Raw genomic sequence first — 121,288 nt, forward strand, 5'->3', positions numbered from 1 at the left:
CCCAACAACGGGCTCACAGTCTAAAAGAGGATGGGTGACCTCGGGCAAGTGACTTCTCGGTGCCTCAGTTCCCTCAGGATCTACCCCAGTGCTTAGAACAGTGCTTGGCACATAGTAAGCGCTTAAAAAATACCTTAATTATTACTGTTATGGCCTGGGGCAGTTTATCTGGGTCCTGGGGATAGTGGCATGGCTCAGTGGAAAGAGCCCGGGCTGGGGACTCAGAGGTCATGGGTTCAAATCCCAGCTCTGCCGCTTGGCAGCTTTCTTTGGGCAAGTCACTTCACTTCTCTGTGCCTCAGTTCCCTCAACTGTAAAATGGGGATGAAGACTGTGAGCCCCACGTGGGACAACCTGATGACCTTGTATCCTCCCCAGTGCTTAGAACAGTGCGTTGCACACAGTAAGCGCTTAACAAATACCAACATTATTATTAGGATGGATGGATGGATGGATGAGAAGCAGCGTGGCTCAGTGGAAAGAGCCTGGGCTTGGGAGTCAGAGGTTCATGGGTTCGAATTCGGGTCTGCCACTTGTCAGCAGTGTAACTGTGGGCAAGTCACTTCACTTCTCTGTGCCTCAGTTCCCTCATCTGTGAAATGGGGATTAACTGTGAGCCTCACGTGGGACAACCTGATGACCCCGTATCTACCCCAGCGCTTAGAACAGTGCTCTGCACATAGTAAGTGCTTAACAAATACCAACATTATTATCATTATTATTATTATTAAGTGCTTAACAAATACCAACATTATTATTATTATTGTTAAGCGCTTAACAAATACCAACATTATTATTATTATTAAGCGCTTAACAAATACCAACATTATTACTAGGATGGATGGATGGATGGATGGATGGATGGATGGATGGATGGATGGATGGATGGATGGATGGATGGATGGATGGATGGATGGATGGATGGATGGATGGATGGATGACCATAGAGTTGGGGTGCTAGCTCCTGACCATAGAGTTCCGTGTCTAGCTGGTCCTCCGCGGGGGTGTGGCCCCACTTCCGGCCTTCGGCGGTGAAATGGCGCCTGCGCGGCGCGTCACTTCCTCTCCCGGCTGAGGACTGGCGGCGGGCGTCATGGTGAGCAGCGGCGGGGCCCATCCGCCTTCTCTATCCCTTTCCATCCGCCGCCTGGGGCCCGCCACGCCGCCATCGGGGCCCCACATCCTTTTCCTCGGGGGCCTTCTCTGTCTCCCCCCGGGATTTCGGCCGAAGAGCTGGGGATTCCGCGGCGCGGACCGGGGCCTAGCGGGGCGGCCCCCTCCCCCCCCCCCCCCTCGCCCGCAATCAATAATCACAATCATCGTGACGATGGCATTTGTTAAGCGCTTACTATGTGCCTACCACTGTTAATAATAATAATAATGATGGCATTTAAGCTCTTACTATGTGCCCAGCACTGTTAATAATAATGGAATTTGTTAAGCTCCTACAATGTGCCTAGCACTGTTAATAATAATATTGGCATTTGTTAAGCGCTTTACTATGTGCCTAGCACTGTTAATAATGATGGCATTTAAGCGCTTACTTTGTGCCCAACACTGTAAATAATGATGATGGCATTTGCTGAGCGCTTTCTATGTGCCCAGCACTGTTAATAATACTAATGATGGCATTTGTTAAGCACTTACTATCTGCCTAGCATTGTTAATAATAGTAATAATAATGATGGCATTTATTAAGTGTTTACCATGTGCCCAGCACTGTTAATAATGATGGAATTGGTTAAGCGCTTACTTTGTGGAAAGCACTGTTCTAAGGGCTGGGGGGGAGGATACAAGGTGATCGGGTTATCCCACATGGAGCTCACAGTCTTCATCCCCATTAAAAAAAAAATGTGGTATTTGTTAAGTGCTTACTATGTGCAGAGCACAGTTCTAAGCGCTGGGGTAGATACGGGGTAATCAAATTGTGCCACATGGGGCTCACATTTTTTTTTAATCCCCATTTTTACAGATGAGGTAATTGAGGCACAGAGAAGTGACTTGCCCAAGGTCACACAGCAGACAAGTGGTGGAGCTGGGATTTGAACCCATGATCTTTGACTCCCCTGCCCGGGCTCTTTCCACCGAGTCACCCTGCTTCTGACTGTCCTTAGCACCCGAGGCAGATGCACAGAGAAGCAATGTGGCCCACTATTTGTTTTGTTCTGCCGTCTGTCTCCCCCTTTAGGCTGTGAGCCCCTCATTGGGCAGGGATTGTCTCTATCTGTTGCCTAATTGTACTTTCCAAGCGCTTAGTACAGTGCTCTGCACATAGTAAGCGCTCAATAACTACGATTGAATGAATGAGAGAGTCCAGGTTTGGTAGAGAACATGGGTTCTAATCCTAGCCCCGCCACTGGTCGGCGGAGTGACTTGGGGCAAGTCACTTCAGCGTGGCTCAGCGGAAAGAGCCCGGGTTTAGGGGGTCATGAGTTCTAATCCCGGCTCTGCCACTTGTCTGCTGTGTGACCTTGGGCAAGCTACTTGAATTATCTGGGCCTCACTTCCCTCATCTGTAAAATGGGGAGGAAGCCTGAGTCCCATTGGGACAACTTGATTACCTTGTAATAATAATAATAATGTTGGCATTTGTTAAGGGCTTACTATGTGCAGAGCACTGTTCTAAGCACTGGGGTAGACACAGGGGAATCAGGTTGTCCCACGTGGGGCTCACAGTCTTAATCCCCATTTTACAGATGAGGTCACTGAGGCCCAGAGAAGTGAAGTGACTTGCCCACAGTCACACAGCTGACAAGTGGCAGAGTTGGGATTCGAACCCACGACCTCTGACTCCAAAGCCCGTGCCACTGAGCCATGCTGCTTCTCCCAGCGCTTAGAACAATGTGACACATAGTGTTTAACGAATACCGTTATTATTATTATCAACTAAACGTGGATTCGCTGGAGCATATAGATGGTGAGATAGAAGCAGTGTGGTATGGTGGATATTTACCCCAGCGCTTAGAACAGTGCTTGCTACATAGTAAACGCCTAACAAGTATTAATATGAAAAGGCTCAGGAAGCTCCGCACGTCACACACCTTTTAGAATAAGGCACCGTGCCGTTCCATGTATTGGTTGTCGGTGATATTTATTGAGCACTTACTGCTTGCGAGGTACTGTACTAAGCACTTGGCAGAGGACAATACAACAGTAAGCAGACACATTCCCTGCCCACAACGAGCTCACAGTCTAGGGTATATAGCTATTATTCTATTTATTTTGATGGTAACGATGCCTGCCTAGTTTTGTTTTGCTGTCTGTCTCCCCCTTTTAGACTGTAAACCTGGGCTGGGCAGGGATTGTCTCTTACCTGTTGGCGAATTGTGCATTCCAAGTGCTCTGCACACAGTAAGCGCTCAGTAAATACGATTGAATGGAGGGGGTGACAGATGTACTTCAATATGGGAGGCAGTGCCCTTACAACAACATCCGCTTCCCAAGCAGCGTGGCTCAGTGGAAAGAGCGCGGGCTTGGGAGTCAGGGGTCACGGGTTCTAATCCTGGCCCCGCCGCTAGTCAGCTGTGTGACCTTGGGCAAGTCACTTCACCTCTCTGTGCCTCAGTTACCTCATCTGTCCAATGGGGATTAAAAAAAACTGAGCGCCCCACGTGAGACAACCTGATGACCTCGTATCCCCCAGCGCTTAGAACAGTGCTTTGCACATAATAAGCGCTTAACAAATACCACAGTTGTTATTGTTAAGTGTCCAGCGGCGTGCACCGCGCTGAGCGCTCAGTAAAGGCTCCGGTGAGAGCGCCCCGATGTGGGCCGAGAGGTGGGAGGATCGGTGCCCTTCGGAGAGTGTCTGACCCTTCTCCCACCCACCCACCCCCAGGCCAAGCGAACCAAGAAGGTCGGGATCGTGGGGAAGTACGGGACCCGCTATGGCGCGTCCCTCAGGAAGATGGTGAAGAAGATCGAGATCAGCCAGCACGCCAAGTATACCTGCTCCTTCTGCGGCAAGGTGAGCGACGGGGACGCCGGGCTTCCGGCCGCCCCGGGTCCTCCCGAACACGGCCCGCGGCTTGTCCACCGAGTCGGAGCGGGTGGATGGACCCGAGGAACCGAGAGGGAGGAGGGAATCGGGAACGGCTTTGGAACCCCGTCACGTGTAGATGTGGGTAACCGGGAGCTTTTAATGGCTCTTGGAGTTGTCAGTATTACCACTTGGACGCCTTTTGGGTGTGGAGCTCCGTACTTAGCGCTTGGGAGAGGATCCTGGAATTAGTAGGCAGGATTCCTGCCCCCCAGGAGCTGACGGTCTCGCGGCGAAACGGCAATCGGTGTCGACGAGCGCCTGATACGGAGCAGCCGCCAACCCTCCTGCCCGTGGACGGCTCAGGGGAAGCGGGGCCCGACCCTGGGGGTTTGGGAGTGGGCTGCTGGGGGTGGGGGAGGCCGCCTCTTGCTTTGGGGTCGGGAGGAAAAGTCTGACGGGCTTTGTGTCGTTGGGGACAGACCAAGATGAAGAGGCGAGCAGTGGGCATCTGGCACTGCGGGTCCTGTATGAAGACGGTCGCTGGCGGGGCCTGGACCTACAAGTAAGAGCCCTCAGAGCCGGAGCGGGAGGGAGGGGAGGACGGACGGGCGGCCCCCTGAAGTGGTCTTAGCTTTGGCCTGCCTGGTGGATTGGTTGGTGAGGGACGGCTTAGTGGAAAGAGCACAGGCTTGGGAGTCAGAAGTCATGGGTTCTAATCCCACCTCCGCCACTTCTCTGTATGGGACTTTTGGCAAGTCACTTCACTTCTCTGTGCCTGTTACCTTATCTGTAAAATGGGGATTAAGACTGTGAGCCCCAGGTGGGACAAGCTGATGAAAGATTATCTACCCCAGCGCTTAGAACAGCGCTTGGCAAGTGCTTAACAAATACCACAGTTATTATTACTGCCACCAGCCTACTCTGTGGCCTGGGGCAAGTCACTTAGCCCTTTTGGGCCTCGATTTTGTCCTCCATCCCCACCGCCGCTCTCCTTTGCCTAGCCCTCTATGTTGTGTGGGGTCAGCCTCGCCACTTGGGGCCCAGCGGAGCCCACCCACGGCCCCCGTGTCGTGTGCGTGTGTTTGGCAGCCTGACTTGGGGCGGGGGCTTTTTTGTGGCAAAAACACCTGGCAGGGTCTGCCTAAATTCAGTGACATCCGAGGAAGAGACGGATCCACGCTCCGGCGCACACGCTCCGGAGAGCAAAAGTGATCATCGCCGTGGCAGACATGGCCCAGAGATGTGCGGCACCCCCTTTGTGAGGGGGTGATGCTCGAGTTCACTCCCGGAGCCCACCTGGGGCCCAGGGTCGAGGCTGGTGTGTGTCTTCCCACTCTCACCCCCGGCCTCTCCCTTCCGGACACCAGCCAGGCTCCGATCGGGGACTCCAGGCCCTGCAAGAAGGGGCCGTCAGAACCGACGCCCGACAAGGATTGACTCCCCATTCCGTTGTACTGTGCTCTCCGAAACATTTGGGTGCCGGACGCTCAGTAAACGCCAACTGACCGACTCTCTGGGACCGGGGAGCAAGGCGAATGCCACGGGTCGACTCCAACACGTCCATTGGAGTGGAACGGGGCAGCCCCCGTCACCGGGGTTATTTATGGAGCACTTCATGTGTGCGGGTCCCAGTACTAAGCACCAGGGAGAGTACGATACCATGGTGTTGGTAGACCTGTTGCCTGCGTACCAGCTGTCTAGCTGGGGAGGCACACCTCAGTCACGCCTACGTCCATCCGTCCCGTGGGGTGAACGTCGAGGGCTGAGAAGTCGCAGATCTTAGCGCGTGGGCTGACGTTGTGGCTTTCCTTCCCAGCACCACCTCTGCCGTCACCGTCAAGTCGGCCATCCGGCGACTGAAGGAGTTGAAAGACCAGTAGACGATTCTAATAAAAGGGCCGGATCGCCGACCGTCTCGTCCTTCGTTGGGCGCCGCGGGGTTCCCCGGGAAGGACGCGGCTTGGGTGGCCCGCTGCGGGGGGCCGGGGAGGCGAGGGGGGCGGTCCCGACGTCTCGGGGGGGCCAATGCTCTGCACACAGTAAGCGCTAAATCAGGACGATTGAATGAATGAACTTCCCAAGCACAGAGAAAAGGGTGGGGCCCATCTGGCGTAGTGAATGGAGCACACGGGCCTGAGAGTCGAGGTGGTGGGTTCTAATCCCGGCTCCCTGGCTTGTCCGCCTTGTGACCTCGGGTAAGTCACGTCACTTCTCTGTGCCTCAGTTCCCTCATCTGTAAAATGGGGTGAGACTGTGAGCCCCATGTGGGACAGGGGCTGTGTCCACCCCAATTTGCTTGGGTCCAACCCCAGTGCTTAGTACGGTGCCTGGCACGTAGTAAACGCCTAACAAATACCATGATGATGATGATGATCAGCCCATCCTCAGCTCCCGCTTTACTGCACAGGTTAACCAGAGAGGTCGGATTCGTTTTTCATTCAATGGTATTTATTGAGTGCTTACCGTGTGCAGAGCACTGTACTAAGTGCTTGGAAAGTACAATTCGGCCACAGATAGAGACAGTCCCTGCCCAACAACGGGCTCACAGTCTAAACGGGGAAGACAGGCAACAAAACAAGTAGACGGTAGTCGGATCCCCAACAGAAGGGGGTCATCAGTTTGGGGGTTCCAGGAACTTCTAGTGGATCAGAGCCTCCCCTTGGGGGGGTGGGGGAGAAGCAGGGATTGGGGTAAAGCGGGTCGTTTCAGCCCAACCTCCCCAGGTGGAGGCCAAACAGGCCGACTCCTCACGTTCCCTGGGCTTCTTGAGAGAGGTCGGGCAAGGCCGATAGAATTGGCAATTGATAGTATTTACTGAGCATTTACTGTGCAGTAACCTGCCGAGGCTCGTTCCAGTCTAGGGAGCTTTCAGGATGTATCTGTCCCAACCCCACAGCACCTTTCGTTCATTCATTCTATCGTATTTATTGAGCGCTTACTCTGTGCAGAGCACTGTACTAAGCACTTGGAATGGACAATTCAGCAACAGATAGAGACAATCCCTGCCCAATGACGGGCTCACAATCTAAAACAGACAAAAGCAAGACATCACGATAAATGGAATCAAGGTGATGTACATCTCATTAACAAAATGAATGGGGTCATCAAAATAGATACAAATGAGCACGGTGCTGGGGGGAGGGAGCAGAGGGAAAAAGGGTAGCTCAGTCTGAGAAGGCCTCTTGGAGGAGGTGAGCTCTCAGGGCTTTGAAGAGAGTTTGGCGGAGGTGAGGAGGGAGGGCGTGGGCCAGGGGTCGGCGGCGGGATAGGTGAGAACGGGGGACGGTGAGGAGGTGGGTGGCAAAGGAGCGGAGCGTGTGGGGTGGGCTGGAGAAGGGAGAAGTAGGAGGGGGCAAGGGGATGGACCAGCTTTGAAGCCAAGGGTGGGGAGTTTTTGTTTCGTGCGGAGGTTGATAGGCATCCACTGGAGGTTTTTAAGGAGGGAAATGACAGGCCCAGAGCGTTTCTGCAGGAAGATGAGCCGGGCAGCGGAGTGAAGAATAGACTGGAGCGGGGAGAGAGAGGAGGAAGGGAGATCAGAGAGAAAGCTGACACAATAATCAATTATGAGAGCCTGTACCAGGAAGATAGCCGTTTGGGTGGAGAGAAAAGGGCGGATCTTGGGGATATTGTAAAGGTGAGACAGGCAGGTACTGGTGACAGATTGGACGTGTGGGGTGAATGAGAGCTAAGTGCATTTTTGAATTATGTAATATAAAGTGTATGGCGCTCGATGCTGTTTGTTGAGACCTTACTGTACGCAGAGCACTGTACTAAATATCTGGGAGAGGACAGTGTGACTTGGTGGACAGATACCTGATCCACAATAAGCTTACGGTCCAGAGGGGAAAAAACACGATATAAATAAAATCACGGCCATGGGGCTGAGAGAGGTGAATAAAGGGAGCGGATCAAAAGGGAGTGGGATGAGGCAATGGGGAGATGTCTTCGGTTGTACTCCCAGTTGCTTAATGCAGTGTTCTGCACACGGTAAGTGCTTAAAAACCATGGATTGATGTCATTCACTCCAACAGGGACTATATCTGTTGCCGACTTGTTCATTCCAAGCGCTTAGTACAGTGCTCTGCACATAGTAAGAGCTCAATAAATACTATTGAAGGAATGAATGAATGAATACTTACTGTTCAGTTGTATTTATTGAGTGCTTACTGTGTGCAAAGCACTGCTAAGGACTTGGAAAGTAATAATAATGATGGTATTTAAGCACTCACTATGTGCCAAGCACTGTTCTAAGTTCTGGGACAGATAAGAGGGTTATCAGGTTGTCCCATGTGGGGCTCACAGTCATAATCCCCATTTTACAGATGAGGTGACCGAGGCAGAGGAGTGTAGTGACTTGTCCAAAGTCACCCAGCAGACAAGTGGCGGAGCCGGGATTAGGACTCACGACCTCTGACTCCCAAGCCCATGCTCTTTCATTCAATAGTATTGATTGAGCGCTTACTATGTGCGGAGCACTGTACTAAGCGCTTGGAATATACAATTCGTGAACAGATGGAGACAATCCCTGCCCAGTGACGGGTTCACAGTCTAATCCGGGGAGACGGATGGATAGAAACAAAACATAAACACGATAGCCATGCTGCCTCTCTACAATTCAGCAATAGAGAGACCCAATCCCTGTCTACAACGGGTTTACTGTGTATTCACAGATAGTATTCATTCAATAGTATTGAGTGCTTAGTACGTGCAGAGCACTCTACTAAGCGCTTGGAGTGTACAATTCAGCAAAAGACATCCCTGCCCAGTACCAGGCTCACAATCTAAATGGGGGGGATGGCTGCCTCAGCTCTGCCTGCATCCCAGGAAAGCTGAAATTCATTCATTCCTTCAAGAGTATTCATTGAGCGCTTACTATGTGCAAAGCACTGGACTAAGCGCTTGGAATGGACAAATCGGCAACAGATAGACGGTCCCTGCCCTTTGACGGGTTTACACCCATTACCCCGGTCATCCCGGGCCTGCTCCCACCTGGCAGCTCAGCCTCTCCTTGCCAGCGGGACCAACACACCCCAGGAAGGTGGTCCCACCACCTTCATCATTGGGCAGGGGGTCACCTAGGCCTGGGTGGGGGGGGGAGGGCACCTTTCGGTTGGAACGATGAAGCAGCACTCCCTCTCCCAAGAAATAACAATCAAACTACCTCTCCTATTCATTCAATTGTATTGTGTGCACGGCACTGTGCTAAACTCTAATTGTTCTTAGGAGCGCCCTACTTACAATATCGGGGATCCTGGAAGTTGGATATCAGTCTGCGGGAACCTGTAATACTCCGCCTCAGTTACTTCGTCTGTAAAAAGTGAGCCCCGTGGGACGGGAACTGTCCAACCCTATAAATGAAATAAATGTTGGTATTTGTCAAGCGCTTACTATGTGCAGAGCACTGTGCTAAGCGCTGGGGTCGATTCAGGGGAAGGAGGTTGTCCCACGTGAGGCTCACAGTCTTCATCCCCATTTTATAGATGAGGGAACTGAGGCCCAGAGAAGTGAAGTGACTTGCCCACGGTCACACAGCTGACAAGGGGCAGAGTGGGGATTCAAACCCATGACCTCTGATTCCCAAGCCCGGGCTCTTTCCACGGAGCCACGCTGCTTCCCTAACCATCCCAGCGCTTAGTACATAGCCTGTACTAAAACACTTAACCAATACCATTATTATTGGGCACTGAGGGCTAAGCATTAGATGGAGATACAAGATAATCGAAGCGGAGGGATGTTTCTCTCCCACATGGAGTTTATAATCCTGATGGAAAGCCAAGCCCCATTTTACCAAGCTCTGCACACGCTCCGCACATACTAAGCACTCAGTAAATACGAATGAATGCATGTGCTCAATGAATACCATCACGTTTTTGCAGCTGGCAATACAAGCATCGGGCAGAAGGAGAATCCCCACCTTACAGATAAGGAAACGGGCAAAGACAAGCAACTTGCCCAAGGTCACCCAACAGGCACGTGGCAGTAGAATTAGAACCCAGTACCTCTTGACACCCAGGACTGCTCTGCCCCAATGGGTTAGGAGCCAAGCGCTTGGGCCGCCTGGTACGCATGCGTAGCTTCCTCGCCCAAGGGAGCCAGAGAGAGGAGACGCCGGCGCGGGATTAGGACGTCACCAGGCCGGCGCGCCCTTATTGCGTCACGGGCCGGGCGCCCCGCCGGAATGGGCAGGGGGCCGCAGGCGACGAGGGGAGGGTGAGTGCGCGGGAAGAGGTGCGCGAGGCGGGCTGCGCGAGGCGGGCTGCGCGAGGCGGGCTGCGCGAGGCGGGCTGCGCGAGGCGGGCTGCGCGAGGCGGGCTGCGCGAGGCGGGCTGCGCGAGGCGGGCTGCGCGAGGCGGGCTGCGCGAGGCGGGCTGCGCGAGGCGGGCTGCGCGAGGCGGGCTGCGCGCGACCGGGCAGGAGGGGGCGGGGCCCGCGGGCTTCGTTTTCCCGCCCTTCGTTCGCCTCAGCGTGAGCCGCCTCCACTGTCAGAATGGCGGCCTTTTGTTAAAGGCTCACCGTTTAACGAAACGGTTTGAACGAAACCAAATCCGTTGCCAGGCAACGGATGGGGCGGCCCACTCTGTTCGACTCTCCCGAGCGCTCAGTACAGTCGGTCATTCAGGCGTGTTTCTTGAGCCCTGACTCTGCAGCGCACCGGGCTAGGGGCTTGGGAAGTAGTCATGATAATAATGTTGGTATTTGTTAAGCGCTTACTAGGTGCAGAGCAATGTGCTGAGCGCTGGGGTGGATAGAGGGTCATCAGGTTGTGTCACGTGAAGCTCACAATTAATCCCCGTTTTACAGATGAGGGAACTGAGGCCCAGAGAAGGGAAATGACCTGCCCACAGTCACCCAGCTGGCGAGTGGCAGAGCCGGGATAATAATGATGGTCTTTGTTAAGCGCTTACTATGTGCAAAGCACTGTTCTAAGCGCTGGGGGGCTACAAGGTGGTCAGGTTGTCCCACGTGGGGCTCACAGTCTTAACCCCCATTTTACAGATGAGGGAACTGAGGCCCAGAGAAGTGAAGTGACTGGCCCACAGTCACCCAGCTGACGAGCGGCAGAGCCGGGATTTGAACCCGTGACCTCTGATTCCCAAGCCCGGCCTCTTGCCACTGAGCCACGCTGCTTCTCCATCACATCGCTGCTTATCCGGTTCATTCATTCATTCAGTAGTGTTTATTGAGCGCTTACTATGTGCAGAGCACTGGACTAAGCGCTTGGGATGAACAAGTCGGCAACAGATAGAGACGGTCCCTGCCGTCTGACGGGCTCACGGTCTGATCGGGGGAGACGGACGGACGAGAACGATGGCGATGAATAGAGTCGAGGGGAAGAACGTCTCGTAAAAACCGATGGCGACTAAATAGAATCGAGGCGATGTACATCTCATTAACAAAATAAATAGGGTGATGGAAATATAGACAGTTGAGCGGACGAGTACGGTGCTGAGGGGATGGGAAGGGAGAGGGGGAGGAGCGGAGGGAAATGGGGGGAAAAGAGGGTTAAAAGCTGCGGAGAGGTGAAGGGGGGGTTAGGAGAGGGAGAAGGGGACCTCAGCATCCGAGGATGGAATCAACCCCCGTGCTTGTCGCCCAGCAGACAAGGGGTGGAGCCTGAATTAGAACCCATGACCTTCCGAATCCTAGTCCTGCGCTCTAGAGAAGCAGCGTGGCCTAGTGGCTAATCGCTCAATCAATCAATCAATCAGGGCATTTCCTGAGCGCTTACTGTGTGCACAGCACTGAACTAAGCGCTTGGGAGAGGACAATATAACTGGTCTGGGCCTGTGCTGGAGTGAGGAGCTGGCCTTTCCTCTATTTTTTGTTTTTAATCTAGATTGTCTCGCCCTCCAGACGGTGAGCCCGTTGTGGGCAGGAATGGTCTTTCTTGCTATATTGTACTTTCCAAGCCCTTAGTACAGTGCTCTGCACACGGTAAGTGCTCAATAGATAGGAGTGAATGAATGAATGAGCCGTAAGCTCGATTTGAACGGGGAATGTGTCTGTTGTTATATTGTCCTCTCCCAAGTGCCTAGTACAGTGCTTTGTACACAGTAAGGGCTCAGTAAATACAATTGAATGAATAAATACGATGACACTTGTTTGGGTTTTTTTCATTCATTCAGTCGTATTTATCGAGCTCTTACTGTATGCAGAGCGCTGTGTTAAGTACTTGGGAGAGCACAGTATAACAATAAACAGACGCATTCCCTGCCCGCAACGAGATTACGGTCTAGAGGGGGAAACAGACCTTCACAGAAATAAATAGTTAAATTACAGATCTGCGTGTGTATATAGATATATGTCTGTGTATAGATATGTGTGTATATATATATATATGTATAGTATATATGTATGTATATATACTATATATGTATGTATATGTGTGTATATATGTGTATATATGTATGTGTACGTGTATATATATATGTATGTGTATGTGTGTATATGTATATAAATATATATGCATGTGTATGTATGTGTGTATATGTATATGTGTGTGTATGTGTATATATGTATGTGTGTGTTTATGTATGTGTGTATATCTGTGTATATGTATATGTGTGTATGTGTGTGTGTATGAGTATGTATATGTGTATACGTACACATGTGTTTATATACATATATACGTGTATATACCTATATGTGTGGGTGTGTATGCATACACATATATATGTGTGTGTGTGTGCACTGTGGAGATGGGAAGGAGGATGAATGAAGGAGCAAGTAAGAGTGGTGCATAAGGGAACAGGAGGAGGGTGCAATCAGGGAAGGCTTCTTGGAGGAGATGGGCCTTCAGGTAGGCTTTAAAGTGGGGAAAAGCAATTATCAGGCTGATATGAAGAGGGAGGGCTTCCCAGGCCAGAGGCAGGATGTGAGAGAGAGGTTGGCGTCCAGATAGACGAAATCGAGGCCCAGTGAGGAGGTTAGCGGCACTAGAGGAGCGGAGTGTGCGGGCTGGGTTGTGGAAGGACAGGAATAAGGTGAGGTAGGAGGGGGCTGGGTGATGGACAGCTTTAAAGCCGACGGTGACGAGTTTAGCGGCAAGAGTCCGGGAGTCAGAGGACATGGGTTCTAATCCCAGCTCCGCCACTTGTCTGCTGCAGGACCGCGGGCAAGTCACTTCACTTCTCTGGGCCTCAGTTCCCTCATCTGGAAAATGGGGATCAAAGTGTGAGCCCCTCGTGGGACAGCCTGATTACCCTGTATCCACCCCAGCGCTTAGAACAGTGCTCGGCGCATAGTAAGCGCTTGACAAATACCATCATAATTGTTATTTGGTGGAGGTGGATGGGCGACCACTGGAGTTTCCCTCCTAAGCGTTCAGTACATTATATGGTGTCCAGTTGGTGCTCAGTGTGTGCTATCGATTGATTAGTCTGTTTTGCTCATGGTAGGCAGAACCATGGACCAGCTGCTTGCCTTTCTGTCCCCTCAAGGCCTTCCACTTTCGGACCTCAACGACGAGGACTTACAGGTGAGAGAGAGAGAGATTGTGTGCGTGCATACGTCGTGGATAAAACACAGGCCTGGGAGGCACGAGGTGGTGGGTTCTAATCCTGGCTTTGCCACTTGTCTGCCGAGTGACCTTGGACAAGCCACTTCTCTTCAGAGAAGCAGCGTGGCGCAGTGGCGACAGGCCGGGCTTGGGAGTCAGAGGTCATGGGTTCGAATCCCAACTCCGCCCCTTGTCAGGTGCGTGACTGCGGGCAAGTCACTTCACTTCTCTGTGCCTCAGTTCCCTCATCTGTAAAATGGGGGTGAAGACTGTGAGCCTCCCGTGGGACAACCTCATTCCCCTGTATCTACCCCAGCGCTTAGAACAGTGCTCTGCACATAGTAAGTGCTTAACAAATACCCACTATTATTATTATTATTATTATTATTCTCTGGGCCTCAGATACCTCATCTGGGAAATGGGGATTGAGCCTGTGAGCCCCACTTGGGACAGGGATCCAAACTTGTATCCACCCCGGCGCTTAGTCCAGTGCCTGGCACGTTGTAAGCACTTAACATATGCCATCTGGCTCAGTGGAAAGAGCATGGGCTTTGGAGTCAGAGGTCATGGGTTCGAATCCCAGCTCTGCCACTTGTCAGCTGTGTGACTTCGGGCAAGTCGCTTCACTTCTCGGTGCCTCAGTGACCTCATCTGTAAAATGGGGATGAAGACTGTGAGCCCCACGTGGGACAACCTGATTCCCCTGTGTCTACCCCAGCGCTTAGAACAGTGCTCGGCACATAGTAAGCGCTTAACAAATACCAACATTATTATTATCATCATCATTTGTGTGTGTACCTCTGTCTTGCCCCCCGACCCACCTGACACGCGGTTCGAATGGGGCGTGTCTCTCAATCTCTTTCTCCCTTCCCCCCTCTCCCCACCCTGTGCCTCAGTTTCCCTGGAGGTAGAACGGGATCAGGGATTTGGTCCCGACGTGGAGAGGATAAGGAGGGAAGTGGGGCGAGGCGGAGAGATGGGTCGAGGGAGTCTGAGAGGGGCGAGCACCCCTGCCAGCCTGAGGTGCCCCCTCCCTCGGCCCCGGGTGCGCTGTGGCGAGAGGGCAGGGTCGCTGCCGTGCTCCTCCCCCGGGGAGCTGCCAGCTTCAGCGAGGAAAGGGGACGGGGACGGGTGGCGTGTTCGGCGGCTGGGCCTGGCCCGAGCCTCTCCCGCCTTCCCCACGGGGTCCAGGGCCCCGGGACGGTTCGGACGGCTCGTGAACGTCCGGGCCTTTCGGGGCGGCCTCAGGTGGCGGGAGGCAGCGGGGCCGGAGGACCCCAACGCCCGCCCGCCTCCACCATCGCCGGGGCTCTCGGAGAGGGGAGCGAGGGGTGGCGGCGGCGGGGAGGGCCTGCTCTGCCAGTCCGTCCCATCTGTCCGTCCCTCCCCCCGGCTCCGGCGGGTCACCCGGGGGTTCCTGACCGGTGACACCCCTCCCTCCACGGCCGGGGGAGGGAACCGACGGGGGGCCGAGCAGGGCCACGGTGGGGAGGGAGGAAAAGGCAGCCCATGGCTCTGCAACCAGCATGATGTAGTGGGTAAGAGCCCGGGCTTGGGAGTCAGGAGGTCATTCAGTCATTCATTCAGTCGGTCAGTCGTATTTACTGAGCGCTTACTGTGTGCGGAGCACCGAACTAAGGCTTGGGGGAGTCCCCCGTTCACCTGTCCCGCCGTCGACCCCTGGCCCACGTCCTCCCGCCGTCCCGGAACGCCCTCCCTCCTCACCTCCGCCAAACTAACTCTCTTCCCCTCTTCCGAGCCCTACTGAGAGCTCACCTCCTCCCAGAGGCCTTCCCACACTGAGCCCCCTTTTTCACTCTGCCCCTCCTCCCTTCCCCTTCCTCCCTTCCCCTTTCCCCCCTCCCCCCCTGGCTCTTCCCCCTTCCCCTCCCTTCAGCACTGTGCTCATTTGTATATATTATTTATTACCCAATTTATTTTCCTAATGAGGTGTATATCTCCATGCTTCTATTTATCTTGATGATGTATTGTTTTGTTCTGTTTTGCTTTGCTGTCCATCTGTCCCATGTAGACTGTGAGTCCATTGTTGGGCAGGGACGGTCTCTATCTGTTGCTGAAGTGTACAGTCCAAGTGCTTAGTACAGTGCTCTGTACTTAGTAAGCGCTCAAACACGAATGAATGAATGAATGACAAGACAATAAACAGACACCATTCCCTGCCCACAGTGAGCGTACGGTCTAGACTCAGGAAGACAGATATATAATAGAAATAAATGACAGCTAGGGACATGAGTGGTGTGGGGCTCGGAGGGGGGAAGAACCAAGGGAGCAAGTCAGGGCAACGCAGAAGGGAATGGGAGATGAGGAAAGAGAGGCTCAGGCAGGGAAGGCCTCTTGGTGGAGATGGGCCTTCAATAAGGCTTTGCACGCAGGGAGAGTCATTGTCTGGCAAATTTGAGGAGGAGAAGTGAGTTGGAGGCACAGTGAGAAGGTTAGCCTTTGTGGCACAAAGTATGCGGGCTGGGTTGTAGGAGAAGAGAAGGGAGATGAGGTAGGAGGGGGCAAGGTGGTGGAGCACTTTAAAGCCACTGGTGAGGAGTTTTTGTTTGATATTTAGGTAGATGGGCAACCACTGGAGTTTTTTGAGGAAGAGGGTGACCTGTTCTGAACATTTCTGTAGAAAAATGAGCCGGGTAGCAGGAGGAGAGACAGGAGGCTGGGAGGTCAGCAAGGAGGCTGATAGAGTAATCCGGGGGGATAAGATGAGTGATTGGATTAATGTGGTCATGGGTTCTAATCCTAGCTCTGCCACTTGTTTGCTGTTTGACCTTCACTTCTCAGGGCCTCAGTTTTCTCATCTGTAAAATAAGGATTAAGACTGTGAGCCCCATGTGGGACAGGGGCTGTATCCAACCTGATTTGATTGTATCCACCCTGGCACTTAGTACAGTGCCTAACAAATAATAAGCACTTAACAAAAACCACAAAATATTAATACTTCTTATTATTAACCTGCTGTTGGCCCAGAACCAAGGCGGGATCCGATTCACCCTGCCCATAGCTGTTCCCATGGAGCCTTTCCCGGGGAAGCAGCATGGCCTAGTGGATAGAGCTCAGGCCTGGGATTCACAAGGACCTGGATTCTAATCCCGGCTCTGCCACTTGTCTGCTGTGCTTCCTTGGGCAAGTCATTTCACTTCTCTGGGTCTCAGTTCCTTCACCTATATAAAATGCAGGTGAAGACTGTGAGCACCACATGGACATGGACTGTGCCTTGTATCTACCCTTGTGCTTAGAAAGTACCCGGCATATAGTGAGCACTTAAATCCATAAAAAAAAAAGGGAAGCATTGGTGGTCTGCCCCGTAATCTCCCCTTGTTTCGGCTCCTGCTCTCCTCCTGCCCCTGAGGATCGGCCGGGCCGGGACTCCCGGAACCTGACCCCCTTGGCCCGGTCTCCTGGTAGAACCTGGTGCCGTTGCTGTCTTGCCGAGTGACCGAAGAGGAAGCGGCGCTGAGCCTGCTGGAGGATGAGGTCCTCCATCTCCAGGAGGAGATCGCCGAGAGGTAGACCGAGGCACCCTTTCCCCGGACCCCGCCTTTCCGCCTCCCAAGACCCCTAGAGCCTTCAGACTGAAAGGACACGCCAAGGCCATCTGGTCCAGGCCCCTGCCTCCCGGCCCATCCGGGACAGCTCGTTGTCTGGCCTGTTATTAGAGCCCACCCAGGGATGGTCTCCCGCTGTCCATGACCCCGCGCCCAATGCACGTAGCCTGCGTTCCCCATGGCACCCTGACATTTATAAGCTTGGTGGGCCCGGCCAGTGAGCCCTCGGTGGATGGCAGAGGCGGGAGGAGTCGGGGGAAGGGGTCGCTAGAACGGCTAGGCCTTGAGGCAAGAGGCCAGGTCAGTCTGTCTGCCCACAACGGTCACGATGGTTGATGGCTCTTGCTCTCTCTGACCAGGCCCGTGTGGGAGGACCGGTGGGCAGGGTGGGCTGGTGGGCGGGCCGGCGCGTGGGGCGGTGGGAGGGCCAATGAGCAGGCCGGTGGGTGGCCTGATGGATGCACAGGGCCTGAGGGAGGCCCGGCGGGAAGGCCAGACCGCGGCCCGGACCACAGTTCGTCCCCTGGTCGTGCAGCGCCGCCGAGAGAGCCCGCTATGCGTCCGTCACCGCCCACTTGGCCCTGCCGCCGCCTTCCTTCTGGGACCAGGAAGAGCAGGACCCTCCACAGCAGGAGCCCCACTGGCCCCAGGCCTCGGACCCCGAACACCCTGCCAGGTGCGCCCGGGACACCCCCTGCCATCCCCACGACACTGGGCTCCGGGCCACCAGGACGGCCACCCCGGCACCCAGGGCCAGGGCCGATTCTGAGGGACGTCCGGAAGGGGAAGGGCTCTTTTCGGGTGGGGGAGGGGGAGTCTTCTGGACATCTTTTCTCAAATTGCGAGGCGGGGGCTCTGGGGCTGATGGGAAACTTGGTTTGAGTTAAGGAGGTCTCACCTGCCTGCCGCAGGCCTTCCCTCTCCCCTCCGGCTAGAAAGGCACCCCCTTGGTCCCAGGGTGGGTTACCCGCTGCTCCGTCATCTGTGGCCAGGGAGGAAAGCGAGGCGGCAGAGGGGCAGACAGAAACGACCACGGTCGCCGAGACGAAGACCGCCTTGACCGCCGAGACGGAGAGCGCCGTGGCCTCGCTGAGGCAGCGAGGGGAGGCCCTGAGGCAAGAGAAGCACCAGCTGTTGGACCGTCTGGAGGTGGCACAGGCAGCCCTGAGCCAGGCACAGGGGGACTGGCGGGCAGGTGAGGAAACCCCCTTCACCTGGGGCTGGGCCGGGGCCCACTGGAGGGGTGGGGTGGGGTGAGGGCCACCGGAAAGGGAAATGGGGCTACTGGGTGGGGGCGAGGTCAACAGGGGCCAAATGGATTGAGGATGGGATTAATGCCCCTCCTTTCCTCTTCTCCCACTCCCTTCTTCATCGCCCTGACTTGCTCCCTTTATTCATCCCCCTCTCCCAGCCCCACACCACTTAGGTCCAGATCCGTCATTTATTTATTTCAATCCATGTCTGTCTCCCCACCCCTAGAGAAGCAGCGTGGCTTAGCGGGAAGCGCACGGGCTTCTCTTCTCAGCTCTGCCGCTCGTCTGCTGGGCGACCTTGGGCAAGCCACTTAACTTCTCTGTGCCTCAGTGACCTCATCTGGAAAATGAGGATTGAGACTGTGAGCCCCACCTGGGACGACCTGATTACCTTGTATCTCCCCCAACGCTTAGAGCGGTTCTGGGCACTAAACAAATACCATCATTATTATTATTATTACCATTAGATTGTAAGCTTGTTGTGGGCGGGGGCTGTGTCTCTTTAATTTTGTATCGTTCTCTCCCAAGCGCTTGGTACAGTGCTCTGCACACAGTAAGTGCTCCATAAGTACCGTTGACTGAGGGACTGATTGGGGGTGAGGCCCACTGAAGAAGGGGTGGAGATAATGGATGGGGAGCGGGGCCAAAGCTGCGCTCTCTTCTCCCTCCTGCATCTGGTGTGGGAACCATTCGTTCATTCACCCGGTCATATTTATTGAGAACTTACTGGTGGAGAGCATTCATTCATTCAGTGGTATTTATTGAGCGCTTACTGTGTGCAGAGCACTGGACTAAGCGCTTGGAAAGTACAATTCAGCCACAAATAGAGACAGTCCCTGCCCACAGTGGGTTCACAGTCTAGAAGGGGGGAGACAAACATCAGAACAGAAAAAGAGGCATCAGTACATCATTATAAAAAAATAGATAATTAAGCACTTACCATGTGCAGAGCACTGTACTAAGCACTTGGGAGAATATAATAGAACTGAGTTGGTAGTCACGTTCTCTGCCCACAAGGAGCTTACAGTCAGTCAATCAATCAGTGGGATTTATTGAGTACTTATTATGTGCAGAACACTGTCCTAAGCACTTGGGAGAGTACAATAGAACAGTATTGTTCTACTGGGACAATATTGTTGGGAGAATGTTGGGAGAGTACAAGAGAACAATGAGAAACAGTGTGGCTCAGTGGAAAGAGCACTGGCCTAGGAGTCAGGGGTCGTGGGTTCTAACCCCGGCTCCGCCACCTGTCAGCTGTGTGACCTTGGACAAGTCACTTCACTTCTCTGGGCCTCAGTTCCCTCATCAGTAAAATGGGGATTAAGACTGTGAGCCTCACGTGGGACAACCTGACCACCTTGTATCTCCCCCAGTGCTTAGAACAGTGCTCGGCACATAGTAAGCGCTTAACAAATGCCAACACTATTACATTATTAACGATAAACAGACATCTTCCCTGCCCACAACCAGATCGCGTTCTAGCCCCGGCTCTAATAATTGTGCTAGTTATTAAGAGCTTACCGGGCTCAGCAGCAGCGGCACAGGAGCGAGTCGAGGGCGGAGAGTGAAGTTTACAGGGCAGAAGGAGCAGTGGTCAACCACTTCCGGATTTTTACCAAGAAAATCCTGTGGATCCACTACCAGAACGAGGGCAGATGGAAGTGGAACCTTCTGGGAGAGATGTGTCCGTGGCGTCGATATGGGTCGGACACCACTCGATGGCATAAGACAACAACGTATGCCACAAGCACTGTGATAAGCACTGGTGTAGATATGGTATAGACAGATGCAGACCAAGTCCCTGCCCCACAAGGAGTTCACAGTCTAAGGGGGATTCACCACTCCTTGCCTCAGTTTCCTCATCTGTGAAGTGGGGATTAAATCCCCCCAGTTAGCCCAGACTTAACCAACATGGGACGGGGATGGTGTCCGACCCGATTATCTTTTAGTTAACCCAGCACTTAATAGAGCGCTTAATAATAATAATATTAATAATGCATATTCATTCAGTTGTATTTATTGAGCGCTTACTATGTGCAAAGCATTGTTCTAAGCGCAGGGGTAGATACAAGATAATCAGGGTGTCCCACGTGGAGCTCACAGACTTCATCCCCCTTTTACAGATGAGGGAACTGAGGCCCAGAAGAGTGAAGTAACTTGCTCAAAGTCACACAGCTGACAAGTGGCAGAAGCAGGATTAGAACCCCCAACCTCTGACTCCCCAGCCCGGGCTTTCTCCGTTAAGCCATGCTTTTCAACACATAGTAAGCAGGGAACCAGTGCCACGATTATCACTGTTACTAGTTGGAGCAGCACCGACAACTCCCAGACCTGGAATCTGCGTATTCGGGAAGTTCGGCGTGGCTTGGTGGACGGCTTACGGGCCTGGGAGGCAGGAGACCTTTGCTTTCGTCCCAGCTCTGTCTTCGGCCCGTTGTGTGACCTCGTGAGACCTGTCTGGGCCTCAGTTTCCTCATCTGTAAAATGAGGATGACTGTCTCCTCTCCCTCCCTCTTTGAGATGGGGAACCCCAGGTCGGGTAGAAACTGTGCCCAGTCTAGACTGTAGCTTGATGCGGGCAAGAACTACGTCTCTTTTGTTCTATTATACTTTCCTAAGTGCCAGGGCTGAGGCTAGGGATAGGGTTGAGTTCATTCTCATCCATAAATACCCGGGGTTCCAGGCCCCGTAGACACCAGCTGGCAGGGAATAATATTCATTCATTCAAACCTATTTATGGAGTGCTTCCTGTGCACCCACAACTGTACTAAACGCTTGGAAGAGTACAATATAGCAGTAAACAAACACATTCCCTGCCCACAGCACGCTTACAGACCAGAGGGGGAGACGGACATTATTATTATTATAACAAATAATAATTGTGCTATTTGTTTAGCACTTAGTGTGTGCCAGGCACTGTGGTAGAAGCAAGCAAATCAGGTCGGATACAGTCCCTGCCCTGCGTGAGGCTCACAGTCTTAAATCCCCATTTTCCAGATGAAGGAACTGAGGTCCAGTGAGGTCACTTGTCCAAGGTCACACAGCAGACAAGCAGCAGAAGTGGGATTAAAACCCAGGAGCTTCTGGATCCCAGGCCCTCGCTCTATCCATTAGGCCACGTGGCTTCTCAATAAATAGTATATCGTCGTTAATATAAATGAATAAATGACAGCTATGGACATAAGTGCCGTGGGGCTGGGACACGGGGTGACATAAAGGGAGCAGGTCAGGGCGACGCGGAAGGGAGTGGGAGAAGAGGAAAGGAGGGCTCAGTCAGGGAAGGCTTCTTGGAGGAGATGGGCCTTCAATAAGGTTTTGAAACGGGGGAGAGTCATCGTTGGATTTGAGGAGGGAGGGCCTTCGAGGCCAGAGGCAGGACGTGGGCGAGCGGTCGATGGTGAGACAGGTGAGATGGAGTCGCGGCGAGAAGGTTGGCGTTAGAGGAGTGAAGCGTGTGGGCTGGGTTGGAGTGGGAGAGGAGCGAGGTGAGATAGGGGGCAAGAGGGTGGACTGCTTTAAAGTCAATGGTGAGGAGTTTTTGTTTGATGTGGAGGTGGATGGGCAATGGAAAGCTCCCAGAGGGCAGGGGCCCGTCTTCCCTTCCCCGGGCTCCAGGACAGATGGACGGACGGTGGGCCCTCTCTCTCCCCAGCCAAGGCGCAGCTGGCTCGTTTGGAGAAGGAACAATCCGGAGCCACGTCCGAGAGGAAGAGCGGGACGGACCGGAAGTTGGACGCCCAGATTAGGGAGCTGAAGATCCTGGAAGCCCTCACTGAGAAGCAGTGAGCCGCTACTGCCGGGGGTCCCCTCGGACCATTCCGCCCCCGGGCCTCCTCGGCCTGGAGTCGTCAGTTGTCCGGACTGTGGACCGGGCAGATAGGCGGTGCCCGGACTGAGCAAGGGTCAGTGGGTTCTTGGGTTTAGGTGGGTGGGGTCGGACTGCCGGAGAGACCATCCCCACCCCGTCTCCGAACCCCAGCGCTCCTCCACGGTGCAGAGTGGGGAAAGAGAGGCCGAGCAGAGGCAGGAGAAGGGCCTGTAGGGGGGCTGAGCTGGAGCTCAGCGTCATCGGCGATGGGCTGGAGTCCCCGCCCTGGGGGCTGTCACTAGTGACGGCCGGGGTCCCCTGGGCCGACAGCACTCGAACACGGCACCGGTGACAGGGGTCGGCGTCCCCAAAGGGGGGGTCAAGCCCGGGTCTCTGTGGCCCCGGTCCCCACAGGGAGATGACCCAGGCCCGGCTGGGATGGTGTTGGGCAAGATAAATGGCAACGGAGTGTGGTGACCTGGAAGCCATTTCTGCAGGCAGGGCTGGGGGTGCTAATGGCTGAAAGTGGCCAGGGGAGGCAGGGGATTGGTGGGGACCCCTTGGCTCCAGCCACATATCTGTAATTTGCCCAAATCTACATCTCCACCCCTGAACGCTCTCCCTCTCTCCTGGCTTGCATCTCCTCCTGCCTTCAAGACCTCTCTACTTGGATGTTCTCCTGTCACTTCAAATGGAACATATCCAAAACAGAGCTCCTTATCTTCCCATCCAAACCCTGCCCGCTCCCTAACGTTCCCATCACTGTGATAATAATAATAACGTTGGTATTTGTTAAGCGCTTACTATGTGAGAGCACTGTTCTAAGCGCTGGGGCAGATACAGGGTAATCGGGTTGTCCCACGTGGGGCTCACAGTCTTCATCCCCATTTTACACATGAGGGAACTGAGGCCCAGAGAAGTGAAGTGACTTGCCCACAGCCACATAGCGGCCAAGTGGCAGAGGCGGGATTCAAACCCATGACCTCTGACTCCCAAGCCCGGGCTCTTTCCACCGAGCCACGCTGCTTCTCTGAGACAGCACCACCATCCTTCCTGTCTCACAGGCCCATAACTTTGGCGTTATCCTTGACTCCTCTCTGTCATTCAACCCACACGTTCGATCCATCACCAAATCCTGTCGATCCCACCTTCACAACGTCGCTAAGATCCGCCCTTTCCCCACCGTCCAAACTGCTACTATGTTAATACAACCGCTTAGCCTATCCTGCCTTGATTACTGCATCAGCCTCCTCGCTGACCTCCCAGCCTCCTGTCTCTCCCCATTTCAGTCCATACTTCTCTCCTCTGCCCGGCTCTTCTTTCTACAAAAATGTTCGGGACATATCACCTCCCCCCCCTTCAAAAAACCTCCAGTGGTTGCCCGTCCACCTCCGAATTAAACAAAAACCCCTCAGCATTGATTGGCTTTTAAAGCGGTCCATCACCTTGCCCCCTCATACCTCACCTCGCTTCTCTCCTACGACCCAGCCCGCACACTTTGCTCCTCCGGTGCCGCTGACCTTCTCACTGTTCCTCGATCTTGCCAGTGTCACCACCGACCCCTGGCCCACGTCCTGCCCCTGGTCTGGATGGCCTTCCCCCCTCAAATCCCACAGACAATGACTCGTCCCCTCTACAAAGCCCTCTTGAAGTCTCATCTCCTCCAAGAGGCCTTCCCAGATCAGCCCCACTTTTCCTCATCTCCCGCTCCCTTCTGTGTCTCCCTGACTTCCTCCCTTTTCTCTCCCCCCGCCCCAGCCCCACAACACATTGTGATTATGTTGTCTCGTTTTTGTCCGTCCGTCTCCCCTGATTAGACTGTGAGCCCGTCACGGGGCAGAGATGGTCTCTATCTGTTGCCGAATTGTCTATTCCAAGCGCTTAGTACAGTGCTCTGCACATAGTAAGCGCTCAATAAATCCTATTGAATGAATGGATGAACACTTCTGTATATTTCTGTCATTTTATTTATGTCTTTCTCCCCCACTCTAGACTGTGAGCTCATTGTGGGCGGGGAATGTCACTGTTTATTTTGAATGTCACTCAAGCGCTGAGTACAGTGTTCTGTACCACAGCAAGTGTTTAATAAATACGATAGAATGAATGAAGGAATAAATACCAGAATTTTTAAAGCATTGTGCACCCTTTGCCAGGCACTGCGCCCCTGCCCACCCGCTGGCTCGTGGCCCTCCTGCCCCAGCAAGAACCCACCAGGAGCAGCACCGAGGAAGCCACTGGCCCTGCAATCAACTCCTCCCGGGCCTTCTCAGCCCTCCAGTCTGGCGACTGAATAACTGGTCGGTGACTCCGGGTGAAGACGTCTCGGTCCTCCCGGGGCTGCACAAGGATAAGGTCGGGGCCCACCCCTGAGCGGGGGTCCAGGCGGGGCGGCCAGCCGTCACCTCGCTGGCCTTCGGGCCTCAGATGGCGGCCTGCGACGATCAGCGGGGTGGTGGGCTTCAGGAGCGTGGCTTAGTGGATGGAGCATGGGCCTGGAAAGCAGAAGGTCATGGGTTCTAATCCTGGCTCTGCCACTTGTCTGCTGGGTGACAGACCGTGAGCCCCACATGGGACAGGGATTGTTTCCAACCCGATTTGCTTGTATCCACTCCAGCGCTTAGTACAGTGCCTGGCAAATAGCACAACAAATACCATAATTATTATTATCTCAGAGCGGGTAGGCTCACTTTCGGCGCAGGGTGACACCCACTGGGGTGGCTCCATTTCAGAGAGTGGTGGGCTCCTTCTCAGAGCAGGGTGGGCATCTTTTTGGAGTGGGGCGATGCCAAGTGGAGCGGGAGGGTGGATTCCATCCTGGAATGGGGTGATCTCCCTCTCAAAGAGGGGTGACGCCCAGGGGGTTGGGCTCCCTCTCAGAGCAGGGTGGGCTCCATCTCAGAGAGGGGCGACGACCGAGAACGGAAGCCCATGGCCGTGTCCCCCCAGGCCCCTTGGCTGCAGGAGGAAATATCCTGCCCCTCCGTGGTTGAAGGCGATGGCGAGGAGATGCGGACCTAAAGGAAATAGTCCCCGGAACCAATTCCTGACGGGAACGGCAGACGCGGGAGGTCTGGACCCCGGGAAGTCAGAACTTCCTAAGGAGCCCAGAGAGGGAATGTTGGCTCCTACAGATTGGGGCGGGAAGGAGGAGAGGAGAGGGAGATGGGAGAAGGAGAGATGAGGGAGAGACAGAGAGGTGGCCCCGGCCGGCATCCAGCCCAGGTCCTGGGACAGCCTGAGGGGCAGCCTGTCGGCCAGCACAGGGAGGGATCGTCTCCAGGTTGTCCGGGGGTCGGGCGGGGGTCACGCCAAGGCCGCGGGGGTCCGGGCTGGGCCAGGGCCACCACGTTAGGGTCTGGGCACGAGCCGTTTTGTGACTCCCGGCCCCGGTCCTGGCCCTGCTCCTGGCTCTGCCCCTGCTCCTGCCCCGCTCCTGCTCCTGCTCCTGGCAGCCCCTGGCCCTGGCAGCCCCCGCTCTTGGCCCTGGCGAGGCCCAGGGTCCGTGTTTGTGCTGGCTCGTGGCCGGGTGGGTGGCCTCCTCGCTGCCCACACTTCTGGAAACTCCGTGAATGATTGACCGGGAGGGGAACCACATCGTGGCTGCCGGCTCCTGACCCCTGACTCTCCACCCTCAGCCCCTGGCCCCAGCCCTTGCCCGCTGACCCAAGATCTCGACCACCGATTATTGGCTTCCCAGGCCCTGACCGCCCCCGACCTCTGGCCCCTGACCCCCAGCCCCCGACCCCCTGCCCAACCCTCGAGGCCAACGTGCCAGCCGGACGCCGAGAGCCGATGGCGTCCATGTCCACTTCCAGGACCTCTGCCTGCCCAACCTGGCTGAGTGGAAGAGGGCAGGAGGATCCTATGTGGGGGGAGATCAGCCTTCCTCTGCCTCGTGTCCCATCAGCCTCCTCCGTCTCTGTCTCCCCGCCTCACTGCCCCTTCTATCTCTGCCTTCCTGCCCCTTTCTGTCTCTGTCTCTCCACCTCATTGCTCCCTCTGTCTCTGCTTTGCCACTCTCTATCTCTGCTTCGCTGCCTTCTCGTTTGTCACTCTGTCTCCGTCTCTGCTTCGCTGCCCCTCTCTGTCTCCGTCTGCCTCTGTCTTCTTTGTCTCTACCTCTCTGCCTCTTTCTCTGTCTCTCACTGTCTCTCTTTTTATCTCTCTGTCTCTCCATTTCTCCGTCTTCCTCACTTTCTCTTCGTTTCTGTCTTCGCCTTACTTTCTCTTAATCCATTGTGTCCTCTGTCTCTGTGTCTCTGACTCTCTCTGTGTCTTGCTGCCTCTGTCTTTCTTTCTCTATGGGCTCTGTCTCTTCCCTCTCTCTTTTCCTCTCACCCTCTCGCCCTCTCCCAAAATCCAAACGGAATCAGACTGCATGAGCTGTTGGGGAAGTAGAAATCGGGCTCACGATGGATAAGGGGAGCAGCAAGGCGTAGTTCATTCATTCAATGGTATTTATTGAGCGATTACTATGTGCAGAGCACTGTCCTAAGTGCTCTGAGTGTACAAATGGGTAACAGATACAGTCCCTGCCCTTTGACGGGCTTTCAGTCTAATCTGGGGAGACGGTAGTGGATAGAGCAGGGGCTTGGGAGTCAGAAGGTCATGGGTTCTAATCCCGACTCCTCCACTTGTCTGCTGTATGACCTTGGGCAAGTCGCTTCACTTCTCTGGGCCTCAGTTGCCTCATCTGTAAAAGGGGGATTGAGCCCCATATGAAATAGTGACTGTGTCCAACCCGATTTGTTTGTATCCATGCCAGCCCTCAGTGCAGTGCCTGGAACACGGTAAGTGCTAAACAAATACTATTTGTTTATAATACTATATAACTGTGTAATAATAATGATGATAAAATCCGCCTGGCAGGTCCCCTCCCCAGCTGGAAGGCTGCCAGGCCCTGGGGGTCGGGGAGAAGGAGCTGGGAGGAGGCAGGAATCCCCTGACCCCTGCTTTCAGATCACTTCGTGGCCAGAGATCGTTCTTGGCCTCTTTTCAGTCGGGCCCCAGTGTGCACGGTTGGCGTCGGACACAGCTGGTCAGTCAGTCAATTGTGTTTAATAAGCGCTTATTGTGTGCAGAACACTATACTAGGTTCTGATTAGTACAGTGCTCTGCACATAGTAAGCGCTCAATAAATACTATTGAATGAATGAATTAGCAGCATGGCATAGTGGAAAGAGCCCTGGTTTGGGAGTCAGGGGTTGTGGGTTCTAATCCCAGCTCCACCATTTCATTCAATAGTATCTATTGAGCGCTTACTAGGTGCAGAGCACTGTACTAAGCGCTAGGAATGTACAAATCGGTAACAGATAGAGACAGTCCCTGCCCTTTGATGGGCTTACCGTCTAATCGGGGGAGACGGTAGTGGATAGAGCAGGGGCCTGGGAGTCAGAAGGTCATGGGTTCTAGTCCCGACTCCTCCACTTGTCTGCTGTATGACCTTGGGCAAGCTGCTTCACTCCTCTGGGCCTCACTTAAAAGCTGTGTGACTTTGGACAAGTGACTTAACTTCTCCATGCCTCTGTCACCTCATCTGTAAAATGAGGATGAAGACTGTGAGCCCCACGTGGGACAACCTGATCACCTTGTATCTACTCCGGTGCTTAGAACAGTGCTCGGCACATAGTAAGCGCTTGACAGATACCATCGTCATCGTTATTATTATTACTGTGTGCCAAGCAGGGTACGGGAAGAGCCCTTGTGTCCTGTGGGCGAAGTGAGGGTCCAGCCTGGAGTCTGCCAGCCGGCTGAGGAGGGGTGGAGGCAGGGGGTCGGATGGGATGGATCCGGCTGGCAGGAGTGGCGATGCCCCTCGTCAGTCAGTCTATCCTATTTAATGAGCACCTAGCTGTGTGCAGAGCTCTGTTCTGAGTGCTTGGGAGAACCCCCGGGCCTGGGAGTCAGAGGGCCTGAGATCTAATTGGGAAGAAGCGTGGCTTAGTGGAAAGAGCGTGGACCTGGGCATCAGAGGTCATGGGTTTTAATCTCGGCTCCGCCACTTTCAGCTGTGTGACTTTGGGCAAGTCACTTCACTTCTCTGTGCCTCAGTTACCTCATCTGTAAAATGGGGATGAAGACTGTGAGCCCCACGTGAGACAACCTGATTACTCTGTATTTTCCCCAGCACTTAGAACAGTGCTCGGCACATAGTAAGCACTTAACAAATACCATTATTATTAATTCTGGCTCTCCCAATTGCTTGCTGTGTGACCTTGGGCTAGTCATTTAATTTTTCTTTGCCTCAGTTTCTTCAACTGTAAAATTGGGATTCAATCCCCCTTCTTCCTCCTACGTCGACTGTGAGCCCCATGTGGGACAGGGACCGCGTCCAACCTGATTAACTTGTATCTACTCCAGCATTTAGAAGAGTGTTTGGTATGTAATAATCGCTTAACGCATATGATAATAATGAAGTCCTCGCCCCCAACCAAGGGCAAGAGGGCTGGATTTACTCTCCCCTGGCCACCCGGCATGGGGAGACAGCCTTAGTTTTGAGGTTACAAGTTCCCTGAGAAGCCCCCCGAGCCGACCTCCTGATCCCTGGGTGGGATTTGAGTCAAGCAGTGGTCAATTAGCAATTAGTAATTTATATATGATGATGATGGTATTTGTTAAGCGCTTACTTTGTGCCAAGCACTGTTCTAAGCGCCGGGGGGTATACAGGGTGATCAGATTGTCCCACATGGGGCTCACAGTCTTCATCCCCATTTTACAGAGGAGGTCACTGAGGCACAGAGAAGTGAAGTGACTTGCCCAAAGTCACACAGCTGACAAGCGGCGGATCCGGGATTAGAACCCATGACCTCTGACTGACAGGCCCTTGCTCTTTCCACTGAGCCACGCTGCTTCTCTAGGAAAGGCACCCTTCCTGGAAGCACTGCAATACCAGGCCGACGCACGGAGGGGACGGAGTAAGCTCCCAACCCACCTCTCTACTCCAAAAAGACGCTTAATACAGCGTCCTCACATCGAGGACATAGATATTAAACTGAGAAGAACAGATACTACACTTGACCTTAGCCAAAAGGCCGCGAATATAGTATCTATATTAACGTCTGTCTCCCCTTCTAGGCTGTAAGGAATGTGCCTGTGTATATTATTATAGTGTGCTGCACACAGAAAGTGTTCAATAAATACAATTGACTGATTGATGGTCACAGCCAGTAATTCGGTCAGTCAGGGTGTCTGTCAGTCAGGCAGCCAGACACGCATGGAAGCAGGCACACAGACAGTCAGCCAGATGGTCAGTCAACTATTCAGCATTCAGGAAGTCAGGAAGCTTCAGAATGCTCTCTCATTCACCCCACACATCCAATCCGTCACCAACACCTGCCGGTCTCACCTTCACAATATTGCCAAGATCCGCCCTTTTCCTCTCCATCCAGATGGCTATCGTGCTGGTCCAAGCTCTCATAATATACCGGCTGGATTACTGTGTCAGCCTTCTCTCTGATCTCCCTCCTCCTGTCTCCTCCACTCCGGTCTATTCTTCATTCCGCTGCCCGGCTCATCTTCCTACAGAAACGCTCTGGGCCTGTCACTCCCCTCCTCAAAAACCTCCAGTGTTGCCTCTCGACCTTCACACGAAACAAAAACTTCTCACCCTGGGCTTCAAGGCTGTCCATCCCCTTGCCCCCTCCTACCTCACCTCCCTTCTCTCTTTCTACTGCCCACCCCGCACGCTCCGCTCCTCTGCCGCTCACCTCCTCGCGGTCCCCACTTCGCACTTGCCCCTGGCCCACGTCCTCCCGCTGTCCTGGAACGCCCTCCCTCCTCACATCCGCCAAACTAACTCTCTTCCCCTTCCCACACTGAGCCCCCCTTTCCCTCTGCTCCTCCTCCCCTCCCCATTCCCCCTCCCCCTCAGCACTGTGCATATTTGTATATATTATTTATTACTCTATTTATTTTGTTAATGATGTGTAAATTTCTGTGATTCTATTTATCTTGATGATGTCTGCGGCAGACTATTCGTTTTGTTTTGTTCTGTTTTGCTTTACTGTCTGTCTCCCCCGTTTAGACCGTGAGCCCGTTACTGGGCAGGGATTGTCTCTGTTGCCGAATTGTACATTCCAAGTGCTTAGTACAGTGGTCTGCATATAGTAAGCGCTCAATTCATTCATTCAATAGTATTTATTGAGCGCTCAGTAAATACTATTGAAGGAATGAAGCCAGGCAGGGATGGAGGTAGGCAAGGAGGCAGGGAGATAGTGAGGCAGGTAGGCAGAAAGGCCGTCGGGTAGCAAGGCAGACAGGCATTCAGCACTGAGGCAGTCAGGCATGGAAGTAGGCAGGGAGGCGGGCAGGCAGACAGGCAAATAATAATAAAATAATAATTATGATATTTGTTAAGTGCTTAGTATGTGCCAAGCACTGTTCCAGTGAGGCAGGCAGTCAGCATTCAGGCAGCCAGACAGGCATGGAGGTTAGCAGGGAGCATGGAGGTTAGCAGAAAGTGAGGCACTCAGGCAGGCAGTCAGGCAATCAGTCAGTCCAGCAACAAGACAGGCAAGGAGGCAGACAGGCAGTCCATCGGGCATTCGGCATTCAGGCAGCCAGACAGGCATGGAGGTCTGCAGGGAGGCAGACAGTGAGGCAGTCAGGTGGTCCATCAGGCGGACAGGCAGTCGGGCAGTCTGTCAGACATCCAGACAGGCCATCAGGCGGTCGGTCGGTCGGTCAGTCAGGCAGCCAGACCCACATGGAGGCAGACAGATGGGCAGATAGACAGGCAGCCAGCATTCAGTCAGTCAGTCAGGAAGCCAGACAGGCACAGAGGCAGGCAACCAGACAGATTGTGAGGCAGTCAGGCAGTCCATCGGGCAGGCGGGCAGTCAGGCTGCAAGGTGGGCATGGAGGGAGGCAGTCAGGGAGGCAGTCCCGTGGATCAAGTCTCCTCTGAGCCCAGAGCTCGATCCTGTTTATGGCATGAATGGACAGTGAGAGGAGAACCATCTCCCCACCCTCGAGGTGCTGAGAATCTAAAGGGGGGGGGGGGGGACGGACACAGTGTCACCGATACAAACCAAGATGCTCACAGATACGTAGCTATCAAAGTGCAGCCGAAGGAGCTTTAAGAGCACAACCTAGGGTGTCCCAGAATGACAGGGGGTCAAAACTGAAGGCCTCCTGGAGGACGAGGATGTTGGAGAGAGGGGAGACCTGGCTTGGTGAAGAGGAGCGGGAATGGCATTCTAAACTGAGAGTCCCAAAGGCCAGAGTTGGGTTTGAACAGTTCAGGCCGAGCTCGTCCAACCCAAACTCCTCCTCTCTCCCTTTAACTCTGCCCTCTTCTCTGCCCGGGAACAATATTTCTCCACCATTATCGACTCTGATGCCCATCGCCCTCACTAGTTGTTCCGGGCATTTAACTCCCTTCTCCCACCCCCTGTCCTCCAGCTTCCCCCATCTCTTGCTCCTAATGAGCTGGCCGCATACTTGATTGAGAAATTTGAAACCATCAGGTGTGATCTCCCTAAAATCTCCCCTCTCCAGCGCCTCCCTCCTCCTGGCCCTTCTCTGACTCTCATTCACTCAATCCTATTTATTGAACACTTACTGTGTGCAGAGCAGTGGACTAGGTGCTTGGGAGAGGACGATATAACAACAAACAGACACATTCCTGCCCAAAATGAGCTCACAGTCTAGAGGGGGAGATAGACATCAATATAAATAAACGTTACAGATCTGTGCATTTGTGCTGCGGGGACGGGAGGGAGGTTGAAGGAAGGAGCAAGTAAGAGAGGCGGAGAAGGGGAGAGGAGGGTTCAGTCAGGGAAGGCTTCTTGGAGGAGATGGGCCTCCGATAAGGCTACGAAGGGGAGGGAAAGCAAGTATCTGTCTGATATGAGGAGGGCGGCTTTCCCATCTTTCCCGGAAGTATTTCAAGAGGAAATCTTCTACCTTCTCTCAAAATCCACCCCTTCCACCTGCCCACCCGACCCCAGCCCTTCCCACCTTATCAGAAAAACTTGCTCCCTCGCTTCTTCCTGACCACCAAGCAGCCAGAGAGCTAGGAGGAGAACCAGGAGAGGACAGTGTCGGTGAAGCCAAGGTAAGAGAATATTTCTAGGCGAAGAACTCAAAATTGCCATTGATTGATTGATTGACTAGTATTTATTGAGCACCTACCCTGCGCAGAGCAGTGTACTAAGTGCTGCGGGACAAAGTAGAATAATAATAATAATGGCGGTATGTGTTAAGCACTTACTATGTGCAAAGCACTGTTCTAAGCACTGGGGGGATACAAGGTGATCAGGTTGTCCCACGTGGGGCTCATAGTTTTAATCCCCATTTGACAGATGAGGTAACTGAGGCATAGAGAAGTTAAGTGACTTGCCCAAAGTCACACAGCCGGCAAGCGGCGGAGCGGGGATTAGAACCCATGACCTCTGACTCCCAACCCCGGGCTCTTTCCACTGAGCCACGCTGCTTCTCCGTACTGTACTAAGCAGTGTAAAGGAGCTTCGAGCCTGACGGAAGAAGACCACCTCCTTCTTCCTGCCTGGAACTCCCTCCCACTTCCTGTCCGACTGTCCGCCGTCCACCACTCTCCCCATTTTCAAAGCCCTACTAAAATAATAATAAGAGTAATAGTATGTGTTAAGTGCTTACTTTGTGCCAAGCACTGTTCTAACATTGGGGTAGCTACAAGTGTCCTCCAGGAAGCCTTCCCTCCCATCTCCCCATCTAGTTCCCTCCCGACTATGTCACCTTACACTTAGCCCCACTTTTGTTTTTTAAGGCACCGAATTAAGCGTCGGGGTAGGTACAAGGTAATCATGTTGGACACGGTCCCGATCCCACAGTCTCAGTCCCCATTTTATAGATGAGGAAACCGAGGCCCGGAGAAATGAAGTTCATTCATTCATTCATTCAGTAGTATTTATTGAGCGCTTACTATGTGCAGAGCACTGTACTAAGCGCTTGGGATGAACAAGTCGGCAACAGATAGAGACGGTCCCTGCCGTCTGACGGGCTCACGGTCTGATCGGGGGAGACGGACGGACGAGAACGATGGCGATAAACAGAGTCGAGGGGAAGAACGTCTCGTAAAAACCGATGGCGACTAAATAGAATCGAGGCGATGTACAATTCATTAACAAAATAAATAGGGTAACGAAAATATATACAGTCGAGCGGACGAGTACGGTGCTGTGGGGATGGGAAGGGAGAGGTGGAAGAGCAGAGGGAAAAGGGGAAAATGAGGCTTTAGCTGCGGAGAGGTGAAGGGGGGATGGCAGAGGGAGTAGAGGGGGAAGAGGAGCTCAGTCTGGGAACGCCTCTTGAAGTGACTCACCCAAGATCACCCAGCAACCAAGTGGAGAAGCAGGGATTAGAACCCAGATCCTTTGGACTCCCAGGCCCCTGCTCTATCCGCTAGGCCGCGTTGCATCTCCCTGGGCAGGAGAGCTAAGGAGCTGCCCACAGGGAGCTCGAATTAGACTGTGCGCCCGTCACTGGGCAGGGATTGTGTCTCTCTCTGTTGCCTAATTGTACATTCCAAGTGCTTAGTACAGTGCTCTGCACATAGTAAGCGCTCAATAAATACTATTGAATGAATGAATTCTCCCTCCTCGTAACCAACAATGACTTTCCTGGCCTTCGAAGGCTTCTTGAAGGCCCACCTCCTCCAAGAGGCCTTCCCTGATTAAGCCCCCCTTCCCTCTTCTCCCACTCCCTTCTGCGTCATCCTGACTTGCTCCCTTTATTCATCCTCCCCCTCCCAGCCCCACATCACTTATGTCCGGATCTGTCGTTTTATTTATTTCTATTAATGTCTGTCTTCCCCTCTGGACTAAGCTCACTGTGGGCAAGGAGTGTGTCTGTTATATTGTTCTATTGCATTCTCCCAAGCGCTTAGTACAGTACCCTTAGTGCAGTGCTCTGCACACAGTAAGCCCTCAATAAATACGATTGAATGAATGAATCAATACGACTGAATGAAATCTGATTGAATGAATGCTCCGGTGCACAGTGTAAGTTCTCAGCAAATCCGATCAACGGAGTGACCGGCTAATGATGATGTTGGTATTTGTTAAGCGCTTACTATGTGCAGAGCACTGTTCTAAGCACTGGGGGAGATACAGGGTAATCGGGTTGTTCCACATGAGGCTCACAATTAATCCCCATTTTACAGATGAGGTAACTGAGGCCCAGAGAAGTTAAGCGACTTGCCCACAGTCACACAGCTGACAAGTGGCAGAGCCGGGATTCAAACCCCTGACCTCTGACTCCCAAGCCCGGGCTCTTTCCACTGAGCCACGCTGCTTCTCTAATGGGGCTAATGGGGAGCCGGGGTGGCCCAGGCCGAGGCCAGCCGCGGTTTTGGCACGGCCGTTGGCAGGCTGAGCTCTGACGGCAGAGCCCGGAGCGGGCCGACCCCGGTCCCCCTCCCCCGGGGGCGGCCTCCCCTCCCTCCGCCGGACCCCGCTGGGCCGCAGGCGCCGACGAGGCGGGAAACCCGAGGCCGGGAGTCCCACGGGGGTCGGTCCCGAGGCCCCCCGGGAGCGGTGGACGCAGAGCTCGAGGTGACCTCTGCATCCCGGCCGGGGAAGACGGGCCGGCAGGGAACATTGCGATCCAGCGGGGGCCAAGGGCTGATGCCGAGGTCCTCCGGGGATGAACTGGATGCCCGGGAATGTGTGGGATCCGGTCCCAAGCTTCTGACCGTCCTGCCCAGCCCCCACAGGCCTCAGCGGCCCTCCTCCTCCAACCCCACTCCAGCCTAAGATCCATTTCCCAGCCGGAACCCCCCATTTCCTTCCAACAATGCCCACCTCCTATTTCATCCTTTTCTCCCAAATGATAATCATAATTATGGTGTTTGTTAAGCGCCTACGATGTGCCAGGCACTGTATTAAGGCTGGGGTGGATACGAGCAAATCGGGTTGGACACGGTCCCTGTTCCACTGGGGGCTCACAGTCTCAATGCCCATTTTACAGATGAGGGAATTGAGGCACAGAGAGTGAAGTGACTTGCCGGAGGTCACCCAGCAGACAAGTGGCGGAGCCAGGATTAGAACCCATGACCTTCAGGAACCATGCTCCTGAAAGCCCACTCCTTTTTAATTTTTTTAACGGTATGTATTAAGCACATATGGGAAGCAGCATTGTGTAGTGGATGGAGTCAGAAGTTCATGGGTTCCAATCCTGGCTCCGCCACTTGTCTGCTGTGTGACCTTGAGCAACTCACTTCACTTCTTTGTGCCTCGGTTACCTCATCTGTAAAATGGAGATTAAAGCTGTGAGCCCCACCTGGGACAACCTGATCACTTTGTATCCCCCAGCGCTTAGATCAGTGCTTTGCACATAGTAAGCGCTTAACAAATACCACCATTCATTTATTTTTATTATTTTATTTTAAAACAGAGACCGAGACTGTGAGCCCCATGGGGGACAAATGTCCAACCCTATTTACTTGTCTCCACCCCAACAGTTAGTCCAGTGCCTGACACATAGTAAGTGCATAACAAATGCCACAATTATCATCACATTAAGGAAAATGGGCATGCCAGACCATTTAATTGCATCAATACAGGATCCACATGCCAGGCAGGAGGCTACAATAAGATCAGAATATGGAGAAACCGATTGGTTTCCCATTAGTAAAAGGGAGTAAGACAAGAATATTACCTGTTCATCTTTTATGATGAATACCTAATGAGAGAAGCCTGTTTGGATGAAGACGAATGGGGAGTAAAGATTGGAGAAAGGAATATAAACAACCTTCGTTACACTGGTGATGCTTCCCTACTAGCCAAAGTGAAGAAGATTGGAAGGGCTTATTATTAAAAGTTAAGGGGCAGAGCGAAAATTCCTAGTGGATAGAGCAGGGGCCTCGGAGTCAGAAGGTCAAGGGTTCTAATCCCACGCCGCCACTTGTCTGTTGTGTGAGCTTGGCCAAGTCACTTCACTTCCCTGTGCCTCAGTGACCTCATCTGTAAAATGGGAATTGAGGCTGTAAGCCCCGGGTAGGATGGGGCTGTGTCGAACCCAATTTCCTTGTATCCGCCCCGGCGTTTAGTACAGTGCCTGGAACATAGTAAGCACTTATCAAACAGGGATCGTCTCTATCTGTTGCCGAATTGTACATTCCAAGCGCTTAGCACAGTGCTCTGCGCATAGTAAGCACTCGGTAAATACTATTGAATGAATGAATGAATGAATGACACACCATTACTATTATTATCATTATTATCGGCCTACATTCGAATGTCAAGAAAACCAGGATCATGACAACTGGAAGTTTTAACATACAGCAGATGGAGAGAAGATTGAAATAGTTGAAAATTTTTCTCTCCTGGGATCAATAATCAATAATAAAGGAACTAGTAGTCAAGAAATATGCTGAAGATTAATCTTAGGAAGAAGAGCCCGGAAAAAGTCATGAAATGTGCTGATGTGACAATTGCCACAGTTATACGGATTGTCAATTCTATGGTGTTTCCAGTGACAACGTATGGATCCGATAGCTGGACAGTGAAGAAACAGGATAGAAAGAGCATCGATTCTTTTGAAATGTGGGGTTGGAGAAGGCTTTGGCCAATCCCGTAGACTGCCTGAAAAACAAACAAATGGATTTAGGCGCAAATTAAGCCAAAGTGGTCTTTGGGAGGCCAAATGGCTCGACTTAGATGAGCGTATTTTGGACACATCATCGGGAGGACTGATTCTCTGGAGAAGATACTAATGCTAGGAAAAGTCCAGGGAAAACACAGAAGAGGCCGACGGGCAGCTAGAGGAATAGAAATCAAAATGACGATAACAGAAGAGCCGTTAGCAAGATTATGGATCATGGCAGAGGACAGGTCGTTCTTGAGAAAGCACATCCACAGAGTCGGAAACGACTCGTGGCTCAGTGGAAAGAGCCTGGGCTTCAGAGTCAGAGGTCATGGGTTCGACTCCCGGCTCTGCCACTTGTCAGCTGTGTGACTGTGGGCGAGTCACTTCACTTCTTTGGGCCTCAGTTCCCTCATCTGTAAAATGGGGATTAACTGTGAGCCTCACGTGGGTCAACCTGTTTACCCTGTATCTACCCCAGGGCTTAGAACAGTGCTCTGCACATAGTAAGCGCTTAACAAATACCAACATTATTATTATTTGTTGATAGTAGTATTAATAATATGTGTTAAGCGCTTACTATGTGCCAGGCACTGTACTAAGCAATGGGGTAGATACAAGCTCATCACAGCAGTTATGTAAATAAGTACATATGAGAAACCGCGTGGTCCAGTGGATAGAGCACGGGCCTGGGAGTCAAAAGGACCTGGGTTCTAATCCTGGCTCTGCCACTTGTCTGCTGTGTGACCTTGGGTGAGTCACTTCACTTCTCTGAGCCTCACTTCCTTCGTCTGTAAGATGGGGGTTAAGACTGTGAACCCTGTGGGACAGGGTGTAGGTCCAATCCAATCACCTTGTAGTTACCCACCACTGAGAACAGTGACTGGCACATAGTAAGAGCTTAACAAATTCCACAATTATTGTTATTATTATATCCATAGTTCATTTATTTATATGAATGTCTGTCTTCTCCCTCTAGATGGTAAGATCGTTGTGGGCAGGGAATGTGTCTATTGTATTGTTGTGTTAGACTCTTCCAAGTGCCTAGTATAGTGCCTTGTACACAGTAAGTGCTTAATAAATTTATTGATTGATTAATCAGGTTGGACACAGTCCCTGTCCCAAATGGGGCTCTCAGTCTTAATCCCCATTTTGCAGATGAGGAAACTGAGGCCCACAGAATCTGAAAAACAGAAGTGGTCTCAATTTGATTATAACAATAATAATTGTGGTATTTATTAAGCACTTTCTATGTGCCAAGCACTACACTAAGCACTGGAGTAGACTCAAGATCATCAGGTCCCATATAGGGTTCATATTGTAAGTAGGAGAAGCAGCATGGTGTGGTGGTGGACAGAGGACGGGCCTAGAAGTCAGAGGTCATGGGTTCTAATCCCTACTCTGCCATGTGTCTGCTGTGTGACTTTGGTTAAGTCTCTTCGCTTCTCTGGACATCAGTTTCCTCATCCATAAAATGGGGATTGAGACAGTGAGCCCCATGTGGGACGGGGACTGTGTCCAATCTGATTGGCTCAAATTCACTCCCTCCAGGGCTTAGTACAGTGCCTGGCACACGGTAAGTCCTTAACAAATACCACAATTCTTCTTCTTATTATTAGGAAGAACAGGCACAGAATTCCCATTTTGCAGATGAGGGAACTGAGGCTCAGAGAAGCAAAATGACTTACCCAAGGTCCCACAGCAGGCAAGTGGCAGAGCTGGGATGAGAACCCAGGTCCTTCTGACTCCCAGGCCCGGGCTGTAGCCACTAGACCCCATTGCTTCTCTGGGATTAGAACCCAGGGCCTTCTGACTCCCAGGCCTGGGCTCTAGCCACTAGGCTACGCTGCTTCTCTTCCTCGAGGCCTCCTTGGATCCAATCCCGGCCCTGGCTCAGTCCCCGGTTGCTCAGATGCCCCGAGGGCTCTTTATTTTTATGGGCTGGAACTGCCGCATGTGGAGTCCGGGTGGATGCCAGGGTGGGGAGGGGGACTGGGAACTTGCTCATTCCGGGATTCCATAAATACAGCGGATGACACAAATATCCTTGCGGAGGTCGGCCAAGCTGACATGGACGGAGACCGCCAGGGGATGGGTCGGGGCGTCCAATTCCCCCCTCTGACTTGGGCTGAAGCCTGCCCGGAGGCAGGGGGTTGGCTGAGGTGACCTATGGAAGTCTTACTGTTTTCCTGTTTCTTAAACCCTTTCAAGAAAGGCAGCGTGGTTTAGTGGAAAGAGCCCGGGCTTGGGAGCCAGATAACCCGGGTTCTAATCCCGGCTCCTCCACTTGTCTGCTGCGTGACCTTGGGCAAGTCACTTCACTTCTCTTGATGATGATGATGATGACATTTGTTAAGCGCTTACTGTGTGCTAGGCATTGTACTAAGCACGGGGGTGGACACAAGAAAATCATTTTGTACACAGTCCCTGTCCCATGTGGGGCTCACAGCCTCAATCCCCATTTTACAGATGAAGTATCTGAGGCACAGAGAAGCGAAGCGGCTTGTCCAAGGTCACGCAGCAGTGAAGGGGCAGAACCAGGATTAGAACCTAAGACCCTGCGACTCCCAGGACCGTGCTTCTTGGCCACAGTTCCCTCATCTGGAAAATGGGGATTCGGACTGTGAGCCCCATGTGGGACAGGGACTGTGCAACCGGATTAGCTTGTGTCTACCCCAGCGCTTAGTACAGTGCCTGGCACATAGTAAGTGCTTAACAAATACCTTATTATTATTATCACTCTCCCCACCTTGGGAACCTTATTGAATTGCACCTCCTCCAAAAGGCCTACCCTGACTAAACCCTCTTTTTCTTTACTCTCTCTCCCTTCTGTGTCACTTATATCTGTAATCTTCAAGCACTTGATATTCACCCCATCGTCAGACCTAGAGCACTAGAGCACATATAATAATAATAGTGGTATTTGTTAAGTGCTTACTCTGTGCCAGGCACTGTATTAAGTGCTGGGGTGGATACAAGCATATCAGGTTATCACACCCCTGTCCCGCATGGGGCTCACAATTTTTATCCCTATTTTACAGATGAAGTAATTGAGGCCCAGAGAAGTGAAGTGACTTGCTCAAGGTCACATAGCAGACAAGTGGCGGAGTGGGGATTAGAATCTATGAGAAAACACTTGAGAAATGCTATTAAAAGCAAAAGAAGGGGGGCAGGGAATGTGCTTAGTGGGAGTGCTCTACACCCAGTAAGTGCTCAATAAATATCATCGATTGATTGCTAGGTTGATTGATTGAGCTGTCTGCCAAGTGCTCTGGAAGATGAACAGAAAGGAAAGATAAGGGAAGCAGCATCGGGGGCTTTCTCTGTCTCTCTATTTCTCTCTTTCTCTCTCTCTATGCCTCTCCATCTCTCTCTTTCTTTCTCTGTCTCTATTTTTCTTCATCTTTCTCTCTTTCTTTGTCTCTATTTCTCTCGATTTCTCTGTCTCTGTCTGTATTTCTCTTCATCTTTCTCTTTCTCTGTCTCTATGTCTCTCCACCTCTCTCTTTCTCTGTATTTCTCTTCATCTTTCTCTTTCTCTGTCTCCATATCTCTCCACCTCTGTCTTTCTCTGTCTCTATTTCTCTGTCTGCATTTCTCTCCATCTCTCTTTCTCTGTCTCTCTGTCTCTCCATCCCTCTTTCTTTCTCTGTCTGTATTTCTTTTCATCTTTCTCTTTCTCTCTTTCCCTGTCTCTCTATTTCTCTCTTTCTCTTCATCTCTTTGTATTTCTTTCCATCTCTCTCTCTGTATTTTTCTCTATCTCTCTTTATATTTCTCCTTAACTCTCCTTTTCTCTGTCTCTACGTCTCTCCATCGCTCTCTTTGTATTTCTCTCCATCTCTTCCTTTCTTTCTTTCTCTCTATGCCTCTCCATCTCTATCTTTCTCTCCAACCCTGCCTCTCTGCTTCTGTCTTTCAATTTTCTTTTCCTCTTTATTGGTAAATCTTTCTCTGTGAGTTGGTCTCTTCTTTCAGTCTGTCAGTCAGTGGTGTTTATTGAGTTCTTACTGTGTGCAGAGCAGTATACTAAGCGACTGGGGGGGGAATACAGAGTTGTTAGACAAGACCTCTCCTCACAAGGAGCTTAGAGTCTAGCGAGGGAGACAGAAATTAAAATAAATTACAGATTTATGTACATAAGTGCTAGGGGGCTGATAGTGGGATGACAATCTATAAATCAATCAATAAGTGGTATTTACTGACCACTACTGTGTGCAAAGCACTGTACTAAGTACTTGGGAGAGTATAATACAACAGAGTTGGTGAATACATTCCCTGCTCGCAACAAGATTATAGTTTATCAAGCGTTCAAAGAGGACAGATCCAAATGCAAAGTTGACTCAGAAGGGAGAGGGAATAGGGAAATGAGGGTTTAGTCAGGGAAGGCCTCTTGGAGGAGATGGGCCTTCAATAAGGCTTTGAAGGTGGGGAGAGTCATTGTCTGTGGGATGTGAGGAGGGAGCACGTTCCAGGCCAGAGGCAGGACATAGGCGAGGGGTTGGGGGCGAGACAGGTGAGATCGGGGCACAGTGAGAAGGTTAGCAGCATCAGAGGAGCGAAATGTGCTGGCTGGGTTTGAGTAGGAGAGCAGAGAAGTGAGTAGGAGGGGGCAAAGACATCGCATGCTTTAAAGCTGATGGTGAGGAGTTTCTATTTTGTTGTGAAGGTGGACAGGCAACCACTGGAGTTTCTTGAGGAGTAGGGAAAGATGGACTGAATGTTTTTGTAGATAAATGATCCAGATGGCGGAGTGAAATATGGACTGGAGAGGGGAGAAACAAGGGAAAGGGAAGTTGGCAAGGAGGCTGATGCAGCGTGAAGCAGCGTGGCTCAGTGGAAAGAGCCCCGGCTTGGGAGTCAGAAGTGACGGGTTCTAATCCCGGCTCCGCCGCTTGTCGGCTGTGTGACTTTGGGCAAGTCACTTCACTTCTCTGGGCCTCAGTTCCCTCATCTGTAAAATGGGGATGAAGACTGTGAGCCCTACGTGGGACAATGTGATTACCTTGCATCCCCCTAGCGCTTAGAACAGTGTTTGGTACATAGTAAGTGCTTAACAAATGCCGTGATTATTATGCAGTAATCAAAGGGAGATAACAGAAGTGCTTGGAGTAAAGTGATAGAGCTTGGAGAGAACAGGGCGGACTTTAGTGATGTGAAGGTAGAACTGACAGGATTCGTCGACAGGCTGAAAATGTGGGTTGAATGAGAGATGAGTCAAGGATAATAATAATAATGATAATAATGTTGCTATTTGTTAAGCATTTACTATGTGCAGAGCACTGTTCTAAGCGCTGGGATAGATAAAGGGTAATCGGGTTGTCCCATGTGAGGCTCACAATGAATCCCCATTTTACAGATGAGGGAATTGAGGCACAGAGAAGTGAAGTGACTTGCCCACAGTCAAGCAGCTGACAAGTGGCAGAGCCGGGATTCGAACCCATGACTGCTATCTCCCAAGCCTGGGCTCTTTCCACTGAGCCACACTGCTTCTCTGGGTTTGAGAGATAGGGTGGATGGTGGTGCTGTCTACAGTGGTGGAAAAGACAAGGGGAGGACAGAGTTTGAGTGTGAAGATAAGAAGTTCTGTTTTGGGACATTTTTAGTTCGAGGTATCCGCGGGCATCCAGGTCAAAATGTCCCGAAAGCCGGAGGAAATGCTAGATCACAGAGAAGGTGAAAGGGTAGATTTGGGAATCATCCGTGCATGGATGATAGTTGGAGCCTTGGAAGCAAGTGAGTTCTCCGAGGGAGTGATTGTAGATGGAGAAGAGAAGGGGCCCAGAAGTGAATCTTGAGGGACCCCCACAGCTGGGGGGAGGTGGGAGGCAGAGGAGGAGCCCACGCAGGAGACTGAGAATGAAGGGCCAGAGATAAGAGGAGAACCGGGATAGGACAGAGTCAGGGAAGCCGAGGTTGGATATCGTTTCCAGGAGAAGGGGGTGGGCCACAGTGTCGAAGGCAGCCGAGGGGTCGAGGAGGATTAGGGTGGAGTAGAGTACGTTGGATTTGGCAAGAAGGAGATCACTGGTGACCTTAGAGAAGGCTATTTCTGTGGAGTGAAGGGGGAAGAAGCCGGATTGGAAGGAGTCAAGGAGAGGATTGGAAGAGAGGAAGTGGAGACGGGAGGTGTAGACAATTCTCTCAAGGAGTTTAGAGAGGAACGGTAAGAGGGAGATGGAGCAGCAACTGGAGGGAGCCACGGCGTCAAGGGAGGGATTTTTTTAGGCGAGGGGACAGGGATTGAATCCCTATTTTACAGATGAGAGAACCGTGGCCCCAAGAAATGAAGTGACTTTCTGAAGGTCACTCAGCAAACCTATGGGGGTATCAGGATTAGAATCCAGATCCCTTGACTCCCAAGCCCGAGCTCTTTCCATTCCACCACCCTGTCCTAATAATTGTGCTATCTGTTAAGCGCTTACTGTGTGCTAGACACTGTTCTGAGCGCTGGGGTAGATACTAGATAATTGGATTGGATGCAGTCCCTGTCATTCATTCATTCATTCACTCAATAGTATTTATTGAGTGCTTACTATGTGCAGAGCACCGTACTAAGCGCTTGGAATGTACAAATTGGCAACAGATAGAGACAGTCCCTGCCCACTGACGGGTTTACAGTCTAATCGGGGGAGACAGACAGACAAAACGATAGCAATAAATAGAATCAAGGGGATGAACATCTCATTAAAACGATAGCAATAAATAGAATCAAAGTGATGTACATCTCATTAACAAAATAAGTAGGGTAATAAAAATATATACAATTGAGCGGGCGAGCATAGTGCTGAGGGGAGGGGAAGGGAGAGGGGGAGGAGCAGAGGGAAGGGGGGCAGAGAGGCAGCAGAGGGAAAAGGGGAAGCTCAGTGTGGGAAGGCCTCTCGGAGGAGGTGAGCTCTCAGTAGGGCTTTGAAGAGGGGAAGAGAATTAGTTTGGCGGAGGTGAGGAGGGAGGGCGTTCCAGGACAGCAGGAGGACGTGGGCCAGGGGTCGACGCGGGATAGGCGATAACGGGGGACGGTGAGTAGGTGGGCGGCAGAGGAGCGGAGCGTGCGGGGTGGGCAGTAGAAAGAGAGAAGGGAGGAGAGGTTAGGAGGGGGATTCCCACAAGGGGATCACAGTCTTAATTCCCATTTTCCAGATGAGGGAACTGAGGCCCAGAGAAGTGAAGTGACTCACCCAAGGTCACCCAGCAGACAAGTGGCAGAGCCGGGATTAGAACCGATGACCTTCTGACTCTCAGGCCTGGGCTCTATCCGCTAGGTCATGCTGACTTGCCCCAGGTCACACAGCAAACGTGTGTCTTGGTACCACACCCTTCTGACTCCCAGGCCCGCTCTCTTTCCACCAGCTATGCTGCTCCTCGCCTCCTAACCGTGTGTTCACCCTCCAGCAAAACGCTTCTAAAGCACCCCTCCTCCAAGGAGCCTTCCCAGCTTGACCCCAGGGGAGTTCATCCTGACTAGGAGGTGTCCCTGTGCCACTTGGAGTAAGGGTTCCAGAGCTTGTTTGCTTTAGGCTTGTCCCCCAACCTAAGCCTTTGAGGGTGGAGACTATGGGGTTCCTCCACCCCTCCCTCCGCTCCCCCCGGGGGCCTGGCTTTCTGGCCCTCTGAGCCCTGTGCCCTCTGACTGGCAGAGCTTGGCACTCCTATGGGAGCAGGGCCCGGTCTTGGGAGGGGGGCCCGAGCTGGGGGGAGCGGGGTGGGGGAGAGGGGTGGAGAAGTTTGCCGTGACCTTCCCCCTGGTCCCTCACCCCTGAGATGTTCCCGGGCCTGAGCTGGGTCTGCCCAGACCCCTGCTGCTGGCGTAAACAAGGCTTGCGCAATCAGCCTGTTTTTGCAAAGCAGAATGTGGGGGGGGGGGGGGCCGGGGGGGTGAGAGTGTGTATATGTATGTACGGGTTTGTGCCTATGGGTGCGTTTGTGTGCATGCTGTGGATGTGTGTGCCCCTGTGTGTGGTGGGGAGAGGGGAGGTGGGAGGCACCTAGGTTTCTGCAGGTGGGGGTGTTTGTGTGCATGTGTATGAATGCATGTGCCTGTGTGTGCGTGTGTGTGCGCATGCTTGTGTATACGGTTGTGTTTGTGTGCACGTTATGGATGCCTGTGCCCATGTATATATGTATGGTTGGGGGGGGAGGTGCATACATGTTTGGATGCCTGTGTTTGTTCATGTGGTTGTGTTTGTGTGCATGTATATGAATGCATGTGTGTGCGCATGCGTGTTTATGAATGCATCGGGGGTCATCTCCCTAAAATCTTCCCTGCTCTTCTCCAATTCACCCTCCTCCTCCTCCCTCTGCGACTCTCCCTATCTTCCCTGAGGGGACTCAAGATGAAATCTCTCTCCTCCTTGCTAATCTCTCTCCTCTCCACCTGTGCATCAGACCCCATTCCTTCAAAACCTTCACTCCCTCCCTTCTTCCCTCCGTAACTGCCCTCTTCAACCATTCCCTTTCTAATGGCTTCCTCCCCACCGTTTTCTAACAGGCTCATGTCTCTCGTATCCTAACGAAAAACCCTCCCTTGACCCCACGGCTCCCTCCTACCATTTCTCTCCAAACTTCTTGAGGGAGTTGTTTACCCCCTCTGTCTCCACTTCCTCTCCTCCGATTCTCTCCTAGATCTCGTCCAATCTGGCTTCTGCCCCCTTGGCCCCATAGAAACAGCCCTCTCTGAGGTAACCGATGACCTTCTTCTCGCCAGATCTGACAGCCTCTACTCCATCCTCATATTTCTCGGCCTCTCAGCTGCCTTTGACACTGTGGACTCCCTCCTTCTCCTGGAAACGTTATCCAACCTTGGATTCACTGACCCCTTTCCTCTCTTGATTCGCCTCCTATTCTCTCTGGCCGCTTTCACGGTTCGTCCTCTGCCTCCCAACCCCTTCCTGTGGGGTTCCTCAAGGTTCAGTTCTGGGTCCCTTTCTATTCTTCCTCTACAGCCCATGGTTTCAACTCATTCGCCCCCATGGCTTCACCTGTCGCTTCTTTGTGGATGATTCCCAAATCTCCATCTGCAGTCCTGACCTCTCTCCTTCCCTGCAGTCTTGCATTTCCTCCTGCCTTCAAGACACTTCTACTTGGATGTCCCACCGTCACCTCCATTTGAAAATGTCCAAAACAGAACTCTTTATCTTCCCACCCAAATCCTGTCTTCCCATCACTGTAGACAACACCATCATCCTCCCCACCTCACAAGCCCATAACCTTGGCTTTGTCCTCGACTCACCGCTCTCATTCCAATCACATATTCGATCCGTCACCAAATCCTGTCGGTTCTACCTTCACGACAGTGCTTAAATCCACCCTTTCCTCTCCATCCAAATGGCTACCACGCAGATCCAAGCACTTCTCCTGTGCCTCCTAGATTACTGCCGCTGCTCCTCGCTGACCTCCCGGCCTCCTGTCATTCCCCACTCCGATCCATATTTCAATCTGCTGCACGAATCATTTATCGACAACGACATCCAGTCGGTGTCTCCCCACTCCTCAAGAACCTCCAAGAATTGCTCATCCACCTCCTCATCAAATGGAAACTGCCTTCACCGTCGTCTTTTAAGCCTCAATCAACCACCCCACCTCCTACCTCACCTCACTCCATCTCCTACTCCAGCCCAGCCCACACACTCTGCTCCTCTAGTGCCAGCTTACTCACTTTTTCCCGATCTCTTCTATCTCATCACCGACCCCTTTCCCACATCCTCCCCCTGGCCTGGAACTCGCTCCCCCTCTGTATACGTCAGACCATCACTCTCTCCACCTTCAAACCGTTACTAAAGTCACATCTCCTCCAAGAGGCCTTCCCGGATGAAGCCTTCTTTTCCCCGGCTCACTCTCCGTTCTCCGTCGTCTAAGCACCTCAATCTGTGACCTTTGGACATTTGATATTCACCCCACCCACAACCCCCACAACACTGAGGAACGCATCTTTAAATTATATCCCCCGATTAGACTGTAAGCCCGTCAAAGGGCAGGGATTGTCTCTATCTGTTGCCGACTTGTACATTCCAAGCGCTTAGTACAGTGCTCTGCACATAGTAAGCGCTCAATAAATACTATTGAATGAATGAATGTATGATATGTTATAAATTGCTCAATTTTTCATATTCACATCTGCCTCCCCCTCTACACTGCAAAACTCCTAGTCTGCAGGGAACTTATCTGCTAATTTTGCTGTACTTTCCCAAGCACTTAGTTCAGTGGTCTGTACCTAGTAAGCGCTCACGAAATACTATCAATTGATTGTTTGTATGTGCTTGTGGGTGTGTTTGTATGCTTGTGTATGAATGCTTGTGTCCATGAGTGTATATATGCATTCATACTTAAGTCGCATGTGTTTGTCCATGTGGGTGTGTTTGTATAATAATAATAATGTTGGTATTTGTTAAGTGCTTACTATGTGCAGAGCACTGTTCTAAGCACTGGGTAATCAGATTGTCCCTCGCGAGGCTCACAGTCTTCGTCCCCATTTTACAGATGAGGTAACTGAGGCACAGAGAAGTGAAGTGACTTGCCCACAGTCACATAGCTGACAAACGCCAGAGCTGGGATTCGAACCCATGACCTCTGACTCCCAAGCCCAGGCTCTTTCCAAGGAGCCACGCTTATGCAGGTGTCCTTGTGTGTGTTTGTATGTGTGTGCACGTGCATGCTTATGCCACGTGGGTCCAGGTGAGTGTGTATGCATACATAGGCATGCATGCTTGTGTGTAGGTGTGCATGCGTGTGCAGCTTGTGTGGACAGGGAATGTGACTACCACTCCCACTCCCTTGGAGAACTCATTCGCTCTTATGGCTTCACCTCCCACCTCCATGCAGATGATTCCTACTGAGAGCTCACCTCCTCTAGGAGGCCTTCCTAGACTGAGCCCCCCCCTTTCCCTGTGCTCCTCCTTCCCTCCCTTTTCCACCTCCCACCCTCTGCTCTTCCCCCTTCCCACCCCTCAGCACTCTGCTCATTTGTATATATGATTTATTAACTTATTTATTTTGTTAATGAGGTGTATATCATAATAATAATGTTGTATATTCTCCTTGATTCTATTTATCTTGATGATGTTGTCTTGTTTTTGTTTTGTTCCATTTTGCTTTGCTGTCTCCCCCGTTTAGTTTGTGAGGCCATCATTGGGCAGGGATTGTCTCTATCTGTTGCCGAATTGTATATTCCAAGCGCTTAGCACAGTGCTCTGCACATAGTAAGCGCTCAATAAATACTAATGAATGAATGAATGAATGAATGAACCAACTCCAGTCCTGATTCTCTTTCCTCTCTGCAGTCTCGCATCTCCTCCTGCTTCAAGACATCTCTACCTTGGATGTCCCCCCGTCATCTCAAGTTCCTTCATTCCTTCATTGTTTCATTCAATCGTATTTATTGAGCGCTTACTGTGTGCAAAGCACTGAACTAAGTGCTTGGGAGAGTACTAAGTGCTTAGGGAAGCAGAGTGGCTCACTGGAAAGAGCATGGGCTTTGGAGTCAGAGGTCATGGGTTCGAACCCCGGCTCTACCACTTGTCAGCTGTGTGACTTTGGGCAAGTCCACTTAACTTCTCGGTGCCTCAGTTACCTCATCTGTAAAATGGGGATTAAGACTGTGAGCCCCACGTGGGACAACCTGATTCCCCTGTGTCTACCCCAGCGCTTAGAACAGTGCTCGGCACATAGTAAGCGCTTAACAAATACCAACATTATTATTATATTATTATTACAAAACAAACAGACACATTCCTACCCATGACGGGGAGTCCCAAAACAGAACTCCTTATCTTCGCTTCCAAACCCTGTCTTCCCCGTAACGTTCCCATCACTGTAGACGGCACCGCCATCCTTTCCTTCTCACAAGCTTGAAACCTGGGTCTTATCCTTGATTCCATATCTGTCATTTATTTCTTTCAACCCACATGTTCAATCCATCACTAAATCCTGTCTGTTCGACCTTCACGACTGCTAAAATCTTCCCCTTTCCTCTCCATCCAAACTGCGACTGCATTAATTTAATCACTAATCCTATCCCACCTTCATTACTGTATCAAGCCTGCTTGCTGACCCATCCCAGCTCCTGTCTTCTCCCCACTCCAGGTCTATACTTCATGCTGCTGCCCGGTCATTTTTCTACGAAAACGATCAGGCCATGTTTCCCCACTCCTCAAGAACCTCAAGTGGTTGCCTGTTCACCTCCCACATCAGACAAAAACTCTCACCATTGGCTTTAAAGCCATCCATCCCCTTGGCCCCCTCCTACCTCACCTCCCTTCTCTCCTTCTACAGCCCACCCCCTACATCGTTGCTCTAATCTCGTCTACCTGGCCACTGACTCTTCACCCTCCTCCTCCCTCTGATCTCCCTCCCTCACATCTTCCCAGCTTAACCCTCTTTTCCCCCATTTCCCTCTGCTCCTCCCCCTCTCCCTTCCCATCCCCTCAGCACTGTACTCGTCTGCTGAACTGTATATATTTATTACCCTATTTATTTTGTTAATGAAACGTACATCGCCTTGATTCTATTTAGTTGCCATTGTTTTTATGAGATGTTCTTCCCCTCGACTCTATTTATCGCCATTGTTCTTGTCTGTCCGTCTCCCCCGATCAGACCGTAAGCCCGTCAAACGGCAGGGACCGTCTCTATCTGTTGCCGACTTGTTCATTCAAGCGCTTAGTACAGGTGCTCTGCACATAGTAAACGCTCAATAAATACTATTGAATGAATGAATGGAATGAAATCCGACAGACGACTCTCCCCCACTTCAAAAACCTTATTGAAGGCCCATCTCCTCCAAGAGGCCTTCCCAGACCAACCCCCCTTTCCTCCTCTCCCACTCTCTTCTGCGTCACCCTGACTTGCCCCGTTTGTCCATCCTCCCTCCCAACCCCATAATGCTTGTGTCCATATCTGTCATTTATTTCTTTCTATTAATGAATAATATGTCTGTTTATTGTTATACTGTACTCTCCCAAGCTCTTAGTACGGTGCTCTGCACACAATAAGTGCTCAATAAATATGATTGAATTGATTGAATCCCGTGTGCAGAGCACTGTACTAAGCACTTGGGAGAGTACAACAGAACAATATAACAGACACATTCTTGCCCACAATGAGCTTACAGTTAGAGCGGGAGACAGACATGAATATAAATAAATGACAGATATGGACTTAAGTGGTGTGGGGCTGGGAGGGAGGATAAATAAGGGAGCAAGTCAGGGTGACACAAAAGAGAGTGGGAGAAGACGGAAAGGAGGGCTAGAGTGGGAGACAGGCATGAATATAAATAAATAAAATGACAAATTCGTTTCTCCTTTCCTGAAACATATGGCCAACGACCCTCCCGTTTTTACTAGGAGATGGTCAGCCCCCCCATCCTCATCCAGGGCCAACCACACTGTGTCGTAAAGACCCTAAAGGGGCGTTCTATCCCAGCTCTGAGCACAGTGCTCTGCACACAGTGTGTGATTAATCAGCCATGCCCCATGCCTCTGAGGTTGGGTGTGTACGTCCTCCCCAGAAGACTGGAGCTGCTCTTGGGGGACAGGGTGGGGGGCAGCAACCAGCTTTGGGGGGCAGAGCCAGAGAGGAGGGGGGAGAGGGAGTGCTGACGGCAGCCGGTGCCGCCACCCGTGGGAGGTGGACATCTGTGGATGCCCCCATCTCTCCACCGGCCTCTTGTCCCGGTCAACTCCATAGTTGGCTGCCCCGGCCCGCCTCCATCCTCCCCCTTCTGTTGCTGCTGTGGCCACAGGCCAGAGGGCACGGCGGGTGGCCGGGCTTGGACTGGTCAGGGGGCAGTGGGCAGGGAGCAACGGGCGGGGGTGGCTGGGTATGGGGCAGGAGCAAGTTGGCGGGGATGGGGCAGTGCCAGCGGGGCCTAGGGGATAGAGCCCAAGCCTGGGCGCCAGAAGGAACTGCGTTCTAAACCCGGCTCTGCTGCTTGTCTGCTGTGGATTCTGGGCAAGTCACTTCCCTGGGCTCACGTTCCCTTCTGGGAAATGGGGATGAAGACTGTGAGCCCCCTGTGGGACAGGGGCTTGATTAGCTTGTATCTACCCCAGGGCTTAGAAACAGTGCCAGGCACATAGTAGGTGCTTCACAAATACCATACAAAGGGTGGGGGCCGGTCAGGTGGGGAAAGGGGGTGACTGGGCAGGGATGGGGCAGGGCAGGGACAGGGGGAGGGCGGTGGGGCCGACAGCAGGGCGGGGAGGCCCGGTGGGGTAGAGGGCAAGACCTCGGGGTTTGGGGAAGGGGGCGGTTGGGCAAGGGGGATGGGGAGGAGAGGAGGAGAAGGGCTGAGGAGGGGGAAGGGGAGGCACTGGCAGAGAAGAGTCCGGTCCAGCTTAATTATAAAGTAACAAGCACTGCCTCAGGGACGATGGGTCAATAGGTCAGTTCCTGAGGAGGAATTGGGGAGGGGGGAGGGTTGTCTTTAAAGCTCTTAAACACACACACACACACATTCGACACACACGCTTACATGTGCACACACACATACTCTAACATTCACTCTCACACACTCTCATTACACCACACACTCACACATGCACACACATGCACAAACACACACTCTCACGCAGACACATATGCCCACAGAGTTTTGGATCCCAGCACTGAGCTTTCAGCAATGCACCTCTTGGAAAGAGGGCGAGGGGAGCCAGAAGGGTGGGGAGATGGGGAGACTTGGAGGCCCTGGAGCAGGGAGGCTGTGGAAGGATGGGAGGATGGGAGATGGGGGGGGAAGGGGATGGTGGGGAGGATGGGGTACTGGGGGGAGGGGGTCCTGGAGCAGGTTTGAGGGTGGAGAAGAGTGTCCAGTGGGTTGCAGGTATCAGTGGCTGCATCCATCGCTCCCCAGCCCGTAGACGTCTCTGGGATTTGGGGGGTTGGATTTCCAGTATGGCCAGTGCGGGTGGGCGCGGAGAGGAGGAGGGGTGAACACTGATGAAGTAGGGCAGGGGGTTGAAAGGGGCCGGTGGGGGTCCTGGGCTGTTGGTGGGGGCTGGTGGAGCTGGTGGGGGTGGGGGGCAGTTAATAATAATAATAATATAACTGTCGGTATTGTTAACACTTGCTATGTGGCCAGGTACTGTTCTAAGTGCTGGTGTAGCTATAAGCAAATTGAGTTTGGAAACAGTCCCCGTCCCATGCAGGACTCCCAGTCTTCATCCCCATTTTACAGATGAGGGTAAACTGAGGAACAGAGAAGGGAAGTGACTTGTCCAAAGTCACACAGCAGACAAGTGGCAGAGCCAGGGCTAGAACCCAGGGCCTTGTGATTCCGAGACCTGTGCTGAATCCACTTGACCATGCTGCTTCTCCATCAGTTGCTGGAGACTGGTGGGGCGGGGGCTGTTGGTGGGGGCCGGTGGGATCTGGGGAAAAGGAGAAGACCCTTTGAGGTTTCCCATCCTCAGTGGGTGAGCAGGGGGTGGCTGGGAGGGGGTAGCTTTTCTGCCTTTATTTGTGTAGTTTTGGTTTCCACAAGGAGCTGGAGGGAGCCTCTCTTTTTGGCTCCAGGATGGGAAATAACTGTGGGCCGAGGTCACTGGGGCGGATTCCACTGCCCACCAGGAGGCAGCCGGACCAGCAGGAGGAGGAGGGGAGTGGGTAGAAGGAGGAGGAGCGGGAAGAGGAGGAGAAGAGGGAATAGAAGGAGGAGGAGGAGAAGAGGGGATAGAAGGAGGAGGAAGGGGGGTAGAAGGAGGAGGAAGAGGAGAAGAGGGATATGAGGAGGAGGAGGAGGAGGAGAGGCAGGTAGTAAGGAGGAGGAGCGGGAAGAGGAGGAGAAGAGGGAATAGAAGAAGGAGGAGAAGAGGGGGTAGAGGAGGATGAAGAGGAGGGGGTAGAAGGAGGAGGAGGAGGAGGAGGAAGAGGAGCACCAGGATCAGGAGGAGGGGACAGGAGGAGATGAGAGGGTAGAAGGAGAGGAGGAGGAGGAGCACTGGGAGCAGGAGGACAGAGCGGAAGGATGGAGCAAGAGGAGGAGGAGGAGGAAGTAGGAGGAGGAGGAGGAGAGAAGTAGAAGGAAAAGAAGAAGGAGGAGGAGGAGGAGGAGGAGGAGAGAGGGTAGAAGGAGGAAGAGGAAGAGGGGAAAGAAAATGAAGGGGAAAAGAGGAGGAGGAGAGAAGTGGAGGAAAATTAGGAGGAGGACGAGGAGGAAATAGAGCAAGAATAGGAAGAGGACAAAAAAAATAGGAGGAAGAAGAGAAAGCAAGCAAGGGGAGAAGCTTAGTGCCAGCCAGCCTAAAGAACCAGGTGCTTTTATCCTGGAAAAGACTGTAAACTCCTTGTGGCCAGGGAATATGTCTGTTTCTTGTTCTAGTGTACTCTCCCAAGCACTTAGTCCAGTGCTTGGCACATAGTAAGTGCTCGATAAATTCTATTGAATAAAGGAGAAGAGCTGGGGGAGGGAGCATGTGGGTGTAGTGTGTGTTGGGGGGTGGGGGCCTGGCCAGAGCCCCCACCCAGGCACCCAGAGCAGGACAGTAAGTGCTTAATTCATTCATTCATTCCTATTTTTTGAGCACTTACTGTGTGTAGAGCACTGTACTAAGTGCTTGGAATAAATATCACTGATTGGTTGATAAGAGCCAGGCTTGGGTGTCAGAGGTCATGGGTTCGACTCCCAGCTCTGCACTTTGTCAGCTGTGTGACTATGGGCAAGTCACTTCACTTCTCTGTGCCTCAGTTAACCTCATCTGTAAAATGGAGATTAACCCGTGAGCCTCAGGTGGGACAACCTGATTCCCCTGTATCTCCCCCAGCACTTAGAACAGTGCTCTGCACATAGTAAGCGCTTAACAAATACCAACATTATAATTACTGAAGGCCCATCTCCTTCAAGAAGCCTTCCCTGACTGCGCCCTCCTCACCTCTTCTCTCACTCTCTTCTGCGCTGCTTCTTACTTGCTCCTCCATTCATCCTCCCTCCCATCCCCACAGTACATATGTATAGATCTTTCATGTATTTATTTATTTCTTTTAAACGTCTGCCACCTCCTCTAGACTGTGAGCTCGTCATGGGCAGGAATGAATCTGTTGGTTGTTATGTTGAACTTTATTGTTATATTGGACTCTCCCAAGCGCTTAGTCCAGTAATTTGGGTCAGCACTCAATAAAGAAGATTGAATGAATGATGAATGAATGAATGGTTGCAGGGCTTCTAGAAATGTTCCAAGTCCAGTCCTCCCACTTATCCCACTGCCCTTCACCAAGATTTCCCTCCCACCAAGAGCTGATGGGGGGGCTCCTCCAGCTCTGCCCTCCCTCGTCTCCCCCCAACCCCTCCTGCTAGGAAGAGGGCTCCCAGGCTGGACCCAGGTCCTCTGAGCCTGTCGGAGCCCCTCCCACCTCCATCTCCCCCCTTTAGCTCCCTTCTATTCTCCATCTACACCCACTCCCTTAGAGAACTCATCCGCTCCCGTGGCTTCAATTAAGAGGTCATGGGTTCTAATCCCGACTCTGCCGCTTGTCAACTGCATGACCCTGAGCAGGTCACTTAACTTCTCTGTGCCTCAGTTCCCTCATCTGTAAAATGGGGATGAAGACTGTGAGCCCAACGTGGGACCCCCTGATTACCTCGTGTCTACCCCAGCGCTTAGACCAGTGCTTGGCACATAGTAAACGCTTAACAAATACCCAACATTATTATTTATTATTATTCGTGGATGATTCCCGAATCTCTCCCACCCTACCTCTCTCCCTCTCTGCAGTCTCGCATTTCCTCCTGCCTTCAAGACACCTCTATTTGGATATCCTCCGGTCACCCCAAGCATAACATGTCCGAAACAGACTCCTCGTCTTCCCACCCAAACCCTGTCCTCCCTCTAATTTCCCCCTCACTGTAGACAGCACCGCCGTCCACACCTGTCTCACAGGCCCTTAATCGTGGAAAGCCCGAGTGGTCAGACGGAAAGAGCACAGGCCTGGGAGTCAGAGGACCCAGGGTTCTAATCCTGGCTGTGCCACTTCTCTGCTCTGTGACTTTGGGCCAGTCACTTAAGGTCTCTCATCTCTCTGCTTCCTCATCTGTAAAATGGGGATTTAATTCACTCAGTCGTATTTATCCTACTCCCTTTGATTTAGACTGTGGGACAGAGACTGTGTCCAACCTGATTAGCTTGTAATTCTCCCAGAGCTTAGTATGGAGCACGAATAATAGAAAGCACTTAACGAGTACCATAATTATTATTTTTATTATTCTTGACTCATCTCTCTCCTTCAACCCGCATTTTTAGTCTGTCACCAGCTCACCATCGATGGTATTTACCGAACGCTTACCATGTGCAGAGCACCGTACCACATGCTTAAATCCTGTCGGTTCTTCCTTCACAGTAGCTCTAAAATCCACCCTTTCCTCTCCATTCAAACTGCTTCCATGCTGGTCCAAGCATTAATTCGTTCATTCAATAGTATTTATTGAGCACTTACTACGTGCAGAGCACTGTACTAAGCGCTTGGAATGTACAAATCCGTAACAGATAGAGACAGTCCCTGCCCTTTGACGGGCTTACAGTCTAATCGGGGGAGACAGACAGACAAGATCCTGTCTCCACTGCTGCATCTGTCACCTCACTGACCTCCCTGCCTCTGGTCTTCACTTCACTTCTCGGTGCCTCAGTTTCCTTATCTGTAAAATGAGATGGAGCCTGTTAGCCCCAAGTGGGATGAGGACTGTGCCCCACCTGATGTTCTTGTATCTACTCCAACACTTAGTTCAGTGCCTGGCACTTAGTTAGATATTAACTCTCTAGACTGTAAACTTGTTGTGAGCAGGGAATGTGTCTACCAACTGTTATATTCTTATATTGTGCCCTCCCAAGCGCTTAGTCCAGCGCTCTGCATACAGTCAGTGCTCAATAGATATGACTGATTGAATAACAAATATCATTTAAAAAAATTACCAAGAAAATACTGGTGCTTTGTCCTCAGTGCTCAATAAATACCACTGGTTGACTGACTTGGAAGCCAGGTGATCCAGCAGAAAGCACTTGGCTTGTGAAGACTTCAATCTCGTTGGAGGAGACCTCGGCCCCGGCCCTGCCTGGCTGTGTGACCTTGGGTAAGTCACTTTACTTTTCCGAGCTTCAGCTCCCTCTCCTGTAAAATGGGGATGATGCTACCAGCCTCTCCTACCCATGGGGATAACTATGAGAGAATGAGCTTTGGAAAATGAGAAAGGGCAATTTGAATTTGATGATTTCTGGGATGCAGGATCCTGGGACTGAAAGGGGTTCATGCAGTGGTGTTTCTTGAGTCGTCCTGCATGCTGTAGGAAGGTCTGGGGAGCATGTAATCAATCAGTCAGTGGGATTTATTGAGTGCTTACCGAGTGCAGAGCACTGGACCAAGTGCCATGGAAGAGTATAGTCCAACAGAGTGGGCAGATATGTTTCCCTGCCCACAAGACGCTCACAGTCTAGAAAGAGGAAACGACCATTAATATAAGTCAATAAATTACAGATCATTCAATCTCTCGATCGATTGCATTTATTGAGAGCTTACTTTGCGCAGAAACGACACAAGAGAATTAACAGACACATGGCGTTGGTTGTGGTTAGAGCAGGGGCCTGGGAGTCAGAAGGTCATGGGTTTTAATCCCAGCTCTGCCACTTGCCTGCTGGGTGACCTTGGGCAAGTCACTTGACTTCTCTGGGCCTCGGTTACCTTGTCTGTGAAATGGGGATGGAAACCGTGAGCCCCAGGTGGGACAGGGACTGTGTCCAACCCGATTTGCTTGTAGCCACCCCAGCGCTTAGTACAGTGCCTGGCACATAGTAAGTGCTTAACAAATACCATCATTATTAGTATTATAACTGCTGTGGGGGGCTGTGGGGGCTGATTAAAAGATCCAAGTGCGAGAGTGACAAAGGAGGGTTTGAAAAAGGGGGGGGTCTTCCCTTTTAGGGGCTTTTCCAGTGGGATAACAGGACAGAGGTGGGGGCAGGGGGTGGGGGGGGTGGGGGGGGGTGTCTTCGCAAGCTATCCTTTGACAGACTGCAGGGGAGGAGAGTCAAACTGCCTGGAATTGGGGAGAGGGGGAAGGGTTATTTGGCTGGAAGGGGGGTAGGGGGAGGGGGGCAGAGAAGGGAATTTCACTGACTAGTGACCCCAAGGCAGGGGAGGGAAGGGCGGAGGCTGGTAGGCCTCAGGCAAGGGGTCTTTGTTTGCTTCCTTCCCTGAGACCCTGAGAGGTAATTAAGTAGGCACCCCTGGGGGGGGGGGGGGTTTGGGAGGGAGGCCAAAAAACGGGGGAGGCGGCCCTCTCGGCAAACCAAAGGGGAACCGTGTCATGGGTGGAGGTGGGGAGAGTCGGTAGAAACCAGAGGAGGGAGGGGGATCCCAGAGGTTGGTCTTTCCGCCCGGGGTGAAGGGGACCTGGGGGGCTACAGCTGAGCTAGGGGGTGGGGGCTGTAGTTGAGCTGTGGACTGTAACTGGGCTGGGGGTGCGGTAGTTAAGTGGGGGGCTGGAGCTGAACTAGAGCTGAAGTTGAGCTGGGGGTGCTGAAGTTGAGTGGGGAGCTGGGGTTGACCTGGGGGGGGGCTGTAGCTGAGTGGGGGGCTATAGTTAAGCTGGGGAGGCTGTAGTTGAGCTGTGGGCTGTAGCTAGGTTGGGGTGACTGTAGTTGAGCTGGGGGTGCTGTAGCCGGGTTGGGGGGCTGTAATTAAGTGGGGGGCTGGAGCTGAGCTAAGGCTGGAGTTGAGCTGGGGGGGCTGTAGCCGAGTTGGAGGGCTGTAATTAAGTGGGGGGCTGGAGCTGAGCTAGGGTTGGAGTTGAGCTGGGGGGGCTGGAGTTGAGTGGGGGGCTGGAGCTGAGGTGAGGGGGCTGTAGTTGAGCAGGGGGGTGTAGTTGAGCTGGGGGGGGCTGTAGCTGGTCTGGGGGCGCTGTAGTTAAGTGGGGAGCTGGAGCTGAGCTAGGGCTGGAGTTGACCTGGCGGGGGGGGGGTGGAGTTAAGTGGGGGGCTGGAGTTGACCTGTGGGGAAGGGCTGTAACTGAGTCGGGGGCTATGGTTGAGTTGGGGGTGCTGGAGTTGAGCTGTGGGCTGTAGCTGGGCTGGGGGGCTGTAGCTGAGTGGGGGGATGGAGCTGACCTGTGAGGGGGTGGCTGTAGCTGAGATGGGGGACTGTAGTTGAGTGGGGGGCTATAGTTGAGTTGGGGGGGGGCTGTAGTTGAGCTGGGGGCTGTAGCTGGGCTGGGGACTGTAGTTAACTGGAGGCTGAAGCTGAGCTAGAGCTGGAGTTGAGCTGGGGGACTGTAGTTGAGTGGGAGATTGGAGCTGAGGTGGGGGGGCTGTAGCTGAGCTGGGGCGCTGTAGTTGAGCTGGGGGGGCTGTAGCTGGGCTGGGGGGCTGAAGCTGAGCTAGGGCTGGAGTTGAGTTGGTGGGGTTGCAGTTGAGCTTGGGGGGGCTGTAGTGGGGGGCTGTAGATGAATTCATTCATTCATTCAATAGTATTTATTGAGCGCTTACTATGTGCAGAGCACTGGACTAAGCGCTTGGGATGAACAAGTCGGCAACAGATAGAGACGGTCCCTGCCGTTTGAAGGGCTCACGGTCTGATTGGGGAAGATGGACGGACGAGAACGATGGCGATAGAGTCGAGGGGAAGAACATCTCGTAAAAACAATGGCGACTAAATAGAATCGAGGCGATATACAATTCATTAACAAAATAAATAGGGTAATGGAAATATATACAGTTGAGCGGACGAGTACGGTGCTGTGGGGATGGGAAGGGAGAGGTGGAGGAGCGGAGGGAAAAGGGGAAAAAGAGGGTTTAGCTGCGGAGAGGTAAAGGGGGGGTGGCAGAGGGAGAAGAGGAGCTCGGTCTGGGAAGGCCTCTCGGAGGAGGTGAGTTTTAAGTAGGGTTTTGAAGAGGGGAAGAGAATCAGTTTGGCGGAGGTGAGGAGGGAGGGCGTTCCAGGACCAAGGGAAGACGTGGCCCGGGGGTCGATGAACTAGGGCTGGAGTTGAACTGGGGGGCTGTAGTTGAGTGGGAGACTGGAGTTGAGGTGGGGGGTCTGTAGCTGAGCTGGGGGTGTTGTAGTTGAGCTGTGGGCTGTAGCTGGGCTGGGGGGGCTGTAGTTGAGTGGGGGGCTGGAGCTGAGCTAGGGCTGGAGTTGAGCTGGGGGGCTGGAGTTAAGTGGGAGGCTGGAGCTGACCTGTTGTGGTGGGTGGCTATGGCTGAGTTTGGGATTGTAGTTGAGTGGGAGGCTATAGTTGGGGGGGGGGCTGGAGTTGAGCTGTGGGCAGTAGCTGGGCTGGGGGCTATAGTTAAGTGGGGAGCTGAAGCCGAGCTAGGGCTGGAGTTGAGCTGGGGGGCTGTAGTTGAGTAGGAGGCTGGAGCTGAGCTGGGGGGTGCTGGAGCTGAGCTGGGGGGCTGCAGTTAAGTGGGGAGCTGGAGCTGAGCTAGTGTTGGAGTTGACCTGGGGGGCTGTAGTTCAGTGGGGAGCTGGAGCTGAGCTAGGGCTAGAGTTGAGTGGGAAGCTGGAGCTGAGGTGGGGGTGCTGTAGCTGGGCTGGGGGGCTATAGTTAAGTGGGGAGCTGGAGCTAAGCTAGGGCTGGAGTTGACCTGGGGGGCTGTAGCCGGGCTGGGGGGCTGTAGTTAAGTGGGGGGCTGGAGCTGAGCTAGGGCTGGAGTTGAGCTGGGGAGCTGTAGTTGAGAGGGGGGCTAGAGCTGAAGGGGTTGTAGCTGAGCTGGGGGGGCTGTAATTGAGCTGTGGGCTGTAGCTGGGCTGGGGGGCTGTAGTTGAGTTGGGGGTCTGGAGCTGAACCAGGGATGGAGTTGAGCTGGAGGTCTGGAGCAGAGCTGGGGGAGGGGGGCCTGAAGCTGAGCTGGAGGGCAGAGCTGCTGAAGTGGGCTTTTATGGGGCTGGGGGAGGGGGTGGCGAGACCCAGGGAGAATGACTGGAATTACCCAGCCGGGGGAGATTGCCCTTGGGCGACCTTGGAACCCCCCCCCCAAAAAAAAACAACCCCCAAAAACCCATACAACATAATGACAGGATGTACCGTGGCTCTGGGGGGGAGGGAGGGGTGGACCGATGACCCCTGTCTAGGCACAGTGGGGGTTTATTCATTCATTCATTCATTCAATCGGATTTATTGAGCGCTTACTGTATGCAGAGCACTGTACTAAGCGCTTAGAAAATACAGCACAGCAATGAAGAGAGACAATCCCTGCCCACAGCGGGCTTACAGTCTGTATTCAGACACCACCTTCCCTTGAAACCACCTAAGACGAGGGCTGCGTGGATGGTGACCTCCTCTGCCAGCCCCATCCCTGCCAGATGCAGGGTGTTTGGGGTACGTGGGAGACGGGAGAGGCGAAAGAGGGAGTGGATGTTTTGTTGGGGTTTGACAAGGTGGGTGGGTGGGGAGAGAAGCCTTCTTATTCCATCCCACCTGACCTGAATCCTCCCGTCCTCCACCCAAACGGGAGGTGGATACTGGGGTGGAGGAGAGAGGAGCGAGGGGGTAACGGGGGTATTGGGAACAGGGGGTGCAGTGAACTGGGGCTCTTTGGGGGTCGATGGTGGTGGCTGTAGTGGGGAGGAAGAATGGGAGGAGGGAGGAAGAAGGGGAGGGGGCCGGAGGGAGAGGAGAAAGAGGAGGAGGAAGATGAGGAGGAGGAGGAAGAGGAAGAGAAGAAGGTAGGCGCCCAAACCAGAAGGAGGACCCTTTCTTTAAGAGAGCATTCAGCCTAGAGTCTTTCTTTCCCTGCTCAAACACTCTCATCAATCAATCAACAGTATTTATTGAGCGCTTCCTACCCGCAGAGTACTACTAATAATAATAATAATGTTGGTACTTGTTAAGCGCTTACTATGTGCCGAGCACTGTTCTAAGCGCTGGGGTAGACATAGGGGAATCAGGTTGTCCCACGTGGGGCTCACAGTCTTAATCCCCATTTTACAGATGAGGGAACTGAGGCACAGAGAAGTTAAGTGACTTGCCCACAGTCACACAGCCGACAAGTGGCAGAGCTGGGATTCGAACTCATGAGCCCTGACTCCAAAGCCCGTGCTCTTTCCACTGAGCCACGCTGGATGGTATCTGTTAAGCACTTCCTATGTGCCAAGCACTGTTCAATATAACAGAATTAGAAGATGCGTTGCCTGCTCATAACAAGCTCACTCTAGATCAGTTGGTAAATAATAGTCCTTAAACCTTACATATCATCATCGTCATCGTCATAATAATAGTGATGGTATTTGTTAAGTGCTTACTATGTGCCAAGCCCTGTGGAAATTACAAGGTAATCAGGTTGTCCCGCGTGAGGCTTACATTTAGTGTGAGAGCACGGTGGGTAAGTTGGAAATGCTTCAAGAAGCAGCAGCATGGCCTTGTGGATAGAGCTCCGTCCTGGGAATAGGAAGGATCTGGGTTCTAATTCTGACCTCTCCACTTGTCTGCTGTGAGACCTTAGGCAGGTCACTCCACTTCTCTGGGCCTCCGTTACCTCATCTGAAAAATGGGGGTTAAGATTGTGAGCCCCAAGGTGAACAAGGACTGTGTACGAGCTGATAAACTTGTATCTAGCCCAGTCCTTGGTACGATGCCTGGCATTTTCATTCATTCATTCATTCATTCAATCGTATTTATTGAGCGCTTACTGTGTGCAGAGCACTGTACAATTCAGCGACAAACAGAGACAAACCCTACTCGCAATGGGCTCACAGTCTAGAAGGGGGGCACACAGTAAGCGCTTGATAAACACCATGAAAAAGAAGGAGGAGGAGCTGGTAAAGGGGAAGGAAAAAAAAGAAACTGGGGAAGGGTGATGAGGAAAGGGGGGAGGAGGAGGAAGAAGAGGAAAAAGAGGAGAAAGAGAAAGGAAAGCAAGAGAGGGAAGAAAAGCAGGGAGAAGAAGGAGGGGAGGAAGAAGAGGAGGGGAATAGGAGGAAGAGGGGAAAGGAGGAGGGGTGGGAGGAGGGGTGGGAGGAGGGTTGGGAGGAGGAGGAGGAGGAGGAGGAAGAGGAGGAGATGTAGCAGCATGGCTCAGTGGAAAGAGCATGGGTTTGGGAGTCAGAGGTCATGGGTTTGATACCCAGCTCTGCCACTTGTCAGCTGTGTGACTGTGGGCAAGTCACTTAACTTCTCTGTGCCTCAGTTCCCTCATCTGTAAAATGGGGATTAAGACTGAGAGCCTCACGAGGGACAATCTGATTACCCTGTATCTATCCCACTGCTTAGAACAGTGTTCTGCACATAGTAAGTGCTTAACAAATACCAACATTATTATTATTATTAAGAGGAGAGATGGGAGGAGGGTAGGGAGGAGGAGGAGGAAGAAGAGAAGAGGAGGGGGGAAAGGAGGAAGGGAGGGAGATGAGGAGGAGGAAGGTTGAGAGGAGAAGAAGAGAAGGAGGGGGAAAGAGGAGGAAGGGATGGGCAGGAGGAGGGTTGAGAGGAGGAGGAGGAGGAGGAGGAGGAGGGGTGGGAGAAGGGTTGGGAAGGGGAGGAGGAGGAAGGGAGGGGGGAGGGTTTGGAGAAGGAGGAGGGAAGGGGAGGAGGGGGAAAGAAGAAGGCAGGGGAGGAGGAGGGATTGGAGGCGGGGTGGAAAGGGGAGGAGGAGGAAGAGGAGGAGGAGGAGGAGGAGGAGGAAGAGGAGGAAGAGGAGGAGGAAAAGTGGGGGGAGGGTTGGAAGGGGGGGAGGAGGAAGGGTGGGAGGAGGGTTGAGAGGAGGAGGAGGAAAAGTAGGAGGAGGAGGAGGAGGAGGAGGAGGAAAGGGAGGAGGGGAAGAGGAGGAAAGGATGGGGAGGAGGGGGGTTGAGAGGAGGAGGAGGAGGAGGAGGGCTGGGAAGGGGAGGAGGAGAGAGGGGGAGGAGGGGCGGGGGGAGGGTCGCGAAGGGGAGGAGGAGGAAGAGGAGGGGGCGGGGGCTTCGGTGGGGCTCCAGCGGTGGCCACCTGCCCCACCCCGCCGGGCCCCGGCAGAACGGGCCAACATGCCGGCCCGGCCGTCTGGGTCCGTGGCGCCGCGGCCGGCCGGCCCCCGCCCGCCCTCCTCGGCCCCCGGGGTCGGGGGGTCCCCCGGGGCCGGCGCCCCTCCGCCGGCCCTGCCCCTGCCCCTGCCCCTGCCGCTGCCCCTGCCCCTGCCGCTGCCCCTGCCCCTGCCGCTCCTGCTAATGCTGCTGCTGCTGCTGCTGCTGCTGAGCGCCCCGGGCCGCGGGGCCGTGCTGGCCGACCTGCTCTTCCGCTGCCCCCCCGTGCGGCCCGGACCGGCTGGCCGCCTGCGCCACGCCCACGCCACCGCCCCCCGCCGCCGCCGCCGCCGCCGGGGAGCCCTCCGGCCTGCGCCGAGCTGGTGCGGCGAGCCCGGCTGCGGCTGCTGCCCGGTCTGCGCCCGGCTGGAGGGCGAGGCGTGCGGGGGTCTACACCCCGCGCTGCGCCCACGGGCTGCCGCTGCTAACCCGCGCCCCGGCGCAGACCCCTGCCCCTCCAACGCCCTCGTCACGGCAGAGGCACTGCGCCCCCGCCAGACACGCCCGGAGGCCCGCCACAGGTACCCGGACCCCCGACGCCCCCTGCCCCCCGGCCCAAGCCCCGACGCCCCTGCACCCCGGGCCCAGGCCCGACGCCCCCTGCACCCCGGCCACCCCCGACGCCCGCCCTGACCCCGGGCCACCCCGACGCCCCTGCACCCCCGGGCCCAAGCCCCGACGCCCCTGCACCCGGGCCACCCCCGACGCCCCCTGCACCCCCGGGCCCAAGCCCCGACGCCCCTCACCCTCCGGGCCACCCCCGACGCCCCCTGCACCCCCGGGCCCAAGCCCCGACGCCCCCTGCACCCCCGGGGCCCAAGCCCCGACGCCCCCTGCACCCCCGACGCCCCCTGCACCCCCGGCCACCCCCGACGCCCCCGTGCACCCCCGGGCCCAAGCCCCGGCCCGAGCCCACGTCGGGGAGGCGAGGGACGCGAGCGCGGGAGGACACCCAGTCTTTATTGAGCGCTCGCTCTCTGCACAGCACTGTACTGAGCGCTTGCAATGGACGGTTCGGCCACAAGGGACCGTCCCCGCCTCGACGGGCTTACAGCTAGTCGGGGGAGGCAGACGGACAAGAACAACTTAATCAATCGGCCGGACAATCGCTGTGCGCAGGACCCAGCGTTTAGTGGAGGGGGGGCTCCGGAGGCTACCCCCAGCCAAGGGCCAAGGGAGGGTACCCCTAGGCCCCCACTCTGGACGGCCTCCCCGCCCGTGGCCGAGGGGCAAGACGGAGGACGTGGGTTCGGATTCCGTCGCTCGCCTGCTGGGGGACCTGGGGCGAGAGACTTCACCTCCCCGGCCTCGTTGGCTCAGATGGAAAATGGGGATGGGGAATGTGAGCTTCACGTGGGACAGTTCGGATCTACTTCGGCGCTTAGAACGGTGCTTCGCACATAGGAAGCGCTGAACGAATATTGTTATTCTTATCCCGAGGCAAGGGCTCCGGAGGGCACCCCGAGGCCGAGCAAAGAGTCTGGAGGGCACCCCCGAGGCCGGGCAAGGGGTCTGGAGGGCACCCCCAGGCCGGGCAAGGGGTCTGGAGGGCACCTCCGAGGCAGGGCAAGGGGTCTGGAGGGTACCCCGAGACCGGGCAAGGGCTCCGGAGGGCGCCCCGAGGCCGGGCAAGGGGTCTGGAGGGCACCCCGGAGGCCGGGCAAGGGGTCTGGAGGGCACCTCCAGGCCGGGCAAGGGGTCTGGAGGGTACCCCGAGACCGGGCAAGGGCTCCGGAGGGCACCCCGAGACCGGGCAAGGGCTCCGGAGGGCACCCCGAGGCCGGGCAAAGGATCTGGAGGGCACCCCCGAAGCCGGGCAAGGGGTCTGAAGGGTATCCCGAGGCCGGGGAGACCCTCGCTGATGGCCTTTTCCCAATTTGGCGCTGGAGGTGGGGGGGTCTTTGGGGCGAGGAACCGGGCTAAACCGTCGGGACGGGGAACCCCGACTTTATGGAGGGGCAGAGGTGGGGGGGGGAGGCACCCTCCTCGTCCGGACGGACCCCCGGCTGACCGCGGCTCGGAGAGAGCCCTGGCCGGAAAGCCAGGTGTTCAGGTCTGCGGGTTTGCAGAGAGATCTCTGCTCCCTCGCAGGGTGGAGAGACGAAGGGGGGAGATTCCTCTTTGGAGGACGAAGGGGCAGGCGGGGACACTCGCCTAGTCCCCTTGGACCCGTTCTTGGGGGCCTTCGGGGGTCACCTCTCCGAATCACCATCTTTTCGGCCGGGAGCAGGTCCTTCGAGGAATTTCAGACCCACGGGGGTCTGAGCCTGCCTTTCTTTCCTTCTTTGCTTATTTCTTTTAACGCTAAAGTCTTCCTCTTCTTCTTCTGGTATTTGTTAAGTGCTTACTATGTACCGAGCACTGTTCTAAGCGCTGGAGTAGATAGAAGGTAATCGGGTCATCCCACGTGGGGTTCACAGTCTTCATCCCCATTTTCCAGACGAGGTAAATGAGGCCCCGAGAAGCGAAGCGGCTTGCCCAAGGTCACCCGGCAGACAAGTGGCGGGATTAGATCCCACGTCCTCTGTCTCCCAAGCCCGGTCTCTTTCCGCTAAGCCACGCTGCTTCTGCTCCAGTTTAGAGGAGGCGACGCTCCAGGAAATCCTCATTATTTTCTTCCTCTCTTGAATGCATCTGCCAAATCCACTTCCCCTGCCTCCTCCCGCATCTCCGCCGAGGATCAAGTTTTAAAACTTTTTTTTTTAAAATACGAAAAGAGGCTTGCCTTGAAAAAGAAAAATCTGGCTTTCCCTGGAAGCGCCCCACGCCCTCCTCGCCCGCTTTGTTTTCTATTTCTGCCGTTTCCCTCGCTCCGCCGAATTAGGGGTCAGAGGTGAAATAATATCTCCTCGCCGACTTCTTCCCCGACGACGCATCGCCACCCGGTTTGCCGAACCAGCCTCGGTCTCCCCCTCCACGGCCCCCGGCCTAGTAACCCTTCGGGGACTGGGCCCCGAACCCAAACTGGTCCCCGAATTGGGTTGGGGGCGTTGGAGGCGGGGTGGGGAGGGGTGTCCGGCCTCCCGGACGTCGACTGGACCGCTCCGAGGTGGCTGGTTTGGGGCCTGATTAGGCCTGTTGTTCTGCCCTCTGGGGATCCTCCCCCTCCCCACCAAGGTGACCCCCCGGCCCCACCCCGCATGCAGGAATGCCCCTGGGAAGGGGTGGGGGTGGGCGTCCCCATCTTTGCCTCGGTGGCCTCAGGCCCGGGTCCCTCGGTCCACCTGGCGAGGCCCGGGATGGGCCCGGTTTAGCCTAGGATGGACCCGGGTTAGGCCCCGGGGTGGACTCGGGATGGATCCAGGAGGGGGTCTCGGGAGAGATTCGGGATAAGGTCCCAAATAGACCCGGGATAGACCGAGGAATGAACTCGGGATAGAACTGGGAACGGACTCTGGATGGATCCAGGAGAATGGATTCGGGATAAGACCCTGGATGGATGCGGGATGCACCCGAGATAGGACCCGGGATAGGACCCGGGATGAGCCCAGGATGGACCCGAGATAGGATTCCGGATAGGACCCGAGATGGATTCGGGATAGGACTCGGGATGGAGCCGGGATGGATGGACTCGGGATAGGACCTGGGACGGACCCAGGACGAACCCGAGATAGGATTCGGGAAAAGACTCGGGATGGACTCGGGATAGAACCCAGAAGAGTTGAGCTCCGGGATGGATTCGGGGAGAGTCCGGAGTTGGGACCCAGGCATTCCAGGAGATGCGGGGCGGGCGCGGGAGTCGTTCCCTCTTCCTGCGGGTCCCCCACCCCCACCCCCTCCGACCCTCCCTCCTCCCACCCACCCCCTGCCCCCCTCCCGAGCAGGTTGCTGCAAGCATTTTAAAAATCCGGTGCCCGCCCCTTTCCTGGCAGCGGAGCCCATCCGTTGCTCTCGGCTCTTTTGTCTCCGAAATGAATTGGTTTCCAGGCCCCCCCCCCCGCCCGCCCCCTGCCCCAGGCCCCCCCCCCACCCGAGGGGCGCCCCTCCCCCACCGGGCCCTTCCATTCCCCTGCCTCTAGCCCTCTCCCCACTCCTGCCCATCCCGGGGCAGGGGCCGAGGCAGAGGGCAAACACGGGCGGGGCTTTCTTCTGGCCCGGTGGGGGCCCCGGGTGGGGGTGGGGCTGGGGCAGGGTCTCCCCAGTGGGGGTGGGAGAGGGGAAGCGGGGGGGGATGCCCATACAGTGGGGGAGGGGTTCACATCCTTGGGGGAGGGGAAGCGGGGGGACACATGGGGTAGGGGAGGGATGGGAGGTGCACGTGGGGGGGGGGAGGTGATAGGGGATGGGGGAGGGAAGTGGGGATGCATGGGGTGGGGGCGGGGGGGGTGCATAGGGGTAGGGGAAGGGGGACCAGGGGTGCATAGGGGGCGGGGGAGGGGAGTGGGGATGCATAGGGAGTGGGGGAAGTGGGCCGGGGGTGCATAGGGGTAGGGGAAGTGGGCCGGGGGTGCATAAGGGGTAGGGGAGCGGCGCCGGGGGTGCATAGGGGTAGGGGAAGGGGGCCGGGGTGCATAGGGGGTGGGGGAAGGGAGTGGGGGTGCATAGGGGATGGGGGCGGGGGGTGAATAGGGGTAGAGGAAGGGGGCCGAGGTGCACAGGGGGTGGGGGAGGGAAGTGGGGGTGCATAGGGGATAGGGGAGGGAAGTGGGAGTGCATAAGGGGTGGGGAAAGGGAAGTGGGGGGTCATGGGGGTGAGGGAGGGAAGTGGGGGTGCATAAGGGGTGAGGAAAGGGAAGTGGGGGTGCATAGGGGATGGGGGAGGGAAGTGGGAGTGCATAAGGGGTGGGGAAAGGGAAGAGGGGGGTCATGGGGGTGAGGGAGGGAAGTGGGGGTGCATAAGGGGTGAGGAAAGGGAAGGGGGGGCACGGGGGTGGGGGGGCCATAGGAGGTGGGGGAGGGAAGTGGGGGTGCATAAGGGATGGGGAGGGGTCAGCCTTGTCCGCTTGGCTGGCCAGGGCCATCTGAGGCCCGGGTCTCTCGGCCGGGTACAATGGTGGGGGGAGGGGAGGGGGCTCGGGCGGCCGCAGATAGAAAGGTGCCATAGAAATGCTAAGTAACCCAACGGCCCCCGACCCACAGTGAGGGCTGGGGGGGGGGGAGGGGAGGGAAGCTGATTTACAGCACAGCAGCCCTCGTTGGAAAAAGCGTCGGAGTTCTGGTGGGTAATGCCCGCTTTGCATGTCGTTTGGAATATATTTGCATACCAAGTTGGCATACATTTGTGGGCCTGGGCGCCCCGCCCCCGACTTGGGGGCTGAAGCAGGGGGTGGGGCGGGGGGCTTCCGCCTGCCTTCTCCTCTCTTCTCAAGTGCACGTCGGCCGGCCGTGGTGGCTGGGTGGGTGGTACCAGGGCCTGGGCAGGGTCCCCCTCCCACCCGGCCCCTCCTGGGCATCCCTCCGAGAAACTCCCCGAGCATCCCGCCCCCCAGCATTCATTCATTCCCAAGCATCCCGCTGAGCACTGTGCCCAAGCACGCCCCGAGCAGCCCCCTGAGCACTTCCCGAGCACCCCCTGAGCATCTATCTGAGCACCTACCCTAGCACCTCCCTGAGCATGCCACTGAGCACTGTGCCGAGCACCCCCGAACATCCCATTGAGCATCTCCTTGAGGACCCCCTGAATGATCTGCTGAACACCCTGCAGAGAAGCCCCCGAGCATCCCCCCGAGCACTCCTCGAGCATCCTTTCATTCCGTCGTATTTATTGAGAGCTTTACTGTGTGCAGAGCACTGTACTAAGCGCTTGGGAGAGGACGATAGAGCAAGAAACAGACACATTCCCTGCCTGCGACAAATACTGCTGAGCACTTCCCTGAGCAACCCCTCGGCGTCCTGCTGAGCCTCTCTCCAAACATGCCCCGAGCATACCGCTGAGCGTTTACTGAGCACCCCCTGAGCATCCTGCTGAGCAACTCCCAAGCTCCCCCCCCCCCAGCATTCTATTGAGCACCCCCTGAGCATCCCTTTGAGCACCTCCCTGCATAGGCGGCTGTCCCCCCCCTTGTAGACTGTGAGCCCATTGTGGGCATAGATTGTCTCTATTTGCTGCTGAATTGTACTTTCCAAGTGCTTAGTCCAGTGCTGTGCATACAGTAAGTGCTCAATAAATACGATTGAACGAACTGAATGAATGAGCACCCCCTGAGCATCCTGCTGAGCACCTCCCGGTGCACACTGGGCAGAGCATAGGGGGCCCAACCCCCACTGCCCTTAGCGACCCCCTGCAGGAGCCAGGGAGGGGAGTAAGGAAGAGAGGGGAGGGGGAGATGCCGCCTTCTGCCCCTCCAGGAGGTGGCGGTTATAAGGCCGAGCTCATTTACATATCATTTGCCTGCAGTTCGTTTTGTGTCAGGATGCCCAGAAATCTTTTCAGACCCCCGTCCCCTTCCCCCAATCCCAGGCTTCCAACCCCGGCGTCCGGGGCCCTGTCCTTGCCCCCTCCCTTGCCCCTTGCCGCCAGCCGGGACAACTTCCAGCTGGGAAACATAGGCCTCCCCTCCCCCCTGCCCCAGAGACTCAATTAGAAAAATACCATTTAGGTGATTGGGGATTGGAATGCTAAAAGAAAAAAAAGACTAATCCCTAAATGAGAAGGTTGGCAGAGCCATTTCATGAGGGAGGGATGAGAAACCCTGGGAGGTTTAGCTCCAGGGAAATGAGGTAAGGAGGGTTGGGGCCGGGGTTGGGGCTGGGGCCAGGCTGGGTTGGGGCTGGGCTCTGCTGGGCTGGGGCTGGGGTTGAGCTGGGGTCGGGCTAGGCTGGGGTCTAGCAGGTCTGAGGCTGGTCTGGGGCTGGTCCTGGGGTTGGAGTTGGGCTGAGGCTGGGCTAGGCTGGGGCCTAGCAGGTCTGGGGCTGGGCCTGGGCTCGGCTGGGCTGGGGCTGGGCTGAGACTGGGCGAGGCTGGGGCCTAGCAGGTCTAAGGCTGGTCTGGGGCTGGTCCTGGGGCTGGGGCTGGGCTAGGCTGGGGCCTAGCAGGTCTGAGATTGGACTGGGGCTGGTCTGGGGCTGGGGCTGGGCTCTGCTGGGCTGAGGCTGGGCTAGGCTGGGGCCTAGCAGGTCTGAGGTTGGACTGGGTCTGGTCTGGGGCTGGGCTCTGCTGGGCTGAGGCTGGGCTAGGCTGGGGCCTAGCAGGTCTAAGGCTGGTCTGGGGCTGGTCCTGGGGCTGGGGCTGGGCTGAGGCTGGGGCCTAGCAGGTCTGGGGCTGGGCCTGGCCTCGGCTGGGCTGCGGCTGGGCTGAGACTGGGCTGAGACTGGGCTAGGCTGGGGCTTAGTAGGTTTGAGGTTGGACTGGGGCTGGTCTGGGGCTGGGGCAGGGTGGGCTGAGGCTGGGCTGAGGCTGGGGCCTAGCAGGTCTGAGGTTGGACTGGGGCTGGGCTGGGGCTGGGGCTGGGCTCTGCTGGACTGGGGCTGGGCTGAGGCTGGACTAGATTGGGGCCTAGCAGGTCTGAGGCTGGTCTGGGGCTGGTCTTGGGGCTGGGGCTGGGCTGAGGCAGGGCTAGGCTGGGGCCTAGCAGGTCTGAGGTTGGACTGGGTCTGGGCTGGGGCTGGGGCTGGGCTCTGCTGGGCTGAGGCTGGGCTAGGCTGGGGTCTAGCAGGTCTGAAGCTGGTCTGGGGCGAGGGCTGGATTCTACTGGGCTGAGGCTGGGCTGAGACTGGGCTGGGCCGGGCTGGCGCTGGGGTCGGGCTAGGCTGGGGCCTAGCCGGTCTGAGGCTGGTCTGGGGCTGGGCTGGGCTGGGGCTGGGGCTGGGAGAGGCTGTCCTATCCTGTCCTGTGCTGAGACCCGTTGGGGAGACCCACTTTGACCCCTCACCCCCTTCCCCCAACCCACCCCCAGAGCTGAGGATCCAGAGTGTGGGTTTGGTGAGCTAACCATGGCCTAGTGGGTTAAGCCCGGGCCTGCTTGTCAGAAGGTCATGGAGTCTAATCCTGCCTCCTCCACTTGTCTGCAGTGTGACTTGGGGCAAGTCGCTTCACTTCTCTGGGCCTCAGTGACCTTATCAGTAAGGGACTGTGTCCAACTTGATTTGCTTGTATCCACCTCAGGGCTTAGTACGGTGCCTGGCACATAATAAGTGCTTAACAAATACCATTATTATTATTATTAATAAGCAGCCATATGAGCAAAGAAGCAGCATGGCCTAGAAAGAGACTCATTCTAATCCCGGGTCTGCCACTTGTCTGCTGGGTGACCTTGGGCAAGTCACTTCGCTTCTCTAAGCCTCAGTTTCCTCATCTGTAAAATGGGGATTGAGATCATGAGCCCCATGTGGGACAGGGACTGTGCCCAGCCCGATTTGCTTGTATCCACCCCAGCACTTAGTACGGTGCCTGGCACACTGTAAGCAGTTAACAATCACAATTATCATTCTTCTCTGTACCTCAGTTTAGTCATTTGTAAAATGGGAATTCCCTACTTGTTTTCCCCCCCTCCTTGACTTTAACCTCCATGTAGGACAGGGACTGTGTCTGATCTGATCATCTCGTATCTATCGCCTCTCATGACATATGCTTAACTACCAGGTAATAATAATTATGGTATTTGTTAAGTACTTACTATATGCCAAGCACTGTTCTAAGCGCTGGGGTGTATACAGATGTAATCGGGTTGTCCCACGTGGGGCTCACAGTCTCAATCCCCATTTTACAGTTGAGGGAACTGAGGCTCAGGGAAGTGAAGTGACTTGCCTAAGGTCACACAGCAGACGAGTGGCAGAGCCGGGATTAGAACCCACAACCTCTGACTCCCTGGCCCGGGCTCTTGCCACTAGGCCATGTTGCTTTTCTAGGTGCACGAGAAGCAGAATAGTAGAAGCAGCATAGTAACAGGATAGACCCCGGGCCGGGGAGTCAGAAGGTCATGGGTTCTAATCCCAGCTCTGCCACTCTGCTGTGTGACCTTGGGCAAGTCGCTTTATTTCTCTTTGCTTCAGTGACCTCATCTGTAAAATGGGGATTGAGACTGAGCCCCTCGTGGGGCTGGGATTGCGTCCAATCTGACTTGCTTGATTGTTCCCCAGTGCTTAGGACAGTGCCTGGCACATAGTGTTTAGCAAATAGCACCGTTATTATGATAAACTTCTGTCACACTGATGATTAAGGGGGCCTTTTGGCTGTCTGCCTTCGTGCCCTCCTTAGCCTCTGCCCTGCCACGCTGCTCTGCTTTCTATGCCTCCCTGAGGAGATGGGAGGATGGGCCGGGTTTTCAGGCCCCATGTGGTTGGGTTTAGATTTTTGGCCCCTGCTGACCAGACTCTGGACTCCTCCGCAGCCCCATGCTGGGAGGAATCGAGCCACTCACTGTAGCCAACTGAGATGATGGATACCCCTGCCCCAGAACTTGGAAATCCTGGACACCTTGGCCCTACAACTCAGGGCAAATCCAGAAATCTCTGGACATCTTGGCCCCAGAACTCAGGGCAAATCTAGAAATCCTCGACACCTAGGCCCCAGAACTCCAGGCAAAGTCAGAAATTCCTGGACCACTCAGCCGCAGAACTTGGGGCAACCCAGAAATCCCTGGACACCTCGACCATTCCAAAAATCCCTGGACACCTCAGTTCCAGAACTCAGGGCAAACCTAGAAATCTCCAAACCCTCAGGACTCAGGACACTGCTAAGGACACTGAGTCCCCAGGACTCAGGACAAACCCAGAAATCTCTGGACACCTTGGTTGCATTTCAGGTCAAATCCAGAAACCCCTGGACACCATGGCCCCAGAACTCAGGAAAAACCCAGAAATTCCCCGGCCATCTTGGCCACAGGACTCGGGGCAAATCCAGAAATCTCCTTGACCCGAGGCCTGGGAGAGGGAGGCTTCTCAACAGAAAGGAGCAAAGCTATGTCTTCCAGCTCCCTGGCTCTGGGCTTCATTCTTCAGAACCTTTAACCAAATGGTCCCCCAGTCATCCTCCATCTCGCTGACCCTCACGTCTCCTCCCAGAGAGACTGGAAGAAGTCAGGGGTTTATCTCCATCCTACAGATGGGGAAACTGAGGCCCCGAGGGACTCAAGTCTCGTCTAGACCCCCGAATCTCTCGTTTTCTGGTCAATGGACGGAGGACTGGGCCTCAGCCGAGCTGACGGGGGCAACATGATGGCCGGGGGGCGGGGAGGGGTGGCTAGCGGGAGGCCGCGGGGGTGTATATTTATATATCCACTAGAGTATATATATGTGGGCGTGTGGGGCCATAAACAGAGGGACCAGTAACTGACCCAGTTTCGAACTGAAATAAAAACAAGCATGGATTGGGAGAGTAGTTTAAACAATAACTGAGAAATAGGGAAAACAGAAAAAAGTGCATTTGGCCTCCAGGCAGATTTCAGAGAGAAACCAAGAGCAGTAGATGGTCCGAAGGATTTTCTGATTAGCATTGGATCGATGGTGTTCTTTGAGGGCTCACTATGTGCCGAGCACTGGGTGAAGCACTTGGGAGAAGATAATAGTGTTGATAGACATGATCCCTGCCCTCAAGGAGCTGACAGTCTACTGTGTGCAGAGCACAGAACCAAGTATTCAGGAGAGTATAATCGAGTTGTGGTTGGTTTGTTTTTAAAATGGTATCTATTAAGTGCTTACTATGTGCCAGGAACTGTGCTAAGCTCTGGGGGTAGATAGATGCTAATTAGGTTGGACACAGTCCATGTCCCACATGGGCCTCACCATCTTGATCCCTATTTTACGGATAAGGGAGCTGAGGCACAGAGAAATTAAGTGAACGCCCAAGGTCACCCAGCAGGCAAGTGGTGGAGCCAGAATTAGAACCCAGGTCCTCATTCAATAGTATTTATTGAGTGCCTTACTATGTTGCAGAGCACTGTACTAAGTGCTTGGAATGAACAAGTCGGCAACAGATAGAGACAGTCCCTGCCGTTTAATGGGCTTACAGTCTAATCGGGGTCCTTCTGGCTCCCCGGCCTGTGCTCTATCCCTAGGCCACCCTGCTTCTCGAAGACATGATTATTAGATCCCTGCCCTCGAAAAGCGGACAGTCCACTATGTACAGAGCACTGTAACCAGGAGAGTACCAGTAGAGTTAGCCCAGTCCCTGCCCTCAAGGAGCTTACGGTTCTATCAATCAGTCGATTTATTGAGCCCCTACTGTGCTGCAGTACACTAATCCTGGCTCTGCCACTTGTCTGCTGTGTGACCTTGGGCAAGTCTCTTCACTTCTCTAGGCCTCAGTCCCCTCATTTCTAAAATGGGGATTGAGACTCTGAGCCCCACATGGAGTAAGGACTGTGTCCAAACCAATTTGCTCATATCCACCCAGCGCTTAGTACAGTGCCTGGAATTTAGTAAGCACTTAAGAAAAGTCATTATTATTATTATTATTATATTAAGCATTTGGGAGAGTACAATATAACAGAGTTGGAAGACACCTTAGTGAGCTGACAGTCTACTGTATGCAGAGCACGGTACTAAGCGCTTGAGAGATTACAGTAGAATTAGTAGATATAATCCCTGCCCTTGAGGAGTTTACAGTCTAGAGAACTTTGAAGGAGGGGAGGACTGAGGTTGGATGAGGGCGAGGAGACAGGAGGTTGGCTAGAGAAGCAGCGTGTCTTAATGGTTAGAGCCCAGGCCTGAGAGTCAGAAGGACCTGGGTTCTAATCCAGGCTCCTCCACGTGTCTGCTGTGTGACCTTGGGCAAGTTACTTCATTTCTCTGGGCCTCAGTTCCCTCGTCAGTTCCCTCGTCTGTAAAACGGGGGTAAAGACTGTGAGCTCCAGGTGGGACAGGGACTTTGTCCAACCTAATGAACTTGTATCTACCCCGATGCTTAGAACAGGATTTGGCACATAGTAAGCACTTAGCTCCCTAGGGGTTGCACCTGGAGAGTTTCCAGTCCTCTACCAGTTACGACTACGGGAGGGAGAGTCAAGCGGGGGCCTATCCATTCCATTCCTAACTTGGGCAGTGGTTAGCGAGTGGCAGGCCATCGGCTACAAGACAAAACTCACCCAATGCTGGGCAACACTGGCATGGGAGAGACTCGAAGGCGGAGACTCGAGTTTAATGTTGGTATTTGTTAAGCGCTTACTATGTGCAAAGCACTGTTCTAAGCGCTGGGGTAGACACAGGGAACTCAGGTTGTCCCACGTGGGGCTCACAGTCTTCATCCCCATTTTATAGATGAGGGAACTGAGGCACAGAGAAGTTAAGTGACTTGCCACAGTCACACAGCTAAGTGGCAGAGTTGGAATTCGAACTCACGACCTCTGACTCCAAAGCCCGTGCTCTTCCCACTGAGCCGCGAGTTTACTGCGCAGAAGGCGGCCATGGTCCATGGCTTCTGGATTTTTGACCAGAAACTATGGATCCACTACCAGAAGGATGGCAGATGGAAGTGTGGCACTCTGGGAGAGATGTGTCTGTGACATCACTGTGGGTCGGACATGACTCGACAGCATAAGACAACGGGCGGCTTAGCAAATACTATTATTATCATTATTATTATTAATCAAATATTTATTGAGCACTTACTGTGTGCAGAGCACTGTAAATTGTGTATAAGAATATAACAGAATTGGTAGACACATTCCCTGCCCACACAAGCTTACAGTCTAGGGAGTTAAGCCCTAACTCTGTGCCAGGCACTGTACTAAGTGCTTAGAACAGCGCGTGGCACATAGTAAGCACTTAACAAGTACCATAATTAATTGCTGGGGAGGAAAGTGATGAGAGGCCTAGGGCTGACCAGAAGAGGCTTCAGTCACCCACCACGTATGACAGATTTCTGCTTCGGGCTGACGGAAGGTATTTTGAAGCCCTTTATCAACACCAACATGGACGTTTGAAACTTCCAGCCATTGGTTTTGTAGCTGATGCTAACGGCACAGGGCTACGCCACTTTCCTTTCACTTGGAAAATGGGCACCTTTGTGGTTGCGGCCAATCATGCGCTCAGCATTTCTGTAGCGTCGGGATTATCTGCTTGACGCACCCTACATTCAGCCTGTACTACTAGGTAGCAAGCGCTGTGCTAAACCTCGGGGGAGATACAAGATCACCAGTTCCCGTCCAACCCGACGCTCTCCAAGAAGCAGCGTGACCAAGTGGATAGAGCAAAGGCCGGGGAGTCGGAAGGACCTGGGTTCTGATCCCGGCTCTGCCGCTTGTCTGCTGTGGAACCCGGGGAGGGTCGCTTTACTTCTCTGGGCCTCCGACGCCTCATCTGTAAAATGGGGATTAAGATGGGGAGCCTCATAGGGGACAGGGACAGCGTCCCACTCTTTCATTCATTCATTCAATAGTATTTATTGAGCGCTTACTCTGTACAGAGCACTGTACTAAGCGCTTGGAATGAGCAAGTCGGCAACAGATAGAGACAGTCCCTGCCGTTTGACGGGTTTACAGTCTAATCGGGGGAGACGGGCAGACAAGAACAATGGCAATAAATAGAGTCAAGGGGAAGGACATCTCATAAAAACAATGGCAACTAAATAGAATCAGGGTTAGCTTGTATCCCCCTCCGCGCTTAGAACAGTGCTTCACCCGTAGTAAGCGTTTAACAAATACCATCATTATTATTATTAAGAGTGAGGGAGAACACGTATTTCATCCCCATTTTGCAGATGAGGAGACTGAGGCCCAGAGTGGTTAAATGATTGAATTTGAGCTCAGGTTGGATATTCACGAGTGCAGAAAATTGAGCACATCTGGACTGGTCATCTCAGATGGGCACCACCCCTGGTTTCTTTTTGGCAACCCAACTCTTCTTCTGTGGCAGAGCGGCCTAGTGGAAAGAGCAGGAACCTGGGTTCTAGTTCCCGCTCCTCCACTTGCCTGCTCTGTGGCCCTGAGCAAGTTGCTTTGCTTTTCTAGACCTCAATGTCTTCATCTGTGAAATGGGGGTTCAATACTCGTTCTCCCTCCCCCTTAAACAGTGAGCCCAGTGTGGGATGGGGGCTGTGTCCAACCTAATTGACTTGTACCTACTGCAGTGCTTAAGGCAGTGCTTGGCACAAAGTACATGCTTAAGGAGATATGGTATTTGTTAAGCCACTTAACTTCTCTGTGCCTCAGTTACCTCCTTTGTAAAATATGGATTAAGACTGTGAGTCCCAAGTGGGACAACCTGATTACCTTGTATTTACCCCAGCTCTTAGAACAGTGCTTGGCACATAATAAGCGCTTAACAAATACCATTATTATTATTATTAAGCACTTACAGCATGGCTTAGTGGATAGAGCTCGGGCTTGGGAGTCAGAAGGACCTGGGTTCTAATTCTGGCTTTGCTACGTGTCTGCTGTGTGACTTTGGGCAAGTGACTTCACTTCTCTGGGCCTCAGTTACCTCATCTGTGAAAGGAGGAATAAGAGTGAGTCCCAGGAGGGACAAGGACTGTAACCAATCTGGTTAACTTGTACCTTACCCCAGTGCTTGGAATAGTGCTTAGCAGATAGTAAGTGCTTAACAACAATTATTGTGGATGTAATTATTATTCTGTATCAAGCACTGTTCTAAGTGTTGGGGAAGATACAAGTTAATCAGGTTCCTGTCCCACATGGGACTCACAGTCTCAGTCCCCATTTTACACATGAGGGAACTGTGGCCCAGAGAAGTGAAGTGACTTGCTCAAGGTCACACAGCAGACAAGTGGCGGAGCCAGGATTAGGATCCAGGTCCTCCTGACTCCCAGGCCCGTTCTCCGAAGGCCGGCATCAATCCGGGCAGCAGTGGGGTGGGGTGAGCTGGGGACAGTCAGCAGAGCGCTGATCTGAGATACCAAACCCTGTTCTTTTCCTGGAATCTCAGCGACCTGAATTAGTCGGGGTGGTAGTTTCTGCTGAAAGCCGGTGTTAGTAAGCGCTTACATTTATGTGCATGGCCAGAGCTCACCCCCTCCAAGAGGCCTTCCCAGACTGAGCTACCCCTTTTCCCTCAGCTCCCTCTGCTCCCCCTCTGCTCCTCCCCTTTCCCCCCTTCACCTCCCCTCAGCTAAGCCCCCTTTCCCACTGCTCCTCCCCTCCACCTCCCCCTTCCCTCAGGACTGTGCTCATTTGTATTTACTTTTTATTACCCTATTAATTTTGTTAATGAGGTGTACATCCCCTTGATTCTATTTATCGTGATTATGTTGTCTTGTTTTTGTTTCGTTCTGTTTTGCTATGCCGTCTGTCTCCCCCGATTAGACTGTGAGCCCATCATTGGGCAGGAATTGTCTCTATCTGTTGCCCAATTGTATATTCCAAGCGCTTAGCACAGTGCTCTGCACATAGTAAGCGCTCAATAAATACTATTGAATGAATATGCACCTAGGTGATGTCTTTTCATTCATTCATTCATTCAATAGTATTTATTGAGCGCTTACTATGTGCAGAGCACTGGACTAAGCGCTTGGGATGAACAAGTCGGCAACAGATAGAGACGGTCCCTGCCGTCTGACGGGCTCACGGTCTAATCGGGGGAGACGGACGGACGAGAACGATGGCGATAAATAGAGTCGAGGGGAAGAACGTCTCGTAAAAACCGATGGCGACTAAATAGAATCGAGGCGATGTACAATTCATTAACAAAATAAATAGGGTAACGAAAATATATACAGTTGAGCGGACGAGTACGGTGCCGTGGGGATGGGGAGGGAGAGGTGGAGGAGCGGAGGGAAAAGGGGAAAAAGAGGATTAAGCTGCGGAGAGGTAAAGGGGGGGTGGCAGAGGGAGTAGAGGGAGAAGAGGAGCTCAGTCTGGGAAGGCCTCATGGAGGAGGTGAGTTTTAAGTAGGGTTTTGAAGAGGGAAAGAGAATCAGTTTGGCGGAGGTGAGGAGGGAGGGCGTTCCGGGACCGCGGGAGGACGTGACCCGGGGGTCGACGGCAGGATGGGCGAGACCGAGGGACGGTGAGGAGGTGGGCGGCAGAGGAGCGGAGCGTGCGGGGTGGGCGGTAGAAAGAGAGAAGGGAGGAGAGGTAGGAAGGGGCAAGGTGACGGAGAGCCTCGAAGCCTAGAGTGAGGAGTTTTTGTTTGGAGCGGAGGTTGATAGGCAACCACTGGAGTTGTTTAAGAAGGGGAGTGACATGCCCAGATCGTTTCTGTGGGAAGATGAGCCGGGCAGCGGAGTGAAGAATAGACTGGAGCGGGGGGAGAGAGGAAGAAGGGAGGTCAGAGAGAAAGGAAGGGAGGTCAGAGAGACACACGAGGGGCTGTGGTAGATACAAGCTGATCAGGGTGGGCACAGACACAGAGAAGTAGTGTGGCCTGATAGATAGAGCACAGGCTTGGGAGTCAGAAGGATCTAGGTTCTTATCCCGGCTTCGCCACTTGTCTGCTGTGTGACCTTGGGCAAGTCACTTCACTTCTCTCGGCCTCAGTTCCCTCCTCTGTGAAATGGGATTAAGTCTGTGGGCCCCATCTGGGATAGAGTCTGTGTCCAACTTGATGATCTGGTATCTACCCCAGTGCTTAGTACAGTGCCAGGCACATAGACTGTAAGCCCGTCAAGCGGCAGGGACTGTCTCTATCTGTTGCCGACTTGTTCATTAATAATAATAATAATAATAATAATGTTGGTATTTGTTAAGCGCTTACTATCTGCAGAGCACTGTTCTAAGCACTGGGGTAGACACAGGGGAATCAGGTTGTCCCACGTGGGGCTCAAAGTCTTCATCCTCATTTTACAGATGAGGTAACTGAGGCACAGAGAAGTGAAGTGACTTGCCCACAGTCACACAGCTGACAGGTGGCAGAGCTGGGATTCGAACTCATGAGCTCTGACTCCAAAGCCCAGGCTCTTTCCACTGAGCCACATTCCAAGCACTTAGTACAGTGCTGTGCACATAGTAAGCGCTCAATAAATACTTTTGAATGAATGAATGAATGCTTAACAGATACTCTTAAAGGAAAAAAAAAATACATTCCATGAGGGACTCACAGTCTTAATCCCCATTTTACAGATGAAATAACTGAGGCTCGGAGAAGTATGGGTGGGCTTGCAGTTATTTGTGTGAGGAGAAACCTCTTTCTATTTAGGGAGCTAGGAGGAAAGAAAACAGGAAGATGGATAAAGGCTTAAGTAAGGGTTTGAAGAGTGGTTTTAAGTGATAGGTCAGCGGTCCGCACATGGTAAGCACTCAATAAATACTATTGCTCGATTAGAATTTGCTAGTCGAGGGGGTCAAAAGCACCCCAGTGCAGGAATGCTGAGGTGGAGTTTGAGAGGAGCAGACATGAGAAGAAAAAAAATCTGAGAAGGCCACCTGGAGTGGGGAGGGAGGAGGAAGGGGGATTTGGATTAATGATATTAGGGCAGGTTCAGCCCCTGAAAGAAATGAAATGATCTCAGTCAGGAGAACCATTGTTTTTAATGGCATTTGTTAAGCACTTACTATGTGTCCAGCTCGGTTCTAAGTGCTGCGTTGGAGACAAGATAATCAGATTGGACATAGTCCCTGTCTCACATGGGGCTCACAGTCTAAATCAGAGGGAGGAGGATTTAATCCCCCATTTTATAGATGAGGTAATTGAGGACAGATAAGTTAAGCTGAGAGACATGTTCTCATCATGTCTCCCCTGCTGACAGCAGGGAGGTCTGAGGCAGGTAGTTTCCTCAGTTTCCCCTCGCCTCTGGAAACGGGCTGGTTGGGGCTGAGGAGAAAGTGGTTAGAGTTTTGGTAGCGTTTCATGAGTCCCACTGTTTGCTGGGAATTTGTGAATTGTCTCTCAGCCCTTGTCTCTCTCAGTTTATCGAGGAGTGTGTTGTGTGTTATATTTGTGTGTGTGTGTGTATGTTTGGTGGGGTGGGGGGGAAGGGAGGAAGGAGACTGGATTTTTCCCATTCATTAGTTCTCTCTGCTGCTAACTTTAGTGCCTAGGGTGATGATGACGAGAATAATAATAACAATAGTAATATTTGGTAAGAGCTTACTTCCCATCAAACACTGTACTAAACGCTGGGAAAGATTCAAAATACTTAGGTCAGACATGGTCCCTGTCCCTCATGAGACTCACAGCCCAAGTAGACAGGGGGGTGAACAGGTATTCTATCCCCAATTTATAGATGAGAAAACTGAGACCCGGAGATGTTAAATGACTTTCCCGAGGTTAAGAGCTCCAGGACGAATGTGTTTCAGGGTCCTCCAGTAGAGGTCGGGCACCAAGGGGGCTCCCCTTGGCGGGTCGGGGGGCGGTGGGTGGTCGCTGCTCTGTTTCTCCTTGGTCTTCTGTTCTGGGGAAATCTCTCCCCCTTGTCTTGACCGGTGAGCTCCAAGCCCCAGTAATAATAATAATAATGATGGCATTTGTTAAGTGCTTACTATATGCAAAGCACTGTTCTAAGCTGTGGGGAAGATACAAGGTGATCAGGTTGTCCCATGTGGGGCTCACAGTCTTAATCCCCATTTTACAGATGGGGTAACTGAGGCCCAGAAAAGTTGTGACCCACCCAAAGTCACACAGCTGACAGGTGGTGGAGCTGGATTAGAACCCATGACCTCTGACTCCCAAGTCTGGGCTCGTTCCACTGAGCCAAACTGCTTCTCTCGATCGATCGAGTGATTGGCCAGACTCCAGGGCCCCAGGGCGGTAAATGGCAAACCTGACAGCCAGTGCCAGTACGGCCTAATGGATAGAGCAGGAGCCTGGGAGTCAGAACCACCTGGGTTCTAATCCGGCTCTGCCATTTGCTGGGTGACTTTGGGCAGGTTGCTTCCCTTCTCTAGGCCTCAGTTTCCTCATCTGGAAAATGCGGATTCGGACAGTAAGCCCCTTGTGGGACAGGGACTGCGTCCAACCTGATTAGCTTCTCTCTGCCCCAGGGACATAGTAAGCGCTTAACAAGTACCATTATTATTATTATTATTATTTCAGAGGACTTAGTGGGGTGGGGTGGGGGATTGCACCCCAGAATGGTCCACATGGGGCTAATGGAATTGACACCTTGCCAAATATCCTCATTTCCTGTTTATAGAGCACCCCTCCCTCCTGCCTCCCCCCGCAACACACAAATATGGTGTAGGTTCTTCGTGGGCAGGGAATATGTCACTTCTTTGTGTTATACTTTCTCAAGCGCAGTGCACTGCAATCACTGGGTGCTCAATAAATCCCACTACTGCTTCTCTATTGTAGTTTTTGCTCAGGTTTCAGTTTTTAAGATTTTTACGGTGTGCAAAGCACTAAGGTAGATGGAAGTGTACCCCCGATTAGACTGTAAGCCCGTCAATGGGCGGGGATTGTCTCTATCTGTTGCCGAATTGTACATTCCAAGCGCTTACAGTGCTCTGCACATAGTAAGCGCTCAATAAATACTATTGAATGAATGAAGTGTGAGCTACTCGTGGGTGGGAAATGGGTCATTTCGTTATTCCGTACTTCCCGAGCCCCTTAGCACAGTTCACCACACCAAGTGGATGCTTAAAAAGGGCTGGTGCTGATGAGGAGCAGCATGGCCTAGTGGATAGAGCACGGGCCTGAAAGTCAGGAGGATCTGGGTTCTAATCCCTGCTCCGCCACTGACCTGCTGTGTGAGCTTGGGCAATCACAACGTCTCTGTGCTTCAGTTCCCTCATCTGTAAAATGGGGATTAGGACTGTGAGTCTGCTGTGGAACAGGGACTGTGTCCAACACGATTTACTAGTATCCACCCCAGCGCTTAGCACAGAGCCTGGTACCTGGTAAGTGCTTAACTCTCCCAAGCACTTAGTAGAGAAGCAGCATGGCTCAGTGGAAAGAGCCTGGGCTTGGGAGTCAGAGGTCATGGGTTCTAATCCCGGCTCCGCTGCTTGTCAGCTGTGTGACCTTGGGCAAGTCACTTAACTTCTCTGTGCCTCAGTTCCCTCATCTGTCAAATGGGGATGAAGACTGTGAACCCTACGTGGGACAACCTGATTACCTTGTATCTACCCCAGCACTTAGAACAGTGCTTGGCACATAGTAAGCGCTTAACAAATACCAACATTATTATTATTATTACAGTTCTCTGCACATAGTAAGCACTGAATAAGTATGATTGACTAACTTAAATATGAAAATTACTATTATTATTATTACTACTGCTACTACTAGTAGAAGAATCAGCATGTCTTAGTGAAAAGAGCACAGGCTTGGGAGTCAGAGGTCATGGGTTCTAATCCTGGCTCTGCTATTTGTCTGCTTTGTGACCTTGGGCAAGTCACTTAACTTCACAGGGCCTCAGCTCAGCTGTCAAATGGGGATAAAGACTATGAGCCCCACGTGGGACAACCTGATTGCCTTGAATCAGAACTGTGCTTGGCACATAGTAAGTGCTTAGCAAATACCATTATTATTATTATTATTATTATCATTATTATTGCTCCTACTGCTACTAGTATTATTTCCACCATTAGAGGCTGAACTTCGTGTAAACAGGGAATGAGTCATTTTGTTATTCTGGACTTTTTGAGCCCCTCATACAGTTCAGCCCACCAAGGGGACCCTCGCAAAATGGTACCTGCTACTGCTAGTGATTTTACTGCTACTGCTACTAAATAATAGTAATAATGATGGCACTTAGAGAAGCAGGGTGGCTCAGTGGAAAGAGCACGGACTTTGGAGTCAGGGCTCATGAGTTCGAATCCCAGCTCTGCCACTTGTCGGCTGTGTGACTGTGGGCAAGTCACTTAACTTCTCTTTGCCTCAGTTCCCTCATCTGTAAAATGGGGATTAAGACTGTGAGCCCCACGTGGGACAACCTGATTCCCCTATGTCTACCCCAGCGCTTAGAACAGTGCTCGGCACATAGTAAGCGCTTAACAAATACCAACATTATTATTAAGCACTTACTATGTGCAAAGCACTGTTCTAAGCACTGGAGAGGATACAAGGTGATCAGGTTGTGCCACGTGGGGCTCACAGTCTTCATCCCCATTTTGCAGATGAGGAAACTGAGGCACCAAGAAGTTAAGTGACCTACCCAAAGTCACACAGCTGACAAGTGGCGGAGCTGGGATTTGAACCCATGGCCTCTGACTCTCCAGCCCGTGCTCTTTCCACTGAGCCACGCTGCTTCTCTTCAATAAATAATAATAATAATATAATATCTCTAAATAATAATTATGGTATTTGTCAAGTGCTTACTAAGTGCACGGCACAGTACTAAGCGCTGGGGTGGATGCGAGCAAATCAGTTTGGACACAGTCCATCTCTCACGTGGGACTCACAATATCAATCCCCGTTTTTCAGATAAGGGAACTGAGGCCCAGAGAAGTGAAGTGGCTTGCTCAAGGCCACCCGGCGGACAAGTGGCGGGTCCGGGATTAGAACCCATGACCTTCTGACTCCCAGGCTTGTGGTCCACACACTGCGCCATGGTAATGCTACAACTGCGGCTATTGATACTACTAAGATTAATACTACAGCTGCCTCATCTGGGACGGGAACTGTGTCCAAACTGATCTGCTTGTATCCACCCCAGCACTTAGTACAGTGCTTGGCACATAGTAAGCGCTTAACAAATACCACATTTATTATTATTATTACTGCTACTATTACTTGTTTTGTTTTGTCTTGCTGTTTGTTTTCTTTTGCTTTGCTGTCTGTGTCCCCCATTTAGACTGTGAGCCCATTGCTGGGCAGGGATTGTCTCTATCTGTGGCCCAGTTGTACCTTCCAAGCGCTTAGTACAGTGCTCTGCACCTAGTAAGTGCTCAGTAAGTACTATTGAATGAATGAATGAATATTGCTGCAGCCTTTTCTACTGCTGCTACTACTAATAGAGGCAGTGTGGCTTAGTGGAAAGAGCGCGGGCTGGGAAGTCGGAGGTTGTGGGTTCAAATCCCAGCTCCGCCACTTTTCAGCTGTGTGACTTGGGGCAAGTCATTTCACTTCTCTGAGCCTCAGTGACTTCACCTGTAAAATGGGGAGTAAGACTGTCAGCCCCACGTGGGACAACCTGATCACCTTGTACCTACCCCAGCCCTTAGAACAGTGCTTGGTACATAGTAAGCGCTTAACTACCATTATTATTATTATTAATAGTACTGTTACTATTATTACTACTATTAATAACAATAATAATAATTATGGCACTTGTTAAACACTTACTGTTTGCCAAGCACTGTTCTAGGCACTGGGGTGGATCCAGGTTTGATCGGGCTGGACGCGGTCGCTGTCCCACATGGGGAGTCTTCTATCTAAACAGGCTCTTGCTGTTCTTCTTCTTCGCCCCTCTCGGTTCTGTGTTTTTTCACTAGACACTTGGGCTAGAGCACTGTTAAGAGCATTGCAAGATGATCACCTGACAGCATGAGCCTGTTTAGATAGAAGATTCCCCAGGGTCTGAAGAAACATTTTTTGTGTATGTGCTGTGGAGGAGGTTGGGGGGAGCGGGTCGGCTGGTGGGGGGGCCCTGGGCGCTGAGGGCCGCCGAGAGATTCCTCACGCGGCGACTGGTAGTGACACAGCCCCTATATTGCGAGGGAGTGAGCGGAATCCAGTCAGACACAGCTGCTGCTCAACATGGGGCTGACACTCTCTGGGAAGGGAGAGCAAGAATCTTCTCCCCCATCAACAGATGGGGAAACTGAGGCCCAGGGAGGTCAAGTGACTCACCCAGGGTCACACATCAGTGGCAGAGCTGGGATCAGAGCCTTGAAGTCCTGGCCCCCAGCTCTGGTCTCTCCACTGGCCGGGCTGCTTCTCCACTGTCCTTCCTGTCTCAAAAGCCTGCAATCTTGGCGTTATTGTTGACTCCTCTCTCTCATTCAACCCACATATTCAATCCGTCACTAAATCCTGTCTGTCCTACCTTTACATTGCTAAAATCCGTCCTTTCCTCTCCATCCAAAGTGCTACCACATTCATACAATCACGAACCCTACCCCATCTTGATGACTGCATCAGCCTTCTTGCTGTCCACCCTGTTTCCTTCTCTCCTCATTCCAGTCAATACTTCACTCTGCTGCCTGGATCATTATTCTACAGAAACGTTCAGGACATGTTTCCCCACTCCTCAAAAAACTCAGGTGGTTGCCCATCCACCTCGGCATCAAACAAAAACTCCTCACCATTGACTTTAATACCCTCAATCCCCTTGCCCCCTCCTACCTCACCTCACTACACTCCTACTCCAACCCAGGCTGCACACTCTGCTCCTCTATTACTAACCTTCTCACGGTACCTCCATCTTGTCTATCTCGCCACCAGCCCACATCCTACCTCTGGCCTGGAACGCCCACCCTCTGCATATCCGACAGACAGTGACTCTCCCCCGCCTCAAAGCCTTATTGAAGGCCCATCTCCTCCAAGAAGCCGTCTCTGACTAAGCCCCACTTTTCTCCCACTCCCTTCTGTGTCGCCCTGACTTGCTCCCTTTGGTCTTCCCCCCTCCCCGCCCCAAAACACTTCTGCCCAGATCTGTCATTTATTCATTTCTATTAATGTCTATCTCCGTCTCTGGACTCTAAGCTCAATGTGGGCAGGGAATGTGTATATTTATTATTACCTTGTACTCTTCCAGGCGCTTAGTACAATGCTCTGCACACAGTAAGTTCTCAATAAATATGAATGAATGAATGAATGAATAATCGAGAGGGCTGGTGATAGAGGGGCCCGGAGCAACCCTGTGACCAGCCGGACTCTGGGGCCGGGTGCTGTGGCCAGGTTCTGGGGCTGGGCTAATATAATAAGAATTATGGTACCTTTTAGTTTATGCCAAGCACTGATCTAGGTGCTGGGGTAGATATGTTAATCATGTTGGACACAGCCCCTTTCCCACATGGGGCTCACACTCTCCATCCCCATTTCACAGCTGAGGGTACTGAGGCACAGAAATGTGAAGTGATTTGCTCAGGGTCACACAGCATACATGTAGAGGAGCCAGGAGGAGAACCCAGGTCTTCCTGACTCCCAGATCCAGGCTCTATCCACTAGGCCACACTGCTTCTCTGCGCTGTATCTGAGGGTCGCTCTACAGGGAAGCCTCCTGGAATCCAATGCTCCCGGTTCTGCTGCGTGACCTTGGATGAGTCACTTGTCTTCTCTGGACTTCAGTTTCCTCCTCTGTGGAATAGCAGTCAGGTCTCTGGGCTTTTCTTTGCTGCTGCCAGGTGTGGGTCCAATGTGATTGGGTCTCCCTGGATGCTTGGGTGATTCATAGCAACCCCTGGGTCTGCTGAGGATGGAGGAGGATTCGGTGTCCAAGTTCGGGTTCTATGGCCAGTTTATCTGGACAAGCCCTGTGTCTGAGTTCTCTGGCCAGGCCCTGCCATCCCCAGTTCCCCCAGACCCCGGCCTCCTCCTTCTCTCAGTCACCCTGCACTTCAACCTCCTCCTTCCCAATCCCCTGGACCTTCTCCTCCTCCTCCCCAGTCCCCCTTAACCCCAGCCTCTTCCTTCTCCCCGGACCTCAGCCTCCTTCTCCCGTCTCTCGGACTCCAGTCTCCTCCTCCTCCCAGTCCCCCATACTCCAGTCTCCTCCTCCTCCCAGTCACCCTGGACTTCAGCCTCTTCTTCCCCAGTTCCCCCCAAACCCCAGCCTTCTCCTCCTCCCATTGTCCCGGACCCCAGCCTCCTTTTCCCCAGTCCCCCGGACCCTGGCTTCCTCCTCCTCCTCCCAGTCACCCTGGACTTCAGCCTCCTCCTTTCCAATCCCCCTGGACCGTGGCCTTCTCCACCTCCCAGTCCCCCTGGACCCTGGCCTCCTCTTCCCCAGTCTCACCCGGACCCCGGCCTCTTCCTCCTCCCAGTCACCCTGGACTTCAGCCTTGTCTGCCCCAGTGCCCCCCGGACTCCGGCCTCCTCCTTCTACCCAGTCCGCCCTGCCCTCGACGGGTCCTGTGCCCGGATTCTGCGGCCGGGCCCTGCCCTCGGGTTCTGTGGCTGAGCCCCATGCTGGACTCAAAGAGAGTCCCGAGCAGCGCTGTGGACCAAGGAGCGTGTAATAACCATAATTGTGGTATTTGTTAAGCGCTTACTATGTGCCAAGCACTGTGCTAAGCACTGGCGTGGAAACAAGCTAATTGGATTGGACTCGGTCCCTGTCCCATGGGAGGGTCACAGTCTCAACCCCCATTTTCCAGATGAGGGAACCGAGGCGCAGAGAAGTGAAGTGACTCGCCCTAGGTCACACCCAGCAGACATGTGGCGGAGCCGGGATTAGACCCCATGACCTTCTCACTCCCAGGCCCGTGCTCTAGCCACTACGCCGTATCTCGGGGAAGACGTGACACCGGACACAGTCTTGTTGCCCGCCTGAGGTCCCTTTGGCCTTCCAAACTACTAATTGGCCAAAGCTAATTGAGCTCCCCTCCCCGCCTTCCACCCACCGACTCCCCGCACTCTTCCCCTGCCGCTTCTGGTCTCTGAAGGGAGAAGGGAGCTGATGAAGTGTCGGCTGCTGGGAGAGGAGTGGACACCGGCCCCCCGACACCAGTTGATTCACAGGGGGCCTCCTGCCTACACCGGCCTGGACATTTTTGCACTTTTTCTGATTCTTCACATTCTCAGCATTCAGCGTCGCCTGGGTCTGGGTATTAGGGAGCCTCTGGGGGTCAAGGGTGATGGAAGGGAGGGCCTGGGGCCCAGCCTGGGAGAGCTTCTGGGGGTAGGGGTCAAAGATGACGGAAGGGAATCCCTGGGGGCTGGTCTTTTGGGACTCCTCTCCAAGCAGGAGAAGAGAGAGGGCTTTTGGGGAGGGGGCTTTGGCCTGGCGGGGGTCAGGGGTCATCTGGGACTTGCGGGGGGTGTTGGGTCTGGGGTTGGGGGACTCTGGATTATTGAGGGTCAGGGGTCATGGTAAATCAGGAGTCTGGGGGTGTCAGGAAGCTTGGACTGGAGGAATCACGAGTGTCCTTGGGCTGGGGGACTTGGGAATGCCTGGGGTCTGAATCAGGGGGTCCTCAGGGGTGAAAGGGCCTGGGGTTCAGGGCTGTCTGGGGTCTGGGGCTTGGGGGTAAATAATTATAATAATGTTTTTTGTTCAACACTTACTATGTCCCAAGCCTTGTTCTAAGTGCGGTCGTAGATAATAATAACAATAATGGTGGTATTGTTTAAGTGCTTACTATGTGCCAAGACCTATACTAAACGTTGGGTTGGTTACAGGCAAATCGGGTTGGACACAGTCCCTATCCCACATGGGGCACAGAGAAGTGAAGTCACTTGCCCAAGGTGACACAGCAGGCATGTGGCGGAGCTGGGATTAGAACTCATGACTTTCTGACTTCCAGGCCCGGGCTCTAGCCACTACGCCATGCTGCTCCCCCAAAGGTAAACAGGTTGGACACAGTCCCTGTCCCACATGGGACTCACACTCTTACTCCCCATTTTACAGATGAGGGAACTGAGGCCCAGAGAAGATAAGTGACTTGCCCGAGGTCAAAGAGCAGAGAATTGGCAGAGCCGGGATTAGAACCCAGGTCTCTCTGACTCCCAGGCCCGGGCTCTATCCACAAAGCCAGGCTGCTTTTTATCAGGAGTCTGGGGCCAAGGCGGGTGGGGAAGCAGCATGGTGTAATGGTTAGAGCAGGGACTTGGGAGTCAGAAGGTCATGGATTCTAATCCCGCCTCCTCCGCTTGACTGCTGCGTGGCCTTGGGCAAGTCACTTCACTTCTCTGGGGCTTAGTTACCTCATCTGTAAAAGTGGGGATTAAGACTGTGAGGCCCATGTGGGACAGGGACTGTGGCCAACCTGATTTGCTTGTATCCACCCCAGGGCTTAGTACAGTGCCTGGCACATGGTAAGCACTCAATAGAGAAGCAGCGTGGCTCAGTGGAAAGAGCCTGGGCTTGGGAGTCAGAGGTCATGAGTTCGAATCCCGGATCTGCCACTTGTCAGCTGTGTGACTTTGGGCAAGTCACTTAACTTCTCTGTGCCTCAGATACCTCATCTATAAAATGGGGATTAAAACTGGGAGCCCCACGTGGGACAATCTGATCAGCCTGAATCCCCCCAGTGCTTAGAACAGTGCTCTGCACATAGCGCTTAACAATTACCACCAATATTATTATAAATACCACAATTATTATGATTATTATTATCAAGTCAGGAAGATTGGGCCGGAGGATTCAGAAGAGTCCTGGGTCTGCGGATGGAGGACTGGAGGATGTTTGGAGGTGTTGGGGGCTGGGCTGACCTCCCCTTTCCCTAGTTTTCAATGTGCCCCCTTTTTAAAATTTATTTTAATGGTATTTCATAAGCACTTACTATGTGCCAGGAACTGAACTAAGCACTGGGGTAGATAAAAGCTAATCAGGTTGGACCCAGTCCATGTCCCACACGGGGCTCACAGACTTAATCCTCGGTTTACAGAGGAGGGAATTGAGACCCAGAGAAGCTAAGCGACTTGCCCAAGATCACACGGCAGACAAGTGGAGGAGTGGAGATTAGAATCCAGGTCCTTCTGAGTCCCAAGCTTGTGCTCTATGCACTAGGCCACGCTGCTTCTCTCGTGTGCAGGCGGCAGAGTGCTGCGGGGGTGAGAGCAGGGAAAGGTCTGGGTCACTGCCCACAGTGACGTCAGAAGGGGCCGGCAGCAGCCGGGGGGGATTCAGGACTGACCTGCCACGCTCTGCCACACATGCGTACTTGTGCACGCATACACACTTTGGAATTTGAGTGGGGTTGGGCCCCGTGGGGGTGGGTGTAAAGTTCGGGAATCACGGGTGAGCCGACATATTCCCGGCAGAAGTCAAACAGCCTCTAGGTTAAAGTTTAGCTCCAAAACTCACGCCATCCCCACCCCTCCGCCCCCCGAGACCGAGGCCAGAGACCGTGGTCAGAGACCGTGGTCAGAAACTGTGCTCGGAGGATGGGGGCAGAGACTGTGCTCAGAGACTAAGTCCAGAGACTAAGGCCAGAGACTGGGGAGAGACTGGTTAGAGACCAGGGCTGGAGATCGTGGTCGGAGACGATGACCAGAGACGGTGGTCGGAGAACTGTGGTCAGAAGATGAGGGCAGACACTGTGGAGTCCACGTTTGGAGACTATGGCCAGAGACTGTGCCCAGAGACAGTGGCCAGAGACTTTGGTTAGAGTCTGTGGGAAGAGACTGTAGCCAGAGACCAGGATCAGAGACTGTGGGCAGAATGGCCAGAGACTGTGGCCCTGGTTTCTAACCAGAGATTGTGGCCGGAGATGGTGACCAGAGGCCGCAGTCAGAGACCGTGTTTAGAGGCTGACTTGGTCACACAGCAGACAAGTTATGGAGCAGGGATTAGAACCCAGGTCCTTCTGATTCCCAGGCCCTGGCTGTAGCCACTGGGCCAGGTACTTCTCAGGTCCATGGTTTTGCCATCTGTAAAATGGGAATAAAACAGTTCTACCTCTCCCTGCCTCGGACGGAAGCTGGAAAGATAAAACAAAGGGAGAGACAGAGACAGACTCTTAGCTGATCTCTCAATCGGTCATCAGATGATAATAATAATAATGTTGGTATTTGTTAAGTGCTTACTATGTGCAGAGCAATGTTCTAAGCGCCGGGGTAAATACAGGGTAATCAGGTTGTCCCACGTGAGGCTCACAGTCTTCATCCCCATTTTACAGAGGAGGTCACTGAGGCCCAGAGAAGTGAAGTGACTTGCCCGAGGTCACACAGCAGACGAGTGGCTGAGTTAGGATTAGAACCCAGGTCCTTCTGACTTCCAGGCCCGGGTTCCATCTACTAGACCACCCTGCTTCTCTATGATGATGATGTCTGATGACATTCGTATGTGCTGAGCAGAGGAATACATTCCAAAAGTGCACTGCTCATAGTAAGAGCTCAATAAATAATAATATTGGTATTTGTTAAGCGCTTACTCTGTGCAGAGCACTGTTCTAAGCGCTGGGTAGATACAGAGTAATCGGGTTGTCCCACGTGAGGCTCGCAGTCTTCATCCCCATTTTACAGAGGAGATCACTGAGGTCCAGAGAAGTGAAGTGACTTGCCCACAGTCATACAGCTGACAAGCAGCGGAGCCGGGATTTGAACCCATGACTTCTGACTCCAAAGTCCTTGCTCTTTCCACTGAGTCACGCTGCTTCTCTAATACCATTGATTGATTGATAAATCCATAGAGAACCAGGGTGACCTAGCAGAAAGAACCGGAGCCTGGGAATCAGAAGACCCGAGTTCTAATCCCAGCTCTGTCACCTGCCAGTTGTGGGACTTTGGGTAAGTCGCTTCACTTCTCAGGCCTTCAGTTTCCTCATCTGGAAAATGGGGATTCGATACCTGTTTTCCCTCCTATTTAGACTGAGCACCTCATGTGGGACAGGAGCTGAATCCACCGTGAGTAACTCCTATCTACCGTAGTGCTTAGAATAATGCTTGACCCATAGTAAATGCTTAACAAACGCCCTAATTATTAATTATTTTTATAATAAATCCAGGAGGGATGAGAGGTTGACAGGACTGGGCTCTTGTGAATTCCCAAAGGAGCCGGGATTTTAGTCAGGGGGAGCTTCTGAGTCGGGGGAGCTGAGGGTCTGGTGGATTTGGGTGAAGCAGCGTGGCCTAGTGGTTAGAGAGCAGGCCTGGGATTCACAAGGACCCGGGTTCAAATCCCAGCTCCGTCGCTTGTCTCCTAGGTGACCTTGGGCAAATCACTCCTCTGAGCCTCAATTCCCTCATCAGTCATATGGGGATTAAGACTGTGAGGTGCCCCATGTGTGACAGGGACTGTGTCCAATCTGATTTGCTTGTACCTGCCCCCAGCGCTTAGTATAGTGCCTGGCACATACTATGCACTTAAAAAATACCATAATTTTCATTATTATTTGTGGAGGCTGGGGAAACAGTGTGAGAAGGGATGGAGGAGGGAGAGTCAAGAGCAGTGGTACTTAGTTAACTCTGGGTCTTCATCCAATCGGTGGTATTTATTGAGCGCTTACTGCATGCAGAGCATTGTATTGAGTGCTTGGGAGAGTCCAGTATGACAGAGTTGCTAGACACGTTCCCTGCCCACCGTGAGCTGACACTCCCATGAGAAGCAGCGTGGCTCAGTGGAAAGAGCCCGGGCTGAGGAGTCAGAGGTCATAGGTTCGCATCTGTTGCCGACTTGTTCATCCCAAGCGCTTAGTACAGTGCTCTGCACATAGTAAGCGCTCAATAAATACTATTGAATGAATCCTGGCTTTGCCACTTGTCAGTTGTAGCCCTCTCTCTCTATTTTCTCCAGATCGTCCAGTCTTCGGCCATAATCTGTAACATTTCTCACGGTTCTTCTGTTATCGTTGTTACGGTGTCAAGTATCATTATTATTATTATTATTATTACTATTTATCTCAGCTCTTAGTACAGAGCTTGGCATATAGTATGAGCTTAACAAGAACCATCACTATTGCAGTGTGGCCTAGTAGCAAGAGGCTGGGCTTGGGAGTCAGAGGACGTGGGTTCTAATCCTGGCTCCTCCACTTTTCTGCTGTGTGACCTTGGGCAAGTCATTTCACTTCTCTAGGCCTCAGTGACCTCATCTGAAAAAGGGGATTAAGACTGTGAGCTCCCCGTGGGACGACCTGATTACCTTGTATTTTACCCCAGCACTTAGAACAGTGCTTGGCACATAGGAAGCGCTTTACAAATACCATCATTATTTCAAGCACTTTGTACAGTGCTCTGCACACAGTGAGCACTCATTAAGTAAGATTGAATGAATAAGTAGAGGCAGTGAAGCCGCCTAGAGTCAGAAGAAACTGGGTTCTCCTCCTGGCTCCACCACTTGTCTGCCGGGTGACCTTGGCTTCCCTTCTTCCCTTCTCTGGGCCTCAGTTCCCTCATCTGTAAAACGGGGATGAAGACTGTGAGCCCTATGTGGGACATGCAGCAGATCCAACCTGACTAGATTGTATCTACCTCAGCACTTAGTACAGTGCCTGACACATTGTAAGTTCTTAACAAATACCATAAAAAGAAAGAAAAAACCCTCCCAGAGGCATTTTGGGATCGGTGAGCACAGGGTTGTTAAGGGAGGCAGAGACGTTTCCTGCTTATCAGGAGCAACTGGGTGGGTACCAGGAGCGGGAGGGATCGTGGTGAGACTTCAGGAAGAACTTGCAAATGTAGGGGTTTGGAAACAATGAGGGAGGCTGTAGAGCTTTCTATTAATAAACTCTAAGTCTTGGGGGGCTGTGATGGGGGGTGGTCCTGGCCTGACCCTCCTGACCCTGCTCCCTTGGGTGGAGGGTGGGGGAGGGTCAAGGACTGGGAAGTCCTTTCCCGTGTCTAACCCCCATCCCTCCTGCTGCATCATCAGGCTTGAGGCTCCAAGGAGATGGAAAATGGCCAGCCCCATCCTTTCAGAGGGTTGAACAGCATGGGCTAGAGGAACCACTACCCTATTTATTTTGTTAATGAAATGTACATCGTCTTGATTCTATTTAGTTGCCATTGTTCTTAGGAGATGTTCTTCCCCTTGACTCTATTTACTGCCATTGTTCTTGTCTGTCCGTCTCCCCCGATTAGACCGTAAGCCCGTCAAACGGCAGGGACAGTCTCTATCTGTTGCCGACTTGTTCATTCCAAGCGCTTAGTACAGTGCTCTGCACATAGTAAGCGCTCAATAAATACTAATGAATGAATGAATGAAAGAGCACAGGCCTGGGAGTCAGGGGACTTGGGTTCTTATCCTGACTCTGTCCCTTGTCTGCTGTGACCTTGGGCAGGTCATTTCCTTCTCTGGACTGCAGTTACCTCATCTGTAAAATGGGGATCAAATCCTCCCTCCAGTTTAGATTGTGAACCCCATATGGAACATGGACTGCATCCAATTTAATTCTCTTGTATTCATTCATTCAATCCTATTTATTGAGTGCTTACTGTGCAGAGCGCTGTACTAAGCACTTGGGAGAGTCCCATGTAACAATAAACAGACACATTCCCTGCCCACAACGAGCTTACAGTCTAGAGGAGGAGACAGACATTAATATAAATTAATAAATTACTATTCCAGTGCTTAATGCAGTACCCGTAGTAAAGTCTTGACAAATAACCTTTTTTTTTTTATAAAAAAGAACTCAATCCTGAATCAGTTAGGTAAGTAGGATATTTACTGAGCACTTACTACACACCACTCTGTGTCCTATGTGAGTGCGCTGTGCTAATCGCTGGGGTAGGTAGAAGATAATAATAATTAGGATATTCATTAAGTGCTTACTATCTGCCAGGCACTTGGTTGGACACAGTCCCTGTTCCACATGGGGCTCACAGTCTCAATCCTCATTCTACAGATGAGGTACCTGAGGCCCAGAGAAATGAAGTAACTTACCCAAGGTCACACAGCCGACAAGTGGGAGAGCCGGGATTAGAACCCATTTCCCTCTGAATAATAATGTTGGTATTTGTTAAGCCCTTACTATGTGCAGAGCAGTGTTCTAAGCGCTGGGGGAGATACAGGGTAATCAGGTTGTCCCACGTGAGGCTCACAGTTAATCCCCATTTTACAGATGAGGTAACTGAGGCACAGAGAAGTTAAGTGACTTCCCAGGCCTGTGTTCTCTCCATTACACCATGGTGCGTCTCTGCTGTTGATCTGACGATATCCAGATGAGACGTGGTCAGGAGGGAGAAAACAGGTATTGAATCCCCATTTTAGAGATGAGAAAACGGAAACTCCGAGGGGTCAAATGAGTCCTTCATGGTCACACAGCAGGCCAGGGAGGAGTGGGGATTGGAACCCAGGTTTTTGGATTCCCGGTCCGGTGTGCTGCCCACTGGACCACACTGCCTCCTCTACTTCATCACTGGGGCCCCTGATGCCCAGCCTCTCAGGCCAGCAGGATGGTCCAGTTTCTAACCCTTTTGGTGCCTGCATTCTCTGAATTCCCTGCTGGAAAGGGGGCCCAACCTCTGCCCCTGGGGCTGCTTGGGGAACATTGTGGCCTAGTGGATAGTGGGAACCAGAATAATAGTAATAATAATAATGGTATTCAAGTGCTTACTATGTGCCAAGCACTGTCCTAAGCTCTGGGGTAGATTCAAGGTAATCAGGTTGTCCCACATGGGGCTCACAGTCTTAATCCCCATTTGACAGATGAGGTAACTGAGGCACAGAGAAGTGAAGCGACTTGCCCAAAGTCACACAGCTGACAAGTGGCAGGGTCTTGGACTTCTAAGCCCGTGCTCTTTCTACTAAGCCATGCTGCTTCTCAGAAGGATCTGGGTTCATTCATTCAATCATATCATTTTTATTGAGCACTTACTGTGTGCGGAGCACTGTACTAAGCGCTTGGAAAGTACAATTCGGCAACAAATAGAGACAATCCCTACCCAAACAGGCTCACAGTCTAGGTTCTAATCCCGGCTTTGCCGCTCATCTGCTGGGTGACCTTGGGCTAGTCACATCACTTCCTTGGGCCTTGGTTCCCTCATCTGGAAAATGGGGATTGAGACTGTGAGCCCCACGTGGGACAGGGACCGCATCCTAATCGATTAGCTTGTATTTACCCTGGCGTTTAGAACAGTGTCTGTCACATAGTAAGTGCTTAACAAATGGCCATTTAAAAAAAAAAAGACTGATGTTGACGATGATGATAATAGTGTTTGTTAAGTGCTTACGATGTACCAAGAACTGTTCTAAGTGCTGGTTCCAACCTAATAATAACTGTGGTATTTATCAAACAGTTACTAGGTTGTCAGTGTATTAAGTCAGTGTACTACAGTGTACTACAGTCAGTGTACTAAGCATTGGGGTAAATACAAGTGTATAGGGTTGGACACAGTCCCTGTCCTACGTTGGGCTCACTGTCTCAATCCTCATTTTCCAGATGAGGGAACTGAGGACCAGAGAAGTGAAGTAACTTGCCCAAGGTCACAGAGCAGACAAGTGGCAGAGCTGGGATTAGAACCCATGGACCCTCTGATTCCCAAGCCTGCGCTCTGTTGCCTTTTCATTCTAATGTTTTTATTGAGCGCTTACTGTGTGCAGAGCACTGTACTAAGCGCTTGGGAGAGGCCAATACAGCAATAAACAGACACATTCCCTGCCCTGGATGAGTTTTTCCACTATGTCATGCTGATCGCCCTGCACCCTCCACGGTGCTCAGCACAGTGCTGAGCACCACAGCTCAGCAGTCCACGATGATTTCTTGCAAAGTCCAGAACTTCATTCATTCAGTAGTATTTATTGAGCGCTTACTGTGTGCAGAGCACTGCACTAAACGCTTGGAAAGCACAACTGGGAAACAAATAGAGACAATCCCTGCCCGACGACGGGCTCACAGTCCAACTTCCCTCGGGATTGTAGCTGGGGGGGCTGGGGGAGGGCTATTGCTGAGGTGGGGGTTTCCTCATCTTGGCCAGGCCGGTGTGGGGGGAGACCCGAAACCACTCTGTCCTCGGGCGCCGGTGCCCCCACAGCCAAAACCGACCCCTCCCTTCAACCCCGAGGCTGGGCGGGCACACCGGGGGGCATCGGAGGAGCGTGTCTGCCCGATGCCTGCCAGCCCCCCGCCCATCCTCCCCCGCAGCCGCTGGGCTCTGCCCCCTTTCCGCTCCTCCCTGCTTCGCGCCCCCCAGCTGGGACGCCCGAGGATTGGGCTCAGCCGTGTTTACCGAGCACTCCTGGGTCCATGCCACCCGCCCCCGTCTGCCCCACTGGAGAATGTTTGCCCGGGCTGACCCTACGGGGCACTTGGGCTCCTGGCTTGGCATCAGCCTTCCCTGACTCAGCCCCTCTCTCCTTGTCTCCCACTCCCTTCTGCGTCGCCCCGACTCGCTCCCTTCGTTCATCCTCCCTCATTCATTCATTCAGTAGTATTTATTGAGCGCTTACTATGTGCAGAGCACCGCTTAGGTCCACGTCCGAATATTTTATTTATTTCTATCAACGTCCATTTAGACTGTAAACTCGTTGTGGGCAGGGAGTGGGTCTTTTCTACTCTCCTATTGTACTCTCCCAAGCAGCGTGGCCTAGTGGAAAGAGCCCGGACTTGGGAGTCAGAGGTCCTGGGTTCTTATCCCTCTTGTGCCACTTGTCAGCCGTGTGACTTGGGGCGAATCACTTCACTTCTCTGTGCCTCAGTTACCTCATCTGTAAAATGGGGATTAAAAGTGTGAGCCCCACGTGGGACAGCTTGATTACCCTCTGTCCTCCTTAGCACTTAGAACAGTGCTTGGCACATAGTAAGTGCTTAACCAAGCCATCATTATTATTACAGTGCTCTGCACACAGTAAGCGCTCAATAAATATGATTGAATGATTGAAGGAATCAGAAGAAACGGACACCTGCAGCTAGTGATGTTGGGAGAAACGGTTGATGCGTATGCTCTCGGTGCTGGAAAAAAAATCAGCGTTCTCATTCTCATGGTGTCAGAAGAACCGGTGACCGGCGTGGCCTAGTTGTTAAAGCCTGGGCCTGGGAGTCTGAAGGACCTGGGTTCAAATCCCGGTACCACCACTTGTCTGCTGGCTGACTTTGGGCAAGTCGGTTCACTTCCCTGGGCCTCAGTTATCTCAATTGTAAAATGGAGACAAAGACTGTGAGGAACAGGGACAGGGTCCAACTGGATTACCTTGTATCTACCCCAGAGCTCAGTGTAATGCCTGGCACGAAGTAAGCGCTTAACAAATATCAATTGAACAAAAGCTGGCAATAACCAAAGAAATAACTCGGGATATTAGAAGAAACGATCACGTCCATGGTCGTGAGAGTAGAAGAAACGATTGTGCGCGTGCTTGCGATATTAGATATTCTCCATCCCCTTGCCCCCTCCTACCTCACCTCCTTTCTCTCCTTCTCCAGCCCAGCCCGCACACTCCGCTCCTCTGCTGCCGCTCACCTCTTCACTGGGTTTCGTTCTCACCTGTCCCAACGTTGACCCCTGCCACATCCTCCCGTTGTCCCGGAACGCCCTCCCTCCTCACCTCCGCCAAACTAACTCTCTTCCCCCCTTCCGAGCCCTACTGAGAGCTCACCTCCTCCAGGAGGCCTTCCCACACTGAACCCTCCCTTTCCCTCTGCTCCTCCTCCCCTCCCCACTGTCCCTACTCCCTCCTTCTGCTCTATCCCCTTCCCCGCCCCACAGTACTTGTGTATATTTTTATAGATTATTACTCTATTTTATTAATGATGGGCATATATCTATGATTCTGTTTATCTTGATGGCACTGATGCATGACTACTTGTTTTGTTTTACTGTCTGTCTCCCCCTTTTAGACTGTGAGCCCGTTGTCGGGCAGGGATTGTCTCTATCTGTTGCCGTATGGTATATTCCAAGCGCTTAGTAAAGTGTTCTGCACACAGTAAGCGCTCAATAAATACGATTGAATGAATGAATAGAAGAAAGGATTGTGCATGCTCGCGTTATTAGACGAAACCATCATGCCCATCCTCGTGAGAATGGAAGAAACAATTGTGCGTGTGCCTGTGAGGTTGGCAGAAAACTTTTTTTAAATGGTATTAAGTGCACTTAGAAAGCATTATTCTAAGCGCTGGGGTAGATACAAGATCATGAAGTTGACCACAGTTCCTCTCCCACATGGGACTCCCGGTCTAAGTAGGAGGGAGAGCGGCTAGACTGTCAGCTCCTTGTTGGACTGGGGCGTGTCTGTTTATTGTTGCCTACTCTCCCAAGCATTTAGTAAAGTGCTCTGCACGCAGTAAGCACTTGAGAAAAACGACCGAATGAATGCATCAAATCCCCATTTTGCAGTTGAGGAAACTGAGGCCCGCAGAAATAGTGACTTGCCCAAGGTCACATGGCAGACAGGTGGCGGAGCCAGGATTAGAACCCAGGTCCTCTGACTTCCCAGGCCTGTGCTCTGTCCACCAGGCCACGGCCGCTTCCTACGGTGGTGTGTTTGCTCGTGATATCGGATGGGGTTTGTGAGGAACGTGCAGCTCTGTAGCTGAACTGAAGGTGATTGGAAAGGACTTTCTGTCCGTTGGGGGCGATTCATCACAAGATAATAATAGTTATGGCATTTGATAAGTGCTTACTATGTGCCAGGCACTGAACTAAGCGCTGGATCACGGGCCCAAAGGCAGTGTGGCGACTCCAATCGATCCATCAATCAGTGGTATTTATTCGGCACTTACTATGTGCTGAGCGCTGTACTAAGTGCTCGGGAGAGTACAGTACAACTGGATTCGCAGACACCTTCCCTGCCCATAACGAGCTTGCGGGTGAGAGAATCTCCCGGCCTGTCAGCTCCTTGAGGTCAGGGACCGTGTCTACACAACTCTATTGTCCTCTCCCCAGCGCTCAGTACAGTGCTCTGCCCACAGTAGACTGAGGCAGCTCCTTGAGGCAGGGATCCTGTCTACCTACTCTTTTCTGCTAATAATAATAATAATGATGGTATGTGTTAAGCGCTTACTACGTGGAGAAGCAGCGTGGCTCAGTGGAAAGAGTCCGGGCTTGGGAGCCGGAGGTCATGGGTTCGAATCCCGGCTCTGCCACCTGTCAGCTGTGTGACTGTGGGCAAGTCACTTCACTTCTCTGTGCCTCAGTTACCTCATCTGTAAAATGGGGATGAAGACTGAGCCTCACGTGGGGCAACCTGATGACCCTGTATCTACCCCAGTGCTTAGAACAGTGCTCTGCACATAGTAAGTGCTTAACAAATACCAACATTATTATTATTATTATGTGCCAGGTACTGTATTCATTCATTCAATCGTATTTATTGAGCACTTACTGTGTGCAGAGAACTGTACTAAGCGCTTAGAAAGGACAATTCAGCAGCAGATAGAGACAATCCCTACCCAGTAACGGGCTCACAGAGCGCTGGGGTGGATAGAAGCAAATCGGGTTGGACAAAGTCCCTGTCCCACGCGGGGCTCACGGTCTCAATCCCCATTTTACAGGTGAGGGAACTGAAGCACAGAAAAGGGAAGTAACTTGCCCAAGGTCACATAGTAGACAAGTGGGGGACCCGGGATTAGAACCCATGACCTTCTGGATCCCAGGCCTGGCTTTATCCACTACACCATGGTGCTTCTCAAGTGCTCCAAAGTCTGCTTCCAAGTGCTTAGTACAGTGCTTTGCACACATATGACTGTAAATTCCTGAAGGCAGGGATCATATCTACTAATTAGAGAAGCAGCGTGGCTTAGCGGCAAGAGCCCGCGCTTGGGAGTCAGAGGTCATGGATTCTAATTCCGGCTCCGCCGCTTATCAGCTGTGTGACTTCGGGCAAGTCACTTCACTTCTCTGGGCCTCAGTTCCCTCATCTGTAAAATGGGGATTAAGATTGTGAGCCCCAGGTGGGACAACCTGAATTCCTTGTATCTACCCCAGTGCTTAGAATGGTGTTTGGCACATAGTAAGCGTTTAACAAATACCATTCTTCTTCTTATTATTAATTCTATTGGACTGTTCCAAGCGTTCAGTACAGTACTCTGCACCCGATAGGCTGTCAACTCATTTTGGGTAGGGATCATGTCTACTAACTCTATTGTCCTCTCCCAACCACTCAATACAGTGCTCTACACATAAGTGGACTGTCAGCTCCTGATGGCAAGGATTATGTCTACTAATTCTATTGTCTTCTCCCAAGCGCTCAGCACAGTCCTGCATGCAATAAATAGGCTGTCAACTCCTTGTGGGCAGGGGATCGTGTCTACTATGATCCTCTCCCGAGCGTTCAGTACAGCCCTCTGCCTGCAGTGGATGCTCAGTAAAAATTTTTGACTATTGATTGTTAGAGAAGCAGCGTGGTTCAGTGGAAAGAGCCCGGGCTTGGGAGTCCGAGGACCTGGGTTCTAATCCCGGCTCCGCCACTTGTCTGCTGTGTGACCTTGGGCAAGTCACTCAACTTCTCTGGGCCTCAGTTACCTCATCTGTCAAATGGGGATTGAGACCGTAAGCCCCACATGGGACAACCTGATGACCTTGTATCTACGCCAGCTCTTAGAACAGTACTGGGCTCATAGTAAGCGCTTAACAAATGCCATCATTATTATTGTTATTATTATTATTATTAAGCCTGTGAGCCCCGTGTGGGACAAGGACCGTGTCCAACCTGATTAGCTTGCATCTACCTCAGTGCTTAGAACAGTGTCTGGCACATTGTAAGCACTTGATAAGTACCATAAAAAGAGAGGATGGGGAGGGGTGCACTGATCCTATAGTGGGAGGGAAGGAGGTTAGACTTCAAGGGGAGAGAGCTTAGTACAGTGCACTTAACAAGCGATTGATTCAGCCTGTCTTGGGCGTCCTGCCCGGTGGCAGGGGTGGGGTCGGGCTGAGCGGCGGAGGGCGCGCCCGTCTCTGAGCCCATCCCCGTGCCCGTCCCCCTCAGAGTCCGGCGATGAGCATCCGGCGGAGGGCAGCCCGGCGGAGAACCACGTGGACGGGGGCGTCGCGGGCGGCGGAGCGGGTAGCGGCCGGAAGCCCCTCAAGTCGGGCATGAAGGAGCTGGCCGTGCTCCGAGAGAAGGTCACGGAGCAGCATCGCCAGCTGGGCAAGGTCACCAAGCACCACCCCCACGGCCTGGACGACAAGAAGCTGATTCGGCCCAGGGTCGGTGGGGCCCGGGGTGGGGAGGGAGGGGGTGGCGGCGGGGCCGGGGCGCGGGGGGAGCCCGAGACCCTCGTGTAGGCCACGGACACCGAGGTCATCCAGGCTATCTGTGGGATGACACTGTGCTCCTGCCCTCTGATCCCGCAGTGCTCCTGTCCTCTAATCCTGCATTGCCCCGTCCCTGATCCAACAGTGTTCCTGCCCTTCCGCCCTCTGATTCTGCAGTGTTCCTGCTCTCTGATCCCTTAATCCTCCTGCCCTCTGATTCCACAATTCTCCTGCCCTCTCATCCCACCAGTGCTCCTGCCCTCTCCCACAGTGTCCCTGCTCTCGGATCCCATGGTGTTCCTGCGGTGCCCCAGCCCTCTAAACCGACAGTGCTCCTGCCCTCTGATCCCACAGTGCTCCTGCCCCCTGACCTTTCCTCCTGCCCCCCTGCTCTTCTTTCACCCCCAGCCCTCTTTCCCAGCCCTCCAGCCCACCCCCCCACCTCTTCCTGCTCACTGCAGCCAGCCCAGGTGAGACCCCCTGGCCAGCCTGGCTGCGTTTCTGGATCCAGGTGGGGTGGGGGTGGGTGAAATGCAGCCGGGGGTTTGCCGTTTGGGTTATAAAGCGTGGAATAATAATAATAATCATCATGGTATTTACTATGTGCCAGGCACTATACTATGCGCTGGGGTGGGTACAAGCAAATCGGGTTGAACACAATCCCTGTCCCACATGGGGCTCACAGTCTCCATCCCCCTTTTACAGATGAGGGAACTGAGGCCCAGAGAGGTGAAGCGACTTGCCCGGGGTCACACATTAAATAAATAGCAGAGCTGAGATTAGAACCCACTACCTTCTGACTCCAAGGCCTATGCTCTATCCACTATGCCACGCTGCTCCCATAATCCCAGGAATCCCAGGAGCGGTCTGCCCCACTCTCCTCTGCACTGTGGGATCAGTGGCACTGCTCTGGTCTGTCAGTCATTTTTGTTGAGTGCTTACTGTGTGCAGAGCACTGTACTACGCACTTGGGAGAGTACAATAAACAGACAAATTCCCTGCCTACAACAAGTTTACGATCTAGAGAAGCAGCAGGATGTGGTGGCTAGAGCCCGGGCCTGGGAGTCTGAAGGTCGTGGGTTCTAATCCCCATCCCACCACTTGTCTGTTGTGTGACCTCGGTGAAGTCACTTCACTTCTCTGGGCCTCCATTTTCTCATCTATAAAATGGGGATTAAGAGTGTGAGCCCCATGTGGCCAGGGACCGTGTCCACCCCAGATCTTAGTACGGTGCCTGCCACATAGTAAGCGCTTAACAAATAACAAATACCACAATTATTAGTAGAAGCAGCGTGACTTAGTGGAAAGAGCCCCGGGCTTGGGAGTGTAGAGGTTGTAGGTTCTCCTCCCCGCTCCGCCGCTTGTCCGCTGTGTGGCCTTGGGCAAGTCGCTTCCCTTCTCTGGGCCTCGGTTCCCTCATCCGTCAAACGGAGATGGAGACCGGGAGCCCCACGTGGGACACCCTGATGACTTCGTGCCCACGCCAGCGCTTAGAACAGCGCTCGGCACAGAGTGAGGGTTTAAGAAATGCCATGATGTTGATGATGGAGAAGATGTCCCGGCCCGTTGCAGACGGCGTGCCAGCAGGAGCTGGACCAGGTGCTGGAGAGGATCTCGACGCTGCGGCTGCCGGAGGACGAGCGCGGGCCCCTGGAGCACCTCTACTCCCTGCACATCCCTAACTGCGACAGGCAGGGACTCTACAACCTCAAACAGGCACGACGGGGGACACCGGGCACCGGGGGGTGGGGGACCGAGGGCTGGGGGCGGGGCCTGAAGGAAGGGGGCGGGGCCAGAGCCTGGTGGGCGGGGTCGATGGCAATCAGTGGGAGGGGTTAGGAAAAGGGGAGGGGCTTGGGAAGGGGTGGACGGGGCTGACGGCCGCCCGAGAGAGCTATGCAGCGTGGCTCAGTGGCAAGAGCCCGGGCTTGGGAGTCAGAGGTCACGAGTTCGAATTCCGCCTCTGCCACCTGTCAGCTGGGTGACTGTGGGCAAGTCACTTCACTTCTCTGGGCCTCAGTGGCCTCATCTGGAACATGGGGATTCATTCATTCAATAGTATTTATTGAGCGCTTACTATGTGCAGAGCACCGTACTAAGCGCTTGGAATGGACAAATCGATAACAGATAGAGACAGTCCCTGCCCTTTGACGGGCTCACGGTCTAATCGGGGGAGACGGACCGACAAGAACAATAGCAATAAATAGAATCAAGGGGAAGAACATCTCGTTAAAACATGTTCCCTCATCTGTAAAATGGGGATGAAGACTGGGAGCCCACGTGGGACAAACTGATGCCCCTGTATCTCCCCCAGCGCTTAGCACAGTGCTCTGCACATAGTAAGCACTTAACAAATACCTACATAATTATTTCACCCTGTATCCCCAGCGCTTAGAACAGTGCTTTGCACATAGTAAGAGCTAGAGGAGATGGGATGGAGGGAACGAGGTGGTGGGGGAGGATGGGACAGAGGGATGGAGGAGACAGGGAATGGGGAGATGGGATGGGGGACAAGTGGAGACAGAGGAGACAAAGGAAGGGGGACAAGGGGTGGGGATGGTGGACAGAGGAGATGGGATGGGGCAGAGGGGGATGGGTAATAGGGAGGCAGAAGCTGGGGAAAGAAGGGGGCCAGGAGGTGGGGGGCAGAAGCTGGGGAGACAAGAGGACAAGGAGGTGTCCCGAAGGGCCAGGAGGACCAGCCAGTGGCTGAGGGCCATGGCTGGGGCAGCTGCTTTTGGTCTGAGGAGGCAGTTCCAGCTGGGGAGAGTCGGGGGATGGGGCTTGGGGAGGGGGGCTCCTGTCCCGGCCGGTCTGGGAGGGCACCAGTCCGGAGGCAGGTGGCTGGCCGGAGAGCCCCGCTGAAGCAACGACCCTCCCTCTCTCCCTCCTTCCCCGTCTCCTCTCCAGTGCAAGATGTCTGTCAACGGTCAGCGGGGCGAGTGCTGGTGTGTGAACCCCAATACGGGCAAGCTGATTCAGGGGGCCCCTACTGTCCGTGGGGACCCCCAGTGCCACCTCTTCCACCCGGAGCCCGAAGGCTAGGGGGGGTCTCCCGCAACGGGGGCCCTAGCCTGGACCCTATCCGTCGTCTGCCCGCATCTGCTGCCCACCCCCCACCGCCTCCTTCTTCTCCTCCTCTTGCTCTTCCCCCTCCTTCTCCTTCTCTTCCTCCTCAACCCCAGCAGCTGGAGCTGGGGAGGGGCCGTGGGCAGGGCCAGATTTTCCAAGAATTTTAACCTGCATATTTATATTTGGAGAGAGACCCGCCCTGATGTCCCTCTCCCCCTCCCCTACCTGGTCAAATGGCTCCCCCTCCTCCCTTTGCAAGGCCGGGGGTGCGGGGAGGGCGGGTACCCGGGTTGGGGAAGGGGAAGGGGGTGGGCACAGTTTGGCGGCTGCGGGCAAAGGGTGGAGGGGGAAAGAGAAGGAAGTTTTTTTTAACCTGCACCTCTTTCACCTAAGATTAAAAGAAGGAAAAATCAAAGCCATGTCTCCCGTTCTATGGTCTGATGCCCTGCAGCGGGAGGGGGCGGGTGGGGGGAGGTTCCTGGGGGGCTGGAGGCCCTGGGAGGCGGGAGACCTTGGGTGGCAGGAGACCCTGGATGGAGGGAAACCCTGGCTTGTGGGGAGATTCTGAGTGGCAGGAGAGTCTTGGTGGTGGCAGGATACCCTGGGTGGCAGGAGACCCTGGGAGGTGGGAAACCCTGGGCAGCAGGGTGACCCTGGGCAGTGGGGAGACCCTGGGTGCCGGGGAAACACTGGGTGATGGGAGACCCTGGGCTGTGGAAGATGCTGGGTGGTAGGAGACCCTGGGCGGGGAGGAGACACTGGGTGGTGGGAGACCCTGGGCAGGGAGGAGACACTGGGTGATGGGAGACCCTGGGCGGTGAGGAGACCCTGGGTGGGGGGAGACCCTGAGTGGTAGGGTCAAAGAGAGGTCCTTGGAATCCAGGGGCTGGAAGGGAGTAGGGGAAGTGCGTTCACCCTGGCCCCTCCGCCTCCCCCCACCCCATCTATTTGGTGTCCTCGACCTGCCTTGTCCCGGGGAACCCGCCCTCCCCGCCACAGGGCACCCCAAACCTGCCGGGCATTTCCCAGACCCAGCACCAGTCAGAGGACAGGGCAGCCGACAGGCTCTGCCCGCCCGGGGCCGACCAGGGCACCGTCTGCTCGGACTCGCGGCACAGAGAGGCTCCCAGCTGTCCGAGCACCGCCCCGATCACTGCCCGGACTACCTCGCTGACCATCTCACTGAACCACCCCAAACACCTGACCGAGTACTGCCCCCGGCACCCCCCGACCACCTTCTGGACCCCCACGCGGTGGTTGACATGCAAATTTGTGAAGTGTTCCATATTTTTTAGCTCACTTCCTCCCTTCAAAGCCTTACTGAAAGCTCACCTCCTCCAGGAGACCTTCCCAGACTGAGCTCCCCTTCTCCTCTGCTCCTCCTTCCCATCACCCCGACTTTCTCTGCTCTATCCCCCTCCCCGCCCCACAGCACTTGTGTATATTTGTACATATTCTATTTTATTAATGATGTGTATATATTCATAATTCTATCTATTTTGTTGCTATTGATGCCTATTTGTTTTGTTTTCTGTCTCCCAGCTTCTAGCCTGTGAGCCCATTGTTGGGAAGGGATTGTCCCTCCCTGTTGCTGAATTGTACTTCCCAAGCACTTAGTACAGTGCTCTGCACACAGTAAGCGCTCAATAAATACGACTGAATGAAGGAATGAACCTCTCCAGGCACCACACCGCTGCCATCGGGTGCAGACATCGGGCAGGGGTGGGTCAGTGGGCCGAGGGCGGACCGAGCAGGGCAGCCGGCTCGGGGTCACCGGAGGGACGGGCCGGCTCCCGGACGCCCTTCTGAACTCGTCTTCCGAGAGCCCAGGCCCAGGCCCTCACCCCGATCCTTTGCAGCTGAGGGAGGCTCTGGAATCGGGGTCCCCCATCCCTTCAACTTTTCTCCACACTGTCGGGCTCCCCCACTGGACCGTCCGTTCCTCGAGGGCAGGGATGATGTCTACCCGCCCTACTATACGCCTCCAAGAGCTCAGTTCAGTGTTTTGCACACAGTAGACTGTCAGCTCCTCGAGACTCTCCCAAGTGCTCAGTACAGTGCTCTGCACACAGTAGACTATCAGCTCCTCAAGAGCGGGAATCGTTTCTACTAGCCCTCTGGACTCTCATTCAATAGTATTTATTGAGCGCTTACTATGTGCAGAGCACTATACGGAGCACTTGGAATGTACAATTCGGCCACAGATAGAGACAATCCCTGTCCATTGACGGGCTTACAGTCTAATCGGGATAATAATTATGTTGGAATTTGTTAAGTGCTCACTATGTGCAGAGCACTGTTCTAAGCTCTGGGGTAGATACAGGGTAATCAGGTTGTCCCACGTGGGGCTCACGGTCTCAATCCCCATTTTACAGATGAGGTAACTGAGGCACAGAGAAATGAAGTGACTTGCCCACAGTCACAGCGCTGACAAGTGGCAGAGCTGACAAGTGACAGAGACAGGATTAGAACCCATGATCTCTGACTCCCAAACTCATGCTCTTTTCACTGAGCCACAACTGCTCAGGACAGTGCTCTGCACACAGTGGAGTGTCAGCTCTTGAGGGTAGGGATCTAATCTGCCAATTCTACCGTACTCTCCCAAGTGCTTAGTACAGTATTCTGCACTCAGTGGACTGTACGCTCCTCAAGGAAAGGGGTCGTTCATTCATTCATTCATTCGTATTCAGGGCTTACTGTTCGCAGAACGCTGTACTAAACGCTTGGGAGAGTAAAATATCACAATAAGCAGGTACATTCCTGCTCACAACAAGCTTAGTCTGGAGGAAGAGACAGACATTAATATGAATAAATAAATTCATTCAATAGTATTTATTGAGCGCTAACTATGTGCAGAGTACTGTACTAAGCGCTTGGAATGTACAAATCGGTAACAGAGACAGTCTCTGCCCTTCGATGGGCTTACAGTCTAATCGAATAATGTTGGTATTTGTTAAGCACTTACTATGTGCAGAGCTGGGGTAGATACAGGGTCATCAGGTTGTCCCTTGTGAGGCTCACAGTCTTAATCCCCATTTTACAGATGAGGTAAGTGAGGCCCAGAGAAGTGAAGTGACTTGCCCACGGTCACACAGCTGACAAGTGGCAGAGCTAGAATTCGAACCCATGACCCCTGACTCCCAAACCCGAGCTCTGAGTAAATTACAGATATATATATGTATAAGGGCCTTGGAGCTGGGAGGGAGGATAATTGAAGGGAGCTAGTAGACACAACTACTAGTAGATGTGTCTACTACTAGATGTGTCTACTATTAAAGCACAACTAGTAGAGCTAGTTGTGTCTACCTACCCTACTGTACTCTCTGAAGCATTCCTCTCCTACTCCACCCCAGCCCTTGTGCTTCATTCCTCCAGTGCCAACCTCCCCGTCCCTCCATCTCATCCACCTCGCCCCTGACCCCTCACCCACATCCTTCTGTAGCCTGGAACCCCCTCCCTCTCATAGCCGACAGGCATTCAATCGTATTTATTGAGCGTGCACTGTGTGCAGAGCACCGAACTGAGCGCTTGAGAGCACATTAGAACAACGAACGGGCACATTCCCCCGCTCACAATGAGCTTACAGTTTACCACTCTCCCCATTTTCAAAGGCCTCCTAAAATAACATCTCCTCCAGGAAGCCTTCCCTGATTATCCTTTTCTCTCCCCCACCTCCTTTTCTGTGGCATTTGTTATATGCTTACTATGTGCCAAGCACTGTTCAAAGCTCTGAATAGATGTACCACCTCATACGTCAGATTTTTTTTGCCACCTAAGCACTGAAGTCCTCACTCCTCCAACTCCACAGGACAAACAGGTTTATCTGTATCTTCTATTATTTTCTCCTCCCTGTAATTTATTTCAGTGTCTGCCTATCCTGCTACATTTTAACCTTTCCTAGGGGATAGGGAGCTATTGTGCTCTTCCAAGTGCTCGGTACAGTGCTTTGCTCACAGTCTGTAAGCTCCTCGAGGGTAGGGACTGTGTCTATCGGCTCTACTTTCCCAAGCGCTCAGTACAGTGCTCTGCACACAGTAGACTGTCAGCTCCTTAAGTGCGGGGATCATGCCTACCAACTCTTTTCCTCTCCCAAGTGCTCAGTACAGTGCTCCGCACATGGCAGACTGTCCAGTTCCTCAAGGGCAGGGATTATGCCTACTAACTGTATTTGACTCTCCTGAGTGCTTGGTACAGTGCTCTGCATACAGAGGACTGGTAGCTCCTTGAGGGCAGTGATTTCGTCTACTAACTTTATTGGGCCCTCACAAGTGCTCAGAACAGTACTTGCCAAACAGGAGACACTCAGTAAGTACTACTGATCGAATGATCCTCTCTTCCCAAGGATTCCTGTTAAAAAGTCCTTTCCAGGGGCTCCTGAGGTGTTCAGGGTCTGTAAGCTCGCTGTGGGCAGGGAACATGTCTGCTATTTCTGTTGTATTGTCCTCTCCCAAGTGCTTAAGAATAATAATTGTATTTGTTAATTAATTAATTCATTCATTCAATAGTATTTATTGAGCGCTTAATATGTGCAGAGCACTGTACTAAGTGCTTGGAATGTACAAATCGGTAACAGATAGAGACAGTCCCTGCCCTTTGATGGGCTTACAGTCTAATCGGGGGAGACAGACAGACAAGAACAACAGCAATAGGTGCCCGGCACTGTACTAAGAGGTGGATACAAGCATATCAGGTTGAACACAGTCCTTGTCTCACCTGGGGCTCAGGGTCTCAATCCCCATTTTCCAGATGAGGTCACTAAGGCCCAGAGAATAATAATGTTGGTATTTATTAAGCGCTTACTATGTGCAGAGCACTGTTCTAAGCGCTGGGGAAGATACAGGGTAATCAGATTGTCCCACATGAAGCTCACAGTTAATCCCCATTTGACAGATGAGGTAACTGAGGCACAGAGAAGTTAAGTGACTTGCCCACAGTCACACAGCTGACAAGAGGCAGAGCCTGGATTCGAACCCATGACCTCTGACTCCCAAGCCCGGGCTCTTTCCCCTGAGCCACGCTGCTTCTCTGAGAAGTGAAGTGACTTGCCCAAGGTCACACAGAAGACAAGCGGAGCCAGAGATATATCATCTACTCTATCCACCTCATTGTGCGATAGTCAGTCAATCATATTTATTTAGTGCTTTCCGGTGCAGAGCACAGTACAAGCATGGCATAGTGGATAGAGCACAGGCCCGGGCGTCAGAAGATCATAGGTTCTAATCGGCTTCTGCTCCCTGCACTCCACTGAAACCGCCCTCTCAAAGGTCACCCCTGACCTCCTTCTTGCCAAATCCAACGGCTCCTACTCCATCCTCATCCTCCTCGACCTCTCAGCTGCCTTTGACATTGTCCATCATCCCCTTCTCCTCCACACGTTATCCAACCTTGGCTTCACGGACTCCGTCCCCTCCCGGTTCTCCTCTTCTCTCTCTGGACGTTTATTCTCATTCTCCTTCGCCGGCTCCTCCTCCCCCTCCCATCCCGTAACCATGGGAATCCCTCAAGGGTCAGTTCTTGGTCCCCTTTTATTCTCCATCTACACGCATGGTCTTGGTGAACTCATTTGCTCCCACAACTTCATCTATCCTCTCTATGCGGATGACACCCAAATCTACATCTCCTTCCCTGTTCTCTCCCTCCAGGCTCGCAACTCCTCCTGCCTTCAGGGCCTCTCCACCTGGTTGTCCTCCCGCCACCTAAAACTCAACATGTCCAAGACTGAGCTCCTTATCTTCCCTCCTAAACCCCGTCCTCTCCCGAACTTTCCCATCACTGTGGACGGCACCGCCATCCTTCCCGGCTCACAGACCCTCAACCTTGGTGTCATCCTTGACTCCGCTCTCTCATTCACCACACACATCCAATCCGTCACCAAAACCTGCCGGTCTCACCTTCACAACATCACCAAGATCCTCCCTTTCCTCTTCATCCAAACCGCTACCACGTTAGAGAAGCAGCGTGGCTCAGTGGAAAGAACATGGGCTTGGGAATCAGGACGTGGGTTCTAATCCCGGCTCTGCCACTTGTCAACTGTGTGACCTTGGGCAAGAAACTTAACTTCTCTGTGCCTCAGTTACCTCATTTGTATAATGGGGATTAAGACTGGGAACCCCACGAGGGACAATCTGATTACCCCAGTGCTTAGAACAGTGCTTGGCACATAGTAAGTGCTTAACAAATACCTTAATTATTATTAGTTGTACAATCGCTCATCCTGCCCCGCCTGGATTACTGCATCATCCTCCTTTCTGTCCTCCCATCCTCCTGCCTCTCCCCAGTTTGGTCCATACTTCACTCTGCTGCCCGGATCATCTTTCTACAGAAACGTTCTGGGCACATCACCCCCCTCCTCAAAAACCTCCAGTGGTTGCCTATCAACCTTCACATGAAGCAAAAACTCCTCACTCTTGGCTTCAAAGGTCTCCATCCCCTCGCCCCCTCCTACCTCACCTCCCTTCTCTCCTTCTCCAGCCCAGCCCTCACACTCTGCTCCTCTCGTGCCGTTAACCTTCTCACTGGGCCTTATTCTTGCCTGTCCCACTGCCGACCCCTGGCCCATGTCCTGTCTCTGTCCTGGAACACCCTCCTTCCTCAAATCCTCCAAACAATCACTCTTCCCCCCTTCAAAGCCCTACTGAAGGACCACCTCCTCCAAGAGGCCTTCCCAGACGAAGCCCTGCTTTTCCTCAGCCCCCCCACCCCCATCACCACACTCGCTTCATTTGCTCTCCCCCCACCACATCACTTATGTATATATGTATATATCTAGGACACGGAATTAGAACCCACGTCCTCTTTCTCCCAAGCCCGTGCTCTTTCCACTAAGCCACTAAGCTGCTTCTCACCCCAGTGCTTAGTATAGTGCCTGGCACAGAGTAAGTGCTTAACAAATACCTTATTATTATTGTTATCATTATTACTAAGTGCTTGGGCGAGTACAATCTAACAATATCACAGACATACTCCATTCCTCTGCCGCTCACCTCCTCACTGTGCCTCGTTCTCGCCTGTCCCGCCGATGACCCCTTTGACCACGTCCTACCGCTGTCCTGGAATGCCCTCCCTCCTCACATCTGCCAAAACTAACTCTCTTCCCCTCTTCAAAGCCCTACTGAAAGCTCACCTCCTCCAGGAGGCCTTCCCAGACTGAGTCCCCGTTCCCTCTGCTCTTCCTCCTTCCTCCCCTTCATCTCTTCTCCCTCCCTCCGCTCTACTCCCTTCCCCTCCCCCAGCACTTGTGTACATTTGTATAGATTTATTACTCTATTTTATTAATGATGTGCATTATCTATGATTCTATTTATTTTGATGCTACTGATGCCTGTCTACTTGTTTTGTTGTTGTCCTTCTCCCCCGTTTAGACTGTGAGCCCATTGTTGGGCAGGGATTGTCTTTATCTATTGCCGAATTGTACATTTCAAGCGCTTAGTCCAGTGCTCTGCACACAGTAAGCGCTCAATAAATATGATTGAATGAATAATAATAATAATAATGATGGCATTTGTTAAGCTCTTACTATGTGCAAAGCACTGTTCTAAGTGCTGGGGGGATACAAGGTGATCAGGTTGTCCCACGTGGGGCTCACAGTTTCAATCCCCATTTTACAGATAAGGTCACTGAGGCCCAGAGAAGTGAAGTGACTTGCCCAAAGTCACACAGCTGACAGTGGCAAAGATGGGATTAGAACCCATGACCTCTGACTCCCAAGCCCAGGCTCTTACCCTGCCCACAATGAGTTTACGGTCTAGAGGGGGAGACAGACATTAATAGAAATTCTTCACTCCGCTGCCCGGCTCATCTTCCTGCAGAAACGATCTGGGCATGTCACTCCCCTTCTCAAAAACTTCCAGTGGTTGCCTATCAGCCTCCGCTCCAAACAAAAACTCCTCACTCTAGGCTTCGAGGCTCTCCATCACCTTGCCCCTTCCTACCTCTCCTCCCTTCTCTCTTTCCACCGCCCACCCCGCACGCTCCACTCCTCCGCCGCCCACCTCCTCGCCGTCCCCCGATCTCGCCCATCCCGCCGTCGACCCCCGGGTCACGTCCTCCCGCGGTCCCGGAACGCCCTCCCTCCTCACCTCCGCCAAACCGATTCTCTTTCCCTCTTCAAAACCCTACTTAAAAATCACCTCCTCCAAGAGGCCTTCCCAGACTGAGCTCCTCTTCCCCCTCTACTCCCTCTGCCATCCCCCCTTTACCTCTCCGCAGCTAAAGCCTCATTTTCCCCTTTTCCCTCTGCTCCTCCACCTCTCCCTCCCCATCCCCACAGCACTGTACTCGTCCGCTCGACTGTATATATTTTCGTTACCCTATTTATTTTGTTAATGAATTGTACATCGCCTCGATTCTATTTAGTGGCCATTGTTTTTACGAGATGTTCTTCCCCTTGACGCTGTTTATTGCCATTGTTCTCGTCTGTCCGTCTCCCCCGATTAGACTGTAAACCCGTCAAACGGCAGGGACCGTCTCTATCTGTTGCCGACTTGTTCATCCCAAGCGCTTAGTACAGTGCTCTGCACATAGTAAGCGCTCAATAAATACTATTGAATAAGAAATAATCAAGTGACAGGTATGGACATAAATGGTGTGGGGCTGGGAGGGGGGATGAAGAAAGGGAGCGAGTCAGGGCGACGCAGAAGGGAGTGGGAGAAGAGGAAAAGTGAGAAGCAGTGTGGCTCAGTGGGAAGAGTCTGGGCTTGGGAGTCAGAGGTCATGGGTTCGAATCCTGGCTCTGCCACTTGTCAGCTGTGTGACTTTGGGCAAGTCACTTCACTTCTCTGGGCCTCAGTTACCTCATCTGTAAAATGGGGATTAAAACTGTGAGCCTCACGTGGGACAACCTGATTCACCTGTATTTACCCCAGCGCTTAGAACAGTGCTCGGCACATAGTGTGACTGTGGGCAAGTCACTTAACTTCTCTGTGCCTCAGTTCCCTCATCTGTAAAATGGGGATTAAGACTGTGAGCCCCGCGTGGGACAACCTGATTCCCCTATGTCTACCCCAGCGCTTAGAACAGTGCTCGGCACATAGTAAGTGCTTAACAAATACCAACATTATTATTATTATTATTATTATAGTAAGCACTTAACAAATACCAACATTATTATTATTATTATTATTATTATTAAAAGTGGGGCTTAGTCTGGGAAGGCCTCTGGGAGGAGGTGGGCCTTCGGTAAGGCTTTGAAGGAGGGGATAGTTAATGCGTGATTGATTAATTGACTGTGGGGAGGTTGTGGGGGTGCGGGTTGCGGGTCAGGGGTCAAGGGTCAGGGGTCTCTGGGGAGGGGGGGCAGCAAGCGGCCTCGCACTTGGCCCTGCTGCTTCCAAGGGGCTCGGCCCGGGCCTCTGCCGCCACCGTGTGGCCCTTAGGGGAATCGCACAGGCCGGGGATTCATTCATTCATTCCGTTCCATTTATTAATAATAAGAATAATAATGTTGGTATTTGTTAAGCGCTTACTGTGTGCAGAGCACTGTTCTAAGCGCTTGGATAGATACAGTATCATCAGGTTGTCTCACGTGAGGCTCACAGTCTTCATCCCCATTTTACAGATGAGGGAACTGAGGCCCAGAGAAGTGAAGTGACTTGCCCACAGTCACACAGCTGACAAGTGGCGGAGCTGGGATTCGAACCCAGGACCTCTGACTCCCAAGCCTGCAGAGCCAGTATTCGAACCCACGTTGGTATTTCTTAAGCGCTTACTATGTGCCAAACACTGTTCTAAGCGCTGGGGTAGATACAGGGTGATCAGGTTGTCCCACGTGAGGCTCACAGTCTTCATCCCCATTTTACAGATGAGGAAACTGGGACAGAGAAGTGAAGCGACTTGCCCACAGTCACACAGCTGACAAGTGGCAGAGCCGGGATTTGAATCCCTGACCTCGGACTCCCAAGCCCTGGCTCTTTCCACTGAGCCATGGTATCTGTTAGGCGCTTACTATGTGCCTAGCAGCGTGGCTTAGTGGAAAGAGCACGGGCTTGGGAGTCAGAGGTCATGGGTTCTAATCTTCCCTCCGCACTTGTCAGCTGTGTGACTGGGCAAGTCACTTAACTTCTCTGTGCCTCAGTTACCTCATCTGTAAAATGGGGATGGAGACTGTGAGCCCCATGTGGACAAACTAGTTACCTTGTATCTACCCCAGCACTTAGAATAGTGCTTGACACAAAGTAAGCGCTTAACAAATACCAGCATTGTTATTATTATTAAGTTCTTACTATGTGCAGAGCACTGTACTAAGAGCTTAGGAAAATACGATACAACGATAAACAGTGACAATCCTTGCCCAAATTCATTCATTCATTCAATCGTATTTATTGAGCACTAGCTATGTGCAGAGCACTGTACTAAGAGCTTGGAATTTACACATTTACACATTGGCAACAGATAGAGACAATCCCTGCCCAGTGACGGGCTCACACTCTAAACAGGGGAGACAGACAGCAAAGCAAAACAGAACAAAACAAAAACAAGATAAGCAACCCAGGTCCTTAATAATAATAATAGTAATAATGATAATAATAATGTTGGTATTTGTTAAGCGCTTACTATGTGTCAAGTACTGGGGTAGATACAAGGGAATTAGGTTGTCCCACGTGGGGCTCGCAGTCTTCATCCCCATACAGATGAGGTAACTGAGGCCCAGAGAAGTGTCTTGTCCAAGGTCACGCAGCTGACAAGTGGTGGAGCTGGGTTTAGAACCCACGACCTCTGACGCCCGGGCTTTTATCCAATAAGATGCAAGGCATGAGACATTACTCAGTGATGTCATTGCAGAGCACTGTGTGCAGAGCACTGTGCTAAGTACTTGGGAGAGTCCAGTGGAACAAAATAATGTAGCGAGCCCAAAAGAAGCTGCCTTGTTAATAATGTTTGTGATCCCAGGAACAACAAGAAGAAAGAGAGGCGAAGGCACTGATGGGCTCTACCTGAGGACAGGTGATTGCCGGCCTGTGGGGGTGGAGGGAGGCGGGGGTTTTCTCTCCCTGTTTTATCTGGTAACCAGCCTGGTCCCATCAGTGACTGCCATGTAGAGCCACAGCTGCCATGCATAAGGCAGATAAAAGGCACTCGTTTTGAATGGCACAGAGGCCCACTGAGGCATGCAGAGGAAGAAGTACCTGGGGGAGAAGCATGCAGAGAGCAGCAGAAACGAGGAGGAGAGCACCTCTTGGAAGCAGCAGAAGGCAGCAGCAGTTAGAAGCAGAAAGAAGAAACGTTGGCAGAATGGCCTCCTTTGACCACAGACTGGTATTAGACTCTTGGTGGAGTGTGTGTGTATGTATGTGTCACTCCCTTAAAAACTAAGTAAAAAGCTTTCCCTAGTAATCTTGGTGATCAAGAGGAGTGGTTTGAACTCTAATTTGTGTCACTGAGGCTGCCCCGCTCCAGAAAGGTACACAGTTGGTACACAGTTCCTGCCCATAATGAGCTTACAGTCTAGACATCACCTGCACCACGAGCACTCATTCATTTATTCAATTGTATTTATTGAGTGTTTACTGTGTGCAGAGCACTGTACTAAATGCTTGGAATGTACTATTTGGCAACAGAGACAATCCCCGCTAAAAGGGGAAGACAGGCAGCAAAACAAAAAATAGATAAATAGAATTATAGCTATATACACATCATTAATAAAATAGAGTAATACATAATATATACAAATATACACAAGTGCTGTGGGGAGGGAAAGGGGGTAAAGCAGAGGGAGGGAGAAGGGGGAATGGGGAGGAGGGATAGGGGAGGCTCAGTCTGGGAAGGCCTCCTGGAGGAGGTGAACTCTCAGTAGGGCTTTGAAGGGGGGAAGAGAGTTAGTTTGGTGGTTGTGAGGAGGGAGGGCATTCCAGGACAGTAGTAGGACGTGGGCCAGGGGTTGTCGGCGGGACAGGCGAGAACGAGGCCCAGTGAGGAGGTTAGTGGCAGCAGAGGAGTGGAGCGTAAGGGGTGGGCTGTCCCTTGGAGAATTGCATCTTTCGCAGAAGGCTGTACGGGTCCAAACATAGAACGCGACTCTGGGAGACCCTAACCTGTCCACCCCCGTACTCTCCCAAGTGCTTAGTAGAGTGCTCTGCACATAGTAAGTGCTCAATAAATTCCATTAAATAAATTGTTGTGGGCAGAGAATGTGTCTGTTTATTGTTAGAATGTACTCTCCCAAGCGCTTAGTACAGTACTCAGCGTGGCTCAGTGGAAAGAGCCCGGACTTGGGAGTCAGAGGTCATGGGTTCAAATCCTGCTCTGCCACTTGTCAGCTGTGTGACTGTGGGCAAGTCACTTCCCTTCCCTGTGCTTCAGTTACCTCATCTGTACAATGGGAATGAAGACTGTGAGCCCCATGTGGGACAACCTGATTACCCTGTGTCTATCTCAGTGCTTGGAACAGTGCTCTGCACATAGTAAGCGCTTAACAAATACCAACATTATTATTACTCTGCACACAGTAAGCGCTCAAATAAGATTGAATGAATGACCCCAGAGAGGTGGCAACATCCTCCCTGGGAGCATGGGGGCCGCTTCCACGCTGTGGAACTCGGCCACGCCGAGGGTGAGGGTGGCTGGTGGTGACTGTTAAAGCACTGGTGGTTGGCAGACGTAGGAGTAGGAATAAGAATAGTATAAAATACTCATCTCGTCTTATGCTGTCGAGTCTTCTCCGACCCATAGCGATGCCATGGACACATCTCTCCCTGAACGCCCCACTCTCTCCCTGCCATCGTTCTGGTAGTGGATCCACAGAGTTTTCTGGGTCAAAATCCAGATGTCGTTTACCATTGCCTCTTTCCGCACACTGTACTTGAGTCTCCACCTTCGACTCTCTCTCGTGCCACTGTGGCCCGGCAGAGGCGACATTTGACTTTTAGCAGATTGCCTTCAACGCGCTAGCCACGGCCCAAGCTAGGAATGGAACGGGTTGGCCTCTGCTTGTTGGCCTCTGCTTGACTCTCCCTCCCATGGCCGAGATTGGGAGAGTACTGGAAACTCTCCAGGTACTCCCCTGAGTGGGGATAATATAGTGTAATAATAATAATATTGTGCTATAATAATGATGGCATTGGTTAAGTGCTTACTATATGCAAAGCACTGTTCTAAGCGCTGGGGAGGATACAAGATGATCAGGTTGTCCCACGTGAGGCTCACAGTCTTAATCCCCATTTTACAGATGGGGTAACTGAGGCACAATGACTTACCCAGAGTCACACAGCTGACAAGTGGCAGAGCGGTGATTAGAACCCGCAACCTCTGACTCGCAAACCCGTGCTTTTTCCACTAAGCCACACTGCTTCTCTGTAATAATGTGTATAATATCTCTTATTTATTTATTTGTATTTTTGTCTGTCTCCCCCCTCTAGAATGTAAGCTCACTGTGGGCTGGGAACGTGTCTGTTTATTGTTATATTGTACTTTCCCAAGCGCCTAGTGCAGTGTTCATACTAAGTGCTCAATGAATGAATAGCAGCAGTAGTAGTAAAAGCAGAGGAAGCAGCAGCAGTAGTGTTGTATTGCACTTTCATAAATGCTTAGTACAATGCTCTGCACACCTTAAGCGCTCAATAAATACAACTGAATGAATGAATGAAAGTAATAGTTGCAGAATTAGCAGTAGTGGTAGCAGTAAAAGGATTCATTCAGTCAGTCAATCATATTTATTGAGGGCTTACTGTGTGCAGAACACTGTACTAAGCACTTGGGAGAATACACAGGGAAGCAATGTGGCTCAGTGGAAAGATCACGGGCTTGGGAGTCAGAGGTTGTGGGTTTGAATCCCGGCTCTGCCACTTGTCAGCTGTGTGACTGTGGGCAAGTCACCTAACTTCTCTGTGTCTCTGTTACCTCAACTGTAAAATGGGGATTAAGGCTGTGAGCCTCACATGGGACAACCTGATTACCCTGTATCTTTCCCAGCATTTAGTATGTACTCGGCATTGAGAAGCAGCGTGGCTCAGTGGAAAGAGCAGGGGCTTTGGAGTCAGAGGTCATGAGTTCGAATCCCAGCTCTGCCACTTGTCAGCTGTGTGACTGTGGGCAAGTCACTTAACTTCTCTGTGCCTCAGTTCCCTCATCTGTAAAATGGGGATGAGACTGTGAACCCCACATGGGACAACCTGATTTCCCTGTGTCTACCCCAGCGCTTAGAACAGTGCGCTGCACATAGTAAGCGCTTAACAAATACCAATATTATTAGTAAGCACTTAAATACCAATATTATTATTATTACACTATAACAATAAACAGACACATTCCCTGCCCACCACAAGCTTACAGTCTAGGGTGGGAAAGACATTAAATAAATTACAGAAATTACAGGTATGCGGCGTGGGGCTGGGAAGGGGGATGAATAAAGGGAGCAAGTCAAGGCAATGCAGAAGGGAATGGGAGAAGAGGAAAGGAGGGCTTAGTCGGGGAAGGCCTCTTGGAGGAGATGGGCCTTCAGTAAGGCTTTGAAGGGGGAGAGTCATTGTCTGTTGGATATGGGGAGGGAGAGCGTTCCAGGCCAGAGGCAAGACGTCGATGAGGGGTCAGCGGTGAGATAGATGAGATCGAGGTGCAGTGAAAAGGTTGGGATTGGAGGAGTGAAATGTGAGGGTTGGGTTGTAATAGGAGAGGAGCAGCGTGGCTCAGTGGAAAGAGCCCGGGCTTTGGAGTCAGAGGTCATGAGTTCGAATCCCAGCTCTGCCACTTGTCAGCTGTGTGACTGTGGGCAAGTCACTTAACTTCTCTGTGCCTCAGTTACCTCATCTGTAAAATGGAGATTAAGAGTGTGAGCCCCACGTGGGACATCCTGATTCCCCTGTGTCTACCCCAGCGCTTAGAACAGTGCTTGGCACATAGTAAGCGCTTAACAAATACCAACATTATTATTATTATTAGGAGAGTGGTGAGGAGGTTGGGGCGGAGCGGTGAGCTGCTTAAATGCTTTAAAGCTGATAGTGAGGAGTTCCTGTTTGTTGCGAAGGTGGATGGGGCAACCACTGGAAGCTCTTGAAGTGTGGGGAAACACAGACGGAACATTTTTGTAGAAACATGATCCAGGGAGGAGAGTGAGGTGTGGACTGGAGTGGGGAGAGACAGGTGTCAGGGACTCAGCAAGGTGGCTGATACAGTAATCAAGTTGGAATAGGATGGGGGATTGTATTACCATGGTAGGTGTTTGGATGGAGACAAAAAGATGGATTTTTGCAATGTTGTGAAGGTGGAATGAAGGTGGAACTGACAGGATTTAGCGATGGATTGAATATGTGGGTTGAATGAGAGAGAGGAGGCAAGGGAAACGCCAAGGTTACAGGCTTGTGAGACGGGAAGGATGGTGGTGGCGTCTACGGTAATGGGAAAATCAAGGGAAGGAGTGGGTTTGGGTGGGAGGATAAGGAGCTCTGCTTTGGACATGTCAAGTTTGAGGTGGTGGAAGGACATCCAAGTAGAAATGTCTTGTAGGCAGGAGGAGATGTGAGCCTGGAGAGAAGGAGAGAGTTCAGGGGAGGAGATGGAGATTTGAGGATCATCTGCATAGAGATGGTAGTTGAAGCTGTGGAAATATCTAAGGCCCAGTGAAGTGACGTGCCCAAAGTCACACAGCAGACAAGTGGCAGAGCTGGGATTAGAACCAGTAAGAACAGTAATAGTAGCAGTAGTAGTAGTTAATATAGTGTCTGCACACAGTAAGTACTTAACAAATACCATAATTATTATTATTGTTATTAGTACTGGAAGTAGAAGCAGCGTGGTGTAGAAAATAGAGCCCGTGCCTGGGAGTCAGAAGGTCATGGGTTCTAATCCTGACTCCACCACTTGTCTGCTGTGTGATCTTGGGAAAGTCTCTTCACTTTTCTGGGCCACAGTTCCCTGATCTGTAAAATGGGGATTAAGACTGTGAGCCCTACGTGGGACAGGGACTATGGAACCTGATTTGTTTGTATTCACCTCAGCACTTAGTACCATGCCTGGCACATAGTAAGGGCTTAACAAATACCATTGTTGTTATTATTATTCATTCATTCATTCATTCATATTTATTCAGTACTTACCATGTGTAAAGCACTGTACTAATCACTTGGAAGAGTACACTATAACACCAGACACATTCCTGCCCACAACGAGCTCACAAACTAGAAGGGGAACCACACATTAATATAAATGAAGAGATAAATAAAGACATAAATTAGAGATATAAATAAATCAATTAAAGGT

At 52.7% G+C, this 121,288-nt stretch overlaps 3 protein-coding genes and 1 non-coding gene across 4 annotated transcripts; 3 read left to right on the forward strand and 1 right to left on the reverse strand.

The window, feature by feature from the left end:
• Positions 1-1,020: 1,020 nt before the first annotated feature.
• On the forward strand, positions 1,021-5,890 carry RPL37A (ribosomal protein L37a). The gene is made up of 4 exons (XM_029064801.1): positions 1,021-1,096; positions 3,839-3,967; positions 4,462-4,544; positions 5,799-5,890. The coding sequence occupies exons 1-4, from the start codon at positions 1,094-1,096 to the stop codon at positions 5,860-5,862; spliced, it is 279 nt and encodes a 92-aa protein (XP_028920634.1). The 5' UTR covers positions 1,021-1,093; the 3' UTR covers positions 5,863-5,890.
• A 4,253-nt stretch (positions 5,891-10,143) lies between these two features.
• On the forward strand, positions 10,144-22,756 carry LOC103169897. Its single transcript, XM_007665863.2, has 6 exons — positions 10,144-10,195; positions 13,384-13,463; positions 16,911-17,011; positions 17,586-17,726; positions 18,043-18,245; positions 21,956-22,756. The coding sequence occupies exons 2-6, from the start codon at positions 13,392-13,394 to the stop codon at positions 22,087-22,089; spliced, it is 651 nt and encodes a 216-aa protein (XP_007664053.2). The 5' UTR covers positions 10,144-10,195; positions 13,384-13,391; the 3' UTR covers positions 22,090-22,756.
• Positions 22,757-25,106: 2,350 nt separating this feature from the next.
• On the forward strand, positions 25,107-105,515 carry IGFBP2 (insulin like growth factor binding protein 2). The gene is made up of 5 exons (XM_029063014.1): positions 25,107-25,179; positions 62,818-63,165; positions 101,760-101,980; positions 103,601-103,744; positions 104,939-105,515. Exons 1-5 carry the CDS (start codon positions 25,107-25,109, stop codon positions 105,071-105,073), a joined length of 921 nt encoding a protein of 306 aa, XP_028918847.1. The 3' UTR covers positions 105,074-105,515.
• Positions 28,967-29,154, reverse strand: LOC114816973. Its single transcript, XR_003764790.1, has one exon. It is a non-coding gene; the product is annotated as a U2 spliceosomal RNA (small nuclear RNA).
• Positions 105,516-121,288: the final 15,773 nt, after the last annotated feature.

Source organism: Ornithorhynchus anatinus, chromosome 1, assembly GCF_004115215.2.
Source record: "Ornithorhynchus anatinus isolate Pmale09 chromosome 1, mOrnAna1.pri.v4, whole genome shotgun sequence".
Lineage (NCBI taxonomy): Eukaryota > Metazoa > Chordata > Mammalia > Monotremata > Ornithorhynchidae > Ornithorhynchus > Ornithorhynchus anatinus.

Bases quoted from the DNA above. Each gene is read 5' to 3' on its own strand.
- RPL37A (XM_029064801.1), top strand. The intron at 3,968-4,461 runs GTGAGCGACGGG...CGTTGGGGACAG, and splicing joins CCTGCTCCTTCTGCGGCAAG to ACCAAGATGAAGAGGCGAGC. The intron at 4,545-5,798 runs GTAAGAGCCCTC...TTTCCTTCCCAG, and splicing joins GGCGGGGCCTGGACCTACAA to CACCACCTCTGCCGTCACCG.
- LOC103169897 (XM_007665863.2), top strand. From the start codon at position 13,392: ATGGACCAGCTGCTTGCCTTTCTGTCCCCTCAAGGCCTTCCACTTTCG. The intron at 13,464-16,910 runs GTGAGAGAGAGA...GTCTCCTGGTAG, and splicing joins TCAACGACGAGGACTTACAG to AACCTGGTGCCGTTGCTGTC. The intron at 17,727-18,042 runs GTGCGCCCGGGA...ATCTGTGGCCAG, and splicing joins GACCCCGAACACCCTGCCAG to GGAGGAAAGCGAGGCGGCAG.
- IGFBP2 (XM_029063014.1), top strand. From the start codon at position 25,107: ATGGCGAGGAGATGCGGACCTAAAGGAAATAGTCCCCGGAACCAATTC. The intron at 25,180-62,817 runs GTCTGGACCCCG...GCTGCTGCTGAG, and splicing joins GGGAACGGCAGACGCGGGAG to CGCCCCGGGCCGCGGGGCCG. The intron at 101,981-103,600 runs GTCGGTGGGGCC...GGCCCGTTGCAG, and splicing joins AGAAGCTGATTCGGCCCAGG to ACGGCGTGCCAGCAGGAGCT.